The sequence below is a fragment of the Lissotriton helveticus genome, chromosome 3_1 (genome assembly GCF_964261635.1).
Source record: "Lissotriton helveticus chromosome 3_1, aLisHel1.1, whole genome shotgun sequence".
Taxonomy (NCBI): Eukaryota; Metazoa; Chordata; class Amphibia; order Caudata; family Salamandridae; genus Lissotriton; species Lissotriton helveticus.
The window spans coordinates 742,316,953-742,461,131 of record NC_136061.1 but is presented as its reverse complement, the minus strand read 5'-3'; positions in this window follow the sequence as shown (position 1 = coordinate 742,461,131).

Genomic DNA, 144,179 nt, shown 5'->3' with positions numbered 1-144,179 from the left:
CTTCTGTCCAGCCTCAACCTGCACCCTGTCTCTTAGCGTTGGGAAGCCCCAGGGCAGCTATGCGCTCTACAAGTCACAAAATAATAATATATTAATTTTCAAAAAATGAAGACTACTGCTGTAAAGAGGCAAACCTATTGTTCAAGCCCTTTGGAGTACGATCTAGTATAACAATATCATCCACAGACAACAAGCATGAAAAATGACACCCATCAATTCTAAGGGCACCACCCCTTGATGTTTGCTAAGCTGTCAGGTAGGTCTGAAATATAAAGTGAAAAAAGTAGAGGAGCCAACAAACAACCTTGTTTCAAACCATTTTTGGTTGGGATTATGGAGGACAGGCCCCAATCCCCACCCAGCAGCACCTGGCACAAAGTGGAAGAATGAAGAGCGATTAATAGAGTGAGAATAGTTTTAGGCATATCTAAATTCCTCAATTTTTTTCCATATTGTTGGGCAGTCCACTCTATTGAAAGCCATGGAGAAAACTATAAATGCAGCAAATCCATTAAGCCCACGAGCCATGGAGAAAACTATAAATGCAGCAAATCCATTAAGCCCACGAATAGAGACATAGGGGCATATTATGAAGAAAGGGCGTTACATTATCGCCGCTTTTATCGGCAGGAAACTGCCGATAAAGCGGTGATAATTGGCTTGATAATATGCTCTATGAATTCCTATCGAAGCCCATGTTAGATGTGAAGACATCTAACATGGGCTTCGATTGGAATTAAAGTGGCGATAAAAGCGGCGATAATGTAACGCCCTTTCTTGATAATATGCCCCATACTTTTCTACAATATGAAAATGTTATCAAGTGTACAATGTTTCTTCCTAAAATCCACCTGTTCTAAAGGCAGAATATTTCCTCTTTAACCCACTCCGTTAGGTGTTTCAAAATGCTCTTTGCAAATATTTCAAGTCAAGCAGGGCAATTTGGTAGTAATTACTGGGGAGATTTCTGGGGCCAGCTTTGTCTAGTGGTATTAGGATACTTCCAGACCAAGACGGGGTGGGGGTTACTCCAGGTGGATAGCAATAAGCAATAAGAGGTGTGAGAAATGTGGCTCATTGAGAAGCCTCCCTCTTAATAACAATAATGGGGATCTCATCGGGCCTCATTGCCGTAGAAGGTCTAATTAATAAAATAATAACCTCCATCTCTTTCGTAGTCGGAGCACCACATTCTTTAAAAAAAAAAGAGGCAATGTCAGGAAAAGGAATAGGCGACAATTCTAGACCAGCAGTACATGAATTTAATTGATCTAAGTAAACTCCCCATTCAGCTTCCTTAATGGTATTGAGAAGGATTTTATTGTAGTATCACAACAGTTGGAGAAGATTTCCCAAAATCTTTTAACATCTTTGCGTGAAGCATCTTTCTTTAACTGAAACCAGTTATGGTCGTCATTCTCTTTCTTGAGGGAAAATTTCAATCGCCACCTTTTTCTGAAGACCCGGGATGCACTGCGATGATTTCAGCTGTGTCCCCTTGGTGCATCGGTTCTTCCACAACAGGGCCTGCATCAGAATCGGTGCTGTGATCTCGGACGTCGGAGATCGATGCACAGGATTTGTCGCACGGCAGACACTTCAGCCGCGAGCAGGCGCTGCAGTGATTCTTCGGCTGCAGCTATGTGTCCCAAAATTCTTCTCGCACGGCTGTGATGCGTCAGAAACAGGCGATGCATTGATTGTCACAGTTCTTGCAAATTTCAGTCCCAAAGAAACTTCTAGAGGTCCAGAACACTGGCAGGCAACTCTCAGGAGGTCAGAACTCCCAGCAAAGGAGTTCATGGGGAACTGGGGGTGAAGTATTTGTGTCCCTGAGACTTCAGAACAGGAGGCAAATTCAATTTCTAGCTCTTGGAGATCTTCCTCAAGCAGAGGACACAGCAACGTCTTTCTCCTTTCCTTGGAAGAAAGCAGCCACTACAGGCAGCAAACAGCATATTGGCAATATTTCTCCTCAGTTTCTCCGGCACTTCTCCTTGGCAAAGGTTCCTCTTGATTCCCAGAAGTGATCTAAAAGTCTGAGGTCTGGGTGCCCTCTTTTCATAATACAAAATCATTTGCTCTCTGTGGCAGAGAAGCTCTTTGCCAAGCCAAAACCAGTTCTGTCCTCTCTGGTGTAGCTTCCTGACAGGAGGTGGCGACAACATTGTCCTTAGCAGGCCAGGCCCATTCAGGTGTGAAAGAAACCCCCCCCACCCTGAATGCAGCCAGGTCTATTCAGCATAGCCCTGACTCGCTCTGGAAAGGCAGGACACACCTCAACCCCCAAGTGGCTGTCTGAACAGAATGCACATCTCTAGCCCCTGTCACTCCTAAGCCAGCCAGTCAATACACAGCTTGCAGAGGCACACAGGATGGTTAGGCAAGAAAATGCCTACTTTCTAAAAATGGTGTTTCCAAACCCAGAATGTAAAAATCACCCTCACTAAAAGAGGCATCATAACATTCTGAGTTCAGGCATATCAAACTTTATTTTCCCCTCATGTTCCCATGGGCTGTAATACCCATAAGATGTTATGAGCAAACTCCCCATTCTATCCTATGGGGACAGATAGCCTTACATTAGTGAAAAACGAAATTGGCAGTTTTTCACTATCAGGACATGCCACACACATTAGGGCATGTCCTACCTTTCACATACACTGCAACCTGCCCACAGGGGTACTTTGGGCCTACCTCAGGGGTGACTCACATGTAAGAAAAGGTAAGGTTAGGGCCTGGCAAGTGGGTGCACTTGCCAGGTCGACATGGCAGTACTAGACTGCACACGGGTACCGCAATGGCAGGCCTGAGACCTTGTTGCAAGGCTGCTTGTGTAGGTGACACAATCAGTGCTGCAATCCTACTAGCAGCATTTGGTTTACAGGCCCTAGTCAGACACTCTGCACTGTACTAGGGACTTAACAGTAAACCAAATAAACCAATCCTGGAAACACCAATCCATAACAACAATTGACAAAGGGAGCACTTGCCCTTTGGCACTGAACAGCAGTGGTAAAGCGCTTAGAGATTCTAGACCAGCATAACAAAGTCCAACACACAGCAAAAGCAGAGGAGGCAAAGGCAAAAATGCAGGGGAAACCCACGCCAATGATGCCAGGTCTAACAGTGGTGAACAATCAATTTGGTAAGGTATGTGGGTTGTGTTATCCCCTTTTATTGTTGAAGTCTGCCCAGTCAGGTGTAGATGGTTCACCTTCATGGATATGCCAAACGAAAGCAAAGTCATACTTGGGCGGGTGGAATTCTGTCTGGAACGCCTCCATTAGCCACTTTTATCACAATACTCCATTGATGAAGGATTATGAGAATGATGGAGACAGAGGAGGTTGACAGAGTTTCATCCACCATACATCTAACATCTAAATGAGGTAGGTGGACAGTTACGACGGCAGACAGGTACACTAACAATTTTTGACAGGCTATACGGATCCTCCAAGATTTAAATTAGACCATTGGTCCTTTAGGTCCAATCCACCTCAGGAATAGACTTTGAAAGCACTTCAGGATCTTGGGGTTGGCACTTATAGGCTCACAGGAGATCAGGCAGAGGTCAACGGCAGGAGCCAGTCCATGTCCACATGCCACTAGTCAACTAACTACTTCCAGGAAAAGGCTTCTTGTAGCTTGTTGTATCCCTGTAGCTTGAATAGGAGGTAGGCTTTATGATTCTTCTTTGTCCTGGGTAAGACCTTTAGGATTCCTCTCAGCTCACAGACAACAGGTCCAGTCCGCTTCTGATCTTCCACAGGTATAAAAACGGTTCTGAAGTGGGTGACTGGACGTGCCATATTTATGTCTGCCACTAGCTAGAGGAAAGGAAAAACTCATTGAACTGCCCTAACCAACCGGGGTAATGTTTTCAGGCCAATCTGACCCACTTTGGGAATTTTCAAGATGGTGAAAGTCTTCGGTACACTAAACCTGGGGTCTGAGGCCTGTGTGTGTGAGTGTGTGTGTATGGAGAGTGTGCTGTGGCAATCCTAGTGTCCTATATGAAAACAAAAGAGAGGAGTATCACCATAGGACCAGGTAATGGTCCTAATGGAGAGTGGGGAGATGAATGAAGTCAGAAGGAAATTGTTCCTTTTTTAGAAGACCCCTCACTCACCAACCTGGTTGGTGACATGCTTCATCATCGGGGCCCCACCCGGACAGCCGAGAGCCATCTGGGTGTGCTGCGACACCTGAATTACAGTGGAGCTGGTAATTTTTGTGAATGTGGTGCAAAAAGTGATGTTAAAAATTGACCCAGTATTCCTTCAATAAAACTTTAATATGAAGTTACTGGACAATAATAAAAACAAGTTAAGATATCAAAGTAGGTTAAATTGACCGACTATATCTATGTGAAAGTGCTTGGGTCTACATGTTTCAACCTGTGCAGGGAATTTCCAGGTTTTCGTCAGGACCAAAAAATTTAAAAAGGAAGACCTGGGGGGTATGTACATGCTAAGGTACACCCTACCCTCGGCCCTCAGAACCTAACTGTTACTCACAGTGAGGCGATTCGGCATCCAGAATTTCAGGAGTCAGGAGAAAATGTACTTGTGAAAGGAAAAGAACAAGACACAAAGATTCAAATACATGCCTGTAACGAGGTTTCTCCAGAAGTCGTTAGCTTCATGCTATCCCCAAGGTGAAATAGGATTTACATCACTGCCGTTGATTGTATCGGTAAGGTGCGTAAATATGTGCAACTATAATAAATACGTGATGCCATCTGCTGACATCTGATTAAACAGCACATTCTCTATCATATATTTATTGTGCCTATTGAAAAACACACGTGCCAAATTAACACTATCAATAGCACCTATGTCAGTACATTATATGTGCCACTGTCACGCATTCTCATACAGTGGAATAACCATGCTTACAGATCAACGGTGAGCTTCAGGCATGAAAATAAACTGATCAGAAAATAGGCTTAGTGTAAAAATAGCGATCGCTATATTGAGAAAGGGTAGGAAGTTAAGGAAAATGCTTACTCGAAAATCGAGTAGGTCGTGCCTCATAGGCAACGAGGTCAGGATGGTACTTCCATGTGAGCCTCGAGGTAATGGAGCCCTCACCGGGAGCAATCACTTTGTTGGATAATAACGGGATCTCCATTAAACGCTAGAGAAGGTTAAATAAAGGTTTCATATATTTAGGTCTAGGGGACCAGGAGTACCTCCCTCCACACCGTGGAGAAACTCTTACTCTCTCTTTGTTTTTTACATACAATCCTAGTGTCCTCTCACATCTAACACTAAAGTCCAGTTTCAGGCAGGCATTCTACCCACAACAACCCAGAGATAAATGTCTGGTAGAACAAAGGTAGACTCCTTCATTATCCAGACAGTGGATTCACAAGATTCATTTGACCCCCTGTTCTCTCCCCTTTCAAGTGTGCCCCAAGGGTTATGAATAAACCCAGAGACAGAAATCTGGTTGGAAAAAATCAGAGTCCTTCATCTACCAGGCAGTGAATACACAAGAATGATCTTGTCAATGTGTCCTCTCCCCTTTTAAGTGTGTCCTAAGGGTTATATGTAAACCCAGAAGACCTGTTGAGCAGGATTTTATGCTTAAGCAGGAATTGAAACACCAGTTGCTCCTGGGAGGTATTTCATGCCTAGTCAAGCTAAGTACTATACTGGGAGAAGCCAGAGTGAGTATCCAAATTAGACTCCAGGAATTTCAGGTACAGTAAAGGTAACTTTATAAAAAAATGATGTTTCCTTAATATTTAATAAAAATCTAACTTCCCCATTGAGTTGGATTTTTAATACCTATTACAAATAGTGTTCTTTCCCAACTGGTCCCATTCCTGAGATACAATATTAGTAGTTTAACCTGTAGTCTGGATTTGTATGTAGGACAGGCTGCCTGAAACAGTGGAAATATCTTTTTTGGTGCTAGTCACTGTAAGTATATGTTAACATTAACGTTCTACATGTAATACTTTTAAATACCATTCACAATGCCTTGTAGACATCAAGGCCTATCAGGGGAGACTTATTAATATTTAAAAGGTAGGCATTATTTTGACCTGTCAAAAGGATTTATTTTGACAGGTTGAATTGCAGTTTTTACACTGCTACATTCAGGCTGCAATGGTTGGCATGAAACTATATTTGCACTGCCACTGTAGTTGATGGCACAATAGGTGCTGCAGTCCACCAGTAGCATTTAACTTCCATGGCCAGGTGTTAGAAATTGGGTTTCTCGTTGGCAGAGATAAGCGCACTGTGCAAGCAGTAACCACAATCCTAGTCAGAGTAAATCAGATACACACCATAGATTAACCTGTGCTCACCCTCTGGTAGCTTGGCACTGAGCAGGCAGGCTTAACTTAAGAGTTAACGTGTAGAGTATTTGCGCAACACTTTAAACAGTAACACAGTGATGTGTAGAGTATTTGTGCAACACTTTAAACAGTAACACAGTGAAAACACTGCAAAAATACTCCACACCAATTTAGAAAAATAGATGATTTTATAAATCAAAGACCAAAACAGCAAAAATTATATAGGTGGAATTCAAGATATGAATTTTTAGAGAATAGAAGTAAATATAGCACTTAGAAGTAAGAAGTGCCTGTGGATGTTTTCTGGTTGCCCTGGACTGGGGAAAAGTCAAAAGTTCAGGCTGACTGCAATGGAACATGGGCTGAGTACAGGAGCCACACAAGGCCGGCTGAGGAAAAGTACCTTGATCCTGGTCACAACAGCGACATTTGTGGTGCAGCTGAGCAATGCATTGGTGTCAATCCCGCAGTCGGGGTGATGAATCGATTTTTTCCATGCAACAATGGCTACGTGCCAATTCTGTAGATGAAGCGCCAGAGCCGAGATGTGTTGGTTCCGAAGCTGATGTGTCGGGTTTCTCCACGCAGTTGAGGGATACGTCATTCATCTCCTGCAGCTACGGGAATGCAGTGGTTCTGATTCATTGGTCCAGATGGCAATGCACTGGTTCCAAGTATGATGCACTTGTTCTGTTTCTGCAACATCGGTGAAACATAAGTTCTGCAGACGCAGCAGAGGATGCAATGGTTCCACTGGGGCAAGCACCTGAATCCACTTCCAATGGACCAGGAGGGGATACTTTGATATCCCTGAGTCTCAATACAAGAGACAAGCCATTATGCCCATGAAGATAACTCTGGGTTCAAGTAAGAGTCCAGTTCTTCCTCAGCAGGGGCAGAGGGTAGCAGGCAGCACTGCAGAAAAGCAGTTCTGTCCGAGCAACAATCCAGCAGAGTGGCAGTCCTACAAGCAACGCTGCAGTCCTTATTCATGGCAGAGTTTCTTTACAGGTCCAAAAATATCTTATTTGGTGGGGCCAGAGAGCCAGTACTTATATACAGTTGTGCATTTGTAGTGGAGGTGACTTCAAAGAGGGGCACTGTAGTGCGCAAAGGTCCTCCCTTCCCTTCCCAGCCCTAGCTCCAGACTCACTACAGAGGGTATGCATACCACTTAGTGGAGAGGGGACACTGCCCATTCAAGTGTAAGTGTTAGCTCCCCCCTGCCATCCTGCCCAGGAAGTCCCATCAGGATGCAGATGACCACTCAGTCACACCTATCCTTTCTTTGTGTCTGGCTGGCTAGAGGGAATGCGCAAAGTCCAGCTGTCACCCACCTAAGACGTGTATTGGAGACATGCTGCAGGGGCACAGGGCTAAGAGCAGAGAAATGCCATCTTTCTAAAAGTGGAAGAAAATAGGGGGGTTTGGCCCATGGGACAGGGGGCGGGTAGGGCCTAAATATCAAGTATCAAATATCCTTGATCTTTCTAAAAGTGGCATTTCTGAATTAGTAATGTTAAATTTAACTTTGCCAGCTAAGAGGATTTATCTTTATCATTCCAATTATGTTAAACATGACAGAGCAACCCCTTCGCGAATTACGGCTTATATCTGTAATATGGAATTAACAATGTTAACCTATGGGATGAATAGGCCTCACAGTAGTGAAAAATGAATCTAGATGTTTTTCACTACCAGGACTTACAAGACTGAAAACACATGCCCTACCTGCCCTATGGGCTACCTAGGGCCTACCTGAGATGTGACTTAAATGTAATAAAAGGGGTATTTAAGGGTTGACATGTGGTTTTAAATGCCTAGTTGACATGGCAGTGCAAACTGCACACACAGACTCTGCAGTGGCAGGCCTGAGACATCTTTAAATGGCTACTTGTGTCGGTGGCACAATCAGTGCTGCAGGCCCACTAGTAACATTTACTTTATAGGCTCTGGGGACATGTAGTGCACTGAACTAGGGACATACAGATAAATTAAATATACCAATTGTGGATAAGTTGATCAAGCCATGTTTAGGGGGGAAGCACATGCACATTAGCACTGGTTAGCAGTGGCAAAGTGCTCAGAGTACTAAAGCCAACAAACATTATGCAGCAAAAAGCGGAGGTAAGAAGGCAAAAGGTTTGGAGAAGACCATCATAAGGCTGTCAGGTCTAACACACCCGGATACCATTTATACCATATACTAGGGACTTATAGGCACGTGTAACATACAAAGAAGCAAGATGCAATTTGATCATGTTAAAAAGAGCAGTACCGGCACTTTACTACTGGATAGCAGAGTCCTAAGGCTAGCAATAATATAGGGTCTAATAAAGGCAAATAATCTGGGGTGACAGCACAGAAAAATTGGACTTCCTACTGCTATGCTTAAATAGTAAATGGAGATACATTCAAGCAGGTAGAGTTAGAAATGTGTGCGTATGTTGGGGCTGTATGCAGAACTTTCTCTGTGGGTCATTTGCTATAGGATTAGTTACAACGATTTTATCAGATATTGAGAAGAGGCAGCTGTTATGCCCATGTGTCTGTTAAGGAAAGTAGGCCAGTTGAGTTGCATTCTGTAATGCCATTAACATCTATTGTTAGGGTCACTGGGGAGTATTGCTTACTGAGTTTGTGGTGCTTGCTGTGTTAGTACTGATATATTTATGTAAATTGATTGAGTGAAGGTAGTCTATGACTGCATGCCATTTGCAGATGTAGTTTAGAAGGACTCTGTACGATGTGGCAGATGAATATATCGGAGGTGCTAAGGATGGTGGAAGTTGATGGTCTAGAGCAGGGGTGTCAAAAGGTCCATGGGCCCAGAACCATGTTAGATGTTCATGAGCACCTCTGACTGGGGAAATGTGCTATGTTTAAGGTAACTCTGTGTATGTTTAGCTGAGTTTAATTTATGAGGATCACCTGAAAACCTGGATTAATTCACCCCTGCTGGACTTACTTTGGGTATGATGAAGTGCGTTGTTTCCTATCTCTAACCTAGACTATTAATCCTAAATTTATTTCCAACTCTTAAATTTAAATCCAAAGTTTTCCCCAAAACACCTCAGATTAAATCAAAACATAAAACTACCTTAAGCCCTATGCCTTCCTCTCCCTAAAAGGCCATGTTTGAAAGTGAGCTTAAACTCAGCACCTAAGAATAAGCCCTAACCAACACCTAGGGACATATTTACAAGCCCCAGTGATAATCATCGCTGAGCGTGCATAGCGCGCTTTTAATTATCGCTGGACTATATCACCGAGCTAGCGCTGTATTATCAACGCTTAGCGCTATGGCGATAAATATTCCAGCGAAAGTGGGGTTTTCCATGGAACATCGCTGGTTTTCCAGCGATGTTCCATAGAAAACGGCGATAAGCTTGATGATAGGCCCTGTGGCCTTTGCCCCACAATCCACCTCCCATGTTAGGTATGCCTTAGTCAGGAATTTAACAGACGTTAAATTCCTGAGTTAAGGCAGAGTTAGCGCAATCTAAATTATTGCTACGCCGCGTTGTTAATTTTGCGAAGCTCCCTTCGCGATATTTTCCCATGTTGTTTTCACAGCCACTCCTACTTTGCTTCTCATTATTGATGCAAGGCGTGTGAAAAACAGGAGCTAAGTCAAGGAAACACGCTCTAGCGTGTCCTTGTAAATAATGCGATCTATTAATCGCTGCTTTGCGCCCGAAAAACGGATGCTAAATCGGCAATAATTGTATCGCAGGGCCTTGGTAATATGACCCCTAATTCTTAATTCTGAAATAAACCCCTGCCCCTAAAGGTCAGTCTAACCGAACTCCTAATGCATGAGCCCCACATTAGCGCTTCATGTTCGGTCTGCCAGTAGCTGGAAAATTCACTGTGAGATTGTCTTTTCAAGCACAGAGACATTAGTGACTTGCAGCTTTTTACACTTAATAACCTGTATGTTTTAACTGCAATTTGTTGAATTTAAGCCCATTCAGACCACGAAATACCCGTCATATAAAATCCAGATTCTTTCAAGCTCAAGTGAATAGTGAACCCTAAACAACAAATGACAAAAAGCATCAAAATGTCAACTAATGTCCAGACACATTAGTCAAAGCCTAAACAAATATCTCAATACCTCCTAAATCTAACTCATAAAACAAGGTTCAAAGCAACTGCTGTATTATTTTTTTCAAGTTAGTAAGCGCAAATGAAATGTGCAGTATCAGATGTATACATTGATGAAATACAACGACTCCTATGCATTCGCATGCAGAGAAACTATGTAAAAAAACAGATGTCATCAGAAGTACGCAGAACAACAAATGATACCCACAGGGGCACATTTACGCAAAAATCATGCAGCGTGGTGGCTTGCTCCGGTGTGTGACATGGAAAGGGCAGGAATGCACCAGATTTTACATTATATGGTGCATTCCTGTTGTTTCCTTGCACTGGCTCACAATGTGCTGCCTAGCGCCAATGCAGGCACCCGTGCAAGGGTGCCTGCGTTCTATGTAGGATTGTTTTTGTGCAAGAAGGGGAACGTTCCTGCACAAAACTATTCTCTGAGGCATTCTCCCTATTTCTATGTGAGCTGCAGAAAGGAAATAACGAGGAGAAATAAAGATATTTCTTAACATTACGCCTCACCTGGGGAAGTGTAGTATTTTGACGCAATCCCAGGCCTAACAGTAATGGTAAATCTAGGAATAAGCCAAAATCCACGGGTGGATGCGTGGGAACATCTACGCTCCACTCATGGAATGTCTCCATGTTTCAGAGTAACGCAACATAATGATTTGCGCTGCATTGCATTACTCTAGATTTATCAAGCCACAAAGATCTATGCAAGCTGGCTTGATAAATCTTACATTGTAGTTGCATTGCCCTTGTACCCCATTGTGTGACCTGGACCGAAACAACTGCTTGATTAATCTGCCCCACAGTCTTTAAAAGCGACCCCTCCAATGAACCCCATCTGTTCACCCTCAGTAATCTCTCCAGGAACCCCAATTTCTCCCTCATTTTTTTGGGACACCCACATCCTTCATATATAGATCATTCCTCGGCCATACACCAATCCATGCTCCTGCTTCAGTTATTACAGGTGGGATCAATGCTGTTGCCCAACTCCGGTGCAGTCTCTCTATGCACCATCATCATTAGTAATGGTCCTAAAATTAGCCAGAAGAGTCATTTTAGAAGTTAGTGTTCTTGATCAGTGTTATTCCTGTGAGTCCCAATAGGTCAGCATGTATGTATGTTGCAAAACTCTGTTTGGAGGGGCATCAACATATATTATGAAAGAAAGTACCTGGTTCATTTGAGTACCTCACACATCGGAGAACACATTAAACCCATTGTATACAGACGCAATATATGCCAATAAACCCTTTTCAGGATCTTAAGTTGCATGACATTAAACCCTCCCATGGTCGTGACGGAACCGCTCCGTCACGATCCTCGGTCGCGCTGTGCTGGTGACGGAGTTGTTCCGTCACGGCCCGCTCGGCACGATACTGTGCGGCGCTGATTTTGCGCCTGCGCGACGCGTTCTGTTGAGTGGGCGGGGCTGTGACAGAACCGCTCCGTCACAAGCACAGCGCGCCCGAGGCTCGTGATGGAGCGGTTCCGTCACGAGCATGGGAGCGCCGTGCGGGCCCCCTTCCCCTAGCACTGCGGCGGAATTGCCGCCGCAGCAAAGGGGTTAAAGAACGACTAGATGGTGGCCTCTTTAGGCTCTGGAAGGACTTTGTCATCTTTCTAATGACCCAGGTCTGCCCGCCATTTCTCTGAGTCGTATCCGGTTGGTTATTTTTTATTTTCCTATGGATGTTTGAAAAAGCGTCTCTCTAATCCCCCCATTAGGATTCCAGACTCCAATGGTCTTGCAGTTCTGAACGCTTTATCCTCTAATTCTTGAAATAGTGATGTTTTGAAATATTCTTTTTGTACCGACCCAAATTTCTCCTGAAGTTACGAAACACCGTTTCACCTCCCTGCCACAAATTAGGTCACCCAATTTAAACATACCTCTAATGTGCCAGGGTTGATAACCTTTCAAACCCATCACTTCCTTCAAGGCAAACTCTGCACTTAATGGGGTCGCTTTTGTCACTCTGCTGGCCCACCCAAAGAATTTTAATTTGGCAGTCTCTGAGGTGGTAACCCCAGCTATCACAGTGGGTGGCTCCTTGCACATCTTTCCCTCATGACTGAAGACAAGGTAGGTCAGCATGCCAAAGGCAGTCTGTTTAAATGGACCATCCAATGAGCATTTGCTCAACACCATAAATCGTTCACTAATTGTAAGGCCCAGTAATATCACCTCAGGCTGGTCATTGATAAGCATCCAGAACATATTGAGTGCCCCACACACGTGTACGGATTGAGGCATCCACCTGATCTGATGACAAAACATCTCCGGGACACAGTATCGGGTGTTATGCAGAAAGTAAATGAATATTGGAAAAGAGACCATTTTAAATATGCCATCAAACCCCTTTGGGACCGCAGCAGTTCTACCCAATGGCCATGCAGCGTCATACTTCAATCTCTTCCATAGTTTAGTGAGATTGCATTCATAGAAGGTGTTATAATCCTTGAAGATGTTGATTGGTAGATGTCAGAACACTTCGTGATGTACTGTCATTCGTGCATTGCCCAGAGGATCCCACACCCATCCACGTATAAGAAAAAGCGGCATTTATTCCATTTCACAAAAAATCCGGAGTAGATACCAGCATCCTCAAAGATCTGGAGCGGACTAGGAATGGAGGAGACTTGGTTTGACATATATTCAAGAATGTCGCAGGCATATGATGATGCTCTCTCTTCAATGCCCTCAGCGCAACAAACATTTCTTATTTGGGCTCTTTTTCAAGTCCAACAAGCCAAGGGTTCCTAAGTCAAGGTGAACGCACGTGGAGACGGGGGCAACCCTGTCCAGTACCTGGCTGCAGCCTGAATTTATGAAACAATGTGCCATTAAACTTAGCAGCAGTGGGGTTGGTGTGCATCAAATAGTGCCAAAATACAATGGTATCAAAAGCCATTTTGGCATCAATGGTTCAAGATGCCAGTGGGCTCGCTATTGATCCTGCTGACCTATACAGATATGAAGGCGGTGTGTGTTCATCGTAGAAGACCTATGTGGATTAAACCTGGATTGATCAAGATGAAACAAATAAGAGAGTTTAGATAGCAGCTGTTTCTATTATGACCCCATCATTAGCCTTAGGGACTTGAACTGCCTAACTGAGGAAGACGCCGGTGCAGCTTACACTAGTGGCAGGAACACCGGACACATGCCACCACAAATGGCAAGTTTAGATAGCAGCTAATTTGCAATATCCTTATACCAGACTTTTGTTTCAGCATTGAGAAATGAAATAGGTCTCTATGAGAAACATAGATTATCTGGTTTCCTACGCTGATACATCTTAACTACAACCACATAACACATATCTGGAAACAAACCACCCTCCTATCATGCACTGTTAAACATGCAGAGCAGCTGCCTACTGAGTTTTCTTGAGAGACACTTGCACAATAAAGGGGACCATTGAGTTGTAAAACGTTCCCTGAATGCAGCAGGGGGATGGCGATGGAAATCTCCTCAATCAAGCTTACTTCTTCCAGCAGCAATCAATCTGTGTCAGTTAACCACATCGATGCTCATGACGAGCTGAGCTCGTCATGAGGCACGGCGCTCTGGTGCTCTTGATGAGCTCAGCACGTCATGAGCCGTGGAATGCTCGCATGCAGGGATAATTCCCCTGCTGTGCTGAGCGTTCCACGGGAACGGGTCCGCTCATGACGAGCTCAGCTCGTCATGAGCACACGAGCGCCGTGCCTCAATGAGCTCGTTATGAGCATGGGGGCGCTGCGCGCGCCCCCCTCCCCCAGCACAGCGGGGGAATTACCCCCGCACGGAAGGGGTTAATAGAGATCGGTTTATTTTTTTTAAGAAACGTTCTCTGCCAGAGGTTTTCATTGGAACATGGGAGTTATTCAGTCTCTCATGTTAAGGCTTGAATGCATGTGCCTTGTCTTTGTCAAAGGTGATCGTCTATCCTGGTGAGGTTGGTAGCTTTCATTTCACCTGGAAGTTTCTTCTCTCCTACTGAACAAACCACAATTTTAACAACTTTACTGCCAATTTCATAAACTCCCCATCTAATCCCCTTCTTGTGGTCCTTGGCTTAATCTATAGCCACTTTCTTAGATACATACACCTTTTAGCCTATTCAGTGTTATTTTGCCATTAAAATTAATAGCTTTCTCAAACTTAATGATCTGCATTTCATATAATATCAGGCTCTCCCTTGATGTAGGAACTCAGGTCATGTTGGTATTGTTGGATCTGTCAGCAGCATTTGACACACTCTCCCACTCTATTCTTACCAGTAGGCTTCACGAGGCTGGACTACATGGCCGGGCACTGCATTGGCTCATCGACTTCCTTGCCAACTAAACCTAATAAGTGTGCTTGGGTTCTTTCAAGTCTCGACTGATGCATATGGACAAGGAGGTTCCCATGGGATCGCGCCTGATCCCTACTTTGTTTAACATCTATGTGGCACCATTAGCCAGAACCGTTAGAACCTGCGGTGCAGATGTAGTGTCATACACAGATGATATCCAACTATTGTTCTCCTGATTCTGACAAGGTGAAGAGTACATTTGCAAACTGCATGATGGAAGTCGCTGCTTGGATGGGTAACGACTATCTCCAATTAAACAGCAACAAGACAGAGGTCATGCTATTTGGCAAAGCGACTGAGATATGCTCAGCTGACTAGTGGCCCATACAACTTAGCTAGGATTCTGCACCTAGGCAGGTACTAACAAATCTTGGCGTGAGGTTGGATCAATCTTTTTCCATGAAAGATCAAGGTAGCTCAACCTGTGGCATCTGTTTCGCTACCATGAGGCTTTAAAAAAAAAAAAGATCTTCCGTGGCTTCCAGACACCGCTATGAAGACACTTGTGTAGGCTCTCATCACCAGTCACCTGGACTATGGGAACGCAAACTGCATGTGGCCCAAAGCACTGCTGTGCAGCTGATCTGTAATCTACTCACTCGTCTTCTTCTCTGATCCTTAGAAAGTTTCATTGGCTGCCTGTTAGGAAGTGTGTCATCTTTAAACTCTGTTGTTTGACACACAAAGTTCTTCTCAAGTCTCGGACAGCTTATTTGTCTTCTCGAGTAAACCTATACCATCCCTCAAGATGTCTGAGATCTTCGGACAAGGTGCTTTTGGTGATCTCTCGGATTCATACCTCAAGATTTGGAGGCAGAACTTTCTCTTACACATACCCCTATGACTGGAATAAACTCCTTCTTAGCCTTCACTCTTGCCCAGATTTCCCCTCCTTTATGAAGGGGCGTTAATAATTGGTTGTTTTAGATTCCCTCCTTTTCACTTCTCGTGCGGTACAGCACGGAGATACTCCTTCAGGAGTGAGTCTTGCTGGATATCAAATGACCAAATAATAATAATAATCTCCAGACCCATTGTCACCTGAACCCTTGCTTTTTTTATAAGCAACATGCAACATAGCTTGTCCCCTCATGACGGTTTCATAAGCGTCTCACAGGGTGTTATGTTATGAAGATTTGAATGGCACTCATGTCACCCAGGGGATAGCCTGGTGTCTAAGAAGTGTAGAGCTACACTCACCGGAGCCTATTGGGAAGCCAGGTTTCAGTTTCTAAGAGGCAGAATAGGATATTGCCATGTTTCCATGAGTCGAGGAAGATGACTGGCTAGAGTCATTGAGGATTGGTGTGAGGGATTTGCAGATGAGGTTGAGTCCTTTGTTGAAGTGCAGGCCTGGGTCTAAGGGAGCTCCTGAGTGGATGAAGTGCATAGTGGTGGCAGTTTTCTGAGGAGAAATAGTCAGCCAGCATGTTAGGATGAATGAATGAATGATTGGGGTTTTTGAATAGCGCGACGTTCACTCCAAGGAGCATCTTGGCGCTTTCGGACCTCAGCAGAAGTAAGGGATGGTTTCTTGAGTGTCCTTCTTGTCAGAGTGGAAGACAGCGAGTGCGGAGGGATCAGTTTGGGATGAGAAATTGTTATATATTTTGGTGATTTTGGTGCTGAAATAGAGGGAGAGCTGAGCTCAGAGTTCCTGTGACGGAGTGATGGTCATGGAGCTGACGGAGAGGGAAGTGAATTCCTTCACAATGTCAAAGATTGCTTTTGTGTTGTTTGCGCTGTTTTCAATTCATTAGGTGATTGCGGTGTGCTTGGTGATCCTAAGTCAGTGGTGGTAGATCCAGAGGGCTGCTTTCTACATGTCTCTTTCGGCGTTGTCATGGGAGTGTCTCCAATACTACTTCCATTATTTGCAGTGGTGTTTGGAGAATCAGATGTCTTCTGTGTACCAGTTCATCTGTGGCCTGTTCCGTGCTGTGGGGGTGGATTTGAGTGGTGCTAGTGTATCTGCACATGAGGTGATCCAGGTGTTAAAGCTCAAGACAAGTGGGGATGTTTGTGGTGGTATTATGGACAATGAGATAGGACTCGGAGTTCTGAGGTCCAGACTTCCTCAGGGGCCTTGTTCCAGTTGTGTAAGGAGGTTTTGGTGAGCATTGTTCTGTGTTGATTGGATATGTGTCAACTGAAGCAGAAAATGGCATGGTCAGTCCAGGTTACGGATGTTGGTTTGTCTACAGTGATATCTGAGAAGTTGGTAAAGACAGGATCAAGGGGTGTCCAGCCATGTATGTGGGTATGTTTACTCATTGGGTGAGTCCCATTATGTTCATGTCTTCCAGGAGGAAGGTGGTGTTTGGGTGGTGTTTGGGTCGGTGATGTCCATGAGGCGAAAGTTGAGATTCCTGGGAAGGATGAAAGAGCTGGAGTTGACGCAGGGGAATGACGAGGTCCATGTGGGTTGTTCTGAAGTTGTCCTTAGTTCCAGGAGATCTGAGAGTAAGCCCCCCCACCCAAGGTGATAGTGCTAGAGATGCTGATTTTAAAGACCATGTGTTTGAGGTGGTCTCTGGAGTTGGCGAATGAGCTGGTGCAAATGATGTTTGTTTTATATGAAGGTGATTCCGCCTCCAGGTTTGCTTTTTCTATCCTGTGCTGCAGTCTTGTAGCCAGGATGTCAGGAGCAGAAGTAATATTGATGCAATTGATAGTGTTGTTAGACACAAAGCACATGCACATTGTCTGCTGCACTGCCTAAATTAGAAATATCATTTATGTGGGTATCAGTGCTGTATGTTTGCCAAAACTTAGTCTCCAATGCATTTTTTTCATTTATTTTTTGTTTCAGATGTGCAAATGATTAAAAAAACTGTGCAGAATAAATAACTCTGTTATTTGTTATTAGAATATGTTTTAATTTTTGTGGTTCTTGAGAAGAATAAAAAACAGATTGTTCAGACCTGTCTTCACCATTAAAATAGGGGAACAGTCCAGCCCGAACTGCCAGGTCAGGCCCTCCTTGGACCATAAACAATCATCCTTGCTCGCTGTGCCACTGAATTCAAGCCGGGCTGATGAGGGATGAAACCCCCAAACCGGTCCCAGGATGCTTGTTTCCAGTCCAGGGAGGACCCGTCTCGGCAATTAGGGCTGGACCGCTCCCATGAGGAGCAGGGTCAAGACTGATTTACATAGGTCTGGAACCAAACTAGGGTGGCATAGTGAGCAAAAGAATGATGGATTCAACCCAGATCTCTTGACTGGGGATGAGTGGCTTAAAAGTTTCAACACCCTGTCCATCATCTTGTTGTGTTTCCTAATAGTCCTCTAGGCAAATTATTTAGTGCTTTCTGAACCCCATACAGGCTATGTAGCTATGTCAATCCTGAATCTAATACCCTAGTGAACAAGGGTTGTGGAAGTGTACTATTAGCTTCCTGTCCATCACTGGCAGAACGGGTGCAAATATGACAATCATACTCCCAGAGCAGATATTGCTTCCATAAACGCCTTAGTGAGTCATACAGGACCGTTGTGTGAAAGAAAGGTGTGAGCTGCTCTTGCTGTTTCTAGGCAGTGCAATTCTTTTATGACCGCTCTAGCAGTAGCAGTGTTTTGTGGCCAAACCCAAAGTATTTTAGAGTATGAATAGACTTCTACCAATATGTACATACATTCATTGATACCTAATCTGACATAGTTGAGGAAAATTACAAATAGTAATGGGTGTCAGTGCTGGTCTTACAATAGTTGAATGGTTTATTTATTGATAAATGTTGCATTGCTGCTCATATTGTTTTGTATTTTTTAGTAAATATGGTCACAGTATCATTGATGTAGCATTCATCCAGTAGCACTGATGCCAGTGTTGACGCTATCTTTGATAATCTGATAAATGCTAGGTAAAGCCTTTTCACAGGACAGGGGGGCACTGTTATCCAGAGGAAGAGCTGAGGTAATGTGCCCCTAACTGAATCAAAACCATCATTAAAGTAGGCAGCATAATCAGTAAAGTAGGCCTTCTTGAGTTCAAGTTAGAAACCATTAAGGTTTCTTGATTAATAAAATTCACCGCAGAAGGCAAAAATATAGTTAGTATAGGGAATTAGCATAAGACTCAATCAAAGCAGCATAAAGTCAGACAAAATATTCTAAGTCCTAAGCATGAGACAGACTGATGTGGGTCTGCTCTCTAAGAATCAAGAGCTTGATTCATGGCTCATCTCCAGTTTGAGTTCCTTTCATAATAAAATTCACAGTGGCAATGACACGTCAGTGTAAGGTGATCGAATTGTCACACAGGTTTAGCAAATCAGAATGCAGAATGCAATGCATCAGCATCCAACACCATCCAAACACAATCCTCTAAATGAATATTAATGAAACCCCTAATGGCCTAATCTCATAGAATGCCACAGTATAAATCTATTTACACTCTGAAGAATGACAGACTAATACTATGAATAGGCTTGCTATAACAGGCAGGAAAAGGCCCTGAACAGTTGCTTTTTCACAGAAGGCTTTCTCTGAGTTCACCAGGAACAACATGTCAACAAAGCATTTCAGTTGTGTTCTGCTACATGTGGAGACAGAGTGAGATGAAAACAAGGACACCTAAAAATACAAGGAGTTCGGCCTAATTGAGGCCTTGTTCAGCCAATGGTAAGAAAACATAGTTATGTAAAGTGCATCATTTTTTATTTTTATTGCAAGACATTTATGTCACTAAGCAAACATAATTTATTAATCAGATAGATCTTCAAAACCAGCATGAGCAGAAGCTATCCCTTCATGAGCTGCCCTGATTGATTCAAATCTAGACAATAGAGAAATGGGCAATTAGTCCACTGGCCCAGAGCTAGCTCTGCCCACTAGACTGGTGCCCGGCCAGGCCAATAGATAGATAACAAATTATAGGTTTTGTGGGGAACTTCAAACCAATTATACAAACCAACTTATTGATTCTTCATTGATATTTATTTCATACTCTTTGCATTGAATATACATTTTTGTAGGATAAATGAAAATTTTTTCACAAGATATTGGTTTACAGGTTTACACCCAAAAAAGTCAAAAGGAAATGTTTCGACAACAAATTCTATGTTATTACACTTATACGCATAATTAACATCTTTCTGAAGTAGAATGTTCACCCATATCATAAAACAATTTCAGCCAACACGTGTTTCGTGGCACTCCATACCGCTTCCTCAGGGCTGAAAATAGCAAAACAACAAAAAGAGATTTACATCCGTGATATAATGAGCATGATCACGGTTCATTCATATACAACATGCTTGTTTGTGTGGTCCTAAAATGTCCAACATAAATGACCATCTTTAACATTAGTACAAATGGAAAAGGCAACCTGACACTGTTGGGATGGAACAAACAAGAGCAGGGGGAGGGATTGGAAGGAGCAGAGAGGGTACTCTGCCACAAAGAGTCACCACAAGGAAAGCAAGGAGTCTGCACCAGTCGATGACCCTCAGAGGCACAGTACAGGCACACCACAGATCCGGCAAAGAATCCTCAGTGAGGCATGCTCTGCATCAACACAATGCCCTCAAGGTGCTACAGGCACAGCTCAGGAGAGGAGGGCACAGTCCTTGTTTCAAGATGAAGAGTGAAACTGTTACTGCAGCCCCCTGCTTCCCCTGAGGTCCTGGAGAGCCTCAGCAGTCCTGACTGACCCTATGTGGTGCTAGACAACGAGAGAGGCGGCGAAGCGCTCTTTGTGCAGACTTCGCGCCATACTGTTACCAGTGGTGGCATGCTCTGAAGGAGGCAAAGTGGAAAATAAAGAAAAGCAGCAGCGAGAACTGATGGACAGTCCCTTCATGGGGCATAGTGGGGACGGATTGAAAGGATGGGAGTGCACTGCACCTGAGACCCTGCTCCAGACACAATGGTCCCATCATCTGCATCCTCAAAGCCCTAGGTGTCCACCCACTCAAATCACACCTGATTTCGAGGCCTCAAAGTGCAAGCACTGCACCATCAAGAGAAGACAAGGCAGAACCTTGGCTCCCCACTGTCCAAGGAGTGGGAGCTCCATATAGGTCCCTGAGGAGGGAACAGGCAACACTCGGCCTGCAACCACACAGGAAAAGAGGAGTGGGTCAATCAGGGCCTGCACAGATCCGTGCAAGAACCGTGTCCAGCACCCCTAGGGACATTGGCCTAACCCCACTCAGCACTACAGAAGAAGCGAAGGGGAGTGGATCAGTGCCTGCCCTGAACACCACAAATACAGAGCTAAGTACCCCGAGGCCCATTGACCTGACCACAAAGACAGGTGACCACCGAGAGGCCCTGTTGGCCGGTTCTAGAAGACGGCACTCCTTGAAGAAAGAGAAGAGGCTCACATGACTAGAAGTCTCACTGGTGTAGCCCAGAGGAAGGTACATGCCGGAGCACCAAGAAGAAGGAAGGGGAAGGAGTGTTGACCATGCTGGTTCACACGGGCATCCTAACAACCTGGATAGAGAGAAGATCGGAGAAGACCAGCCCTGTGCAGTTGGAACCAGGCCTAAAAGCCACACACCTGTTTCCGACTCGCGCCACTAACTGAGTGCATCGCTCGACACAAACGAAACACCAATGTGGAGCGACGAGGGCCTGGCGACAGCGCAGCTCGGGAACCAAGAGTAAGCCTCAAACAATCACACATGAACCGAGGGGCAAATTTACAATAAACAAACGCAGCACAGTGCAGCAAGTCATTTTGCTGCGCCGTGCTGTGTTAGTTTGGAATATTTGAACAATTGATTCACCCAAAGTCCTATTCTATTATTAGTGAAAGTAATCGCACTATATGCTTTTTGTGATTCTGGGTATTTATTTAACCCAACGTTTTTTTCTTTTTTTCTTAAGGTTATATAGTAGGAATAACCTCTTAGTTCAGAAGCGCACATATAACATTTCGACTTACATTTACCAAATTCACAATTACAAACATAAACATTGTATATCACAAATCACCTAATGACCACATAAAACATACGATATGTCAATCCAGAATTTCACATTTGCTACAATCTATGTACAATATGTCAAAGCTCATATAAATGCCACCAGCTATTTAGGCATGTATTAGACAAACCAATTTGTCCGATTTTATACTTCACATGTTCAATATATCAAATTGAAAAAGCCGACGCGTTTCAAGCCTCGCTGTATTCTTTGCGGGCTTTCATCAGGGCTTCTGAATTCATGTATTATGGACATATCTACAAGTAAAACATAAAAAATCAATTCTAGCTTCTCCTTTATCTTTGCAATTCTTGTAACCCCGCCTGGGTAGCAACGCCTACCTTTTTATCTATAGGTTGAAGGCCAATTCTCTATTGTCCACTGGTCCGCTTCTAGACAGCAACATGTATCCTACAACAATAAACCAATTGGAAATTCTCGTGGTGATCTATTAATAGTCCCACATTTTACATAAGTGTCCACATATCAGACAACCAACACATACCTTGTCTTCATGAGAGTGACTCTTCTACTTGGATTCCTATTGCCCCTGTTCCGTATCGGTCTATTTTTTGATGTTAAGTAGAAGAGAATTTCCAATGGGTTTATTGTTGTAGGATACATGTTGCTGTCTAGAAGCGGACCAGTGGACAATAGAGAATTGGCCTTCAACCTATAGATAAAAAGGTAGTCGTTGCTACCCAGGCGGGGTTACAAGAATTGCAAAGATAAAGGAGAAGCTAGAATTGATTTTTTATGTTTTACTTGTAGATATGTCCATAATACATAAATTCAGAAGCCCTGATGAAAGCCCGCAAAGAATACAGCGAGGCTTGAAACGCGTCTGCTTTTTCAATTTGATATATTGAACATGTAAAGTATAAAATCGGACAAATTGGTTTGTCTAATACATGCCTAAATACCTGGTGGCATTTATATGAGCTTTGACATATTGTACATAGATTGTAGCAAATGGGAAATTCTCGATTGACATATCGTATGTTTTATGTGGTCATTAGGTGATTTGTGATATACAATGTTTATGTTTGTAATTGTGAATTTGGTAAATGTAAGTCCAAATGTTATATGTGCGCTTCTGAACTAAGGGGTTATTCCTACTATATAACCTTAAGAAAAAAAGAAAAAAACGTTGGGTTAAATAAATAACCAGAATCACAAAAAGCATATAGTGTGATTACTTTCAATAATAATAGAATAGGACTTTGGGTGAATCAATTGTTCAAATATTAGTTTATGGCCCTACCTAAGTCCTGTCCAAAGGGCCTGACTCCTTTCTTGGTCTAGTGTTAGTTTGGAAAGCACAGCGATGCGACATATTTACAACAATATGTCGCATCTCTGTGCTTCCTCCTGCGGTGGCGATGAAACTGCTTCCATGCCCCGGCGCAGGCACCCTTGCACCATGGTGCAAGGATGTCTGCGTAGTGGGGAAATTGTTTTTGTTCAAGAAGGGAACCCTTCCTAAACAAAAACAACCATTAGAGGTGATGTCCTCTTTCAATGTGTGCTGCAGAATGCAGCACTCATAGAAACATGAAACAAAAATGAGGAGAAATTAATAAATTTCTCCTCGTTGCGCCTCCCTACGCCTCCCTGGGTAGGCATAGCATTCACACACATTTCCAGAGTTACGATTTCGCTCAAATCTGGAAATGTGTCTTGTTCCATAGGTGTTGCATGGGAACACCCACAGCAACATCCATGGAACGCCCCTTTCACACAAAGTGCTGCGTGTAAAGGGGCCATATTTACAAGGACAGGAAAAGCCACGCAGGGTGGCTTTTCCTGTCCTTGTAAATATGGGGCAGTGTATTGCGTTGCCAGTGCGTCACAAAAAGTGACGTACTCGCAGCGCAAGGGGCTTGTAAATCTGCCCCGAGTCTCTACACAGTGGAGAAGCGTGGCTCAGTGGTTAGAGGCGGCAGACCCGGAAGCTGAGATCAGCCGTGGACCAGGGTTCGATTCCCCGCCTCGGCGGGTCTCGGGCTCAAAAATTCCACGGACTCGACAATTCTCACTCCGGTGCCTACTCGACTCACGGGGTCACACTCTGTGACTCTGGGCAATAGCTTGCTTAATCTCCACTACGGCCCCTCGCGGCGGGATGCCTGGCTTTCACCTTGTGAATACCTTGCCGGGGTATCTCACAGGGGAATACCAGGACGGGTTCCCTAAGCAAGCGCCTTGAGACCCCTGGGTGATTAGTGCGCTATATAAATCGAAATACATTTACATTTACATTTACACAAAGTTCCCCAGTGAACACATCCAAGCACCGTCACCATTCCCTTCACTGCTTTGGATGTTTTCTGGTGTCCATTTCCTACAAATTCTAGAGCTGTCTGTTTTCTTGCAAAGCGTCTTCTTTTTCAAAGTTTGCAAGAAATTATAAAGTGGGGAGGCTTTTCTGACCTGTGGCACTGAAAGAATTATACCGGCCTTTGAATGAATTGTTGCTGTCGGCTTCCACTTCCATGGAGCTGGTATATCAGTGTACTTGGTACCTTAGTAGTCTTTTATGACCAGATCTGCCAACCCTTCCAATCCAGTTGTTCAATATATTTCAACCAAGGTTCTAGCTTATCCTAATTGTGTACGTGCTACTCACATTTTGCTAGTCGTTCAAAGTGCTCTGCTACTAAATGAGGAGGAACGAAGACCTTTTTGTACCTGGTGTTGTAATCGAGTGCCTGATGTGTATTCTTACTCAATGGTGATGTTGGTATTTTCTGCCAATTTGCTTGTAATACGTGTAACAAGTACCTTTGATGTGATCTACTTGTTGCTCGTGTTTATTCTTGATAGTTTATTGTCTATTATTATTTTAAATTGTATTTTTTCTGTTTTGGGGAATATTACAGATAACTAGATACAAACGATTAAATGTTCTGGTTGATCAAACACGCCACCTGAAATTAACAGACACTAGCAGACACTATTGAACATCAGTCAGCAACATTAGCACAGTGTCAAGCTACAACTGGACTCTACTAAGATTTTCACACTTAGGGCACACATCAGCTGATTTAAATAAAGTGTGCTGCCCGCAGTACGTAGCACATTAAAGAAGCCTTACCCCTCAAATAAATAGGAATTCCATAATACCGTACTCTTCTTACAAAATGTTATACAGAAACAGTTTCACGCTGTTACCAGTGGAGGGTGCCAAATACCAACTCGAAAACTTAGAATGCCTACTGTGCGGTTTCTTCATTTAGTGCATGTTTTTTTCTGTCACGTTGCTGTGAGAATCTTCAGCTGCCTGACGTGCCCTACCGTGAGCCCCTGTAAAGTATAACTTTCCCACCCTTGTATACCCTCTCTCCCAGTGTAGCGCTTTAGTCTTGAAGCTCGCGCTTTCCTTTTTTTTTATAAATAGTTTTTGGCTGTGGACATGGGCTGGGCACCCTTGAATCTGCACCTGCCTGGTAGGCAGCGCTCAACAAAACCTGCCACGACGTAGTTTGTCTTAGCATTTCATATGGTTCGAAGCTTCTTAAATGCAAGTCTGATGGCTCGGTAGCTCATAACCCTGGATTCTATAGTTCAGACAGTCAGAGTTGACTTTGGAAGGCGTCCCTCCTACATAAAACAAAACTCACAAAAGCACATATGTTAAAAGGGTAGCTTAACCTGTGATCTAGGGCTACCACACCTGTCACTGGATATGCAGTGCATCTGCGCTCTTCCAGCTGGAGCACTATATATTTGAGGCATATTCTCAAGGAGCAATCGGCGAGTTATCAGCACTTTATCGCAGCCAAAGTCCCGATAAATCTATCACCGCATCACAAGCTGGTGCTAACAGCCCATAGCACCAGTTTACCCGCGATAGCAGCCGCAAAAAATATCGCCACAGATGACCTCCGCAACTATTGCTAATGAGATGCAGAGTCGATGTTCCCGTGCAAAAAGCCGCAACAACACCACTCCGCAACATTCTCAACGACAAGCCAGATCGGCGATGAGAACCCAAAACAGGCGATAAGGCGCGTTAGCAGCAGGAAATTAACACCTGCTCTGACCTGGTGTACAGTCGGACCACAGCCTGCACCAGAAAAGGGAGCCATGGGCAGAGCCACACATGAAGAACAACAGATGCCATGGAGCCACTGACCATGCAGATGTGAGCCCCAACAGGGCTACAATACCCCCCCTCCCCTCACTCCCCCCACTTCCAAGAACCTCCCCCGGACCAACACAGAGGCAGAGTAGACAAAGACAGCGACCCTCAGAAAACGCACCAACCTCACAGACCCAACACCAGAGAATGTCATTGCCCACCACAGGCTCAAAAGGACAACCATTCTCTGCATCCTGACCACCATTGTCCACAGGCTGACGGTACCAACACAGCTGACAACCGACATCTGACCTCAGACAAAGCTGCTGGCTGTGCTGCACCAGTTGGCCCCTGGTACCCTACAACCAACAGCCGCCTGAGTCGGAGGAGTCTCACTCACAGCCAGCCCAATCCAAGTCCCGCACAATGGTCATGGATGACACCATCAGTTTGGTGCCACACTATCTATACTTCCCCCACACTGCACAGGAACATACGGAGACCAAGCAAGGCGTCTATGCCACAGCTGGCAACGCCCAACGTGTTGTGGGCCAATTGACTGCGCACATGTCCTACTAGTTCCCCCTGGCAACACTGCACACAATAACTGCAACAGAAAGCACACTTATTCCATCAATGTGCAGGCAACAGTGGACCACTGGGGAATCTCCACTAACGTCAATGCCAACGCACCCAGGCAGTGTGCATGATCCCTACATCTTCCGACAGTCCATCACCAACCAGCGATACCAGGATGGCACCCACGGAAATGCACTGCTCGTTGGCACATACCAAAAGTACACACCACACACCTCAAGTCCACAATCATGCAACTCACAACTCTGGGGATGCACACATCACAAAATCTCACATACAACATGCCAAACAATATGCACACGCACCAGACACAACAGCACAACTTACTGTGGGAACCTGGGCCAGCTATGCACAGAAGCCATCAACGACATGGCACCTCAGCCACACAATAGCAGATTGTGGGAAGAGGATGGGGCCCAGGCATGTGCAAAGGAGGCAAGTGACCCATGAATAAGAATGTACACAATGCCAAGTGTGGCGTGAATGTGCTGGCCAGACTGCAGTATGCAAACCACGGACATGTCCATGTCGACATATACCGCTGGTGTTTGGAGTGTAGTGGTCAGTGGATGCAACCATGTCACCCCAGCCAGTGGGGAAGATCACGGAAAGGTAGCTTGTTATATCTCCCCTGTACGCGTGAGCGGAGTGGTTGGCCCGGCGTACGCCAGGCCAGCGTAGGGGTGTGAATAAAAGGCACGTAACTCTGGGCGTGGTCCTCTTCCGGAATGCCCAACATGTCTGCCAGGGCGGCGCCTCTCACCCCGCCACAAGGCCGCGCCATCACCATGAGCGGTGTTGCCTGTGATCCTGTGTGCCTGCTGCACCCCGGGGCGCTGGTCCCCGAACCAGTCTTGCCCAACCATGCGCACCCAGGCCTCAATCCCCACCTGCCGCCACCGGCGTGTGTCGAAGAGGGCCCACCACGTGCCGGTGCAAGCTCCACGCCCGAGACCCCCGACCCTGGCAAACTGCTACGACCATCACGGCCTCCGCGAGCAAGGCCTGCAGTACTCCTTTCTCGTTGACATACTCTACCGGCTTGCACAGCAGACTAGTAGGTCACACATTTGGAACTGAGTCTTGATTACACCATGGCAGTGAAAATTATTTAAGGCAGAGTTGATGTCACTATACTCCCTTCAATGTGGTGCCACCAAGTCTGTGCATAGCATTACAACCACACATGTCTGTGGGCCCACGCGGACTACTGCCCTCGGGCCACACAACGCTCAGGTAGGTCACACAATTGGAACTGAGCATCAATTTTTCAATGGCAGAGTACATGTCATTGCACGCAAGGAGAGGTGTAAGAGGAAGACGCGTTGCAGTCAGGAGCAAACAAGGATCATCATTACGGAGGTGATTGAACACTACCGCCAACTGCCCTGGTATCACTAACACTGTGCACTTCAAGCCAATGACACGTGGCTGTGGGCCACTGCTGACCTCTGCCTCCGGCCTACACTGTGGTCCAGTAGGCCACGGAGTCTTGATTTAGAAACGGCAGACTTCATATCAGTGTACCGGCATCATCGCAGACTGCATCCCCTCTCAGCCCCGGTGCCACTAAGTCTGTTCCCCGACATTCATGGACACTCTCTGGATGAACTTTGGTGGAGTCTGAGTCTATGGACTAGGGGGTAGTTTTCATCCTCGTGTAGCTGATACCGAATTGGTGGTGGCAACGAGGCTGTAGCATTCCACTCCTCCATTTGCTGCTTCCGGACGGCTACTGCCCTCTGCATCATGCCCTGAAGGACACCTTCCATTGTCCCCCGTGAGCCTCCGCCACAGTCCCCTTGGACATCGTCGAGGACCTGCTCAGTCTGCATGGCCCTACCTCAGTCCTGTGGCGGTGTGTGCCTGTGCCGGCTGTTGTGCATCCGGAGCCACCAACTCTGTGCAGCTCAAGTCGGGGACCCTGTCTGAATGAATATTGGTTGGCCTTGGAGACGATGGCCTTGGGGTTGTCAACACCATGTGTCTGTGGCCCTGCGCTGTCCGCTGTCTCCGGCCTCAACTGCCGTCCACCAGGGCACACCCATCCAATCGAGTCCTGACCGGCTTTGACGTGGCATCACCACAGGAGGCACACACCACCATAAGCAGGACCACCCCTAAGCGCCATCTGCCAGACTCGATACAGTGCTACTGGCAGACTGACGGAGTTGCTCACACCTGTCGTGGATGCCCTCATCTGCCTGATACTCTGCTCAGCACTCCAGGTGCCACTGACTCAGTTCACCACAACCCCTGGACCGTTACTCATTGAGTTTTGTGCTGTGGAGAGGTTGTGCAGAAATGTCACCTTAAGCAGTGTGGGAGACCTGGGACGTTGATGAGGAAGATGATGCAGGTCTAACACACCCCACTGCATCAGGAATATCTTGAAGGGATACAATCCTAGATATTTTCTTCACATGAGCGCACTCAGCTCTAGTGCACTGCAACTCACGGATACTTCTGTGTGCATATTGGGTGACCTCTGTACTTGCTTTGGCTCCCTCCATGTTGCTCAGCAGTTAACTCTGTTTTGCTGGTGTTTTCTGTTTCCGTTTCACTCGTGTCCACTGTTCAAGTTGTTGCCAGCACCAACCACTCCGTGTGTGCTGGCTTACACTCACCCCACACACATCCAGCACAGGCGTCACTGTACATGTGGCCCTGCCAATAAAGGGGCCGGGCACATGTACCCATTGCCAGTTCCACATACTATCTGCGTGTGCCCCTGTGGTCTTGTATGTATGAGGGCCCTGGGTCCTACGACATTACATTGTGCTGTGTACAGCCGACGCAGACATGTTACCGCAGGAAGCGGGTTAGACCTTGGACATGTAGCTTTGTCGTCACCCACTCAATACGTAAGAGGAGTGGACTGGGCTGTCATACGCAGAGCCAACGTGGATGTGTGACTGATATTTGCGTGCCCCTGGGCGTGGTTCTGTACTGGAAATATGCATCTGCATGTGTCTCTGTGGCAGTGTAGGTCTCCTTTGTGGGGTATAGGTGGTCCCTGAAGGGTATTAGACACCCACGTATGTGATCTAGTTCACCTTCAATGGGTTTGGACCCCACCCGCACCTGTTCAGCCACCTCCGTTTGGCGTTCTGACACCTGGCATTGGGATGCCACGTGTGGGTCGGTGAGGTGTTGGGAGCCAGCCGTGCTTGCGGGTGCTTCCTGCTGTGTGGTCTGTTGCAGGGGCTGTGTTCTCCTCTGTGTAGCTTGGCTGCCCTGGTCCTGGTGGTGGGTTGCGTGGGATGTCCATGGGCTGTTGTAGGGAGTTGGTGTCGAAGGTGTGGTGGTCTTCTCCAGCATCACTGATGAGTGGTCTTCTCTGCTCTGCTCTGCTGGAGGTGTTGTGTGTCCCTCTGCAATGTGAAGGCGTGATGCATGTTGACATTGTGGTGACATGTATATTGGCGCATTGTTCTTGTTTACATGCAGACTGTATGACAATGTACATTGTGACTGTTTGGGAGGTGCTGGATTTAGATGCGGGACAGTGGACATTTGGACTACATGAAGGATGTGAGCTTGTACGCGTACATTTCCATTTCACAGTTTCCAGCTCTGTCAGATGTAGTTTCCGCGCGTGTGCGGAGCCAGTTGTGTCCCCTGTTCTGCAGTGTCGGGTTTGCGCATTGTACCACACTGTAGTCACTGTGGATGTGCTGTTATTGCTATGTATGTGTGCTGCTGTGTGCCACGGGGATCAGGGACATGATCCAGGATCATTGTGGGTGTGCAGTGTGCTACACATCGTTGTGCATGTGTCCCATTGTGCCCATCTCCACCTGTCCCCCCAGTCCCTGGTCGCTACTCACACTGTTGTTGTTTTGTCAGGTCCTCCCGAGCTGTCTTCGGACGCCAGACTCCTTGCACTGTCTCCACACTGATGACTGTGGCCACCATTTCCTCCAGCTCCTCCTGTGGCACAGGACTCCCACCTCCTATCGCCGTTGCTGCCTTCATGTTGGCAGCGGCTTTGTGCCTGGTTTAGGTTTTCACATCATGCCAGCGCCTCTTGGCCTCCTTCATTAGCCTCCTCGACACTCCGACAGCATTCACGGTAGTCTAACTGTGGGTCAGTTGATGGTAGTGTGCTGTCACCACCGTGACGCTGTTCTGGTTTTCTTGCTGACTGCACCCCGTCTTCCTCTCCATTTTCTCCTTGGCCATCCCCAACCCTGTTAATCCTTGCTGGTGGTCTGTGGGGCTTGTGGGGTTCGCGTTGGCCTCTGCGCTTGATCAGGGTGCATACATGTTGCTACGCACTTTGGATTGTTTCTGGTGTGTTGTTTTTGTAGCTTTTATAGTGCATTTTCCCACCAGACGCGTTGGCAGGTGGTTTGCAGGCCTGCTGCTGGTTTTCGCTGCTTTTTGTATCACAATTGGCTGCACCGCAACTTTTTTTGCATTTGTGTTTCGCATTTTTGCTGTGTGGCGTTGATTTTAACGTGGTCGTTTGAAACGTTATTTGGAGACTATTGCATGGTACCGCCGTGTTGTGAATACTTAGTTAACACAGCGTAATTTTCCCGCAATAGACTGCAATGTTGAGTGTTGCGTTGAGTCACTTTTGCGATGGTTATCACACATTCTTGAGAATATCCCCCTTTGTTTCTTGATGGGATTAAGACACATTAGATTGGAGACCCCTTTTTAGGTCGAGCCTGGGCGGCGCACGCGCTGCCGCAAGGCATGCAGTATTGGAGCATGGACTTGAAGCCCCGCCCACTCTCCGCCGATATTAATAATTGGCTTGTTTTATTGTCCTTCGTAAAGGCTGGCTTCCAATTCATTATTAAGCTTGTTAGTCCCTCCTTGGTACCGCCTTGTCTGCATTTCTTACCTTCCATAATGACTGGACCTTTTATTTGTCTTGTTACAGGGTCTGCTTTATCTTGGCTGTGTGAACTATTTTGTTTAATAATTGTTTAATTTGCAGCACGGTCTGCTTCCACTTTAGCTGCTGCGCTTCTTAATTTAATTAAATTGCAAGGCAGTCCGGTTCAACTTTAGCAGCCACGCTTCTTTTTTTAATGCTCACTTGCAACCGTTTTTTTGGGGCATTTTGAAAACCAGTCTTGTTTTTTATTTTGCTTTGACAATGTGCTTTAACTTTAATATGGCGCACTCCTGCATTTCTGTTGTGCACTCGGCACCCAAACATTATTTTTTTTACTTAAATGAATAGCACAGCGCCCGCTCAACAATGTTGCCTGCCACCCTCAGTCCCCTCCCGCTCTTGGATGCCGTGCTTGAGGTTTCAGCACTGCGACAATTTTTATAATAACATCGGCGTATAGATCAATGGCTGCCACCGCCCATAGCCCACTCCCACCTCGCTTTAGTTGAATTTCATTTTTACATTTTGAGAACATATGCTAGCGTTCAAGCTCCTGCAATGTAAGTAAAATGTTTTTTTTCTTTTTGTTTTGCAACACGCTATAATATATGGAACACTCACGACTTTCTTTTGTTGTGCACTCGGAACCATTGTTTTTTATTTAAATTAACACTGTGCACACAACAAATGGCGCCTGTTGCCAGCAGCCCCCTCCCGCCCCAGGGCGCTGTGCTTTAGGTTTTCAGCATAGCGCCTTCTTTTACATTTGTTCAAGTGGCTAGCAGGTTGACTTTTACTTTGCCAAATGCGGCCTCAATATTCACCAGAGACATGCAGGCGATGTAAGTAATCCCATACCTGACTTCAGAGAGCACGCTTTCACATTCCTTAGTGCACAGCTTTCCAAACTGTGTGTCCCGATACAGTACTGTGTCGCCTACAAGTGGTGGGTGTGTCGCGGGATGCTGCTAATTAAGAGGCATTCCTTTGAAAGAGTACCCCGGAATCTGCAGCTGCCGCTGGAAAATATAGATGTAAATAAAAAGCATTTTTGTGGGACACGGTGGGATGACAGGTGGTGGATGGGCGAGAGGGGGGGGAAATCGACAGACTGCCGGCGGCCCTCTGGAGAGGGCGGGGGGAGGAGAGAAGTGGATGCTGCATGAAATGAGCCCGTATGATATATGATATAAAATGTTTTATAGCACGCTCTGTTACTCGCGAGTATCCTGGCGCGGGGGGAAAAAAGTGCAGTGAGGTAAGCAGGAGAGAAGGAAATAAAAGCAGTTAAGAAGACGCATTAAACAGATGTCTTTTTAGGCCTTTTTTGAAACAGGTGATGGTCTGAGCTGCACGAAGGTGGAGAGGGAGTGCATTTTGGCACCTCAAACATATGCGGACCGGCGTAGCTGCTTTGTCAGACTAAGTAGAGGTCGGTCTCGGCACCCTGCATCCAGAACCAGGTGCCCGGTCCCGGAAGTTCTCTCACAAGCTACCTTTCTTCCTGTTCCACTCTTCATTCAGATATAAAGAGAATGATAATTATAGTTACGCCGGACAATTTATAGCGTGAATCCCCCAAAAAATACATTTTCTTCTTGGGTCTTTAACTAATATTAAGCATTTTTTTCGCGTATCATTCCCAACTGTAGCCGTTTCTAAGCGATGTAAATAAGAGGTGCTACTATTACGCACTTTAATGATATATTCATTCAACCGACTCTGGAAGGATGAAAGCCTTATCCGGTTTTGCGGAGATTCGAAATCGCCCTGAGCTCGAAGTTGGAGGAAAGGTTCTACCATTGACCTTCAGATTATACACAGTCCTCTGAACGGTTTTACAGTATGCTTAATTTCACTTGGGACAATCAGTCATCCAGGTGGACCCTATTAAAAATATTTATTCCCTTGGGACAATAGTCTTTCTGCGTTACCTTAACGATGATTTTATGCGCCCGGCCCAAGGGACCGTCCTTAGGCAAGCACTATATTTAAAGGAACACGACATATGGTAAACGTATGTAAACTGTATACGTTGCGAACAATGGCTAATGCATAGAGGCCGGATTTGGAGGATGCTTACAAAGTCAGTGACTACCACAAGGCAGAGGAGGTGGTCTAACGGCCTGAGCTACCAACTTTGGAGCTGTGGAACCAGCCTCTGGGTCTACTCCACATCCTGTGATTCTGGGTAGAGGGAGAGAGACAGACAAGAGGGAAACAGACAAGAGGGATGGAGAGAGAGGGAGGGAGAGATGGAGAGAGACAGAGAGGAAGGGAGACAGAGAGAGGTAGACAGAGAGAGAGGGAGACAGACAGACTGAGGGAGGGAGAGGGAGGGAGACAGATAGAGACAGACAGAGACAAGGACAGACAGAGTGTGTGTTGGGTGTGTGTGGGGTGTGGGGTGTGTGTGTGGGGTGTGTGTGTGTGGGGTGTGTGTGTGTGGGGGGGTGTGGGGTGTGTGTGTGGGGGGTGCAGGGGGTGTGGGGTTGTTTGTGTGTGGGTGTGTGGTTGTGTGGGTGTGTGGGTGTGTGGTTGTGTGGGTGTGTGGTTGTGTGGGTGTGTGGTTGTGTGGGGTGTGTGTGGGGGGGTGGGGGCATGTGTGGGGTGCGGGTATGTGGTTGTGTGGGTGGGTGGTTGTATGGGGGGTTGGGGGGCAGGTGTGTGTGTGGGGTGTGTGGGGTTGTGTGTGGGGGGTTGTGTGGGGTGTGTGTGTGGAGTGGTGTGTGTAGGGTGGTGTGTGTGGGGTTGTGTGTGGGGTGTGTGTGGGGTGGGGTGTGTGTGTGTGGGGCCCAAACCCACCATAGGTGGTTCGGGCTCGCTTGCTGAGCTTCCTCGCATTACCGTGTCCCTGAAATCTTTTTCACAAAAAGGTGTGTCACCAACATGAAAAGTTTGGAAAGCTGTGCCTTAGTGTGTGGCACCAGCCATAAGATTTCACTCACAATCCAGGAATACAAGTGCTAGCAAGCACTTAGGTGTGGACACAGGTATCGCTGCCCATTCTAATGTGGCAAATCTTCCAACCCACAGGCAGAGTAACCACCAGTGGGATTTTTTACTTCCGGAGCCATCTGTGTTGAACGTATGCAAAAGGAGAACTTTGTCCTACACATGTGTCACATCACCTAAGAAGAAAGAAAGTTAAATGACTTCCCTGCACATGCATATGCAACAGAACTGGCAAACAAGCATATTGAAAAGATACAGTGCATATTTTAAAACAAGCATTTGCAATGTAATAGGTCTCGCATTTACGCAAGTTTGAGCTATTTGCATTGTAAATGACAATGCTTTTTATTGATGGTTTGGATATTGAAACATAAATAAAAGGCATTGTCATTTACAATACTAATAGCTTAAACTCTAGCAAATGCGAGACCTATTGCATTGTAAATCATTGTTCTTCGTCTGCTGTATAAGCTCGGCTCCTCCCCTGACCTTCAAAAGTCCAGGAAATTGATGGCAGAAGCCTAAGAGGCTATAGCTTTTAGAGGCCGCACACTCACAACAGCTAAGTGTGATGTGTCTGTAGTGGTTTTCTTGTATCGATAGGCTGTGGTTTTGGGGGGTGGGCAGAATGCTATACCCCTTAGAATTTGCAGGCTAGTGTTAGGTTCCGGGAGCAGGGGACGCAAGGATTGATCTCGGGTTGCGGGGACAGGGTTCCCAAGGGTCTTAGGCACGTAAATTAGGTCTAGGGTGCCATTTTAGTTTGGGGTAAACCCCAGCTGACAGGGACCCCGTAGAAAATGTCTCCCTCCCACCCACCATTTTACCGGGTTTTGAGGAGGCAGGTGCTGTTTTGGTAGTTTTTTTTTTAGGTTTTGTTGATTTACATGTGTTTATTGTCTCTTTGTGAACAGGTGCATGGCGGTTTTGGTACGTAACTTTAAGTTAAGGCATAGAGACGTTGGTCATGTTGAGACCCAGTCAAAGCTGGGTTGGGAGGGGATGTTTGTGAATGCGCTGTATGCACGAGGTTTGGATGCAGGAGTTTTTGACTGAGGAAAGTGGTGATTGGACTTTGCTTGGGTTTTCGTGGGTAGGTTGGGTTTAGAGGAGAGGGAGGGGTTTTGTGGTTAGTTATGAACATGAATAGTGAGGCCAAAATTGCTTTAGTATGTACAGCTGTGAGACAAGGCTGTTTTATTGATTTGTGCACCTGTTTTGATAAAGCTGCCTTTTCCACACTAAACCAAGTAGTCAGTTGTCCTTGGATACCTCATCCCAGTGGCTTAGCGGAGTGAGGGGGGCAGCACGAGCTTTGAGGGTGGCGGCCTCCCCCGCTCTAACCTGCAGTCTCGGGCGGCAATCGCCACAACCCCTCCTGCTCTTCAATACGGTCATCGCTGGGCTGCAATGGCAATCAGAGTGATCGCCAGCACACCCCCCGATCTTCAATGCGGCCTCGGTCTAGCTATGCCACTGCCCAACCCGCCTGAGTCCTGACTCCTACTAGTAGCATGTGCATTGAGGCTGTAGAAATGTTCATAACTGTCCCAAAAAGCATCAAATCCACAGCTCAGCTTGGAAAACCCTTACAATACTTTTCAAAAAGAATAAATCTTTGTCATCATGAAGTTCAAAGTGCCCCCATCAATTAACCTTATATAGGCTTCCAGACAGTCTTTACATTTGTAGAGTAACCATTTGCACACATTTGCATTTCTTTCAGGCAGCAGGCACCCTGGCAAGAAGGCTTGTTTCTTGTGTAGTTGTCTGCCCTCCCTTAGGATCACACCATTGGAGACTTCCTCCCTCTCACTTCAACTGAGCCATCTCAACTGTCAGAATTAACCTTTTATCAAAAAGGCTATATTACAGGATAAGAAATGGGGGCGATGGAATACCTATAGGGGCGACTTATGTACCTCTCCGACGGCGGATATGGCTATGGCCAGGCGGGTCCACCCTCGGTGAGTGTGATACTGGTTGCTACCGTGCTGTGTGTGCTCTGTGACGATGAATGCTGAATGCAATGGCTCGTATACTCGTTTCCTCTGCTTTGATTTGTTATGTTTGTTTGCAATGAAAATACCATAGACCTTTGGACTATCCGGTACATGATTTTGACTATTCAGTGCACGCCTAGCTACCACGCCGCCGAACCTCCGGGATGTCGGCTGAATGGCTGTGTTGCTCGGTCTATCCTACTAAGTACCTGCATGTACCGCAGCCGGCCCTCGGGGTTGTAGGCTCTCTGCTGTGTCACTTTGAACTATGCAATAAAGGTCTTTAGAAAAAAAAAAAAAAAAAAAAAAAGGCTATATTACAGATATATGCACCCATTGAAACATCAATCATGTACAATGGGCATTAGGGTTAATTTACGGACAGTCTTTTAAATTATGCATGTGTGGTCACCCTAAAACATTGCTTAATCTGTAAAAAAAAAAAAAACTTACATGGCAGGCCCCAAGCTATTTCACACTAGGCCACTGCAGTTTTGGCAACAAGCTAGCACTGCCAAATGCCAGGGCCACTGTTACCTTATAACAAAAATACTGCAATAAAGTGAACATTTGCATTATTCAAGGTCACTAAATCTGCAAGAACGGCCTGAATGAGGTATTGTTATCCTAATTCAAATGTATATTGAATTTTTAAACAATTTGCAGATGAGCTAGCTCCAAAATGGACTGTATGTGGTAGACAGTCAGAGATTAGTTCTTGTGTTAATAAATAAGAACCCGTGGGAGCACTGAAAAAAACCTGCATAAATTAAGCACTGGTTCGGTAGGATCACAATCACTATGCCGAGCATTTCACAGTGAGCCATGTGACAAAGGCGTCCTGATTTGTAGAACCAATCACAATGGTGGGGTGTACACATTGTCAGAAAACAGGTTAACTGTGGTTATTGTCTTGATAAATAGATTGTGCGCTATCTTGTCACATTTCTATAGCGTTTCACACCTCTGGTGTATATACCGTTTGTTTTGTTTCATTCACACAATGAATTACCATATTACATCAATGCAAAGAAACAAATATAATGTATATCACCGAAATATCATTCAACTCTGTAAAACTTGGATAAATGTACCATTAAAGAATTGTGTCTGAAATGCCCGACCTGACTTGTATGTTGTAAAGCAATTTCTTGTTTGTCATAGTGTTGCTATATGTAACATATAGACACACTACAATGTATTGCTCATTCACTTTTTATAGTGCTAGCATACCACAGAGGGTGCTTCACAACACTTTTGTTTATTATAAATTAGAGTTTACTCACACCTCAAATCCGGCTTGCAGCATTTGGTTTGTCACTGTGCTGTATATTTTTAACCGATTCAGAAAAGGGGGTGGTGATGAACAGAGTGTCTGAATTAAGCAGACCACTCTTACCCAGTCCAAAGATCAGGGCTTGATCCATCACCGTTATTTAGCTCACTGCCCCATCCCAGCTCAGAACCTGGCTATATGCAAATTAGTCTGTCCCTGGCCCAGTGCATCATGGGAACAGGGCAGACCAAACTACCAAGCCAATTCTTCACCAGAAAGGAGACAAGCTACCGGGGACCGGTTTCTGGCATTTCAGCCTCGTTGGCCCGGCTTGCTTGAATCCTGATGGAGCAGTGAGCAAGGGACTCATCTCTGAGTATACCCTGCCACACCTCTAGTGGCCAAAAACGATTCAGAAAAGGGGGTGGTGATGAACAGAGTGTCTGAATTAAGCAGACCACTCTTACCCAGTCCAAAGATCAGGGCTTGATCCATCACCGTTATTTAGCTCACTGCCCCATCCCAGCTCAGAACCTGGCTATATGCAAATTAGTCTGTCCCTGGCCCAGTGCATCATGGGAACAGGGCAGACCAAACTACCAAGCCAATTCTTCACCAGAAAGGAGACAAGCTACCGGGGACCGGTTTCTGGCATTTCAGCCTCGTCGGCCCGGCTTGCTTGAATCCTGATGGAGCAGTGAGCAAGGGACTCATGTCTGAGTATACCCTGCCACACCTATAGTGGCCAAAAACGATTCAGAAAAGGGGGTGGTGATGAACAGAGTGTCTGAATTAAGCAGACCACTCTTACCCAGTCCAAAGATCAGGGCTTGATCCATCACCGTTATTTAGCTCACTGCCCCATCCCAGCTCAGAACCTGGCTATATGCAAATTAGTCTGTCCCTGGCCCAGTGCATCATGGGAACAGGGCAGACCAAACTACCAAGCCAATTCTTCACCAGAAAGGAGACAAGCTACCGGGGACCGGTTTCTGGCATTTCAGCCTCGTCGGCCCGGCTTGCTTGAATCCTGATGGAGCAGTGAGCAAGGGACTCATGTCTGAGTATACCCTGCCACACCTATAGTGGCCAAAAACGATTCAGAAAAGGGGGTGGTGATGAACAGAGTGTCTGAATTAAGCAGACCACTCTTACCCAGTCCAAAGATCAGGGCTTGATCCATCACCGTTATTTAGCTCACTGCCCCATCCCAGCTCAGAACCTGGCTATATGCAAATTAGTCTGTCCCTGGCCCAGTGCATCATGGGAACAGGGCAGACCAAACTACCAAGCCAATTCTTCACCAGAAAGGAGACAAGCTACCGGGGACCGGTTTCTGGCATTTCAGCCTCGTCGGCCCGGCTTGCTTGAATCCTGATGGAGCAGTGAGCAAGGGACTCATGTCTGAGTATACCCTGCCACACCTATAGTGGCCAAAAACGATTCAGAAAAGGGGGTGGTGATGAACAGAGTGTCTGAATTAAGCAGACCACTCTTACCCAGTCCAAAGATCAGGGCTTGATCCATCACCGTTATTTAGCTCACTGCCCCATCCCAGCTCAGAACCTGGCTATATGCAAATTAGTCTGTCCCAGGCCCAGTGCATCATGGAAACAGGGCAGACCAAACTACCAAGCCAATTCTTCACCAGAAAGGAGACAAGCTACCGGGGACCGGTTTCTGGCATTTCAGCCTCGTCGGCCCGGCTTGCTTGAATCCTGATGGAGCAGTGAGCAAGGGACTCATGTCTGAGTATACCCTGCCACACCTATAGTGGCCAAAAACGATTCAGAAAAGGGGGTGGTGATGAACAGAGTGTCTGAATTAAGCAGACCACTCTTACCCAGTCCAAAGATCAGGGCTTGATCCATCACCGTTATTTAGCTCACTGCCCCATCCCAGCTCAGAACCTGGCTATATGCAAATTAGTCTGTCCCTGGCCCAGTGCATCATGGGAACAGGGCAGACCAAACTACCAAGCCAATTCTTCACCAGAAAGGAGACAAGCTACCGGGGACCGGTTTCTGGCATTTCAGCCTCGTCGGCCCGGCTTGCTTGAATCCTGATGGAGCAGTGAGCAAGGGACTCATGTCTGAGTATACCCTGCCACACCTATAGTGGCCAAAAACGATTCAGAAAAGGGTGTGGTGATGAACAGAGTGTCTGAATTAAGCAGACCACTCTTACCCAGTCCAAAGATCAGGGCTTGATCCATCACCGTTATTTAAAGCTAAAAAACGGTGTTGGATCCAGCCCTGATCTCTTGACTGGGTGAGAGTACTCTGCTTAATTCAGAGACTCTGTCCATCACCACCCCTTGTTGTAAATAATTTTGTCCACCCTAAGCGTGGAAGGGTATACTCAGATGTGAGTCCCTTGCTCATTGCACCATCAGGATTCAAGCAAGCCGGGCCGAAGACTGCTGAAATGCCAGAAACCGGACCCCGGAAGCTTGTTTCCTTCCCAGTGTAAGAATTGGCTTTTGTAGTCTGGTCTGCCCTGTTCCCATGATGCACTGGGCCAGGGACAGACTAATTTGCATACAGCCAGGTTCTGAAACTGGGATGGTGCAATGAGCTAAAAAACGGTGTTGGATCTAGCCCTGATCTCTTGACTGGGTGAGAGTACTCTGCTTAATTCAGAGACTCTGTCCATCACCACCCCTTGTTGTAAATAATTTTGTCCACCCTAAGCGTGGAAGGGTATACTCAGATGTGAGTCCCTTGCTCATTGCACCATCAGGATTCAAGCAAGCCGGGCCGAAGACGGCTGAAATGCCAGAAACCGGTCCCCGGAAGCTTGTTTCCTTCCCAGTGTAAGAATTGGCTTTTGTAGTCTGGTCTGCCCTGTTCCCATGATGCACTGGGCCAGGGACAGACTAATTTGCACACAGCCAGGTTCTGAAACTGGGATGGTGCAATGAGCTAAAAAACGGTGTTGGATCTAGCCCTGATCTCTTGACTGGGTGAGAGTACTCTGCTTAATTCAGAGACTCTGTCCATCACCACCCCTTGTTGTAAATAATTTTGTCCACCCTAAGCGTGGAAGGGTATACTCAGATGTGAGTCCCTTGCTCATTGCACCATCAGGATTCAAGCAAGCCGGGCCGAAGACGGCTGAAATGCCAGAAACCGGTCCCCGGAAGCTTGTTTCCTTCCCAGTGTAAGAATTGGCTTTTGTAGTCTGGTCTGCCCTGTTCCCATGATGCACTGGGCCAGGGACAGACTAATTTGCATACAGCCAGGTTCTGAAACTGGGATGGTGCAATGAGCTAAAAAACGGTGTTGGATCTAGCCCTGATCTCTTGACTGGGTGAGAGTACTCTGCTTAATTCAGAGACTCTGTCCATCACCACCCCTTGTTGTAAATAATTTTGTCCACCCTAAGCGTGGAAGGGTATACTCAGATGTGAGTCCCTTGCTCATTGCACCATCAGGATTCAAGCAAGCCGGGCCGAAGACGGCTGAAATGCCAGAAACCGGTGCCCGGAAGCTTGTTTCCTTCCCAGTGTAAGAATTGGCTTTTGTAGTCTGGTCTGCCCTGTTCTCATGATGCACTGGGCCAGGGACAGACTAATTTGCATACACCCAGGTTCTGAAACTGGGATGGTGCAATGAGCTAAAAAACTGTGTTGGATCTAGCCCTGATCTCTTGACTGGGTGAGAGTACTCTGCTTAATTCAGAGACTCTGTCCATCACCACCCCTTGTTGTAAATAATTTTGTCCACCCTAAGCGTGGAAGGGTATACTCAGATGTGAGTCCCTTGCTCATTGCACCATCAGGATTCAAGCAAGCCGGGCCGAAGACGGCTGAAATGCCAGAAACCGGTGCCCGGAAGCTTGTTTCCTTCCCAGTGTAAGAATTGGCTTTTGTAGTCTGGTCTGCCCTGTTCCCATGATGCACTGGGCCAGGGACTGACTAATTTGCATACAGCCAGGTTCTGAAACTGGGATGGTGCAATGAGCTAAAAAACGGTGTTGGATCTAGCCCTGATCTCTTGACTGGGTGAGAGTACTCTGCTTAATTCAGAGACTCTGTCCATCACCACCCCTTGTTGTAAATAATTTTGTCCACCCTAAGCGTGGAAGGGTATACTCAGATGTGAGTCCCTTGCTCATTGCACCATCAGGATTCAAGCAAGCCGGGCCGAAGACGGCTGAAATGCCAGAAACCGGTCCCCGGAAGCTTGTTTCCTTCCCAGTGTAAGAATTGGCTTTTGTAGTCTGGTCTGCCCTGTTCCCATGATGCACTGGGCCAGGGACAGACTAATTTGCATACAGCCAGGTTCTGAAACTGGGATGGTGCAATGAGCTAAAAAACGGTGTTGGATCTAGCCCTGATCTCTTGACTGGGTGAGAGTACTCTGCTTAATTCAGAGACTCTGTCCATCACCACCCCTTGTTGTATATTTTTAACCAGCAAAGGTTCTACCTGAAGTGCATTTCTATAAGTAGATGATCAAAGGCAGGGTCAATTATGCATGTGTTACACTCTCTGAACTGAACTAACAATGTCACACTTTATGCATAGACTCTCTCTCTCTCTCTCTCTCTCTCTCTCTCTCTCTCTCTCTCTCTCTCTCTCTCTCTCTCTCTCTCTCTCTCTCTCTCTCTCTCTCTCTCTCTCTCTCTCTCTCTCTCTCTCTCTCTCTCTCTCTCTCTCTCTCTCTCTCTCTCTCTCTCTCTCTCTCTCTCTCTCTCCATTTCTATGGAAAGTAATTGCAGGAATCAGTTATTCCGCAGTGTATATTTTCCCTGAGTTAAAGTCAAGGAGGCGGTTTGGCAGCAGTGAAATGAATCCATAAGTTCAGTGGACGTTTTTAGATGGGAATGTGCTGGTGAAGCGCTTTACTAATGGCAGGCACATGCTGCCTGCTGCGAAGTGCTTTGCTTGTAGTGGTCAGGGTGTAACATTCACGGGCCCTCTGTCATTGCCGCCTAATCAACTTGCATAAACTAATCTGCTATGTTGAAGCTATTCATCTTCCGCGAGCCACGGCGTCACAACCGAGGCACTCGCAATTCGTCTCGGGAAGAATGGCCTTTTGAAATTCTGTTCCACAAAAAGTTAAACGTATGTTATCCACAGCTGAAACTGATGTTCGGCAAATGGAAAACTTTTTTAAATTCATGCAAGTATGACTATGATAACTATTACTTAAACAAAGGTATACTGTTCACATGGATCAAAGCTCACAAATATTCAATTCCAGTTCTGATTTTGTGATTCTTGTTATGTCATTGAGTACTTCAAGCAGAGTTATCTTAAGGATTTTGGGGGCCCGGGGCAAAGGGTATCTTGGGGACCCATATACGGAACAACTTTGATTTTCATAAAAAATGCCCTGATACTCCAAGCCCTCATGATGCCAAACAGTACTAAACTACTATGTTACATTTTAAGAGGGGCTAATAAAAACAGTTGAACTGTGTCGTGCCTGGGACCCCAAAAATCCTTAAAATGACATTGTGTAGGGAGACAGAGTCATGGATAGAGGTAGGAAGAGAGGGAGATGGGTTAAGGTAGAAAAACAGAATAGACAAGTGTCAAATAGAGAGAAAGTTCACTTTCACAGGGAGCCCCTTGGAAGGTGGGGGCCCTGGGCAATTGCCCAAGCCCATGCCTTAAAATGTCTCTGACTTTAAACAAAAAAGAACAAAAAAACGATACAGCCTACAATAAATGTACTGTCACCCAATGTAGTTGCTGTAAAATGAACTCAATCTTGGTGATTACAAATATGGCTTCAGCCCTAAAAGGCAAACTCTTATTTAAAAATTAAAAAAAGAAACTACTTTGAGAGTGTTTCTATAGATGTCATCTGATGATTCGCTCCTTTAAATAGAATGTTGCTTAGGCTGTTATGGCGACGGAGGAGACTGGCGTCTGGCATATATAACTGGAAATAAACAGGCCCGCTAATACATATAAAAAGAGGAGTAGTATAGCATATGTTCAATATTTCAGAGAACAAGAAAAGAAGAGCTGTAAAACAAGTGTAATGTTCTACTGATTCCATCTCTCAATAAAAGATGTTTCAAGGGGTGCCTTACTTTTGAGAAATTGCAATTTGAACTTTTGTGGTTATATCTATTTTCATAAGCTTTTTTGATTTGTTCGGCAGCTATAAGGGCACACAGATCTTCCCACTCCCCTTTCACATCCCCACCAAGTCAGTGTCCCATCACCACAAGTTTTAGCAGCAATACCTAACGTCTAACACATTATTTGGAAAAAACTAGTAACCTGCTGTCGCTGAGATTGTTAAATAGGTCAGAGGTACATATATATCACTGTTAAGGCAAGTGCACCCAACTTCTTTAAGGGAACTCTTACTTATTAATTATGCTTCAATGGGCAGAGTAACTTTTATTCATATTTTTTTTCTCAATAAAACACTCATATCCATAGTATTCACAAAATACGTAACAAACAAAACAAGAATATGCAAAGCTAATAGTTCTGGGATTAATGCGCTAATGCATGCAATGTTTGCACATTGGAGACAGCCACCCAGGAGGGAGCTCACAGAGGGGGCCATAGTGCAAAGTAGTCTTTCAGGTGGTTCAATGCAAGAACTCAAGAGGAGGCAGATGGATAAACCCAAACGACCTATAGCAGTTGGTGAGCAATGAGTGCTCCAGGCTGAGCCAAGATGTAATTGACAAAGCCGCAAGCAAATGGCTGAAAGAGGCTGGTTCAAGAAAGTCAATGATTCAAAGGGGCAGTGCTAAAGCCCAATCTATGCACATAGGTCTAATTGACAGTAACACTGTTAAAACAAGTGCTTTTTAGGTCGAGCCTAGAGCAGCGCATGCGCTGCTGCTCGACGTTTAGTAAGGGGCTTTTCGAAGTGCTACCCACAAGCTTTTCCTGGCTTAAGGCTTGCGTGCATGTTCGCGAGTACACGCGCAGCGGCCATCTGCTTATCTAATCTCATTAAGCCTTGTTCTAATGGCTCCTCTGCTCGCACTCCCCTCTCCCTCCTCATCAGCTTTATTCAGGCTCTTTCACTTTTGTGGCCGCTTTGCTGTTTCCTCGTTGTCTTTCTCACGGACATATACATAGACCTGCTGTGAAGTTTTTTATTGTTTTGCAATTTTATTTAAATTGCGCTTACTACCCATTATGAGGCGCTGTGTGTGTAAAGTGAGTATTGTCCTTCATACACATGACAGGCCTTCCCTGGAGTGCTCATGTTTTTATTTTTTTGTACAGCAGTCCATCTATGAATTGCTAGTACACGTAATTATAAATACGACAGAACATCTTTGAGTGTTGGAAGTCATAAACATATCTGCACTACTGTGAATGCTGATAATCTTAATGATAAGTGCAGCAGGCCTGTTGAAAAGTGCCTGTACGGTTCAGTGTAAATACAGCAGCCCTGCTATCAAGTGTTTGTACCGTTCAATATAAGTAAAGCAGGCCGCTGTGAAGTGCTTGTAGTGTTCTTTATTATTTCTGTATCCCTGCTGCGAAGTGCTTTTACTGTTCACTTTTAATGAAACAGCCCTGCTGCGAAGTGTTTGTACTATTCATTATAAGTACAGCCGCCACCTTTTCCAGTCTTACTGTTTTTTATTTCTTTACTTTTTTCTTTTTCATTCTGTATCCTAAATTGCATGTCATTCCACTTTCTTCCCACCTCTCCTTCCATCGTTTCATCTCTCATCTTTTATTCCTTCTCTCCTCTCTGGCTTTCATCGTCCTATCTTTTGTTTGCAGCTTTCTAATTCTTTAGTTTTGCCTTCTTAAATATAACATTTTCTTTTTCAAGGCTTTTATCTTACTTTCACTGCCTTTCTTCTAATTTGCTTACTTTTTCTGCTTCCTTTTTTCCATTCAAAAGTATAATCTTTCCTTATTAACTTTGGTCATTACTTATATGTTTTTTTATTTTCCTCTCACTCCCTTGTTTTCCCCCTCTCTCTGATTTTTGTCCAATTTTCATTTTTTCTGCTCTCTCTCTTGGTCACAGAGTTTGCCTTCTTTGGAACAAATAGGCCTCATCCTTTAGCTAGGTATGCCTTTCCCTTTCTGGTTGTTATTAGCTTCTGTGCAGAGATCTTCCAGACTCATATCAAAGTCAAGAAGGCCACAAATAGCAATTAAATCAATTAATGTGACAGAGCAGCAAAGGCCCCAAGGAACCTCCCTACCACCCTGCGGCTACTAAAGCCCTTACCTGCACAGCTGCAACGGTTAGTATAAGTGAAGCTGCCATGCTGTGAACTACTGATATACTTAATGATATAAGCAGCAACCCTGCTGCGAAGTGCTGGTATTCTTGATATGCGCAGCAACCCTGCTGTGAAGTGCTGGTGTACTTAATGATATGTTCTAACCCTCTTTACCCCTCTACCCCCCTTCTACTCCTCGACTACTCGTCTACCCCTCTACCCCTCTTCTACTCCTCTACCCTATTCTACCCCTCATCTAACCCTTCTACCCCTCTATCCCTCTTCTACCCTTTTACCCCTCTTCCACCCCTCTTCTACCCCTCTACCCCTCCTATACCCCTATACTACCCCTCTACTCCTCTACTACCCCACAACCCCTCTTCTATCCCTCTCCAACCCCTTTACTCCTCTTATACCCATCTACCCCTCTACCTCTCTACTACCCCTCTTCTACCCCTCTACCCCTCTTCTACCCTCTACCCCATTTCTACCCTTCTACCCCATTACACCTCTTCTACCCCTCAACCCCTCTACTACCCCTTTACCATCTACTATCCCTCTACCCCTCTACTACCCCTCTTCTACCCCTCTACCCCTCTTCTACCCATCTACCGCTCTTCTACCCATCTACCCCTCTTCTACCCCTTTACCCCTCTAATACCCCTCTACGCCTCTTCTACCCCTCTACCAATCTACACCTCTACTACCTCTCTACTCCCCTCTACCCTACTACCCCTCTACTACACCTCTACCCCTCTTCTACCCCTCTTCTACCCCTCCTCTACCCCTCTACTACCCCTCTTCTACCCTTCTCCTCTCTAATACCCCTCTACCGCTCTTCTACTCTTCTACCCCTGTTCTACCCCTCTACCCCTCTACTACCCCTCTACCCCTTCTACCTCTCTACTACCCCTCTACCTCTCTACTACCCCTCTTCTACCCCTCTACCCCTCTTCTACCTCTCTTCTACCCGTCTACCCCTTTTCTACACCTCTACCCCTCTATCCCTTTTGTACCTCTCTACCCCTTGTGTACCCCTCTACCCCTCTTCTACCCCTCTACCCCTCTACTCATCTACCCCTCTACCCTTTTTCTACCCCTCTTCTACCCACTGTAACTAGCAAACATACTATGTCACAGCAGCATCACTCTGTACCACCACAGCATCACTCAGGGACACAACAATATCACTCAGGGCCACAACAGGACCACTCAACGCCACCACAGCATCAGTCAGCACCACCACAGCATCACTTAGCACCACCACAGCATAACTCAAGGCCACCACAGCATCACTCAGCGCCACCAGAGCATCACTCAGCACCACCACATCATCACTCAAGACCAGCACGGCATCACTCAGCACCACCACAGCATCACTCAGCACCACAACAGCATCACTCAGCACCACCACCACATCGCTCAGCACCACCACAGCATCAGTCAGCACCACCACAGCATCACTCAGCACCACCACCACATCACACAGCACCACCACTGCATCACTCAGCACAACCACAGCATCAGTCAGCATCAGCACAGCATCACTCAAGGCCACCACAGCATCACTCAGGGCCACCACAGCATCACTCAGCACCACCACAGCATCACACAGCACCACCACAGCATCACTCAAGGCCACCGCAGCATAGCTCAAAGCTACCACAGCATCACTCAAGGCCACCACCACATCAGCCAGCACCACCACCGCATCAGTCAGCACCACCACAGCATCAGTCAAAACCACCACACCATCACTCAAGGCCACCACCGCATCAGTCAGCACCACCACAGCATCAGTCAGCACCGCCACAGCACCACTCAAGGCCACCACAGCATCACTCAAGGCCACCACAACATCATTCAAGGCCACCACAGCATCACTCAAGGCCACCACAGCATCACTCAAGGCCACCACAGCATCACTCAGCACCACCACCGCATCAGTCAGCACCACCACAGCATCAGTCAGCACCACCACAGCATCACTCAGCACCACCACAGCATCACTCAGCACCACCACAGCATCACTCAGCGCCACCACAGCATAACTCAGTGCCACCTCAGCATCACTCAGCGCCACCACAGCATCACTCAGGGCCAGCACAGCATCACTCAGCGCCACCACAGCATCACTCAGGGCCAATACAGCATCACACAAGGCCAGAACAGCATCACTCAGGGTCAGCACAGGGCCAGCACAGCATCACTCAAGTGGCACTTTTTATTACAACTTTTTAGCACACTGCACAGCAGCCACACTTCTCTACAGAACAGCTTAAACACATTGGCAAAGTCAATAGCTATGCCTATACACTTATAAGGCCCCAACGCAAGACCTATTGGCTATGCCAATGCTTGTTGTAAAAGAATTGGGGTCAGATGTATGAAATTGTATGTTTGTGATTTCCAAATAGTGAATTTTTGTAATTCACTATTAGAAAATCGAAAACTGCGATGCACAACACAGTGCTAGCGATTTGCAGTGGGTCGCAAATGGACCTGCCTCATCAATACTCATGAGGCAGGTCACAATTTGTGACCCATTATGAATGGCTACAATTACAGGGATTGTGGCCTGCTGGGGTCAGCAGACCACCATGTCTGTGGATGCTTTTTAAATAAAGCAATATTTTTTTTGTAATGCAGCCCGTTTTCCTTAAAAGGAAACGGGATACATTTCAAAAATTAAAATAAAAAGCTACCTTTTCATTTTTTAAGAGTAGGAAGTGGTCCACGAGCACTGCCTGCTCTTAAAACATGTTTGCGCCCTCATTCACAAAGGGGAAGGTGTCCCTTGAGGACCCCTTACCGTTTATGAATGTGTTGTCACCAACTTGAAGTTGGTGGTAACTACGAATATTTTCCGACCATATTTCTGGCCATACAAGTGCTATTCGATATTAGGAAGGAAAGGCCTAAACACACCCCTTCCTACCGAATCGCAGGTGCAAAATGCGATTCGGTAACAAGTTACAGGGTCACATTTTGCCTTCTGTGCATGGCAAAATGTATTTTACCGGTCACAAACGGTAAAATGCTTTGTACATCTGGCCCTAAGTGTCTTTCCCAAAGGTTTTCTTAAAAGCGTGTGTCCAGCACTGCAGAAAGTCAGAATGCCAAATCAAATACCATGGCTGCAAAGTCTTGATTTCATCTCATGCATCTATAATCTACCATAAGACACACTACCCATTCATCTCACTCTTGCATGTTCTTTTTCGTCCCCGTTTTACCGTTTTGTCAGTTTTTTCAGTTTTTCACTTTTTCCATCTTTTCCACTTTTGTGTTTTTCTCTCTCTTGCTCTGGATCAAAGTCTATTGAAAAAATGGTGATTCCCAAAGAAGAGTGCCAGTGGCCCCACCTCCAACCACTGGCTCAAATATAGCATCAGTCAAAACGCAGATCTAAAAACGAAAGCAAAAGAAGTAGAGTACACACAAATTATGGTGGCTAAATAAAAAGATGGCATAATGCAGGCAGGCGGAAAAGGTAATGGGTAGATAGGGTTGCAATGAAATGTATAGCGTTCCGGGTGCAAAAGGATTGCAGTGAGAGTGAGTGCAACCTGCTAAGAGCAAAATGAGAAGGTGCTGGAAGAAAATGCAAACTGTCGGATCTATGACGGAGCATAAGGAGAGGTTCTAGAATTTAGGTAGAGCACATTTAGGGCCATATGTATCAAGGCCAAATGGGTTCGCAAACGCCGAAATTCACAGAATTTCGGCGTTTGCGAACCCATTTTCGCAAAATGGCATGTATGAAATAATTTGGGTGCAAAATAAGGAATCGCAAGCTTTGCCATTCCTTATTTTGCGATTCCTTAAAAGCAATGTATCAAGGAAAAAAACATTCCAAAATGCCCTTTAGGAATCGCAAATTACCACCAACTGCTAGTTGGTGGTAAGTTGCGAATTCTCTTAAAAAAGCATTTTTTTTAAAATCCAAAGGTGCCATGTGAAGCTCATACATGCCCTTAGGGCATGTATGTGCGCCATATGCGCACACATGTCATTTTCAGGGGTGCAGCAGGGTGTTCTTGAGACACCCCTGCACCCTTGAAATTATTCTCAATTTGCGATTAGCAGATTGCGAATCGCAAATTGTGAATAATTTCACATTCATTCCTATGGGCCTCCTGGCCCATAGAAATGAATGGGAAATTATTCCTTAATTGAGATTAGCAATTTGCTAATCGCAATTAAGGAATTTTAAGAAATCGCTAATAAAAAGCGATTTTCTACATGCATACCATTTTGCGATTTCTAAATAGCAATTCCTTCAAAATCGCTATTAAGAAATCGCAAAAGGGTATGTTGATACATATGGCCCTTAATGATCAAAAACACAAGGCTAAAACATCGCCCTGGGGACGTAAAAGTTATTTAAAAAACCTGTTGTTTGGATTCTGCCTTTTAGTGTGTATGGTGCAAAAAACAAAGAAGAAATAAATAATTCAATATAATATAAATATATATATAACAACCACAGTGCAACAGCGGCCACGCCCATCACAGCGAGAAGCAACGAAAAGCGCTGCAAATACGGCGCGAAAACTAGTTGCCTTCATCCTGAACTATCCAGTGACCAAGGGCTGAGGAAGCCTGAAACCCGTTTGGAATTTGTGATGTTTCTGCTTGGCGATGCTGTTTTTCCATGTCACCCAAAGATTAAAAGGTCGGAAAACGCTGCTGTGTGGTGCCTTAATTGCAGGGTAGTTACATATGGAATATATATATATATATATATGTGATCAAGGCCTCGGAGGAGGCTCAAACGCGTAATGGCGGTGGTGCGGGCGTTTTCTGAATAAACCCGACTTTGCATAATCTTTGGGTCTGCCTTCTTGGTTTTTTGGATTGCACGGATGAGAAAGACTGGCGATATATATATATTTATATATATATATATTCACTGAAAAAACCATAGGTTTCAGGCCTTATATAGTTAGGAATTAGCTTTTAAAAAACCTTTGAAATTCACTCAAAAAACTATAAGTTTTAGGGGTGTTATAGTTAGCTGGACATTTCACTCATACAAAACCATTGAAATTGCTCCTATATAGTTAGTTGTACTAACTATATTTCACGCACCCGCAATCCACTGCTGATGATGTCACATATTAGATCATTCATGACATGGTCAGTGACATCACTGATGACATCTCAAATGACATCACTGATGACATCACTGATGACATCATCCAGTGAATGTGGTTTGCTTCGTTATTTAAATATGCATTATATATATAGCAATTTGCATTGAAGAATGAGTGGATATATATAAATAAATATTTGGATGGAGGATTTAGTAGCAGTGTCATTGACTGTTTACTTGACTAATTAATAGTGTCTCACTAAATATAGTGGATAGTGACTAAACTGTGTGAATATCTGTATCACTTTGTCAGTTGTTGTTTAAACTGATTCTACAGTTCGTTACTAGCTATGTGAAAGTCTATATTAGTTATTGATTAGTTAACTGAGTATTTGTATGGGAGTGTGAAAGTGTGTGTGGTTCGGTGGGGGGTGTGTGACTGTCCAAAGATGTGTGAATAGTTGATTCAGTAGATATATGAAGTTAAAACTAAATGTTCTAACAGTTTGGGTGAGTGAATCTCTTTATGGGTGTGTTGATGAGCAAATATATTTCTCAATGGTACATGTCTAACAAACTAGAAAAATAAAAGGCAGTGTATGTGTAATTTTTTGGGGGCCTGGTGGGTCCTTGTGGGACCCCGTGAGCAGGTCTAGGGTACTTCTACCCTGCCCCCTTTTTGAGTTCTACACGTTTGTTTTTCTGCTTTCCTGTGCCTCAGTCTACCGAGGTACAAGATGGCTGCCAACAATTTCTGTTTTGGAGTGTTGACAGACATTGGCAGCCAATCAGAAAGCAGCTCGTACTCGGGAAGGTACAGAGTACAGTAAGCTTACAGTAAGCTCATATAGATATATACATTTTTTCAAATTCAATTTTCTCAACAACTACTGGAGGGATTTACACCATTTAAACAAAAGGCCATACTGCGTACCAGTCCCTACCATTTTGCCAAGTTTGTTGTAATTCGGTTCAGCGGTTCGGGCTGTAGCCGTGTCTAATCGTCTATGGAAAATAACATGGGAAAAACATGTTTTGGAACCCCCCTTTTTTCTCAGCCCCCACTTGATGAATCCCCCCAAAACTTTCAGGGAAGGAGCGAAGCGGAGCGGGCCATCTTCTTTGAGAAATTCGCGGAGATTCATCAACCGGCGCCAAAGTTATTCCCAATAGAATGTTGTGGATTTCCAATGGAAACTAGGTCCTAACTATATATACCTACTGGCGACCGCCAGTAGGTAATATATATATATGTATAGCAATAATGTAACAACATTGAGCAAAGATTACCGTGAAAGGCACTTGGATGGAAAGACATTTTGGAAAAGCCATATAAATCATACAATGATCACACATGATTAAACAATTAAAAGCACCAACCCAGGATTTTCATGAAGTCGCAAATGAAAATGAGAAAAGTCTGGAAAGATGTTTAAAGCGAGGCCTCACAAATCACCCAGTTAGAAACAGTATAAAAGGCAAACGTTGCAAGAGGTATGAATGGCATGTCAATGGAAATGCTGGTAACATACTCTCTCTGCTGTTAACCGTTCAGATTCCTTCTGAAGCGGTCGCTCCTCTCTGCTCCCTGGTGTGATCGGCGCTCGTGGTATCGTAGCGCTATACCTCCCATTTGCTGTGTGCTTGCTCGCATTGCTGCCAAATATTCCTAGTGCCTGATCGCCTCGCATATTTGCGCTATACTACGATAGTGCGCTTTGACGAGATTTGCATTGCCATTGATATTTCATCTGCCTGTAACCATCATCTGTGCCTGACTGTGCCGGTGCCACTAGCGTTTCCGTCGCGTTTACTCACTGTGTGCCCCAATCGTGTTTCGCGTTTGGCTTGCAGCCATTTTGTTGTTTGTTTGTTGTTGTGACTCCCTGCCCGGCCCTCCACCCCGTTCCCGCCTCCCAGCTGCCACTCCCTCCCACTGATAGTTGTAGCCCCGCTATCCAACTGCAGCGCAGTGACCGTCCAGATTCCTTCTGAAGCGGTCGCTCCTCTCTGCTCCCTGGTGTGATCGGCGCACGTGGTATCGCAGCGCTATACCTCCCATTTGCTGTGTGCTTGCTCGCATTGCTGCCAAATATTCCTAGTGCCTGATCGCCTCGCATATTTGCATATTAACGCTATACTACGAAAGTGCGCTTTGACGAGATTTGCATTGCCATTGATATTTCATCTGCCTGTAACCATCATCTGTGCCTGACTGTGCCGGTGCCACTAGCGTTTCCGTCGCGTTTACTCACTGTGTGCCCCAATCGTGTTTCGTGTTTGGCTTGCAGCCATTTTGTTGTTTGTTTGTTGTTGTGACTCCCTGCCTGGCCCTCCACCCCGTTCCCGCCTCCCAGCTGCCCCTCCCTCCCACTGATAGTTGTAGCCCCGCTATCCAACTGCAGCGCTGTGACCGTCCAGATTCCTTCTGAAGCGGTCGCTCCTCTCTGCTCCCTGGTGTGATCGGCGCTCGTGGTATCGTAGCGCTATACCTCCCATTTGCCTAGTGCCTGATCGCCTCGCAAATTTGCATATTAGCGCTATACTACGATAGTGCGCTTTGACGAGATTTGCATTGCCATTGATATTTCATCTGCCTGTAACCATCATCTGTGCCTGACTGTGCCGGTGCCACTAGCGTTTCCGTCGCGTTTACTCACTGTGTGCCCCAATCGTGTTTCGCGTTTGGCTTGCAGCCATTTTGTTGTTTGTTTGTTGTTGTGACTCCCTGCCCGGCCCTCCACCCCGTTCCCGCCTCCCAGCTTCCCCTCCCTCGCCCCCCCCTCCACTATCCACATATGACACATGCATTTGCACGCAGCGTTCACACGCAGCGGACGCGCCCCATGCGCGCCGAAGGTGCGCCAAAGGTAAGCTCGTCTACGCCCGTCCGTGCCTGGACCGCGCCCAGCGCCAGACCCCCTGGCCCTCGCAAAACGCACTCCACCCGCATTATATACGACGCCGCAACGCTCTCAGCTCTTAACCCCGGCCCACTCCCAAACTGCTACCATGCCGCTCCAGGACACACCCATGGACCCTTCTCCTGCCACTCCTGCAAGTTCGACTGCATCAGGACCCACACCAAATCCACAAACTCCAAACAGATCTCGGACACTAACCACCTAAAGTGCTTACTGCTCAACACCCGCTCGGTCCACAGACACACCATTGAACTCTGGAACCTACTCGACACCACATCGCCGGACGTCGCCTTCTTTACAGAAACATGGATGAACGCCTCATCAGCCCCCGACATCGCCATAGCCATCCCGGACACCTACAAGATCATTCGAAAAGATCGCACCAACCAAACAGGAGGAGGTATCGCCATCGTCCATAAGAACACCATCCGCATCACGACCAGTTCCGACGATAACCACGCTACCGCCGATTACCTTCACTTCCAGATTCACACCAACCCCAAGACCACACTCAGAGGCACCCTCATCTACAGACCCCCAGGACCCCGCTCACAATTCAGTGAAGACATCGCTGACTTCATCAGCCCACATGCCATCCCATCCGAGAACTACATTCTACTGGGAGACCTCAACTTCCACCTGGACAATAAAAACGACAACAACACCACCACCCTCTTGGACAACATGGCCAATCTCGGACTCAAACAACTCATGGACACCCCCACCCACTCTGCCGGACACACGCTCGACCCTATCTTCACCTCCAGCAAGCACATCTCCTTCGATCACACTACAGCTCTCCATTGGACGGACCACAGCTGCGTTCACTTCCACAACAGAAAATCCTCGACCCATAACCCCCCACAACCTATCCCCCGAAGAAATTGGAGCAAAATCACCACTGACCAGCTCTGCTCATCGCTTCAACAAAATCCCCCTGCCAATTCATCGGACCCAAACCAAGCAGCCACCAACCTCACAAAATGGATCAACCACAGCGCAAACGAACTAGCACCCTTGAAAAACCATCCAATCAAGCAAGGTAACAAAAAAGCCCCCTGGTTCAACGATGACCTTAAGAAATCCAAGAAGTTCTGTCGGACTCTTGAGAAAACCTGGAGAAAAAATCCTACCACTGACAACCTGGCCTCCTTCAAGAACGCCACCCGCAAACACCATCAACTGATCCGATCCACCAAGAAATCAGCATTCAAGGATCGACTTGACAACAATGCCCAAAACAGCAAGGAACTATTCAACATCGTCAAAGAATTCACTAACCCCTCCACAGGCACTAACGACATCACCCCATCCCAAGACCTCTGCGACTCTCTATCATCTTTCTTCCACAACAAAATCGCCGAAATACACAACAGCTTTCAAAACCAGTCCGATGACCAGCCCACTCCACCCACCTCCAAACCAAAACCCCCCTCTAACAACCTTTACGCCTGGAACCCAATCACCACTGAAGACACCACCCGCCTGATGAATTCCATCCACTCAGGATCGCCAACCGACCCTTGTCCCCACCACATATTCAACAAAGCAGACTCCATCATTGCACCCCAGCTCCGAGACGTCATCAACTGCTCCCTCAACTCTGCCACCTTCCCGGAAAACTGGAAACATGCCGAACTCAGCGCCCTTCTGAAGAAACCCACAGCTGACCCAACCGAACTTAAGAACTACCGACCCATCTCGCTCCTCCCATTCCCCGCCAAAGTCATTGAGAAAGCCGTCAACTGTCAGCTCGCCGCCTTCCTCGAATCCAACAAATCTCTCGACTCCTCTCAATCAGGCTTCCGAGCCAAACACAGCACTGAAACCGCCCTCATCGCAGCAACAGATGACATCCGAACACTACTGGACAACGGAGAAACAGTTGCTCTCATCTTACTTGACCTCTCAGCAGCCTTCGACACAGTCTGCCACAGCACCCTCATACAACGCCTCAGCAACATCGGAGTACAAGGAAAGGCATTGGACTGGATCATATCGTTCCTCACCGGAAGAACACAGAGAGTCCGCCTCCCCCCTTTCAAATCAGAGGCCACCGAAGTCATCTGGGGCGTTCCACAAGGATCATCACTCAGTCCCACCCTCTTCAACGTATACATGAGTCCCCTCGCACCCATCGCGCGCCAACACAACCTCAACATCATCTCCTACGCACACGACACCCAGCTGATCCTCTCCCGCACAAAAGATCCAAACACCGCCAAAACCAACCTACACGAAGGAATGAAAGAAGTAGCCGAGTGGATGAAGAACATCCGTTTAAAACTAAACTCGGACAAAACAGAAGTCCTCATCTTAGGACCATCCCCCTCTGCCTGGGATGACTCATGGTGGCCACCGGCCATCGGAACCGCACCCATACCTACGGACCACGCACGTAACCTGGGCTTCATCCTCGACTCCTCCCTCTCGATGACCAGACAAGTCAACGCCGTCTCATCATCTTGCTTCAACATCCTTCGAATGCTCAAAAAAATCTTCCGCTGGATTCCCACCGAAACAAGAAAGACGGTCACCCACGCACTGGTCACAAGCCGACTTGATTACGGCAACACCCTTTACGCCGGAACCACGGCCAAACTACAGAAAAAACTCCAACGCATCCAAAACGCCTCAGCCAGACTCATATTGGACATCCCCCGGCAAGCCCACATTTCCGACCACCTGAAAGACCTACATTGGCTCCCTGTCAACAAGAGAATTACATTCCGTCTCCTCACCCACGCACACAAAGCCCTCTACGACCTAGGACCCGAATGCCTCAACACGCGTCTATCCTTCTACACCCCCTCCCGCCAACTACGATCGTCCAATCAAGCCCTCGCCGCAATTCCGCGCATCCACAAATCCACCATGGGGGGAAGATCCTTCTCCTACTTAGCGTCTAAGACCTGGAACTCTCTCCCCACCCACCTCCGCCTCACTCAAAACCACCTCGCTTTCAGGAAGCAACTAAAAACTTGGATATTCGATAAGTAAATTCATCTCCCTCCCACAAGCGCCTTGAGACCCACTGGGTGAGTAGTGCGCTATACAAATTATTGAACTTGAACTTGAACTTAACTAACATTACCAACCAGGAGTTACTATCACGATACATCGGTCAACCAGAGCACGCATGGGGCACCAATGGTGCAGTCTCTAAGGCAGTGGTCTTCAAACTTTGTGCTGCGCTCCCTCAGTAAAGAAATGCAATTCATCGAATGGTGCACAGTGCTCCCCCTGGGAACAGGTGCAATACAAGTGCGTAATGGTTTCTCTGGTGGCTTATCACATTGAGCACTGCTTTGGAAAGTTAATCAGGACAGACAGACAGCGGTACTGCTGCTGCTAACCCAGGGAAATCTGAGCATGTAGCTGTGAAGCTGTAAAACTGCCCCTCTCAACTTGGCTCAAAGTAACACGGGTTTCCGCTTGTATCGCCGTGTACGTGACCTTTCCAAGGGCAGGGTGTTATCTGTATGACTCCTCAGCACTTGCAGCTAAGCCCTGGCAGCACAAACATCACCAACTCCTCGTGTTCTTGCATTCAAAGGGTATGAACAGAGCATTTCCATTGCGCCTTTTACTTGGACGTTATTGCATTATGACTTGAAATTCTGAGATTTTCTGAAACTTTCCAATGACTTAAAAGGTGTTTTATGGCAAGAACTTCAAATTTGTGTGCCTAAATGTCGGTCATTATTTCAAAATATTTGGAAATATTTGGAAACCAGACATCTGGTCATTTGCCTAAAATTGTGAGTGGAAAATAGTAACTTTCCACCCAGTTGTCAGTAAATGGAGGTAATTATGCTAATTCGATGAAACTGGTCACATATTGCCTATTCTTTTCAAGGGGAGCAATGGCAATTCTATTGAAATGAGCATCCTAGACTTTCTGTTAACACCAGTCCATGTTGTTAAAGTTGACTAAAAAAAAATATAGATTCGGGTTGCTGTCAGTGGAGTCAGTGCGCTACACGCTGAGAAGCCAGTTTCTCGAAGGGGAAGTCATCCATTCATCCACAGATCAGGCACAGCACAGCAGCAGCTGATGATTATTCATTATGGTCCAGATGTACAAAATAGCAGGTTTGCAATTCCCTAATAGGGCATTTTACTAATTCGCTATTAGGAAATCCCAAACAGCAATGTACTAAAGTGTGTTTAACACTGTTAGCGATTCCCAGTGGGTTGGAATTGAACTACCTCATTAATATTCATGAGGAAGGTCGCAATTTGCGATCCATTGGGAATTGCTAAAAGCACAGGGATGGTGGCCTGCTGGGGACAGCAGACCATCATGACTGTGTTTGCTTTTAATTAAAGCATTTTCTTTTTTAATGTGGCCTGTTTTCCTTGGGATGTGTTTCAAGAATAAAAATGAAAAGTTTTCTTTTTATTTATTTTTGAGTAAGCAGTGGTCTACCACTGCCTGCTCTTAAAAATGTTTTTGCATACATTCACAAAGGGGAAGGAGTCTCCAGGGGCCCCCTTCCTGGTTGGGAATGGGCTACCACCAGCTTGAAGTATGCGGTAAAATGTGAATGTTTTGCAACCACATTCCGGTCCTAAAACATTCATACATACCCTTGCGATTCAGAATTAGGGAGGTCTGCCCTCAAGATGCCCCTTCCTCATACCGAATCGCAAAACCCAAATTGCAATTCGATAACAAGCTACTGAATCACAATGTGGATTTTGTACATCGGGGTGACAAGGCTTCAGATCAGTTGACTGGGGTGAGTGTTTAATTTGCTCAGGCGCTCCGTCCATCATCCCCTTTTGTATCGCTTTGTTAGCCCTAAGTTGGCAGGGTATGCTCAGACTTGAGTCCCTTGCTTGGTGTATTTGGGGATGGAAGACTGCATGTATTTGGGAAGGGCGGTATGTGAAATCAAGTAGGATCTCTATATGTGGGGTCTGTGAGTACAGCTTCTTAAGTGTGAGCATCTGTGTATGCTGAAAAACACGTGGAAAACAACACTGGGTGTGGGCTTCCCACAGTAAAGACAAGCCACTAAATCACTAAACAACTAAACAAGTGCCAATACTGTTATCTCTAAATCAACCTACTTGGGTTCTCAACAAAAAGAATAAAACTTAGTGTGAGTGCAACACTAGGAAATCAGTCTGAATGAATACATTTTTATTTTTCATATATTTTTACGATATTCGTTGGTTAAATTTCACCAAATTTCACAATTAACATAGAAAGAGCAATACAAAAAACAATTTCATAAAAAACACTTCATCCTCTGCTTTCTTACATTGTAGATCAACATTACACATTCCATTCTTACACTCTCACACATACCCGACAAGCATACTTTATTTACAATTTATTATACAGTGGTACATATAATTGTCACCATAGACAGTAATTTGTTTGATTTTGAAAATTCTATCACATATGTAGCTATTTTTGAAGAATCTTATGGTGTAGCAAAACGCTCTACGCGTTTCGAACCCCTATTGAGTATGGAGTTCTCATCAGGACCTCTTAGCTTACGGCTGGAATGTGCCCTAATTCGTGAAGTGCCCGGCGTGAACAATCTTTGTAAAAGACAGGCGGCGTGACAGAGAGCGCGCCCCTAATGAAGGTTCCACAAACAACCATTGGCTCCGTTAACATATACAGGAAGATGAATAACTACAAAATTCCTGCGTATTACATTGGCACCCCGAAGCGATTTGTTCACGCCGGGCACTTCACGAATTAGGGCACATTCCAGCCGTAAGCTAAGAGGTCCTGATGAGAGCTCCATACTCAATAGGGGTTCGAAATGCGTAGACCGTTTTGCTACACCATAAGATTCTTCAAAAAAAGCTACATATGTGATAGAATTTTCAAAATCAAACAAATTACTGTCTATGGTGACAATTATATGTACCGCTGTATAATAAATTGTAAATAAAGTATGCTTGTCGGGTATGTGTGAGAGTGTAAGAATGTAATGTGTAATGTTGATCTACGATGTATGAAAGCAGAGGATGAAGTGTTTTTAATGAAATAGTTTTTTCTATTGCTCTTTCTATGTTAATTGTGAAATTTGGTGAAATTTAACCAACGAATATCGTAAAAATATATGAAAAATAAAAATGTATTCATTCAGACTGATTTCCAAGTCTTGCACTCACACTAAGTTTTATTCTTTTTGTTGAGAACCCGAGTAGGTTGATTTAGAGATAAAAGTATTGGCACTTGTTTAGTTGTTTAGAAAAACACGTGGAGGCAGGGTACACAGGGGCTACCAAATAGCCTTTCAGGAAATCTTCCATGCGATTCTGTGTTCCTATTTTGCGTTCCTCTTCTTCGAGTGCCCATATTGGGTCAGCTGCTGTGGATACATCTGAACATCAGTTGCCATCATTATTTGAAGTGTTCATGCTCATTCACTGTATTCGACTAAGGTTTTATGCAACAGCTATAAAGGGCACGAGCTTTGAAAATGTTCTACGTTGCAGTTTGGATAGCATGTGGCATTTTTTGTGAAAGGCGGAGTTTTCATTTGCCTCTGCTGTCATTCAATCTAGGCTGCACCTTATTTCCCACCACAGCCTGTTCTTCTGTGGCTCTGCATACATGGTGCATTGGAATTCTTTAAGAATGAAGGAATACATGTGAGATAGCTCAGGCGACCACCAATGTCCTGGGGTCATGTTCTGAGATTGCCGTTGGCTTCTGCATTGGGAGCAGGGTCAGTGCTGCCGGCAATATATAGCAGCTCTCTCTTGAACCCCTTTAGCATGCTGCTGCCATGTGGTGGTCCACTTGCTCCGCTACAGCTTCCTAGTGCCACTTCAGTGCCCCACTGAGAACTCTGAAGAGCTTCCTCGGTACCCACATTGCAGGCATCCTCTGCCTTTTCTTCCCTTGGTCCTACCATTAAGTAGCATGCAGGTATTGTGGTGCTTTACGCAGTGTTCAAAATGTAAAGCCTGATCCTCTTGGCTTTTGACAGATGGTTCACAATATAAAAGCGCTTGCTGTTGCATTTGTCTGAGAGATCCCAATGTCAACCCACTTCCTATTACATTTGTGAAAGGATTCACAATGTAAATCTCCTTCCTATGGTGTTTGGCAAAAAGTTCAAAATGAAAGCCACTTCCTATTGCGTTTCTCAGAATGTTCACAATGTAAAATCTCTATTGTTTTCGCCAGAGAGCGCCTAATGTAAAGCTCTGCCTATGGTTTGACAAGGATTTGGTATTCAACACCTAAGTGCACTTTGGTAATCTGTGAGTTTCCATGTAAGATAATACCTGTCTAGAACAGTCAGGATATTTTTAAATGTCTCCTGAGTGGTATTGATGACAATCTGCACCGCTCCCCAGAGCACAGCTCTGCCTCTACAAGTGTTCACATGCCAAGCAGAACCCAACAAAAAAAAGAGAGAGAGAAAATATGAATATGAATGCACAGCTCTTTGGCATAACTCTCTCTAGTGTTATGCCTTTTATCACAGCAAGGTTGTAAGCGAACATTCTCTATTTTCCAGTAAGGAAGTGGCTTGCTATGCAGAGAGAGAGCACAGAAGAATTTACAATGACTCGTACTCATAAGACGTTTGAATTAATAGGACAACAACAAAGTAAACTTACCAGCCTCAAAATGGCAAGCCACGGTTAACTTGAGCCAAGCTGGAAAGAAGTCTATACGTCTCCAGATAAATAGAAAGACAGGAATCTTCTGCAAAGGATAGGGAACAAGGTAACGGCACAGCAATTTTTTCAAAACCAAATTATAATCCAATAATCATGGTCAGTTGCCAGGCAGAGATCTGTTAAAGAGAGGGACGGGAACAGTGAATTAACCCAACAGCAAGTGGATCACCAATCAGGGGTGGAAAGTTACCAGGCAGCTTACGTTCACCTTCTTGTTTTTTATAAACAAGTTTTTATTATTTATCATAAAGGTACAACAAGTTACATTGAAAACTGACACCAAGCCCCTGTCTAAGGCTATGACCATCAGCTCACACAAAAGGAATGACATCAATCCCACACAAAGTAAGTCCATACCTGCTGCCCCAAACCGCTTTCCCTATATATTTGTGTGTTTAGTCGAGCATGGTCGTTCCTCGTAAATTTTTTTCTCTTGCTGGGCACTCCAGCCCACTCCACGTCTCCACTGTGACACCTGGAGGCTTTCCAATGGGTTGCAACCACCAGCAATGCCATCCCCAACAGTGCCGGTCCACGCGGGTTCCCCACTGCACCCTCAAGTTCCCCCAGTGGGATCAACAGTGGGGCAAGGTCTATATCAAGGTTCAAGACTCTAGCGAGCTCGGTTATCGCCTTTCCCGGTAATGTGTTATTACCTGACAGGACCACGTCGTGAAAAAAATCAGCAGGAACGTGTGAGCAACGAATATCATGCTGGACTGGGGAGTAATCCCTCTCTATGCAACCTCTCAAGGGAGAGGTAGGACGCATGCTGATAATATATTTGCACTAAACATAATTGTGATGATATAATGAGTACTGTGGGGACCATCAGGGCCTCCCGCCACTCAAAATTATCCACAGGGCCTAATTATCCCTACCAGCGTGTCCTGAGAACCATCAAAGTGTCTGGGGCATTAATGATCAACATGCAATAAATTTGGGATACTCCCCCTTTACTCAATGTGCTCATCCTGACTTTCGATTCTATCAGGATGGATCGGGGTGTCTGTTCCAGACAAAGAGTACCCCTGCTGGAGCTCTTGAAAGGGAGACATATGGGTGCACTTCCAAACATCTCCCAGTAATGTGATGCCTGGGGTGTCCCATCGACCAAACCCCTCCAATGTAGCCACCTCTCTCAAGTATGCGCCATGCCACAAGGGGGTTTGTTGTGTAAGTTTGGACCACCACCCAGTGTGTTGTTGGGCCGCCCTCCATCCACTAAAAGCTAACCGGGTCACCTCAGGTAACGTGGGGGTAATTGTGTCACCATATAGCATTGCCATGATTTGAAGGAAATCCAGTGTTTGAAGTTCCAATCTAAAAGATGAGTTGGACCAACCACCAGTAAGCCAATCCTGAACGATCAGGAGAGGGGATGCCAGGAGGTACATGTATAAGTTAGACATACCCACTCCGCAATCATCAGGAGCATGTTGGCAGTTCCCAAAAGCCAGTGGTCGAAGTGCATTAAAAAAAGTAATGGAACTGTGATGCTGCATAGGGGCTGGGTGAGTGAGTGAGTGTGGGGGCGGAGTCCAAGGCGTGGCTAAAAAAGCTAAATATTCTGTAACTTTTTTCGGTCTTTCACGACATACAAAAAACACACCTCAAATGAAAAATAACTTACTTGCAAATCAAGTTAATTAGTGGGAAATGCACCATTGGACATTATGAAACATTTATTAGTTAATGCACTGCAGAGGTCAGTGACGTAACGTGAGCCCCCGCTGTGCTGGGGAGCCTGAGATCCAGCAGGCCTCCGCCAGCACTGTGAACAGGCACTGCCCTGAGAGCTCCTGACTGGGCCCGGAGCGTGGGGGGCCCTCTCCATGTACTTTGTAGGGGGGCCTCAAGTTTCATTACACCACTGGCAGAGGTCTGTGTCTGTAACCAGAGGGCCACAGAATTCGAAAATTGGTTGAGAATAGTGACTTGTGTCTTATTAGTGCTACGAGGTCCAGTCTGTGACAGAAAGCACTGTGAATACGAAAGTCTTTATTTTCAACTTGCATTATACTAAGTATAAGATAGGCTGCTACAAAATGCACAAAAAAGTTTAAGATAAAATGCTTCCAAAATATAGATTTTAATAATACCCAGACTGTACGTAGTGCCATTTATTTTATAACTGTCCTTGCAATACCACTCAAAAAGAATACATTTGTGTCATCAGGAGACTTTAAGTGATTCCACTAATTAAAGCCAAGCATCCTTTACATGGGCAGGTTAACCAGTTGTGCACATTTACATTTCTTTCAAGCAGCAGCCACTCTGACAAGAAGGCTTGTTTAGCTGCCTGTCCCTCTCTAGGCAACTCAGCACAGGAGACTCCCTGCCTTCAGAGTTGGATTGGGGCTAAAAATTGGCCCAGGCACCTAAACCAAAAAAGAAAGTGGCCCACATTTGCGGATTACAACCTTCCATGAAGTTTTCCATGTTTAGTATCATGAGGCTAACTTTTGAATAACTTTATGGTAGACAAAGTTGCCATAGCTTTCAGGGTGAGTAACATTGTCCGGGACTGAAAACGTAATTATTCCACTGCATCTCACCCACTGGTCTCTGGGCATTGATCTTCAGGGGCATGCATCTCTCTTCATTAATGGGTCCCCCTCCCCCCCTCTCAGGTCCAGGACTTCTTCCTGGCCATTAGGTACAAAAGCTCCTATTTGTTTGTATGGATCCTCACATTTCACTAATCAGTAGGTCACAAGAACGTCATGCTCATCCTTCGGTCTGTTTACTTTCGAGAACCTGATGCCCTGATCACTTGAAGACAGTGGGGCTCTTGTTCATCATCAGTTTGTCCAAAGACTACCCACTCGCCATCAGGAACCTTAAGCTCATTTAAAACCTATGGGCCCAGCTGCTCCTGCTCAGCCGCACATCCCTCCGACTCCTGCTCACACTAAGATGACAAAAGTCTTCTGCACACTTCCACATGCCCTTGCAATCCTGCTCACCCTCAGGTCCACTTTTATCCCCCTTCAACCGTAGGCTCTCTATCTCTTGCTTACTCTTATCAAACCCTCCTGCAGACTCCCATGTCAGTGAAGACCATGCTCTCTATGAAATTCTCTGAGGTGTCTGTTTTTTTCAGCTCAACTGATGCTCTGTGCAAACTATGGCCTTGAGTTTCCCACTTACTGCTACATCTTCAAACTCCTGTGAAAACGTAAGCTCCACATGCTCCCTCTCAATCTTAGGGTTCCAGCAAATGCCCTGCTCAATTTAGCTCCTTGAGGCTTGATCTTACACTCTGATATCTTAGTGTCCAGCCTCAATCTTAGTTTGCAGAGGCTCCTGTTAACCTCACTTTCAAGGGACTCCTGCTCGCCCTTCTTAACCTCACTCACCCAAGACCTCTCACTCCTAGGTTTCTGATGTTCTTGTTCACCCTGCGGCTCACTGCTCTTCCTAGTCGCATATGGATGTCCACACTCCTCCTTATCCTGTTTGCTCAAAGACTCTACATGGTCTCCAGGTTTACTTATACTTATTTTCAAGGCCTTGACTGAAATCCCCCACACACTGAATGAGAAAAAGGGGGGCCAGCCTGCTTGCCTGCCTGATGGTCTCAAGCTCGCACCTGTTTACGTCAGGTGTGATTAGGTACACACCACCAGTCTAGCCCCCACTTTTTCTTGTTCACATCAGGTGTGATTAGGTACACACCATCAGGCTAGCCCCCCCTTTTTCTTGTTCACGTCAGGTGTGATTAGGTACACACCATCAGGCTCAGCACACTGATCGAGTTCTTTTTGGATTGCGTGTAGATTAGTTGTAAAGTTAAGGTGTGCATTGACAACAACCAATTACCCCCACTGAATGAGACATTTCTGCTCATCCCCAAATGCTAGCTTCGGCCGTCCACCTCTTCTACTTGGCGGCTGCAGTTGGAAGCTTCCCACGACTCCTACGTAAGTCAATGAAGCCAGAGGGAGTGGCCATCCTGCCATGTGAAGATCTTAGGGAAGTTAGAAAGTAGCACAAAATCCCACTATACACAATCAGCCATACTAGACTGCGAGACTCCCAACTGGGACCAGAACAGGTAGATTACAGTATTTTACAAGCCTGTAAAAAGTCACTTAATTATTTAAATGCCTGTTGCAGAGCTCATGTGCACACTTGGGGGCACAATTTGGACTCTGGCAGGGCCAACTCAGCCTTTTATATTTTCCAGACTATTAAAACAAGTACCATTGTGCTGGATGAAGGCAAGATACATTTTAAATTGTATAAAACGCATTACACAGCGGGCTTTGCATATGTTCTTTATGGGTTTTTTTTAAGCAGAAAGAAAGGTTAGTTGGTTATTGGGGGTGTTCCTTTTGGCCTCTGCTGATGTAATAAAGAGAGGAAGAAAAGAATGTGTGCCTACATTATTGGCGCTGGGCGTGACTATGTGTCACCCAGTTGCATTGCCCTTTCTCCAACTTCCCATCAGCCTCACTAGAGTTCTTACTAAAGTTGCCTGTAATCCCAGTGCACTGTACACCTGCTGCAAAAAAGACCTTTAGGTCAGCAGCACGTTTACCTTGCCCATAAAGGGACATACCTGGGTGCAATTGGCTCCTTACCCCTCGGGCATTCGGTGCTACTGCACCTGCTGCACTATTTGTATCTATGCCCCTGGATAAGAATTATATCTGCTGGCAATTCAACCAAGAGAGTAGCAGCAAGGTATTTACCGTTGCCCCAGGTCTTCCCAGCATCTGCAAAGACAACAATAGCATTTACATTTATTAAGCCAATTCCTCACCTCAAGTTTACCCCAACATCCTGTGTCAAATAAGAGAAACATCCTTTTTTCGCTGTTAATATTTATTAGTTAAGCATTCCAACAGCTGGGCTAAAATAATAATAAGAAAAGGTAAGCTCAGTCATATACTCAGTCTGGGTGGCGATATGGCTCAGGTAATGCATATCTTTTCTGAATATAAAGAAACTGCAGTTATAAACAAATGGACAAGTATTCAAATTACTCCGATTAATTTTAAAGAAATTATTATCTGCGATCAGGGAGTGGGGACAAATGCTGTGTTCTGTCATCCTGAACTGAAGTCACTTTCCTGAAGGATGGCATCGCCTTGACTCTCTCCCCGTTCTAAGGCAGAAAGAGAGCTCTGCTGCTCTCCCGTGTAGAGCCGCCCCCTTGTGCCATCAGATGGGGCGGGAGATGGCGACCTGCATGTTGTCATTGCTCCGGGGTCCATTGTCATTCTAGCAGGCTCTAACATCCTAGGTGTGAAGTAGCTGTGAAAAAACGTCTCACAGCTATCCTCAACCAATTGACCTCTGCAACGGCCGAATGGCCTCTTTCCAATCTGATTCGGCATTGACCGTCCCGGGACGGGTGTCTTTTCACGAAAAGTAGGGGAATGGTTTTCCTTGAATTAAAAAAGTATGGGCGCGCCGTGCCCTTCCGATCCTGCCCACTTCAACCACTGCCAAAAGCCAAGCGGGGTCTCAAATTGTGCCATAGAAAGGCAATTGCTACTGAATACATCTCTCAAACCCAATGACGGGAAATCATGTGGGGGAAATTTTGGAGGAGATAGAGGAAGCATGGCAGTATCATCATTTTATATAACACTATTCTCCCCATGACATTCAACAGGAGTGTTTGCCACTTTCTAAGGTCCTCTTTGACTTTGCGAGTGAGAGGAGTGATGTTAAGGGACCACATCAGTGCGGGATTCAAGGCAACCTGGATACTTAAGTAGCGGAAACTAAGGCGTGCATTAGGTTCTTCGTTTTCCAGTCCCCTCAGTCTTGTGAGGGAGCCAATGGAACCAGCACCAATTTAGTGGGGTTGACATTTAGTCCCAATGTTTCTGCAAAAACAATCTGAATGAATCAAGGACCATTAGCAGAGGGATTTGCCAGATATAGAAGGACATTGTCTGCGTAGAGGGCTATGCGATCTTCATACCCCAGTGTCCACACACACCCCTGTATCTGAACATCTCAACATATGAGTCTCATAAGCGGTTCAATAGATAATGCAAAAAAGAAGGGGTATAGGGGACAGCCTTGGCATGCCATTTGGTAAACTCATCAGAGACCACTCCATTGATTAGTACTTTGGCTGTCGGATTGGAGTAGGGCACCCAAACAATGCCTCAAAATCGTGGTCCGAATCCTGCCTCCTCCAGCACAGTTGTCAGATACACCAGTCCATTGTATCAAATGCTTTTTCAAAGTCTATCAATGACAATGCTAATTGAGGGGACAAGAGGTGGCGATGCGCCAGTGCCATGTGGAGGCATCTCGGACAGTGTCTCGTGCTCCTAGCGGGCGTAAAGCCACACTGGTCTGGATGGACCAAGGACCCTCCATAAATAGGAGGCAAGAACGGTTGCCAAATATGCGCAATATGTGCACAGGCACAGGCAGACCTAAAATCAACAGCCCAGATAGATGCACCAAATAGACCAAGGCAAAAGGAGTATAACCCAAGAACGACCCCGATAAACCCAAGAAAAAATGGGAGAACAAAGGTCATAAAAGAGAAGCCATTAACACCCTGTGTTACGAAACAGAAAGTAAGAGTAGCCTTAGGACATCCTAATAGGGGTAATAGAGCTATAAGCCCTCTAGTCCAGGTAATTCCAAGAACGGGAAATATCGGGCGGCGATCAGAGGGTCCAAAGGCAAGACAGCCCCAATATGACACCCCTAAAAAAGTTCAAGAGAAAGATAAAAGTAAATGGGTGTATTTGGACCATATACAGTCGGGGGAAAGGGGTAGTACGAATGGGAGTACGAACAGGAAAAGGAACCCCCTGAACAGAGCACAGATCCTGAAAGTCTTTGCAGAATGTAGTAGCCTTAGTGGGATCAGTACAAGCGATCTCCGGCAAGTTGGCTTTGTAGAGACCAGAAATGGTAAAGAAATAACAAAAGTATCATTACATTCAGTCATGGTAAAAATGGCAATTCTCAAAGCAACTAGCGAGATAAACCACCTGGGAATAAGAATAATCCCGGAGAGGGAAGTAAAAGCCCCCAATGACAATACCTTCCTAAAACATCATGCAGGTTTAGGGAGAAGACAGGTGAGATTATATAAAGACGAGGAAGGGAACCAAAGCTGTCTGAATATAGAAATAGACAATACAGGAAACGAAGTCCCATGGGGTAATTGGTCACACTGCAGCAGCCCAAGGTTCGATCTAAACAGGAGTCATACGGAGGCCGAGGGAGATGAGGGAGGTATGAGTGAGATAGATTAGGATGAGGGGGTGTCGCAAAGTCTAGGTCTCCTGTCATGGAATGTAAACGGGCTAGGCAATGAGAAAAAGAGAGAAACTATAAAGGAGATAGTAAATAAAGTGGACATTGCCTGCTTACAAGAGACCTGGTCATGTGACGAAACCCCGTTTAATGAAGGATACCTACAACTAAACTGCCCGGCCAAGAAAAAGAACTTTGGTCGTCCGTCGGGTGGTTTAATGACTTTGATTTCAACGAAAGTGCTCAGAGAAGGAAAACTGATAAAAATGAAATGTAAATGGGTTCAGACTAGCAGAATAGAATTATTGTCAGTGGACAAGAAGTATAAAATGCTGACTATAATGAATGTATACATGCAGTGGGAGAATGGGGCAGAGTATGAGAAGGAGATGAAGCTGTTTAAAGAAGATGTAGATTCTGTTGCAGAAAAATATGTATTGGATACCGTGATAATAATGGGGGATTTCAATCATAAACTTAACCCAAAAAAGGCGGATATCTGGAACAGAGAAATGCTAGAGGTGTTTGGTATAAACCCAGCAAGGTTCCCAGTAGGGGAGATATCAAAACATGAAGCAGCTCTGGTATACTTCCTAGGAGGCAGGGGTTTCCAATGCCTGAATGGAAGAATGAAGAACGACTGCCCAGCAGGGAAAACTTTTAAAGTAGGCTCCCAGAACTGCCCAATTGATTATATGTTTTTACATGCCTGGAACTTCCCCCAAGTACAGGAATTTAGGTTGGAACAAAAAGAGATTAGCGACCACATCCTTCTATATCTAAAAATACAAGGGGGAAGAAGCCCACCCAGAGATAAAGTGATCACCCAGGAGGTGGAGTACCCTAGACGTGTGACGACACGACTCACGGAGGAATATCAGGCAAAACTGCTAGCTATGCAAATTAAAATAAAGCCGGAAAATCTTGAGAACAAAACCATGAACTGGTTCATAGGTAAACTAGAGGAAGTTGTCTGTTGTTTAAGAATTGAATTGAAAAGGGTCAATAATACAAGTCGTAAACCACCCGGTAGAGTAAAATGGTTTTCAGTAGAGTGTCAAGCCAAAAAACGAGAGATCCGGGCAGCACAAAGAAAACAAAAAAAGAACTTTAGCCAGGAGAGACAAGATCAGGTAACCCGTTTAAAAAGAGAGTATAAAAAGATGGTAAATGACGCTAAAAGGGCATTTAAAGAGAAATGCTGGTCAAACCTGCTGGAAGCGATTGAGGATAAAAACCTAAGACAATTTTGGAAATTGGTAAAGGCAGCATTTAGCCCCCCAGAAGGGGAACTAAAATGTGTAGTTAGTGAGGCCGATTGGGAAAAGTATATTAGGGAATTGTATGGGGCAAGACCCACCACAAACCAGGTAGTGACAAATAAATGGCAGGAAATATCAGCAGACCTAAAAGCTAAATTTAGCGTAAAACAAGTAGAAGATACAATAAGAGAGCTGAATTTATCCAGAGCAGCAGGTCCGGACAACCTCCCAGCAATAATTTTAAAGTCAGACATAAACTGGTGGGCAAGATTCTTTGCTCAGATGTTTGGTACAATACTAACAGAAGGCAAAATGCCAGCCAACTGGAAGGGGGCTATAATTAGGCCCATCCATAAAAAAGGTAGCATGGAGGCACCTCAAAACTACCGCCTGATTAACCTCCTTGATATAGGAGAGAAAGTTTTCTCTAAAATTGTATTGAAGCAACTCAACATATGGGTAAAAGAGCGCCAGATTGTCCCTACAGAGCAAGGAGGTTTCAGGGAAGGGCACTCGACTATAGACCATGGGTTTGCACTGTGGGCATTGGCGAAGAAGTCAACGGAACAAAATGGCAAGTTGTGCTGTTGTTTCGTCGACTTCCGAGCCGCATTTGACTCGGTTGATCGCGCGTGCCTATGGGAAGCATTACTTAAAGTAAACATCCCGAGTGACCTCCTGACAATAATAAAGGAACTACATAATGAGAACTGGGCGCAAGTCATCAAGGATACGGAGGGCTCCTTAACGCAAAAAATACCCATCAGAAACGGCCTAAGACAGGGGTGTGTGTTAGCGCCGCAGTTATTCTCCTTATTCCTGTCAGACCTCCCAGCCCATCTAGAGGTCGAAGGTAGTGCAAGTCCCAGAATGAACGGAAACAAGGTGGCCTGCCTACTGTATGCAGACGACCTTGTTATTGTAGATCAGACAGAAATAGGCCTCCAGCGTAAGCTCAATGCCTTCAACGCATACTGTGCTAATAAATTTCTTATTGTCAACCTGGATAAAACTAAAGTACTTTGCTTTGGGAAAAAATTAACCAGATTCAATTGGTACCTAGGGGAGCTCAAACTGGAGACGGTGAATGAGTATCGCTACCTAGGTATTTGGTTCGACAAAAGCCTAAAATGGGATATGCATTGGGATACACAAAAAGCCAAAGCACACACATCGATATGTGGTCTAAAAATGTTCAACAGGGATTACGGTGAGATGTCGCACAGACCAATGCTAAGGGCCTTTGAGGCAATGATACCTCCCCAGGTGCTGTATGGGGCAGAAATCCTTTATTTGAGCGGTAAAGGAGCCTGGGACTTGGTGGAGGGTAAATGCCTCAAAGGTCTCCTCTCTCTCCCACAATCTGCGATGGTGCAAGCCATAAGAAGGGAAATAGGCACAAAGTCCTGGGAGACATTAACTCAAATGGCAATACTTAGACTTTGGAAACGTCTGGAAGACCCCGAGGGACAAAAAGTAGCACAATGGTGCAAGAAGGAAATCCAAACGAGTAACCTAAAATGGGCAAAAATGTGCAGGGAAAGAGTTACGCAAATCTGTAAAAAACTAAAGGTAGAGGTAAACCAGGAAACTCATCAACTCCTTTGTACTAGGAGTGAGTTGAAATCAAAGGGGAAGGAAATATCGGGATTGTCCGATATGGAATATCTAGCGAAAAAGAAATCAATAACATATATGATGGGCGCATGGCTAAATGAAAACTGGTTCCCCTACCTAGACATCCTACCCAACCGCGGACTTAGGCAGGAGATCTTAAGGCTGAGGGTTGGTCTAAACCCATTGTTAACAAATAAAGATCTGAAAAATAAATTGTTAGACAAAAATGGATGCTGTAAATGTAATCTGGGGTGCAAAGGAGACCTGGTACACATCCTACTTGATTGTCTGTTTTTACTGGAACAGCGGAAACTGTGGTTACGTCCCGTGTTCCTAAAATATGATATAAGCTCTAGAGCGCAGGCAGCCAACCTGTTAACTGAAATACCCACTATCGACATTGCGATTGCTCTTGGGAAATATATAAAAGCAGCATTAAGTGAGCTAAGGAATCGGGAATAACAGGTACATTCTAAAGCACTTTAAATCAATGAAACTAGCCTAGCTGAAGGAAGTAGCATGGGTTTTTTATTTTATTTTTTTTCTTTCTCTCTTTTATTCACAACTGTGGAATGTTAACTAAAATGCAATTTTAAGGGCGTCGATAAAGGATGAAGCGTGTGTAAGAGTTTTAACTAATATGTGATGGATTTTATTGGGACAATGTTTTAAATGATTTGAGCTCATTGTTTTAACTTTTTGATACTCGCTTGCACTTGTTTAAATGACTAAGGTCATAATAAACATACCTTTTGACTTGACTTGACTTGGTTGCCAAATATTTTGGGGGATAAGTTTGATTGAGTATTATTGATTTTTAACACCAATGACAACATTAAAACAGTGAAGTAAGGCACATTCCATGTAGCAATATAGGAAGTAAGAAGTCCGTATAGGGCTACTCATCCGGTACTCATCAAACATAACATACATTTTGTGAAGCACTCTAGCAAGACGGCATATCTGGTTAGTCAATCTTTCCAAGCAATTTACCCCACTCCTTGGCGGACTTTGTAGACCACCTGCTCCTGCTGTGCACACCAATCCACACCTCTCCTCCATTTTGCCAGAGCGGGCGGTCTACAAGCCAGCCATTGTGAGGCAATGTCAAGCTTTGCCACCAGGAGGGCCGTCCCAGGAAGGACCTCTCTGCTCTTATTCCCCCATTCCCCTCAAATACCCCAAGGACAATCAGTAATGGAGACATAAGAATCTCCCAGCCCAGACCCCTGACAACTCCCCGATCACCTGCATCCAGTAGGAAAGTATGACGTCACAGGCCCAAACCCTGTAAAAGAAATCTGCAGGTTTACTGCCACATCGCGGGCAGGAGGGGGTGGGTCTTAGGCCAGCCCTATGTAAACTGTGTGGGGAGAGATAAACAGAGTAAAGATAGTTGGTTTGAATAAGGTGCAGTCTGGCTGAGGTTGATAGTTCCTGTGGGGCTATTAGCGAGTCCCTCCAGTCTTCATCCTCCATGGTGCCCACCCATTAGTCCCATCGATTCCTGATGTGCTCCAGTGTCTAGGGGAATTAATAATGAGTTTGCGGTAGATCTGTAAGATCCCCTCTCTACCCATGTGTACCATCAACAGTTTGGCTTCCAGCGGGCTGAACTTTGGTGGGGGGTCCAGTGGGAGGGATTGGGCAGCAAGAGCGTGTCTGAGTTAAAGGTTTTTGTAAAACTGGAAGAATGTGAGGTTATGTGTCTGCTGCAGATCGTGGTAGGACCGTATATGAGTCCCTGACCAAACATTCCCCAGCATTGTAATGCCAATATGATCCTAGGAGCGAAAGCCGCTAAGAGATGCATTTTTCCTGAACCAGGTGCCATGCCAAAGTGGTGTTTGCTGTGTGAGTCCAGTCTCCCATCGCACATAGAGCATGGCCTCTCTCCAAGTGAGAAATACCACCGCGTCACCATAGGTAAGTAGAGGGGGATCAGGGCTTCATAAAGCGTGCTCTGTATCTGGGAGAAGTCAAGCTGTGTGAGCTCCACTCTATAGGTGGGATTCAACCACCCGCTGTTGAACCAATCGTGGATTACGAGCAGGTGGGAAGAGAGATAGTAAAGATATAGGTTAGACATACCCAGGCCCCCATCATAAGACCCCCACTGGCAGTGTACGAGGGCGATGTGCGGTCTGGACATTGTGGCACTGTCTAGGAACGAGAATCAGGTTTGGGGCAGATGACGTGGCAAGTTTTGAAAGACATACAGAATAGTGGAAGGATCATCATTTTGTATAGGGAGATGCGGCCTAAAGTGTTAAGAGTAAGGGCACGCCACTTAGTAAGATCAGAATTGGTTTTGCTAACCAAGGGTTGGAGGTAAAGGGTCCAAGTGAGCTCGAGATGTAAAGTGACCCATATGCCCAAGTACTTGCAGCTAAGTCTGCGCAGGGGAATCCTCGCCTGCCAGTCGAAGCAATCCCTGGACAGCATTAGGGGAACCAACACAGACTTGGCGGGGTTCAGTCGCAGACCAGATGTATATTTGAACCGTCCAATTATTCGGCGGCATCGGAGTCCACTCACTGACGGTTGTGTCAGGTACAGCAGGACGTCATCCACATACAGTGCAATGCAGTCCTCGTGGCCTGCCCCCACCACTTCCAACCAGTGAGAAGAGAGTCATTGTGGATAAGTACTGCCAGGGCCTCTATCACAAGAGCAAAGAGGTGGGGGGGGGGGGGCAGGGGCTGCCCTGTCTGGTCCCCCATTCAATGGGGAAAATTTCAGAGAGAACACCATTCACTTGAACACGGGCCATGGGGTTGGTGTAAAGGGCCTTTACCAAGCCCTGGAACCTGGGTCCGATATCCGCCCGAATCAGCAGCAACTGCAGGTAGCCCCAATCCACTGAGTCGAAGGCCTTTTGAAAGTCGAGAAGAAGTAAGGCAAGGTCGGGGGCAGACCATAGCAGTATGCCAGGGCCACATGCAGTCAATGGATACAGTGTCTCATGCTCTGGAGCGGCATAACGCCGTACTGGTCCGGGTGTACCAAAGTCATGATAATGCACCGGAGCCGATTTACCAATCGCTGCAAAAACGTTCACATCCCCGTTGATGAGCGATATTGGATTATAGTCCACACATAAAATGGAGGGGGGTGTTGCCTCTTGGGTATCACTACTATGTTTGCAGTATCAACCTCAGCCAGGAAAGACCCGGCCTGCATGACATCTTGATAAAACTGCAAGAGATAAGGGGTAAGAGTCTACAGGAATGTGCTATAATATTCCATCAGGAAACTGTCAGGACCCGGTGTTTGTCAAAATCAAGAAGGACTAGCTAGGTTTTATATAAGGAAGACTCAATGGAGTACGTATGTCAAGAAAAAACCGGTGGGTTTTTTGAAAGCCCTCACCCACCAACCTAGTTGGTGGCATGCTTCATCATCGGGCCCACCACAGTGGCACCTAACGTGCCCCGGGTGTGCTTCGACGCCAGATTACTGCGGAGCTGGTATAATTGCTGAGTGTGCAGTGTGGTGAGTGTGAAGGTGAAGATTAAAAAGCCATACAAAAATCCCAGCACCCGAGGGTAAAACTATTTTAATATACTGGGTCTCTGTTGGCAAATTAAAAGGCAGACGGACACGGTGGAGTATGGATTATGACCTCCAGTGTCCAGTGGTCTACATGTTTCAGCCTGGCCTTTCTTAATTTAAAACAGGCTTTCCTCAGGACCAAGTGAGTATGTGTGGGTTTTAAATAGATAATTTACAGTGAGTGTTTTTTGTATTTATGTGTAGCACTCCCTACGGTGCTATATGGGTGAGAAGGGGGTTCCCTCTCGCTTTGCTACATATAACATGAAAGGGAGACAGACAGACGTACAAGGTAGAGTCATATTAGCATATTATTGCAGAAACAGTCGTCATTCCACCGTCTTATAAGGTGAGTGAACGAACTATGCATGGCTAAGGTGTGGCCTTGTCAGTGGCAAGACTCAAGTGATAGTTATCTAGAAGCCGGTTGTTGTGGTGAGCTAGAATACGGAAAATACCAACGTGAGGTTCAGGTAAGTAAAAGAAAGTTTTCCTCACACAGTATTTATCTGTTCAAAGCCTTCTTGGGTCGCCTGGCAGAGAAAAAGACCCTGGAAGAAGGTAGTATTGGTTTTTAGAAAATTATCCAACCTGCAAGGGAAGACCTCAACACCTTACCCCAACAGTAGCTGTAGAGCGCAGCCTCATTACTCACGAAGATGTCGATCTGGTTCCTCCTTGGACCTGTCGTCCTTCTGCGGCGCCCGGTTGTGAAAGGAGGGCTTGGCCGGGCTTGTTTATAAAGCCTTCGTGATTGCCTGCACCTGGGTGAGGGTAGAAATAGAGGGAGGGGTGCCCTTGCGCGAAAGCGCCATGTCATCCGTGTACAGCGCATGCGCAGTGGGTAATGGTGCCTGTTCAGAGCGCGAGCCTTGGATTAGTGTTCTCCGCGCATGCGCGGATGAGCAAAGGCTGTGTGCAGTTACCGCGCATGCGCGGTAGAATAAATGGGCGCTCGCTGTTATCAAAGAAACGATTAGGGGCATAATGAGCACATTATAGCTCCAAGAAACAGCGGGGCAAGCAAGTTAATTAACATGCTTATGTGGAAATAAACCATTAGGAGAATTAAATCGTAGGTGGTACAAATTGGGTGGATGCACAGTATGGTAGGGAGAAGAAAAGGTAACAGTATATCAAGTAGTGAGGGAATTCCACGGTATGGAGTCATTCAGCCCCCCAGTATGGGTGGACAAACGATAAATCCAGCGTTGTTCTTTCTGGAGGAGATATCTTTCATTATTCTCAGTTAAGGCAAATTGTTCAATCACAGTCCATGTGAAGTCATTGGGGGTGTGATTGTGGGACAGAAAGTGATCTGTGAGTTTACTAATATTCTTGCCACATCGGATGGTGCTGCGGTGTTCAGTCATTCTTGTCCGTACTTTACGTGTGGTCATACCCACATATCGCAGGCCACATCTACATGTCATCAGGTAAACCAGGTTTGAAGAATTACAATTAGTGAAATGGCGTTGTGTCCATACTTTTCCTGGTTCCAAATCCAAGGTTTTAGATGGGGATGTGAGGTGGCACACACTGCAATTATTGCATGGCTGGTGTCCTGTAAGTGGTGGTAAGCCCCACGCATTGAGGACAGTGTTGTTTTTAGTGGCTTGGTTGGGCCTAGGTCTGGTGTGTACCAGGGAGTCTTTCAGATTCTTCGCTCTCTTATATGCGAATCTGGGTTTTTCCCAATTTCGATTGCCTGAATTTATAATTTTCCAGTTCCTGTTGATAATGCCGGAGACCTGGTTTGAGACGGTGTTGAATGTGGTGACGCATGTCAGAGTAGGTTCCTCAGTATGCCTAGTTGTAACTTCAAGTAGCGCCTCCCTATTCTGGTTCCGTGCCCTCTTGCAGGTGGTGTTTAGGATCCTTGTGGGGTATCCCCTATCTTCCAATTTACGGACTAGGTTGGCTGACTGTTGTTTGAAGTCCTGGATCCGGCTGCAATTGCGTCTGAGGCGCAAAAACTGTCCATACGGGAGATTCTCCCGTAGAGGTCTGGGGTGGAAGCTATCAAACCTCAGAAGGGAGTTCCTTGATGTAGGTTTGTAGTAGGTCGTAGTTGTCAGGCCATTCATGTCAGCTTTGATGTTAAGGTCCAGAAAGGCCAATTCAGAGGCACTGCTCGTGCAGGTAAATCTCAGGTAGTTATCGCGGGTATTGATCCACATGAGGAATTCATCCAGGGATTCCTGGTTACCCTCCCAGATAACCAGGATATCGTCAATATAGCGACGCCACATGCTGATGTTAGCTATATAGGGATTGTTCACAGATTGTATGTGTGTTTTTTCAAAGTGGGCCACATAAAGACCGGCTATGCTGGGAGCGAAAACGCTCCCCATGCTCGTCCCATTGGTCTGCAGGTACAGCTTGCCCTCGTACTCGAAGTAGTTGTCCTTCAAAGCGAGGGTAGCACATTCCATTATAAAGCTACGTGGAGTGTGATGGTTCCAGGTAGTCCCCATTAGCACTTCCTCCAGTACTTCCAGTGTAGCGTCCTGGGGTAGGCTAGTGTACAGGCTCTCAATGTCTAGTCCAACAAGAAGATGGGTTTCAGGGTTGAAGTTGATTTCTTTAATCACATTGAGGAGATGTTTCGTGTCCTTAATGTATGAAGGCGTGAGTTGGACCAGAGGGTTTAGGAAGAAATCGCAGAAGCGTGACAGGGGCTCTAGGAGTGATTGGTTTCCAGACACAATTGGTCTTCCCGGTGGTGGTGTGACCCCTTTGTGTACCTTTGGTAGTATGTAGAAGTATGGGGTTTTGGCATTTTTGTTGCACAAATAGTCCGCCTCCTGTTTGGAGATATGTTCAGCATCTCGGGCATTTTTTACCACGGTCAGTATCCTCTGACCCAATTCTTCGGTAGGGTCCCTCTTGAGTGGTCTGTAGTTCCTGGTGTCGCTCAAGAGTCTGCGACACTCAGTGTCATAATCCGTTTTGTCCATGAGCACGATTCCTCCGCCCTTGTCGGCGGGTTTTATGATAAGAGCTGGATTAGCCTGCAGGTGTCTGATTGTTTCACGCTCTTGATGGGACAGGTTGTTGAATGTGCTTTTCTCCTGTATATTCTCCACCTCAGTGTAGACCGCCTGCTCAAAAGCCGCAATCTCGACTGGTATACTGGCGGGTGGTGGGACGAAGGTAGATTTTAGTCTGAGGCCTGTCTCATTGGGGATCTCCTCTTGAGGGTCGTTGGACTCTGTTTTCTTTTCGAAAAAGGCCTTCAATTTTAATTTTCTAAAGAACTCCGCTAGTTCCATGTGTAATTTGAAGTGGTCCAGTTTGGCTGTGGGGACGAAAGATAGGCCCTTGTTCAGGACTGCTACTTCTTCCTCTGTCAGTTGTGTACTGGAAATATTGAATACCAGTTGGTCTTTGGTTCTCAATGCTGTTGTTATTTGCTGGGTCCCGCCTGTTCCTTGGTTTTGTTCCTCGTGTTCGAGCTCACTGGTTCCGCCTCTGGTGTCCAGTGGACCTGTGGTGCATTTCTTCTCTTTCCGCGGTTCCTCCGGCCCTGTGATAAAAAAGGATATCTTTGATTCTGATTCCCTTGATAGTATGGCATCTGTCCTGGTGCGTACATTGGGGGGAAACCGTAGAATGGAGGTGGTATCGGTCCAAATTGTGGGGGCCCGAAATTGTGGTTCTGTGGTGGTCCCTGCCAGGGTTGCTGCCAGTGTTGGCCTCGTCGCCCTCTCCCTCTGGATTGATTTGATCCGGTGCTTGAATTGCTAGAGACAGAGCTGTTGTCCCCGGAGCTCTCGGAATCTTTTTTAGCCGGGGTGTAAGCATCGTCCGAGTAAGGGTATGTTTTCGTAAAGCTGAATCTCTTCAGATCTTTCTCGAAATTTTTAATTTTTGTCTGAGTTAGGTATTCCTTGTAGTCAGCCAACTCCCGATTTTGGTCTTCTAGTTTCTTTTTGAAACCGGTTAGGGTTGTCTTGAAGTGGCTCTCGGTGGCTTGAATTTCGATCAGGATAGCATCTGAGAGTCGTTTGGCGGTTTTTATGATCAGGATGAGCCAGTCCCTGGTGCAGTGCCAGGCGATCTGGGCCCAATCCTTCCTGAAAGTCAGATCGTCTAGGAAGATTCTGGGGGCGTTGGTGACTATGAGACCTTTTGGGGCAGTGTTGGTGCGTAAGTACTGTGCCAAAATTACACCATGTAGGATGGTCCGTATTCTGTTCCTTTTCTTCTCGGTCAGTGCATCCCAATCGGTGGATTGAGCAATGGTTGTGGAGATATTGAAGTCTGCCACTAAAGACGGGTCGGATAAGATTTCACTGACGTCATCTTCAGTGAACGTCAGGCCGATATTTTCTGCCATATTGTGGTTTCTTAAGAAAAATTAAACTCTCACAGCTGTGCGCTGCCTAAATATCACTGAATCAAAGGAGAGAGGGAGGACTAGGTAAGCTAGTCCGGATCCCCGTAATTATATGTCAAAATCAAGAAGGACTAGCTAGGTTTTATATAAGGAAGACTCAATGGAGTACGTATGTCAAGAAAAAACCGGTGGGTTTTTTGAAAGCCCTCACCCACCAACCTAGTTGGTGGCATGCTTCATCATCGGGCCCACCACAGTGGCACCTAACATGCCCCGGGTGTGCTTCGACGCCAGATTACTGCGGAGCTGGTATAATTGCTGAGTGTGCAGTGTGGTGAGTGTGAAGGTGAAGATTAAAAAGCCATACAAACATCCCAGCACCCGAGGGTAAAACTATTTTAATATACTGGGTCTCTGTTGGCAAGTGAGTATGTGTGGGTTTTAAATAGACAATTTAAAACCCACACATACTCACTTGGTCCTGAGGAAAGCCTGTTTTAAATTAAGAAAGGCCAGGCTGAAACATGTAGACCACTGGACACTGGAGGTCATAATCCATACTCCACCGTGTCCGTCTGCCTTTTAATTTGCCAACAGAGACCCAGTATATTAAAATAGTTTTACCCTCGGGTGCTGGGATTTTTGTATGGCTTTTTAATCTTCACCTTCACACTCACCACACTGCACACTCAGCAATTATACCAGCTCCGCAGTAATCTGGCGTCGAAGCACACCCGGGGCACGTTAGGTGCCACTGTGGTGGGCCCGATGATGAAGCATGCCACCAACTAGGTTGGTGGGTGAGGGCTTTCAAAAAACCCACCGGTTTTTTCTTGACATACGTACTCCATTGAGTCTTCCTTATATAAAACCTAGCTAGTCCTTCTTGATTTTGACATATAATTACGGGGATCCGGACTAGCTTACCTAGTCCTCCCTCTCTCCTTTGATTCAGTGATATTTAGGCAGCGCACAGCTGTGAGAGTTTAATTTTTCTTAAGAAACCACAATATGGCAGAAAATATCGGCCTGACGTTCACTGAAGATGACGTCAGTGAAATCTTATCCGACCCGTCTTTAGTGGCAGACTTCAATATCTCCACAACCATTGCTCAATCCACCGATTGGGATGCACTGACCGAGAAGAAAAGGAACAGAATACGGACCATCCTACATGGTGTAATTTTGGCACAGTACTTACGCACCAACACTGCCCCAAAAGGTCTCATAGTCACCAACGCCCCCAGAATCTTCCTAGACGATCCGACTTTCAGGAAGAATTGGGCCCAGATCGCCTGGCACTGCACCAGGGACTGGCTCATCCTGATCATAAAAACCGCCAAACGACTCTCAGATGCTATCCTGATCGAAATTCAAGCCACCGAGAGCCACTTCAAGACAACCCTAACCGGTTTCAAAAAGAAACTAGAAGACCAAAATCGGGAGTTGGCTGACTACAAGGAATACCTAACTCAGACAAAAATTAAAAATTTCGAGAAAGATCTGAAGAGATTCAGCTTTACGAAAACATACCCTTACTCGGACGATGCTTACACCCCGGCTAAAAAAGATTCCGAGAGCTCCGGGGACAACAGCTCTGTCTCTAGCAATTCAAGCACCGGATCAAATCAATCCAGAGGGAGAGGGCGACGAGGCCAACACTGGCAGCAACCCTGGCAGGGACCACCACAGAACCACAATTTCGGGCCCCCACAATTTGGACCGATACCACCTCCATTCTACGGTTTCCCCCCAATGTACGCACCAGGACAGATGCCATACTATCAAGGGAATCAGAATCAAAGATATCCTTTTTTATCACAGGGCCGGAGGAACCGCGGAAAGAGAAGAAATGCACCACAGGTCCACTGGACACCAGAGGCGGAACCAGTGAGCTCGAACACGAGGAACAAAACCAAGGAACAGGCGGGACCCAGCAAATAACAACAGCATTGAGAACCAAAGACCAACTGGTATTCAATATTTCCAGTACACAACTGACAGAGGAAGAAGTAGCAGTCCTGAACAAGGGCCTATCTTTCGTCCCCACAGCCAAACTGGACCACTTCAAATTACACATGGAACTAGCGGAGTTCTTTAGAAAATTAAAATTGAAGGCCTTTTTCGAAAAGAAAACAGAGTCCAACGACCCTCAAGAGGAGATCCCCAATGAGACAGGCCTCAGACTAAAATCTACCTTCGTCCCACCACCCGCCAGTATACCAGTCGAGATTGCGGCTTTTGAGCAGGCGGTCTACACTGAGGTGGAGAATATACAGGAGAAAAGCACATTCAACAACCTGTCCCATCAAGAGCGTGAAACAATCAGACACCTGCAGGCTAATCCAGCTCTTATCATAAAACCCGCCGACAAGGGCGGAGGAATCGTGCTCATGGACAAAACGGATTATGACACTGAGTGTCGCAGACTCTTGAGCGACACCAGGAACTACAGACCACTCAAGAGGGACCCTACCGAAGAGTTGGGTCAGAGGATACTGACCGTGGTAAAAAATGCCCGAGATGCTGAACATATCTCCAAACAGGAGGCGGACTATTTGTGCAACAAAAATGCCAAAACCCCATACTTCTACATACTACCAAAGGTACACAAAGGGGTCACACCACCACCGGGAAGACCAATTGTGTCTGGAAACCAATCACTCCTAGAGCCCCTGTCACGCTTCTGCGATTTCTTCCTAAACCCTCTGGTCCAACTCACGCCTTCATACATTAAGGACACGAAACATCTCCTCAATGTGATTAAAGAAATCAACTTCAACCCTGAAACCCAACTTCTTGTTGGACTAGACATTGAGAGCCTGTACACTAGCCTACCCCAGGACGCTACACTGGAAGTACTGGAGGAAGTGCTAATGGGGACTACCTGGAACCATCACACTCCACGTAGCTTTATAATGGAATGTGCTACCCTCGCTTTGAAGGACAACTACTTTGAGTACGAGGGCAAGCTGTACCTGCAGACCAATGGGACGAGCATGGGGAGCGTTTTCGCTCCCAGCATAGCCGGTCTTTATGTGGCCCACTTTGAAAAAACACACATACAATCTGTGAACAATCCCTATATAGCTAACATCAGCATGTGGCGTCGCTATATTGACGATATCCTGGTTATCTGGGAGGGTAACCAGGAATCCCTGGATGAATTCCTCATGTGGATCAATACCCGCGATAACTACCTGAGATTTACCTGCACGAGCAGTGCCTCTGAATTGGCCTTTCTGGACCTTAACATCAAAGCTGACATGAATGGCCTGACAACTACGACCTACTACAAACCTACATCAAGGAACTCCCTTCTGAGGTTTGATAGCTTCCACCCCAGACCTCTACGGGAGAATCTCCCGTATGGACAGTTTTTGCGCCTCAGACGCAATTGCAGCCGGATCCAGGACTTCAAACAACAGTCAGCCAACCTAGTCCGTAAATTGGAAGATAGGGGATACCCCACAAGGACCCTAAACACCACCTGCAAGAGGGCACGGAACCAGAATAGGGAGGCGCTACTTTTTTTTTTTTTTTTTTTTTTTTTTTTTTTCGAAAACCTTTATTGTACAGAAAGAGCTCACAAATACGGGCCTACAACCCACCGGGCTGGCCACCACAGAGCCGAATGTCAGGAGCGATGCACAAAATATCACAGTATACAAAGGCAAAGAAACAGGAGAAATAACAAGCCTCTTAGAGCGATCACAGGAGATAAGAATTAGAAAGGTAGTTTTCTTATTTTCAAAGGACGGGTTAGGGAGTACAGGAGTGCGGCGGGCCAAGAGACAATCCAAAGGGGCGGGGCCGCGGCGGGCAGCAATACAATGATCGTAAAAGCACAGGAGAAACAAACACGAAACAGGCATACCAATAAGCACCGGTCAAAACAACAGACATGAGGAAAGGCCATCGCACACATCGTCCAACGCCCGCCCACCGCCGCCACCACCCGTCCTACCAAACAGCACAGAAAAAGACCCAAATACAAAAACAATACGAAACGGACCCCCAATAAAAGAAAGGAACCCCGCATAAGGGGGGGGGGGGGGGAAAGGAAGGGGGAAAAAGGAAAGGAAGGGACTCTTATCCAAACACCCGCCCCCGGGCGACGAAACAGGAAAACCATAACCCGGTACAAAATAGACATTGAAAATACAGAAAACACACCCAGCAAATCAGAATCATCGCGATACCGGAAAAATACCCCAGAAAGACACCAGGGGGACAGACGACGAGACAGAGCCCCGAAAGAAGGGATACACAAGGGCCATAGAACCAAAAAGGGAGAAGAAAGGAGGAAAAAGATCCCCCAAAAACAGCAAAAGACCCCCCCACCCACCCCTCAAGCCCACCCTACACCCCTGCAGAAGGCTACGGCCAACCCCCCAGCAGCGTGCCTGTCGCCCTAAAATAGAACCCGAAATATAGGAGAAAGAAACAAGGTAGAAACAAAGGCAATAAGTAGGGCCAGGGAAAGGAAGGAACATTACACACGGGAGAGGGCAAAAAACAGGATAAACTGCAACCATCCCACCACCTGTGAAAAGGGGAGAGGCAGAGCCCACGGGAAGTTAAACGACATCAGGATAAGTTTCAGGAGTCCCACGAAGTTACGCAACATCACAACAGCACATGTCGGTCATAGATCAAAAACAGGACTACCGCATATAATAAGTCATTTCAGCCCTGTCCGCTTTTGTCCAAGGTTGTAACCATCCAAACAAACAAAGTCCAAACGACGAGGGACACAGGGTTCAGGAGGAAATCCAGCGGCAGTCCTGAGGAGAAACGTGAAAGAAAATACGGAGAATATAAAAAAGTTACGGTACAATCTTCGCACCGCAGGCACAGTTCCATGGACAAGTCCAACGAGGCAAGCCCAGCTGGGTCGGCACAGGCGTCCCGGCCGGGGAGCCGACGCAATGAGAAACAAAAAGGATCATCGAGGCCTGGACAGGATGCAAACGGACCGCAGACCAGCGGCCGAGGCAGCAAAGTAGGACAACCAAGGGCGTCGGAGAGTCTCCAATTCAAGGATGCGGTCTCCGCCGGAGGCACAGAGACCAGGAGCACACCAGCCGTATCCTGCAACAAGGAAGCAAAATCCAACGATGGGGGCCCGCCTAAATCAAAAGGAGGGTCCGCCTCCACAGGAGAAACAGGCGCAGCCACGGAAGTCCGCCAGGAGTGTAGTGCATCCAGGACAACTTGAAGTGCAGGAAACCCTTCACAAGATCCGACATCCGGGCCGTGTGGCGGGCCCCCAGTGCTCGCCCAGGCCCGGCAGAGACTCTCAGGGCCGGCCGCCATCTTAGGAGCCCAGCAAGCCCTCGGTCTTCGGGGGCCCCGGCCGGAGCAACACCAAAGCAAAAGGAGGTCAGCCGAACTGCGGCGGGGCGCCCCAAGGCAGGAAGGAGACCCACCAGAAGAAGGATGTTCGGCGGCCCCCTCGTGCCGCCGGCCCCGTTCTCCGAGCCCGGGCGGAAAATCCAAAATGGCCGGGCCGGGGAACAAAGGGGGGGGACCAAGCCGGATAAATGAGGAGGCTCCCCCGCAGGAGGCAACGTCCGCACCCCTAGGCCCAGGCCAGTCGGGTCCGCCAACGGGCACAGCCGGCCTATTCGCACATCAGCCTCCGCAACCAGATCCACAGCGCCAGCAAGGGCCGACCATCGCGCTCCGTCACGTCCCGTCGCTGCCAGGAGGTCCAGGCCAGTCCGCCCCGAAGGCTCCGAGCGGGACCACCACACAGGATCGACAGCAACCAGGATCACCGGAGCAACGGGTAAGTGTCCGCAAAGTGCCCGCGGTACCGAAACACCGCAAGGAGGGCTTCCCGGGGCAGGAGAAATACAGGATAATCGAAGAAAACAGGTGGTTGAACGGAGCCGAGCTAAAACGCGGCCATCTCGGTCGCGAGCTAGGCTCCTCCCCAGGGAGGCGCTACTTGAAGTTACAACTAGGCATACTGAGGAACCTACTCTGACATGCGTCACCACATTCAACACCGTCTCAAACCAGGTCTCCGGCATTATCAACAGGAACTTGAAAATTATAAATTCAGGCAATCGAAATTGGGAAAAACCCAGATTCGCATATAAGAGAGCGAAGAATCTGAAAGACTCCCTGGTACACACCAGACCTAGGCCCAACCAAGCCACTAAAAACAACACTGTCCTCAATGCGTGGGGCTTACCACCACTTACAGGACACCAGCCATGCAATAATTGCAGTGTGTGCCACCTCACATCCCCATCTAAAACCTTGGATTTGGAACCAGGAAAAGTATGGACACAACGCCATTTCACTAATTGTAATTCTTCAAACCTGGTTTACCTGATGACATGTAGATGTGGCCTGCGATATGTGGGTATGACCACACGTAAAGTACGGACAAGAATGACTGAACACCGCAGCACCATCCGATGTGGCAAGAATATTAGTAAACTCACAGATCACTTTCTGTCCCACAATCACACCCCCAATGACTTCACATGGACTGTGATTGAACAATTTGCCTTAACTGAGAATAATGAAAGATATCTCCTCCAGAAAGAACAACGCTGGATTTATCGTTTGTCCACCCATACTGGGGGGCTGAATGACTCCATACCGTGGAATTCCCTCACTACTTGATATACTGTTACCTTTTCTTCTCCCTACCATACTGTGCATCCACCCAATTTGTACCACCTACGATTTAATTCTCCTAATGGTTTATTTCCACATAAGCATGTTAATTAACTTGCTTGCCCCGCTGTTTCTTGGAGCTATAATGTGCTCATTATGCCCCTAATCGTTTCTTTGATAACAGCGAGCGCCCATTTATTCTACCGCGCATGCGCGGTAACTGCACACAGCCTTTGCTCATCCGCGCATGCGCGGAGAACACTAATCCAAGGCTCGCGCTCTGAACAGGCACCATTACCCACTGCGCATGCGCTGTACACGGATGACATGGCGCTTTCGCGCAAGGGCACCCCTCCCTCTATTTCTACCCTCACCCAGGTGCAGGCAATCACGAAGGCTTTATAAACAAGCCCGGCCAAGCCCTCCTTTCACAACCGGGCGCCGCAGAAGGACGACAGGTCCAAGGAGGAACCAGATCGACATCTTCGTGAGTAATGAGGCTGCGCTCTACAGCTACTGTTGGGGTAAGGTGTTGAGGTCTTCCCTTGCAGGTTGGATAATTTTCTAAAAACCAATACTACCTTCTTCCAGCGTCTTTTTCTCTGCCAGGCGACCCAAGAAGGCTTTGAACAGATAAATACTGTGTGAGGAAAACTTTCTTTTACTTACCTGAACCTCACGTTGGTATTTTCCGTATTCTAGCTCACCACAACAACCGGCTTCTAGATAACTATCACTTGAGTCTTGCCACTGACAAGGCCACACCTTAGCCATGCATAGTTCGTTCACTCACCTTATAAGACGGTGGAATGACGACTGTTTCTGCAATAATATGCTAATATGACTCTACCTTGTACGTCTGTCTGTCTCCCTTTCATGTTATATGTAGCAAAGCGAGAGGGAACCCCCTTCTCACCCATATAGCACCGTAGGGAGTGCTACACATAAATACAAAAAACACTCACTGTAAATTATCTATTTAAAACCCACACATACTCACTTGGTCCTGAGGAAAGCCTGTTTTAAATTAAGAAAGGCCAGGCTGAAACATGTAGACCACTGGACACTGGAGGTCATAATCCATACTCCACCGTGTCCGTCTGCCTTTTAATTTGCCAACAGAGACCCAGTATATTAAAATAGTTTTACCCTCGGGTGCTGGGATTTTTGTATGGCTTTTTAATCTTCACCTTCACACTCACCACACTGCACACTCAGCAATTATACCAGCTCCGCAGTAATCTGGCGTCGAAGCACACCCGGGGCACGTTAGGTGCCACTGTGGTGGGCCCGATGATGAAGCATGCCACCAACTAGGTTGGTGGGTGAGGGCTTTCAAAAAACCCACCGGTTTTTTCTTGACATACGTACTCCATTGAGTCTTCCTTATATAAAACCTAGCTAGTCCTTCTTGATTTTGACATATAATTACGGGGATCCGGACTAGCTTACCTAGTCCTCCCTCTCTCCTTTGATTCAGTGAGGACCCGGTGTTTGCCAGGCCCCATACCGGCTATTGCTTCTCTGATCTCTTCCGCTGTGAGAGGGTTCGTCCATAGCATGGGTGTCATGGGAGGACAGGTTGGGAAGTGGAAGTGAGTAGGGAAAGGCCCTGGTTACTGCCACATCCGTAGCTGCTAGTCTGGCATATAGGTTTTGGTTGGAGAGTTTAATGGTCTACGCTATCTCAGGGAGGGAGTGCTGAGGTTGGACATGGGTGTCAAGGACCTCTGGAACGATCATGTTGGCCTGTGGGTGTGAGGCCAGCCAGTAAAGTAACTTCCCATTTTTGTCCCCCCCAGCCATGGATTCTGGCCATTTTGGCAATCCAAAGGTGTTTAGCTGCCTCAAGGTAGTGTAGCTTTATATCCTCCCTGATAAGACCCAATCGGCGAGTGACATCCCCCTGCGGGTCCGCATCCAGCTGTTGTTCCATCCAGAGAGCCTGACCCTCTAGTCAGGTAATCAGAGCCAACCGGTTGTGTTCTTTGACTCTGATATATCATTTGACAAAGCCGCGCAGCATCGCTTTACTAGCGGACCATAGAGTTCCTATCTTGGCCACGGAGCCTACATTGGTTGCAAAGAATGACTGGAGTGCTGACCGAAGGCTGCATGTAAATTCTTTGTCCTGGAGGTACCAGGCATTCATAGGCCATATGGGCGACTCACCTCCCATGGGGTGCTCCAGGCGCAGCAATAGGGGAGAGTAATCTGAAATGCCATGGGCCATAACATGGATCTGGGCCAATTTCAGGCAATCCGGGGTGGGCAGAAAGATTAGGTCTATACGGGAGTTAGTGGGCTGCTGAGGTGTGCGTGAATTGCCAACCTCAAGGGTGTCAAGACCTCCAGGCGTCGTAGAGCCCCCAGGCCATGGCCCAGTCAGTGAGATTGTGAGCGCCGATCCCACCAGAAGTCATGGAGAGTCCGGAGCAGTCTGCCTTAGGGTCAGGGATGGCATTGAAGTCACCTCCTATCACCGCGAGCCCCTGTGGGAGACGGGTAAAGAGATGTGAAAGGTCCTGCAGCCCCGCAGCTGGAGATGAGGGTGGCATATAGACACAGATCAGTAGTACTACTTGGCCCTCTAACGGTCCCTCCAGCGCGATGTAGCGTCCCTGTGGTTCTGTGCGACATGTGGACCACCAGTGGAAAGGAGCGATTCAGCAGGATGGCGATCCCCCTATCCCCACGAGAAAACCCAGCATGATAAATCCTATCATAGCCGCTTTGTGCCTGGAAGGGGCAGAGATCCCCAAGAGGTGGGTCTCCTGCTTCCGGATGATGCCAGGAAGGCTTCCGGATGATGCCAGTGTGCAAAGGCATGGACGGCTGCGCACTTTATTCGGACTAGCAGCCCATTAACACTCCATGACATAACTTGAACAATCATATGTGTGCGGGATTAGGGTTGGTGTAGAGAGTGTGTAGTAATGTACCCTTGTAAGGGCCGTCTAGGGGCCCCAGGAGCCATGCCAGGTATGCCAGTGGCAAAAAGAAAGGGAGAGTTACATTAGGACTGTGCATGAAAGTACGGTATGTGTGTCTTAACCTGAGAGGGAAGGAAACAGGGTTAAACAAAGAAGCAACAAACAGTGCATAAACATGACCCCAACCCTCAATGCCCACCCCACCCCTCCCTATACTTCTACCTCATAAGCTTCTGTCGCCTTGCAAAAGAAGAATACATTAGAAACCAAAATATTCAGTAACAAGTGTCGTGGTGACCATATGAGCACCTGTGACTTTCATGTAGAAACCCACAAAGTTTGACTAAAGTTAAAGTTATTGGAAGGTTGATAAATGAAGATTGTCCAGGCCACCGGAATCGGCGTGGCCCAATAGAATCAGCATGGTCCCATGGAAAGTGAGCAGACAAGGCAGTGGGTGGCCCTACCGGGCTCCTGTCAAATAAACGATGGGGTAATCCAGTGTCCCTCAGAACCTGGGTGTTTATGAAGAAAAAACAATGGTTCTGTCGGGTAGGTGCAACAAATTTCCTTTATGGTTAAATCAATTAACTTATTATTGTTGAAACAATAAAACAATTTCATACAGAAGGAACACACAAAAGCAAGCACAATTTTGGGAGAAACACGCTGTTTTATTTATAAATTACATAATTTATAAATTACCCATACTTGAAATAAGGCTGTCAGAAAGGTGACATTGAGTGGCGACGAGTGATCAAGTGACATGTAGTGCTTAGTGATACAGTGAAATGTGTATTCTGTACAAGGTGGTTTAAAATATGTACAAGGAGAGTAAAAGTGAGGCCAGGTTAGGAACAATGACTCTGCCATTAGTCCAATTTAAATTTTTACGCAGAGCCTTGATCTGGACCAGGGAGTAATGTCGACGTTTCAACCCATTCTTTGCACTATTGGTAGGTCATTACGGGTCTTCATCAGGACAGCGGGGGGAAAGAGAAGTGACAGACTAATGTAACCAGAGTAAATCCTGGACGGTTAGACAAAGGGCTCAGGTCAGCGTGGTCATGGCCCCAGCTGAAAATTCCAGTAAGAAGTCGAATAGGTTAAATTCACTTTCCCATTCGAAGAAAGCAAGTAGTGCCGGGCTTGTAGTGGAAATCGATTCCTAGTGAAGTGCCATGAGGGCCGGAGGCAGTGGGTTAACTCTGTATTTCTGATTGAGAAAGACACGCAATGTCGGGCATAGCGTAGAAGTAAATTCTAGTGAATGATTTGTATCATAAAAGCGATGTCAGATGCTAAGGGCAGCGGTAGGCAAAAGTCCTGTCTATCGGCTGTGGTTCCATTCACCTTTAGCATGTTTAAATAGTACCCTTGACTGTCGTGACCTGAAATCCTCACCCCTTGCCCTGGCTTAGCTCCCTTGTCTCTAAAGGCTGGTTTGCCAAAGTTGTAAAGAGAAGTGCTTCCAATGTTTTCTTGTAGCGTTTCTCAACCCTCAAGACCCAAGGTCACTTCTGACAACATCCTTTAGCACATTGTAATAACAATCCACACTTACAAGCTGATAGGCTTTGACATATGCTTTTTTTTTTTTTTTTTAAACCTTTATTGTGCATAAAAATTAACAAATACGGGCCCACAACCGTCAGGCCGGCCACGATACTTTTAGCACAAGAGCGAACAATACAGATTCCCAGCGGCACCAGGATAAATAGCAACAATCATGGAATAACTCTGCAAACGATTACGTGCCACCAGGAAAACAGGAGTAGTGAAGGTTAGTTTTAAAAAAATTTTAAGTGTAAAACATAAACAGTGAAGAATGGAGATCAAGGAGTACTGAGTCCGTATCATTACTTCACATCATGAGCAGGCAACAGCATAGTATGGAATCAACCGTATAAGCTGGCATCTAAGACAACATGGCGGATCAAGGCAAAACAGCAGGAGCGTAAACTGGCAAATACACGCCACGCACAGCGCCACCCACTCCCACTAACCCGTCCCTCGGACCCAGGACAGAAATAGGTAAGGAAAAGCGCAGAAAATAGAAAAGGCCCATAGAAATGAACTGTATGAAATTAAACCCCCCCCCCCCACCCTACATCAATGCGGAGGCTACGGCCTACCCCCCCCCGGCAGTGTGTCTGTCGCCCACTAAAGAACCAGAAATATAGAGAAAAGAAAGGGAGAAATAGAAAAAGAAGTCCCTAACACTGGAGGAGGGCCAAATTCTAAATCACCCGAACTCCCCGGCCATTAAATCTCTCCACTACCCACAACAACAAAATCAGAACGTCCATACATAAAGAAAGCAGGGAGAGACATCAGAAATCGTTTCAGCACGCGTCGAGGAAGCGTCCCGTCCCGTCCCGGGCCCCCACCCGTCCCTCAAGCACAGTTAACATGAAGAAGATCACTCCTAACCCTGGCCAGATTTCAAGCGTCCACCCAAATATGACCCCGGAGAACACACCGCCCCAGATAGAACAAAGGGGTAAGATGGCCGCCCTCTACAAGGAGAAGGTCCCCCTGCACAAATTGTACACACCCAGTCACCAACCATGGCATTGATCCAGAATAGTGCCGCACCCAAGTCCACCCAATGCAGCATAAAACAGCGACTTAAACCCACAGCATCTCCAGCCTGAGCAGCGTAGAAACATAGTTGCATCCCCAGCTGAGCCACAAACGAGGATAGGGGTTCATCGGCCGACAGTGAAAGCTGAGGCAGGATAGGAAACAATGTAGCTTCCACGACATGGGCTGGCGGCAGTCCTGCAGAGAATCCAGTCTCAGAATGTTGCTCCAGCTGATAGTTACGCGGCAACAATGTCCCCATTTAGATTTCAGGAGAGACTCGGTCGATACCACAAGGGGGGCCAGCTGGCGAGGCACTCTCCGACCCTAGAGCGGCTGCTTCCAACTTCGCGCCGAGCGCACAGTAGCGATCATGCCAGTCTGCCCTTAAATCGGCTAGCGCTGCGAGGATGGAGGCATGGGTGATGCTCGGCGGCCGATCTAGTGAATCGGCAGTGCGGAGTTCAGCAAAGTATTCCGACCGCCGCTTGAAGTCATGGAGGGCGACACCTTCAGGGGCAGAGACGGAGCCCATTCGTGCTGCAGAGGAGACGACCGCCATATTGTGCACCAACAAAGGGGTATCTACTCGTATGGGTGGGTCCCACGATAAGCAGCTGGGGTGCGATCTCATACAAAATCCTGAGCTCCCCTTATTAGCGTGCAATGAATCATGTAGGTCCCGTCATGGAGACCCGTCCCGGCGTGGAGCAATGGCGAGTCGCAGCGGCCATTTCCGCCTCATCAAGTACAAAACAGCGCGGCTCACCTCAACACCGCTCTGAGGGGAAGAAGCGATGAAAACCAACTGCCGGTCGAGTAGCACTTCCTCAGGAGGGATCGGTGCGGGCACCTGACAGGCGATGAATCGTAGCGGGGGACGCAGGCACACCACCCGTCGGTGGGATCCAAGGAGCTCCGGCCGTCTCCAGCTGGGCACATCGACCCGGGGCACTGGTCCAGGGCTCGGCACCGGTCGTCGAGAAAATCCGCCGTTACAACCAGCAATCGGGCAGGTAAGAGCACCGGAGAAACGCCACAAGCAACAGCGCGCCTCCCTCGTCCTTTCGCGGCTACTTTGCCGCAGGATAGTGGTCAGGATAGATTATTAGCGGAACAGGCTCGGGGAGCCGGACGATTACACGTCCGTCTCCGCCGCCATCTTGGCTCCTCCGACATATGCTTTTTAAAACTAAAACATCAGGACTACCACATGTCATGTCAATCCTATGGCATAAAGCAAAATGTTTTCCAATGAACCTATGAGGCATAATATTAGCTTTTCACAATAACCAATTCTGGCCTGCTGTATTTCCCACAAGGTAGCCATCAGGGATACATTCATACAATTACAAATATGGGCAAAATAACAATTGGCAAAATAATTTACAATTTCAGCAATTACGCATTACTCTGTGGTGCAAAATTATAGAAATGATGTGATTACGCCACCTTGAGTAATTAAGAGTAATGAGTACTGATTTAATAAAGATGTCAAATGTGTGTTCTCAACTAATGATCTATGGGTTTTGGGTGTGAGTGTGCATGAACTATGTGCATTGGGGATCTATGTGGAGGGTGTTGAGTATATATTGAGTTTACATGCGGCACCTGCATGTGCACTCTACTTTGTGTGAAACCGAGCATGGGGTCTGTTTGTGAAATGGAGATCTTTAGTGCCCAGATTTATAAAGCACACATTTAGAGTGTGTCAGAGTTTAAGTGTATGGTTCTATGTGTAGAGAGAATAAGCATGTGTTTGGGATTTATGTGGGAGGTGTTTTGGGTGGTTTGTTTATAAGGCTTGTGTGTGGTTGTCTGTTTATTGAGGTCAGTTTGTACATATGTGTCTGTAATGAGGTGGATTGTAGTAGGGAATATTAAGTCCTGAATCCCTGCGGGTCAGACTGTTGTTACAACAATCTTGAAGGGTAAGTGCACAGAGAAAGGTAAAGATTTACTATTATTTACTCCACATCTATGTAACCTGAAGATACATATATAATATATATATATAATATATATATATATATATATATATATATATATATATATATATATATATATATATATACATCGCATAACTTCCCTCCACAACAGAAGAAAAGGAGGCCAGAGGGGGTTAACAGGTAAAGTCAAGCTTTATTTGGTAGCATTCAGTGCTGGCGGCGAATGCATTTCGGCTCCTGGCCTTCCTCAGCGCCCTGCCATGCACAGTGAGTCCTCCACACAATGTCCCAATCCTGCAGCCCTGTAATGATAGGTCCGGAAACTCCTTCCCCGGCTGATTTTTCTCACCTGTTGGTGTCCAGAATATATATATATATATATCACAAAGGTACATATGCATAGAGGTAGGTATAGAAATTTTGTCCATCAATATTGTTGCAATGATATTCTGTGTTGTCAGGATTCTGGAGCTGATATTCCCAACTGGCACCATTTTAGTGGCTTTGTGGAGAAGATTTGTACGGGTGAGTGAGAGGGTGCGGCCAGTGCTTAATTTGAGCCGGTGGTTGCCAGTGGTTACCACTGGCACTCATTTTTGTGGACCAGCACTTATTTTTCACATCAAACATTTCCTGAGAGCAAGAGAAGAGAAACACACACAAAGGGGAAAGAAAAAGCTGGAAAATTCGTCACCAATGGACAAAGCAGGGACCTGGGAGAGAGAGATAAAGAAACAGGGAGTGTCTGGGGCATGGCTAGCCACACTCCAAGATGACCACACACTACTGGAGCTCTGGAGGCCACCACAGATTCACGGGCATTGCCAGAGCTTTTGGACCACCGGCCCAGGCTCCCTGAGCAGGACGGTGCTTGTGGAGTGTATGGTGAAAGCAGCGGGCGTCCCCAGAGGGCCCTGCCGAGCAGCTTGGGGGGGTGAGTCCATACCTGGCTGTAGAGCTGCACCTATCAGGGTGGTGAGGAGCAGAAATGAGGAGCCCTACGCCTCGGAGCTGGACAGATGCGGCCACGGCACAGGGCCCTATTGCTTTGGGCGGACCTGGGCCTGAGGAAGCCATTTTTATTTTGGTATGAAGTTCATCTTGTGTTCTCCTCATTCTGTGATACTCAATGATGACAAGGCCTGCAAAACATGTGCAGAGGTCGGATGACCTCAGATAAACTAATATACCCTGCTGAACAGCTTGAAACCCAAGGCTTGCTCAAGGACACCTCACATGACACACATTATTTTGCTCACTCAGCAAGAGCCGGACATATTGATGACCATATATAGCTAAGGCCATGAGCCTGCATTTGATTGGGCAGGGATTGTTCAAATACTTCTTGTTGACGCATTAGATGTTCCCAACAGTTCAGCATGTAGATATCACACCACCCGCCATCTTGTATCACGCTTGTATCACTAGATGTTATTCCACTGTGATGGGCTGTATGCTTAATACTTGTGTAATTCTTGCATCTTCTGATCAGCAATACACCATGTATTTGTTCATAATGTTGAAGAAATTTTATTCTCCGATATCATGATTGAATATTTATCAACATTTCTTTTGTGATTTTTATGTATAAAATACGCAGTGAGGGTTCCACAATTTGGACATGCTGCTGGTCAGGTCATGTTCCCATAACACACGTATAAACTCTGCATATAAAACTTGACAATTTTCTGTGTTTCTTTAATTGAGGCTCCACGTTTAGATGAGAATACAGTCCTTGGCTTGGTGACCAGTCCGAATACTGAACACTTTTTGTTTGTCTTCACTTCTCTTCGGCCTTCATTCTGGATGAGTGGACGGACAACGCCTCTGAAGTGGCAGCACTGCCCTCTATGCCAAGAATTTTGAAAATATGTGGATTAAGATAATGACAAAAATATAGGCAAACAGGGGTAGATGCAGGGACAGGGTAGATATGGAGACAAAAGAACAGCATCCCAGCTCCCCCCCCATGGACCACTTGCTTCAAATGCAACGAGCCTGGACACCTGCCCTCTTCCACATCCTTCAGGGACTTATCGTCGGAGGTTGCCACCACAGCACACCCCGTTTGTCCAGACAGCCCCCTACACCTCTAGTGCTCTTGATAACTCATTATTGACCGGAAGCTCGAGGAATTAAGTTTACAACATTTGCAGCTAGAGTTTCCAGACTTAGACAGCGAGGATGTGAGAAAAATGATAGGGGAGCATGATTGGTTGGTCAATTACGTTATTAGGGCTCTGGAGCTCAAATTAGTGCCACACGTTATGGGAGTTGCAACAGGCGCGAAACACACTGAGCAGCCCTCTGAACAGCACGCGATACATGGTGCTGCAATACAGGAAGAGGTTATCCTTTCCATTGATTATCTCACTGCCTCTCTGTTGAGGGAGCTCAGTTAGCATGTGGCTTACTGACAGAGGGTCAGGGACTATTACAGAGGATGTATGCAGCCCAAACCAAAATGCAATCTGGACAGACTAGTGACTGCCCGGGTGTATTAATGGTGGTAACATCTCCACCTCATGCTCCTACTGTCTTTCTGCATGATGATGGTCTGCTCAAAAGACCGATGGCACAAATGTCCCCACTAATGTGAAAAGTGCGTTTGCCACAATTCATGCAATGTTAAATGAATTGTGATGTCAACAAAATTAAAAGATGCCAATGCCTTCACATTAGCTATGTAGACGAAAATTAACTTCCCCTTTAATACTCACCACAGGTTCTGGGCATTGCTCCAAAAACCAGGCCATAGATGTTCACAATATTCCTTGACGGGACAAATAGATGCATACTGTATACGGTAGACAGTGTAGGCTAGTGGGTCCAGTGTTTGTTCTTGGTAGTGAAGAATGAACAACGAATGTACAAAACTGAATGTTGATGGATGCCTCATAAATATTTTGACTTTATTCATTTTAGGGCTCATATTATTTTCCATACACCCTGGATGCAGGGATGTACATATACATATTATGTTGATGATTAAAATAACTGGTTGGTGCAAAAGTATTTTTCCTTCCAAGTTTTTTCTAGGTTGTAGAACATGAATACAGAGATGTGTTTTTCTATATAAATCTGTCTGTGTCCTGTTGTTTTTATTGTCTTTGAGTGTTTTGGGGGTATATCCTAATATATCAAGTAAAGTGACATGGATTGACTTCACCTGTCAGCACATTACAACTGTATTCTGTCCATACTAGCCTTGAGAATTAAAAATACCTATATTTGACTATTCTTTCTCCTCTTTCATCTCCCATTCACAATTGTTTTGTTCCCTAGAACATAACACGCCTTAAATGTGTCAACGAAAATGAACATACTTGCATGTGTAACTCAGACGGGATAGTGTGGTGGAGTATAGGATTCTTGGCCCTTCACATTGATGGTTCTTTGTTTTCAAATTCTATATCTTTCTTTCCTTTTCAAGTATAATTAGAGAAGTTTCTATTGCAAATGTTGTGTCAAGCAGTTACCAGAGAAAAGAGAAACATTTGTATTTCCCTGCACAAATTAAAGTAATGTTTCAATACACCTTAATCTCCCACAGTGATGCAGTCATTGACAGAGGATGAAGCCTGCTCCCATCACACACCTAGACTGGTTTAAATCAATCAATGAATCAAATACTCATTTATATAGCCTGGCAACTCACCCATTAGAGTTTTGGGGCACTTGTGGCTGCTGCCAATCATATCTCATTCAATCATCAATCAATCAAAAATCATTTGTAGAGCGCGCAGTTACCTCAACAGAGGTATCCCAGCGCAAGTCGCAGACTAACGAAAAGACCGGCCAGGAGACTACACCTGAGAAAAGAGCCAGGTTTTTAAGCCCTTCCTAAACTCTTGTTCTGTCTCTATCTGGTGCAGGTGGGCAGGCAGAGCATTCCAGAGTTTAGCTGTCCTTACCGAGAAGGACCTGCCGCCTTGTCGGGTTTTGAAATATCGCGGGACATGAAGGAGTTGCGGGTGATTTAATCTCAGGGTCTGCTCCTGTTGATAGAGGCTGAGCCTCTGCTTAAGATAGCATGGGCCAAAGCCCCCTTGTGGCTCTAAAGTCCAAAGTCAGAGCCTTAAACTCTATCCTCCTGGCCAATGGGAGAGTGTCTCAAGCGAGGGGAGATGGGGTGCCGGAAGGGTACCCGTCCAATTAACCCGACCGCCGCTTTCTGGATTATCTGTAATTTGTGAATCACGTAAGAATGGAGCCCGAGATAAAGGCTATTAGCATAATCGAACAGAGAGGTCATCAGAGTATGGACCGTGATTTTATGGCTCTCCTCTGGCAGAAAGAGTATGAATTTCCTAATAGATCACAGTTTCCAAAAACAGGTAGAAGAGATCTGTCGGATATGTGTCGTAAATGAGAGATCCGTATCCCACCTGATTCCCAGATTTCTTGCCTAATCAGTCAGGATTGGGGGAGGGTTCAGCTCCGCAGGCCACCAGAGAAGAGACCTCGGTCTTATCAGTTTTAAACAATTACTATTCATTCTGATAGAGATATTCCTCAGGCATTCCTTGAATTTATAGAAGGCCGCACTGGAGTGTTCTTTAAAGGAAAACACCAGCTGCGTGTCATCCGCATACGAAACTACCTTCATGCCCCAAGATCCAAAAAGGGTGGCCAGCTGGGCAAGGTAAAGAATGAAAAGCTGCGGGCTCAGGGCCGAGCCCTGTGACACTCTGCACACCAATGGTTTTGATGAAGATGAAAATGGTCGAAGATAGACCTGTTGGGAGCAGTCCTCAAGATAGGACTGGATCCAAGAAAGTACTGTCCCTTGCACGCCAAGGTGGCTTAATCTCTTCAGCAAGATCGGGTGTGCAACAGTATTGAATGCTGCTGACAGGTCTAGAAGTACTATCATAGCAGAAGTGCCACTGTCCAGTCGCTCTCACTGATTGGGAGACTTTAGTAGAGCGGTCTCCATGCTGCACCCAGCTTGGAAGCCCAATTGAGAATCCTGTAGGAGGCCATCAGCCTCTACAAAGTCAGCTATTTGTCTCTGAACCACCTTCTCTTCTTAGATTTTGTCAGGAGCTGGCAGCAGGGAAATAGGTCTAAAATTGCTAAGCACTCCAGGATCAGCATTAGAATTTTTTTAACAACTGCAGCAAGAACACCTGTTTCCATGCGGCTGGAAAGATGCCAGATTTCAAGGAGGAGTTTCAAATCTGGTCCAATATTGGATTTAACCAGTGGGCCATCATTCTAATAAACTGATAAGGGCAAGGATCACCTGGAAAGTCAGACTTGCACTTCAGGAGTTCCGCCAATGAGTCCTCATTTGATATAGGGAGAAATTCCAAAAAGGAGATGAGGGAGTCGGTGGACAATAGTTGCTGGTTAGCAGCTAGCTCCACATCCAGTGGGAATGATGAATAATGTTTTTTTGCAATTGTTCCTCAAGAAGTCCGACAGGCTTGTGCAGAGAGTAGGAGAGGGATGAAAGGTGCTATCCATTGCTGCCGGAATGGTAAATGATTTTACAATATTAAACATTTCTTTTATGGAGTGATCTAAGCTCTCAATACGACTTGCAAAGTGTACCCTCATCTTACTAAGCATCAGTTTGCGGAATTTTTTCAGAGCCTCTTTACTGGCACTTTTTGCTGCAGGGTTGTTAAACTTTTTCCAACAACGCTCTAACTTCTTGCAGAGCCTGTTCTCCGTCCTAAGTTCAGCCGAGAACCAAGGGGCCGATGGTTTAGATCTGTTAGAAGTAACTGACCTTAACGGCGCAACTGTATCGAAGGTATTCGTGACCCACGAGTTAAAACAAAATGAGTCACTTTCAGGGTTGCCTGTCAGCTGTAGGACAGATTTTTGAAGCACCGGCCCCAAGATCTCTTTAGTGAATTTTCTCCAATTCGTCCTTGTTTACACAATTTTTCTGTATATTATTGGCTTAGCCTTGAAACTAAAAGTGAATGAGACCGTGAAGTGGTCCGTCCATACCAGGCGGTAAGGTTAAGGCCATCTAATGTTGATGTTAGCTGGGAGCCTGGGGGTAACTTGGATCATCAACATGTAGGTTGAAGTGTCCCAACCTACATCTCTTCTGAATTGCAGGAGTGATGGAAAGTTCCTTAGGTGTTAGGGAAGGGAATTCCATGTCTTGGCTTCCAGGTGAGAGAAGGATCGCCCTCCACTATTGGTTTGTTGAGGTATGCTGATCCTTCATTGTGTAGAGCTTTGTAGACGTGGTCATCATCTTGAACTGGCATTTCTTCTGTATCAGCAGCAAATGTAGTTTCTTGAGGTGGGGTGTGATGTTAATCCTTCTGTGTAGGTCGAGGATGGGTCTTGCTGCTGTGTTCTGTAGTTTCTTCAGGAGATGTGCTGTGATTCCTACGTAGAGAGTAATTCCATAGTCCAGCATGCTGGTGAAGAGGGCCTGTGTGACGGTCTATCTAGTGTTTATTGTGAGCCGCCTGAAGATCTAGTGAAGCATACGGGGGATGTGAAAACAGTCTGATGAGCCTGAGTTGACTTGTTGTCCATCAAGAGCTTGCAGTCCAGGATTGTGCCGAGGTTGTGGGCATGGTCTGTTGGGGCCAGTGGTGGGCCGAGGCTCACTGGCCACCATACATGGTGCCAGGTCGATGTGTTCTTCCCAAAGTTGGTGACTTCCATCTTTTCAGTGTAAAGTTTCAGACAGTTGACTCTCATCCATTCAGTGATGTCCATCATGCAAGAGTGGAAGTTGGCTAGTCGGTGGAAGGGTTTTTGGTTAGTGAGATGATGAGCTGGGTGTCATTGGCGTGTCAGACGATGTTGAATCCATGTGATCTGATGTTGTGAGCCAGGGGAGTCATGTAGGTGTTGTGGGTGGAGGGCCAGCACGAGGGAGTGGGCCTGTTGCTTCATTGCCGGAGGTGGTTTTTCGGTACTAGAACGACCTGCGAGGCTGTCAGCAAATGATCTCCTCTGTGCATGTGTGCGCATGACCCGACAGCGGGTACCGCTTTGTAGTGGCACTTAGTTAGGGCAGGAGGCTAAGGGAGACCATACATCTAAATTTGGTAGCCAACTGGGGGTGTATGAGCTCAACACATTGGGAGTTTGGGCACCTCATCTCCCTGTCACAGCTGGGTCAGGCCGGCCGTGACTATCAGGGGCACAAAGCAGTCTCAGCGGTGATGCTATCATTTTATTTGTATTTTATAGAAAGGGTGCCTTAGTCCAGCACACATTGCTAAAGGCCCGCATGCGTTGTTGTGGTTGTGCGGATCGGGTCCGCTGGGGGCAGGTCTCAAAAGCTGGGATCCGTCCTGCGCCTCGGCTGCGGTTCAGACTGATGGCTCCGGATCGGGCACATGCCAGAATTCATAGTGCCAGGAGGGTTCGAGTGTTCGCAGCCTGACCGGTGGAGCACATGGGTCACCCTGCTGCCAGAGTGAGGCCACAACAGTGTGGTCAGATGTGAACCAGCACCGCACATGGATATAAGCTTACGGTTTAGGTGACGGGACACAGTTCAATCGTCTGTTCAGGTCATGCATCATCATGATTCGCGCCAATGGTGCACATATTAGATGCCCTTTGTCATTTGGGTGCATTGTACGGCCATGTCTAGTGAAATGGGTGCTTTGGTTCATGCTCCATTCGAGCTCCGCCCGTGGTGTCGTCACGTGAATACTTCTCAGTGCACACACTGTGGGGGAGATTGAGGGTTTCTGAGCAGTTCCCTAGTGCTCGGGTTCAAGCGGCAGCTGCTGCGCAAGCCCCGCCAGGTGGGAAGGGGGGCTCTCATTAATGGAATTGGATTTGGCCCACCAGCTGGCATGGGGCATAGATCAGTCGGACATTGGCAGGTGCCCCCAGCTGGCCGACATCTGCATTAAAGGGGAAGGTAGAGAGAGCACGGGACATAGCAATCGGGCTGCTCTAAACCTACACACCACCGCTGGCAATGCCTCCCGGCTCACAATCATGTTATTGTTCGGCGGGCAGCCCTCTTGTCCGGGGAGCCCATGCTGCCTGCGGGGACGTTTTCCTCGTGATTGAGTTCATAGCGTGATCAGAAATACTTTTTCGCCTGCAGCTACAACTGGACAAACTTTCCCTCCATCTTGCTATCTTGAATAGACCTATGCTCGTAGAAAGTTTTCGATAGTGTTGATGAACTCCACAACACATCTCAGCACTGAATACCCCTTCATAGGTTTCTGTCAATTACCTTGCTCTGTAATTTGCAGGGGGTACCTGGCATGGGTAGGTTGGATATGTACTGTATCACTGTTTGATTTGCTTGCAAAAAAGTGTCATTCATGGTCTTTTGAATGTCACTCACAGTTGCACCGAAATGATAAAAATGTCACACATAGCAATCGGAAACCTGGGCAGCTATGGATGGGGGCAGCCAGCTTGTTTGGCTATGCAACAGAGCTACCATTGCGGCTTATTTAATCTTATGCAAATAGAAGCAATGATTAGCCAATGGATGGACTTGTTGTAGGTAGTGCTCCTTTTGTAGTAAATATAAGGATCCAATGACATGTGCTGATTATGTAATGTAACTGGCGCTCATGTATAGCTTTTAAACATCTTTGCATTCACATACACATTACATTTATATAATTAATAATGTAATTCTCAATGCACGTTAGATTACCGCTATGCACGGCAGATCGGTCAGGCTGTCCAGGGAGCAGAACTCCTAGTAAATGCACGGTGTGCCAGTGGCCGGTATGATTGCCATAGTCATTGCCTGAGCAAGCTGGGTAGCCCTGAAGATTAGTTTTAACCCATAAACAATCCTTGTAGCTTGCTCAGCGCTCCCTCAGCTCTGTTGGTGTCTTTTATATCGGCCAGGTCCTTCTGGAACTCTTTACCACTGCCTGGGACCAGTTGGAAGGTGTACACATCGCCTCCAGCACCTAGACTAAGCAAAGTTTTAAGCTTAAGTAGTGAGCGTGATATAATGTTCCCTGGTCTCTCTGAGGGGCTCCATAGGGTAGGATGACCCAGCGGCAAGGAACAGCTAGGGTAGTTACATGTGCATTATGAACCATGAAGCCAAGTATGCATCACAGATTACTGCTCACTCTAAAGAGCTACAGCTCAAAGGTAATCAATCAATCAATCAATCAATCACAAGAATTTGTATAGCGCGCTACTCACCCGAAAGGGTCTCAAGGCGCTTAGGGGGGGGGGGGGTGGTCGCTATTGCTCGAACAGCCAGGTCTTACAGCTGTGCGGAGCTGGTCTCATTGGTGGATACGACCAGGTGAAAATTGTGTGCTTCTTAAGGTTCTTATGACCAATACAATTTGTGTTTAAGGTCATCATGGACTGCAATTGCACAGCCCAGTAAAAGCGTTCCAGCTGGGTGGAGCCAGTCCCATTTAGAGGTACGCCCGGGGGGAAATGGTGTGCTGTTTAAGGTTCCCATGACCTAGGCGGTGTGCGGCATCTCCCACACCAAATGTTAGGCACCATATTCAGACAGTGAGCCCTGTATCGAATCAGACAGATTTTCCAAGTGGGTTTGCCTAGGGGGTTTCACCAGAGGGAGCTGAGAAGGTGAAATTCCCATAAGGAACAAGGGATGCAGGGCAAGTGCTGGAGGGCAGCCTTGCTCATTGTATCACTCGCCTAGTTATGGACATTCCTGTGAGCCTTGATTTAGCAAGTGAAGGGTCTGTGCCAAGGTTAAGTATAATCCTTCTCGCCCTAATAGCCTAAGTAGGTAAGCGGGGTTAGGAGCGGTCTCCGAACAAGTGAGCGGCTGTCCCAGAGATGGGAGACACAGGTGTCCAGTCACACACGGTGCTAGAAGGGCGGCAGCCAGTGTGATCAGCAAATAGGTGGGGCATTGTGAGCCAGGGTGTCTGAAACTGTCCCGCCCAGAGTGGGGCGGGGCTGAGTCATGTGACACAGTGGAACTTTCCCACGTGGGGTGAATAGTACTTGGCACAACTTCACAGGCCAAAACAGCTTTTGTTTCACCAGACACTAGCTCATCCAAGCTAACGTCAAGGGTGTACTGCTTAAATCAGACAGATTCTCTAAGCTGGTATGCCTAGGGGGTTCCACCAATGGGGGAACTGAACGGGCAAAATTCCCGTAAGGAATAAGGGATACATGGCAAGGGAAGGAGGGCCCCTTGCCCATTGCACACACTTTTAGTTATGAACACTCCTGTGCGTCATGATTAGCAAGCATAGGGACTGTTCAAAGGTTAAGTATAATCCTTCTCGCCATAATAGCCAAAGTAGGCAGGCAGGTGGGGGAGTGGTCACCTAGCAAGTGGGCTGCTGTCTCATAGATGGGGCACGCAGGTGTTCAGGCACACACAGTGCTAGAAGGATGGCAGCTAGGTGAGATCAGCAATTGGATGGGGCAATGGGAGCCATGGTGTCTGCATTCGTCCCTCCCAGAGTTGGCACAGGGCTGAGGCATTTGATGCAGGGGAACTTTCCCGCATGAGGGTGAATAGTTCTTGGCACAACTTCACAAGCCTAAAGGGCCTTTTTGTTTCATCAGACACTAGCTGACCCAGGCTAACGTCAAGGGCTATTGGGATATAGATGGGGTCATCTATAACCTGGAGGGATGGTTCTCTTTCATCTAGATTTGCAGGAGGCTCTAGACAGGAGAGTTTGCGGGTAAAACTATAGCTGTTTTGGTGGGGGGCTCTGGTGGCGACGGTGGCTGCCTCTAGAGCTGTGGCGGAGTTGCGGGGCGATCTGGAAGCAAATGTGTACAGAAGGGTACCTCTGCACGGCACATAGGGGTGCCAGAGCCAGAGCCCAGGAGCCTCATGGGATGTTCCTGGAAACCGTGTCGGCGCCCCGTTACTCCTTCGGGCGGTTGTGGGTCTGAACAACTGGGGGCTTGCCTTGCTACGCCCCGCCCTGAAAGGGGCATGAGTAATAAGGGACTAGGTGTCACGTGATCTAGGAGGAGGATCACCAGAAGGGGCAGCACAGATGGGGTGCGCCCCAGTGCTGCTTGGCTCATCAGGCGGGCAGGAGGCCCAGATGGTTGCCTGCCATTGGATCGCCCGTAAGATAACCAACCATATTACATAATGGTGTATGTAATAAACCTGCAGCAACTTTACCCAAACAAGAAATGTGTTGTGTGTTTATTTATTAGCATGCATGTTATGTTGGAGGGGTGGGGAAGGATGCCAATGGTGATACTATGTGGCTGACCAAGGCCCCCGCAGGGGGCCACTATAGAGGGCCGCCCTCTAGTATCATCGGGGCACCCCACACCCCCCTTAGGGGCAGTGACTCAGGGAGGAGTCCCCCTGCTTTTTGTGGCGCGCTAGAGAGCGTCACTTCCTGGGCGTTTGGACTGGGGGGTATACAAGCCTCCCCCACCATCTTGGCACCCTCTTTCGCATGCCAGACATACCGTCTCCTACCCTACAGCTTACCTGGCGTGGTTCGTGGCAGGCAAGAGACAGAGGATGTTGTAATGTTGTCTTTTTTCACTGCATGCAGAGTTACAGGGCGATCTGGAAGCAAATGGGTACAGAAGGGTACCTCTGCACGGCACATAGGTGTGCCAGAGCCAGAGCACAGGAGCCTCATGGTAGGTTCCTGGAAACCGTGTCGGCACCCCGTTAGTCCTTCGGGCGGTTGTGGGCCTGAACAACTGGGGGCTTGCCTTGCTACGCTACGCCCTGAAAGGGGCGTGAGTAATAAGGGATCAGGTGTCACGTGATCCAGGAGGAGGATCACCAGAAGGGGCAGCACAGATGGGGTTCACCCCAGTGCTGCTTGGCTCATCAGGTGGGCAGGCGGCCCAGACGGTTACCTGTCCTTGGATCGCCCGTAAGATAACCCACAATGTTACATAATGGTGTATGTAATAAACCTGCAGCAACTTTACCCAAACAAGAAATGTGTTGTGTGTTTATTTATTAGCATGCATGTTATGTTGGAGGGGTGGGGATGGATGTCAATAGTGATACTAAGTGCCCCGGCCGCGATCCCCTTGTCTCTAAGTTTGGTGTGGAGACCGGCACTGCACTGAACTGACGCCAGGTTAATAAACCCACTGTCCGGCTCATAATTCATTCTGATGTCCAGGGGGTTTCCTCCAACAGAGAGCATTCCTGGCTCCAGCGCAGCTCCAAAAGCATGCAATCCCCCTCATTCACCCATTATTGATTCTGGGTTGTGCCTCTTATTGCCATACCTTCCCAAGCGTGCCCTCTTCATTGACTTTGATCCTGTGTCGCATCAGAAAGCAGTTTACAAAGGATTCCCACACAAAGGCCGAGGAGCTGTCCATTGTCCAGCGCCATCGCATTTTAAACTCTGAGATTAATATATGGAGATCAGCGTGGAAAGACCTGTTCCAATATGTAATTACGCAAGATCATAACTTGGAGTATCTCTGCTCCATCCTTCCCGGATTACCAGATGGCCCTGGTATTGGTTACCCCAATGGGGAGAAACTAGTCTGAAATCCACCCATCTTAGAATGATCTTCTCACTTAAATCAGTCATTTAAACCCGCCCTTTGGGGATGATGGATACACCTCTACTGCCGCCCCACCCTGTCCCCCCAGCAGCCATCCCCACCGTTTTTAAAAAGGTAGTTGGGAAATTGCAGTAGCACCCGAGTACTTCACAGGTCTTTAAAAGTGGTTATTCCACCTCTTATGAAGGTTATGAACCGTGCCATCTTGGAGGATGTCTTTCCCTCCCTATGGAAGACGGCGGTTGTAAAACCACTTTTGAAGAAACCTGCTCTGGGCCCAGGGGTCTTGAAATATTTTCATCACATTTCTCTACTTCCCGCCCCTGCAAAGATGTTGGAGTCCTATCTTAATCTCTATCTTAGTACCTACCTCAGGGATTTTGCCCTCTTGGATATCTCCCAACATGGTTTCAGGAGACATCATAGCACTGAAACTGCTCTCACCGCAGTTGTTAATAATATTCACTCTCAGGTCGATAAGGGCCATACCACTCTTTTGGTCCTGTTGGACCTTACAGCGACCTTCGACACTCTGTCTCCATCTATATTGGTGTCACGTCTCAGGGAGATAGGGGTCGGGGGGTCGGGGGCCCTGCCCTGAGTCTTCTTGCCTCCTTTCTTAACGAAAGGGAACAGAGAGTGAAACTGGGCCAGTTTCATTCTGCCCCTAAACCTGTGCACTGTGGGGTCCCTCAGGGCTCTTCATTGAGCCCTACACTGTTTAACATATATGTGGCCCCCCTTGCCAGGGTGGTTAGATCATTTGGGCTGGAGGTGCTGTCATATGCAGACGACACCCAAATAATGGTCTCTCTCACTCATTCAGTGAAGGATTCTGCTCAGAATTTCAGGAGCTGCATGGAGGCTGTCTCTCAGTGGATGGTTCAGAACTTCCTGAAACTGAACAGGGAGAAAACGGAGGTTTTAATTTTTGGGGGCAATCAGGATATCTGGTCAAGGGACTGGTGGCCGCCCTCACTTGGGGAATGCCCCATCCATGCCAGTATGGGAAGAACTTAGGGGTGCTAATGGACACTACTCTTTCATTTGACCATCAGGTCAATAGGACTGTTTCCACCTGCTGTGGCATTATCAGGATCCTTAGAAAGATCTCCCATTATCTTTCCCCTGATGCTCGGAAGCAGGCTACGGTGGCATTAGTCTCCTCAAGACTGGACTATTGTAATGCCCTTTATTTGGGCATTAACAAGAGTCTTATCCATCGTCTTCAAATGGTCCAGAATGCTGCGGCAAAGATGGTTCTGAACCTCCCTAGATTTGCCTCAGCCTCGGAAGTTCGGGAGAATTTACACTGGCTTCCCATACATTGTAGGATCACATTTAAAATTCTCTGTCTGTCTCATGGAGCCTTTTATGGCACTGGTCCGGAGGGTATCAAGTCACTTGTACATCTCTATACCCCCAGTACACCTCTTCGCTCCTCTAATAGCACCTCTTCGCTCCTGCCTGTCATCATGATATGTCCCTGATCTTCCCCAGTGCAGCCGAGTAGGTGCTGCCGGGGTTCCCCGCCATCTTGGGTGAGGGCAGAAGCAGGGCGACCAGGCGAGTGCTCAGCCCCTCCCACCCTCCCGCCCCTCGCCAGTACATAATGGAACCATCACGCCGGAAGCGCAGCGGACGGGCGCAGCGGGCGCGCCGTCAGCGCGCCGAACGCACGCCTAAGGCAAGCCCGTCTGCGCCCGTCCGCGCTGAGGATGGGCTGGACTCTGGACCATCGCCTCTTCGATCTAAGGTACCTCACTACTATTCTTTATCAGAGTTATTAGCCCTTAAGCCTGACATCTTACTGTGTACCCATAAATTCTCTCCTGATGGTATTCTGAATTCCTCTTGTTGTCATACGTGTGACTCTGCTGTTCTACCCCCTATGCTCCCTATATTAGCACATAGGAGCAGCTCCAGCTCCTCTGAGAGTCTAATAATAAAGAAGGGATTTTTGATCAACGCTAGGTCCATCATTAAGAACAATATCGCCTTTAATGAGTTTGTGACAGATAGGAAGCCGGAATGGATGTTCGTTACAGAAACTTGGGCTTCTGAGTCTTCTGGCCATGATCTTTTAATGGCCATCCCTGAAGGGTATAGCCTGTTTCGATATGACAGACCTAGACGTAGAGGAGGTGGACTGGCCATTCTTTGCAGTACTTCCTTGCAATGTACGATTAAACCTCTGTCTTCAGTCTCGGATTCTTTTGAGGCCCTACATTTCTCGATATTATGTGCTCCTTCGGTCTCCTTTTCTGGAATCCTTTTATATAGACCCCCTGGTTCCAGAGCCTCTTTTACTGAGGAACTTCTTAGAATCCTTGAACCTTATTTTGGTAACCCTCGCCTGGCCATTCTTGGGGACTTTAATTTCCATTTGGATAATTTGGGGGACCATGATTCCATCAGGTTGGTGGACGCGCTCGCAGCCTGTGACTGTATCCAACTTGTAAAGACTCCTACACATCGGGCGGGCCACATCTTGGACGGAGTCTTTACCAATGACGAAAGATTATCTGTAGACACTCCGGTGCCCTTAGTGTGGTCTGATCATTTTGCCATCCCTCTTCAGATGGCCTACTCTCTGGAAGGAAAGTCTGATCTTTTCACCTTCGCTAGAGGTCCAAAGAGGAGCTTTAAAAACATCACGAATGATGCTCTTGCACCATTTATAAATAATGACAGCTATTCTGCCTCAGGGGATGTGGATGGAGGAGCCGAACTATTCTTTGATTCGATCGCTATGGCGGTGGATGAACTAGCTCCTTTATCCTATAGATACTCTGCGCACCGTAAACCTACTGCTCCGTGGTATACGGAATCTCTCAGACTTCTGCGACAGGGCTGTAGAAGACAAGAGAGGAAATGGAGGAAAAATTGGGATCCACAGGATAGGGAACTACATAAGAGATTGCTAGTAGACTATAAGTCTTCTGTTATCAGAGAAAAACAGCAATACTTCACTAATCTCACTACTTCCCTTACCTCTTCTAGGGAGATATTTAAGATCGTTGACTCACTTTGTACCCTTCAGGTGCTGGATCCAGTAGTAGGCTCACAGGAGCTCTGCGACGATATATCAGAGTTCTTCTATAAGAAGATTGATGATATCTATCTGGCCTTGGAAATGCAAAGAAATAATATGGATGACTCCTCTTTTCAAATCCTGAATAGTTTGGAAGCCTGGCCTAGTGACCACGCTAACACCCTAACGGACTTTCCGCCCCTTACTTTGGATGAACTTGACAATCTTCTTGATAGGATTAAATCTTCATCTCCCCTTGATCCGTGCCCTCTGAAAATCCTGAAGGATTGCAGAGCCATTTTGTTGCCACCTTTGCTAGAGGTGATGAATGGCTCTATCACCCAAGGTACCTTCCCTTTACTGTGGAAGAGGGCGATAGTCAAGCCACTACTCAAGAAGCCCACGCTGGACCCGGAACAGCTGAAAAAGTTTAGACCCATTTCACTGTTACCCGCTCCCGCAAAAATACTTGAGTCCCACCTTAATCGTCATCTTTCTACCTTCCTGGACTCATCTGGGTATCTTGATGGATCCCAACATGGCTTTCGCAAAGTTCATAGTACGGAGTCTGCGTTGACCATGGTGGTAAATAACATCCGTATGAAGGTAGATGCCGGACATACTACGGTGCTGGTCCTTCTGGACCTTACCGCAGCATTTGATACCCTGTCTCCTTCCATCTTAACATCTCGGTTGAGGGAGGCAGGGATCTCCGGTGCGGCTCTTAACCTTCTGCACTCTTTTTTACAACATAGAGAGCAGAGAGTCAAGCTCGGCGAATTTCTCTCCCCTGTCAAATCCCTGCAATGTGGGGTGCCTCAAGGGTCGGCTCTTAGCCCGACCCTATTTAACATTTATGTTGCACCCCTTGCAAGGCTAGTAAAATCGCAGGGGATGGAAGTGGTGTCATACGCCGATGACACTCAAATCATGGTGTCACTAGCCCACTCAGTCTCTACATCCGCCGCCAACTTCAGAATCTGTATGCAGACAGTATCTGACTGGATGCTTCAGAATTCTTTGAAGTTGAACGGCGACAAAACAGAGATCCTGGTCTTTGGCAAGGACCAGGATATCTGGTCTACTGAGTGGTGGCCGTCTGCGCTGGGAACCTGTCCTTCTCCTTCCCAGTCAGCCAGAAATCTCGGCGTAATTTTTGACACCTCGCTGTCTATGACTCTACAGGTTAATCGCACGGTTGCTACCTGCTGGGGGGTCATAAAAATACTCAGGAGAATTCTTCATTATCTTTCTCTCCCAGCTCGGAAGCAGATAGTAGTGGCATTGGTGGGCTCCAGGTTGGACTACTGCAATGCACTCTATGCAGATGCCAACAAGGGGCTCACCCAGCGGCTACAAATTGTACAAAATGCTGCGGCCCGTTTTGTCCTAGCACTTCCCAATACTTCCTCTGCCACTGTGGCTAGAAAGACTCTTCACTGGCTCCCTATTCAACTGAGGATCTCGTTTAAAATTCTTTGCCTAGCTTATAGAGCTCTGTCAGAAAGATCTACGCATCCTTTAAGCGTTCTGCTTACTCCTTACCAGCCTGGGAGAGCGCTTAGATCTGCTGAGATGAACCTGTTGGTCGTTCCTCGAGCCAAAAGAGCACGATGGGGAGATAGGGCATTCTCCATTGTTGCTCCAAAGCTGTGGAACTCTCTCCCCCAAGACATTAAGACTCAGCCCTCTCTTTCCTCTTTTAAAAAGGCGCTCAAAACCTGGTGTTTCGTCAAGGCCTACCCGCAATAGTTGTACTTTGAACAGCTGGTACCGTTTGGTTATGCGCCTTGACGCCCATTGGGCTTAGTTGCGCCATAGAAATTGCTTTTAATAATAATAATAATAATAAAAGCTTTCTTGTGGTCCCCAGGTCTGTAAGGGCAAAATGGGGAGGTAGAGCGTTTTCCACTGTGGCGCCCAGATTGTGAAACTCTCTCCCCCCTGAGCTCATAGGGCAATCCTCACTCTCTCTGTTCCGCAAGGCCTTAAAAACCTGGCTTTTTTCTGAGGCGTACTTGTAAAGCTGACCCTTCTGACTGTGTGTTGGATGACTTGCGTTAGCGCCTTGAGGCCCTTGGGCTAAGTTGCGCTTTATAAGATTTTGTTCATTCATTCATTCATTAAAAGACCATTAACGTGATAACGAGGCTTTGTAGTTTTTTCACCCCTTCATCTCCATTCTGCCTATTGCTGGAGGAAATGCCCCCCTCCCCCTCGAAATAAATTTTTTGTAGCCCCCCACCGAAATTTGGCTCTAGTTGTGCCTCTGGTCCCACCTCACAATATTTTCCAGAAATCTTGCTGCAGAATGGAAAAAATGACCAGTAACCAGATTATTAGACATTTTCTTTTTCTTCACAGCTTTACCTGCGGGTATTAATTGACCCCTGACCTCAAATCAGTCAGCAGCCATTTATATGACGCATGTGCTGATGTCTTAGGGTTCCCCCAGAATAGTGGCCGGAAGTACAACATAACCGGACACAGTAGAGCAGGGTGAGGTGGGGTTGTGAAGCCCTACGAGGCAGCAATCACCTTCCTTGACTGTGATGATTTGGTTCCCAGGCGCTCCTGTTTGCTCCTCTCAGTGGGCCGAACAGAAGACAGCAATTCATGCCACACAAATACCCACCGTGCCTGCAGACAGCAGTGTGAACCCCCTCAAATTGCAACATGCTGCAGCTGCTGCCACTGCTAATCACAGGGAACACATTAATCAGATGTCTTAACATCTTTCGTTAATTAGGCATATGAGTATACAGTTTTGGTAACATTTATCCCGATCTTTTTCCCTTTTACAACATATACCAAAAAGCGCAACTGACCTCCGTTCCATTGTAAACTAACTGATAGTCTGAAAATGTCTTGCGTTTCCAAAGACATGTAGCCTCTTGTCCATTTTCCTGTTTTCCTGCAGCAAACATTTCACTTCTGCCGAACCAGGCCTAGGACTGTTTACAGAGCTGCGCATTGTAATTAGCTTGCGGTGTTAGATATGTCAGAAAATACCTGAATTTTGATGTAATTGTGGTGTAAACAGGATACACAAATAACCAAGTACAGGGAAGGCATAGACATTACATGTGTACTTGCAAATCCCTGTGGCCGGCGCCTCCCCAGAGCCTCACAAGGCGCCCGGGCTCCAGGAAGCTGGTCGTTTGCTGAATTTACGGTGTGGGTGTCTGTAATCATCGTTACAACCACAGAGGAAACAAAAATGGTCGAAAGCGTTGGAGGTAGTCAAGTGCACAACTGGGCATTAACAACTGTATCCTACGGTAAAGGAAAGCGTGCTGTGTTTTCTGCGTAGGGGACTGTAGTGTTGCTGTCAGTGGGGCGTACCACTGCAGCACACGCCCCCTCCCACTAATTCCTGTGTGTTTCCCCCTGAGACGTGCAGGGTTTTGGTTTCCCCCTTACGTGAGCGCGGTAGCGCCACTTAGTGAATAAATAGCCCAGGGCTCTGGGCGTGGTCAGTACGTAACTAACCACCACTTGAAGTACATGTGTCCTCGTGCCTTGTTTCTGCAGGCCCATACTGGGACACTACATTGGCGACGAGGGGGTCTATCCCCTACCCATCGCGTGCCCTGCCGCTCCGTGACCCTGCCGGTCACCCACGCCTGCCCCGCTGCCCCGCGGAGCGCCTCCTTGCTGGCGGTTCACCCCCCTGCATTCCGAGGCCGCCCCGCAGCCTCGACGACGTCTCCAGCCCTCGCCTGGCCCGCCCATACCTCGGCGGTGGAGAATCCTGCGTTTGCCTCGCCGCCCCAGGAGACGTCCTGCTTGCCGGCTGCCGGCGCTGCCATCCGGTGCCTCCGCGTGGCCTCCTTCCTCCTCAAGGTACGGGCTGCTGCCTGCCGCTCCACACGGCTGCCCCTGCGCCCTGCCTCAGTCTTGCTCCTGCTGCCCGAGGCCCGCGCTCTACACCTCGCACGCCGCCGGACCCGCACATCGGCCCAGCGGTCCCGCGCATGCGCGGTTCGCACGGCAGCTCTACCTCACGCATCTCGCGTGTCATCGGACGTTTGAGGCTGCCATTCCTCACGCTTCTGGCGGAGAGGGGCCTGCCTGTGCCCCGGGGGTGCCTGCTCTTTCCTGCTGTGCCTGAGTGGCCCAAAGAGACCTGCCTCTGCCCGCCGGTGCTGTGGGTGTACCTCGCCTGGCCTTCCTGCCGCCAACATGGCCAATGTGACCCCCCAGAGCCATTTTCCGTCACCGGCACGCCACCCTCCCAAGCATCTCGTTGGAAAAAGTGGGTGGAACGTTTAGAGACCTACTTTATTGCAGCTGACATCGCAGTGGGGAGACGCCGAGCAATGCTCCTACACCTGGGAGGAGAGGCAATCCACGACATCTCCAAGGACATCACGGAGGGCGACCCGCCCCACACGTACGCCACCCTGCGTGATGCTATCACCAGGTATTTCGAACCCTTCACCAGCGCAGACTACGAACGCTTCCTGCTCCGACAAGCGTGCCAACTCCCTGAGGAGTCTGTCGATGTGTTCTACGCGCGTCTTAAGAAATTGGCGAGCACGTGTACACTCCCGGACGCGGAAGACGAAATTCGCGCCCAGTTCATTCAAGGGTGCGCATCTCTGAAGCTGAGAGAGAGAGTCCTCGAAACGGACGCCATGCCCATGCGCGACATCCTCACTTTAGGACGGTCCAAAGAGCTCTCCAAAGCCCGAGCAGCCCACATGGAGCCAGATCCTGCCGTCAAGATCAAGTCGGAGCCAGTGTGCGCAGTAAAGACGCAACGACCGGATGGCCGGTCGAGGCCTCAGAAGACCACTCAGCCCCATCACTCCCAGTCCACCCGGGATTGAACCTGCATGTGGTGTGGTGGTGCCACTCCGCACAAAGGAGCCTGCCCAGCTCAAGGTAAAATCTGCAGTGCGTGCGGCAAAGCCAACCATTTTGCGAGTGTCTGTTTGTCGTCTCAACGGAAGAAGCTCAGCGGCCCACCCAGGAGGGCGCGACAGGTGGCACCACTCCCAGACACGTCACCCGGCAGCGACATGGACGACGACGAAGAAGATGCCGCGTCTGTCCACGTGGTGCGCATGCTCAACACCCTGACTGCCGCATCATCATCCGAGCCGATGTGCACTGTCCAAGTCCATGACCAGGCAATCAGAGCCCTCATCGACACCGGGGCGACGATAAACCTCATGGCGGCCAGCGTGTACCGGGACCTGGTGGACGCTCCCGCCCTTCACCCCACCAGAGTGCAGGTGTTTGCCTACGGGACTCGGCGCCCCCTACGCCTGTGCGGGGTATTCAGAACAACCATATCCCACGACGCCAGGCAATTGCAGACAAAGATCTATGTGTCCCAGGAAGGGTCAGGGTTCCTCCTTGGCTGCAAGACGGCACGTGAACTCGGACTCATACACTTTGCCCTTACTGTACAAGCTCAAGGCCTGGATCATCTGGTCACTGAACACTCCTCGCTGTTCGAGGGCATCGGATGCCTCCGTGGGCCTCCTGTCCAGCTCCACATTGACCAATCCGTAGCCCCTGTAGCTCTCCGACACAGGCGGATCGCGTTCCACCTCCGGCCCAAGGTAGAAGCCGAGCTGAGAATGCTGGAACAAGCAGGAATCATCGAACGAGTGACCGGGCCCACCCCGTGGGTGTCCCCCATCGTGGTGGCGAAAAAACCAAAGCAGCCCGATGCGGTACGGATATGTGTGGATATGCGACTTCCCAACCTGGCCATCAAGAGGGAACGTCACCTCACGCCGACCATTGATGACATCATCGGGGAGCTCGCAGGATCCAAGTGGTTCTCCAAAATGGACCTGAGATCAGGATACCACCAGATCCCGCTTCACCCAGACTCGCGCCCAATCACAACGTTCTCTACACGTGCTGGCCTGTGGAGGTACACGAGGCTCAATTTCGGCATCTCAAGCGCCGCCGAAGTGTTTCAGAATATTATCCACAACGTCCTTCAAGGTCTCGTCGGGGTGCTAAACGTGAGTGACGACATCCTGGTGCATGCCCCGACTTTGGATGAGCACATCCGGCGCGTCCTCGCAGTATTCGACCGCCTAAAGGAGAGAGGGCTGACTCTTCACAAAGACAAGTGCGAGTTCCTGCGAAGAGACATAAGCTTCTTCGGGTATAAGTTCTCCGACCAAGGAGTAGGCCCGGACCCAGAGAAGGTCCAAGACATCCACAACGCGCCCGCACCCACCTCAGTAACCGCAGTCCGCAGTTTCTTAGGCATGGTGACCTACTGCGGGCGTTTCATAAAGGACCTATCCGACCTAACTGGACCACTCCGGGATATTACGAAATCCAACACCGCCTGGACGTGGGGTCCGGACCAACAGGAGTCGTTTGTGAACACGAAAGCGGCTCTCTCGGCCGACACGACGCTGGTGTACTTCAACCCTCAAAATGAATCACAACTGCTTGTGGACGCCAGCCCCACTGGCCTGGGCGCCGTCCTATCACAGCGTCAACCATGCGGGGAGTGGGCCCCCGTTGCATACGCCAGCCGCACCCTCACACCCACCGAACAACGCTACTCCCAAATAGAGCGGGAGGCCATTGCAATCCTGTGGGGGTGCCGCCATTTCCACATTTACCTCTATGGACATCCCTTCTCAGTAGTTACTGATCACAAGCCCCTAATACCCCTCTTCCAAGGCTCTTCCTCTCGCCCTCCCCCAAGGATTGAGAAGTGGGTGCTGCAGTTGCAGGAGTTCCAATTCACAGTGGAGTACCGGCCCGGCTCGCGCAATCCTGCGGACTACTTGTCGAGGCACGCCCGACCCGTTTCTGATGCAGAGGCAGCTGAAGCAGCAGACACCGAGGAGTACGTCCGACTGATCGTCGAAAGGTCAAGACCACGTCCCATGTCTCTGGACGAGGTGTCAAGTGCCACCAAGGACGATGATTGCCTCCAGATCGCGATCCATGCCATAGAGAGCGGAGACTGGAAGGCACTCCAGAGCCCGGCATCATTCCGCACATCGGATGCCCAAGCCATCTTGAAGGCCCTGTATCAAGTCCGACACGAACTGTCCGTATCCACAGAAGGGTGCCTCCTGCGTGGCCCTCGCTTAGTGCTGCCCAGCAGTTTGACCCAACAAGCCGCGGTCCTGGCACACGGATCACACCAAGGAATCGTCAAATCCAAGAACAGGCTCCGGAGCAAGGTGTGGTTTCCAGGACTAGACAAAGCGGTGGAAGAAGTGATCCACAGGTGTCCAGTGTGTCTAGCGACGAGCCTCCCAAACCCTCCGGCGCCAATAGTGACCGAGGAAGGCCCCACATCCCCGTGGGTGCGAGTGAGCGCGGATTTCGGTAGCCTCCCTGGGGGCAAGTACATGCTCGTAGTGGTGGATGACTTCTCCTGATACCCGGAAGTAGAGATTGTGTCGTCAACCGCAACGTGGGAAGTGATACCGAAATTCGAAAAGATACTGGCCACCCATGGGCTCGTGAAAGAAATCCGCACCGACAACGGACCCCCCTTTAACGGCAGCGAGTTCACGGAATACCTCCAAGGCCAAGGTATCAAACACAGACGGATCACGCCCCGGTGGCCTCAGGCTAATGGAGAGGTCGAACGCCTAATGAGGACTTTGAATAAGACAATACAAATTGCGGTCGCCGACGGCCAATGTCTGGAGCTAGCAATCTACCAGTTCCTCAGAGAATACCGCTTGACCCCACATTGCACTACAGGAGTCTCTCCAAGCCGACTCTCCTTCAACAGAGTCGTAGTAGACACCATCCCGCACCACCCTGCGTGGGAACACGCTCCTCACCCGAAGAACCGGTCCATGGAGCAGCGCACCAAAACCAATCAAGAAGCGTCCCGACGAAGGCGAGCAACGGACAGTCCAATACAAGTCGGGGATAAGGTTCTGGTGAAAGACCGTCACCCCGGAGGGAAATTCCGCATGCCCTTTGAACTGGACCCATGGACAGTGACGGAGGTAAATGGAACCATGATCACAGCTACCAGGCACGGCTAGTCCGTCACTAGAAATGTTTCATTTTTCAAGCAAGTGCCTGAGGAGAACATAGACTGCGACCAGGATGAGTGGTACCCGGCCCCTCCTCATCGGCCCTCAAGTTCTGTGGAAACCAACGCTGCAGCAAGCCAAGCAGAGGACAATGCCCCGAGCATCCAGGTCACGCAGAGACCCGTGGAGGACTCCACTGCTCAGGAAACCAGAGACTCGGAAGAACCACCTGCAGCCACAGGGGAGAGTCGAAGCCAGACGAGATACAGCCTACGTCCGTGCCCAAAGCCTTCCCAGAGATATCGCGACTTCGTGGCACAGTGCTGGCGTTGAAGTGATCGAGATGGCTGACCCCGCCGAGAACTGAAGTAAGACTGTTCTGTTTTTGTAGTTAAAGTGTTATAGCATGTTGCAGGTTAATCAGAGACTGAACCAGAGACAGTTGGTGAACTATCATATGGATGCTACCATCCCCTTGCCACAACACGGTCGCTGACCGGATAGACTTTGAGAGATAGACTTTGAGCATCTGAATGTTTTGTATATTCCTGTTTTTCATCCCTAGGTAAAGGAGGAATGTAGTGTTGCTGTCAGTGGGGCGTACCACTGCAGCACACGCCCCCTCCCACTAATTCCTGTGTGTTTCCCCCTGAGACGTGCAGGGTTTTGGTTTCCCCCTTACGTGAGCGCGGTAGCGCCACTTAGTGAATAAATAGCCCAGGGCTCTGGGCGTGGTCAGTACGTAACTAACCACCACTTGAAGTACATGTGTCCTCGTGCCTTGTTTCTGCAGGCCCATACTGGGACACTACAGGGACCCCTGTTTTGGAGCGCCTCTAAACGTACGCTTCTGACAGAGAACGCAGGGCGTGAGTTAACCTAATGCGAGCGCCAGGTCGTACTGTGGTGCCGGAGTCGGACTGGCCATTCCGCACTCGGGCATTTTCCAGGTGGGTTGCTGTCCAGCAGGACTGCCTTTTGTGCCGCTCGTGTGCCATCACCCCAGTCATTTCCCCACTGGACACATTCTGCTTGCGGCCTCCTCCAGTGTGGGCCTGGTGTGAATATGTTCCCTGCACTGAACTTAGTGTCCAGCTGGGCCCTGCTCATTGCACAGACGTGTCATCACGTACCAGCAAACCGAGAATCCCGTGGTGCAAAACCTAGAGCCCAATTTCACATTCTGGGTCAGGTGCACATTGTACTTCTACCCTTATTGTTTCCCTCTGCAAATCTTTCGAGGTAATACATGAGGATTTATGGTGGGCAAAAACATGTTGGAAAATGTAATGATGTCCGGTTTTAACATTCAGAAACATAAACACGAAACCTCATCTCTCTTTATAACTTGTGAAAATTGAATTCAGGAGGCAGGATACCATCGGCTATACCATGATCTTGCGTTAACAGACTGCTTGTTCCAGGAGTCTCTAATTGAGCCTGATAGCAATGGAAAGTGGCTCATTTTTAGATGTTGAGAATGTGAAGGCCAGAGTACTGGACAGCTTACAGAGAATCACCCTCCCTCCCCCTCCGTCAAATATAAATTAGCATAAGGTTCTGAATGTAGAATAGTCATAGGAACCTTCTTAGTGGGTAGCCTAGTTTGTAATAGTTGAGGAAGTATCTGGAGTTCTTGGCAGCTGACATGCCCAAAGCATGATGTCTGTCTGAGCCCTAATGATTTCCATAAATCAGTGCTCCCAGGAGAGTTGTGTGCAAATATATCAGTCGTCGTGTTTACTCTCTCTATTCCTGTGGCCAAAATGGTGACTTTAGTATGAAGGAATTCTGTAGATTATGGTATTTTGATCCGTCTCTTAGGAAAGGCCAAATGTAATGCGACATTGGTAATTCACTTGTAGGGGAATAATATTGGGAAGAACCGCTAGAGAATAGAACTTCCAAGAAGGCGGCTCGTTATTTAGAGCAGATTGAGTTACAGCAAAGATGGCGTCAGATGTTCTTTGTTAGTTCGTGAATGCTGCTACTCGGGCTGTCTTTCTGTTCCCTCAGGATTGGACTATTTCAATTAATATGAGTATCCGCCTTGAGCGAATTTCCCTCCAATACAGTGTACAAAATTAAACATGACATTTTTTTTAGGTCTATTTCAAAGCAATGACGTGTTGTTCCACACATGCCATTGAGAATCTTTTGTTGAAAAAGGGAAATTCCCAAACCCTGTCTACTGTGTTGAGGTGTGTTTATAAATAGTAATAGCAGACGTAGTAGTAAGTATTATACATGTCTATCAAATTAAGATAATAACATATTATACACCTCACAGAAGGTAATTAAAACAGGGAATAGGTCGTTACAAAAATAAAATCATAGCAGTATTGCCAGTCATCTTTTAAAGCAATTCAAAACGTCCAAGAGCTGTAGCCATGTCCAGAAACCTCATTTCAACCGTCAAGGACTAGTTCTGAAGCCAACGTACCATACTTGGTGAAGGTGAAGAAAACTACGATGCGTGCAAGTAATAATACAAATCTAATAAAATATGTGGACACATGCATTTTATGCTAAGAGAACACCAGCATATATTTCCGGCCTGCTTCATTTTATTAGTATCGAATATGAGGGATTCACACCAATCCCAACTTTAAGAACCTCTAGTCCTTTCTCATGTTCGGAAGCTGTGAGATACACAGAAACGAGATCTCCGGCCCCAATCAGCTTTACGTTGAGGAGACAGATTGCTTGTATTCTAAATCGTGTTTGGCCTCTATAATTGAGTCGTTTACTTGATCTTTGTACTTAATAGTCCACTTGAACATGTCCAATCTTTGATGTGCGACCTGTGTATCCACCACTACCCGTCCTCTGATGTGTGAGGGCTGAAGAGTGATCAAATTCATTTAAATACACAAAAGGACCCTTGGGAGATCCCATTGACATAATTAAATGCAAGTCTTATTGGAGTGATTTGCAATTGTAGACTTGGCCCAAGTGCATTCACTACGTATTAATTAATTCCAATACAGTACTGATAGTTTATGTGAATCTCATTGAGTAAAGGAATGCAAATAACGAAGTGAGCGGCTTGAACCAAGAAACCACCAAGACACGAGAGCAGGTTGAGTCTGATGGCTTGGATCCTGGCTCTTTGAGGGAGGCCTAGTAGCTGTTTCCAAGAGCTGCCTTCTAAGGCATCCCATGAAATTTTGGGATCCAAGATTTTGAGTTTAGCATCAGCACCATATAGCACTTGGTCTGAAAAGCCAGAATTAGGTGATCTAATGAGAGTCCATCAAACCTTTGATTACATTTCCATATTCCACTTATAGATGCTTGGGCCTGCTTACCGGTTAGGTAGAGGCAACAAAAGTGGCTAAAAAAGAGTGGAGCGTCAGACCTAAGTATGTGTAAGCGTCACCCTTGTGCACCCTAGTCAAGCCGAGAGTAAAAAAAAAAACCTGGATTTCTTACCGAAAATGTTTGTTTTATCCGAGTTAACTATGAGGACATTTTTAGCACACTATTCACAAAGCAACAATAGTTCCTGAAGGACGATTGGGGTGCATTCCAAACTACTAAATCATCTCCATATAATGGACAAGACACATGCACACCGTCAATCTTTGGAGAAAAAAAGCTGCTTCAGTAAGTGTAGTAGGCAAATCAGCCATCTGGAGTGCAAACAGGGTGTGGCCAAAACACAGCTGTCCTAAGCAATGTCCGACGTCTGTCCACAGTTTGAACTTATTTCTTAATTGTGTTAAGAGACGACTCAAAGACATAAAGCATATGCCAAAAGGAAAGGTAATTTGTCAAGTTACGTTTGGCGTCTGTCAATCAGCCAAAGTATCATAGTCCTCAATAATTCAGTGCACTTTTCCTTGAATGTGATAGAAAAGGCGGTGTGATGAGTGAAGCCTCTAATTAGCTGAAATAGAGACAAGCATGGGGTTGACATGGGATTGCCAAGGAAAGGTACCATTTTATCTGAAATGAATCACACTACTTCATCTCTTTGCATTAAAGTAACACTTTTCCTACATCGAACACATCACACTTCCTTTGTTATATCTCCTTTTATACAATTGCACATCTTTTGTCAATTGACCACGTGGCTACTTTAGTTTTGACCACTAAGTAATTATTTAATTTCTAAGGCTGTAACCTACATATGGACATCCTTAATAACTCACTAACAAAGTACTTCAACTCCTTCATCCATCACTAGTTGAAACCAGCTCTCAGGTGCAAAGGCCACTCAATGTACCACATCAGTGGTAAGGCCATTAGGCTGACTGTGAGCGCCAGCCGCTGTAAGATCTGCAAGTAATTATCACATACAGTTGCAGTTTTTTTATTACTACTTTAATTACATTTTACGTGTACCGGCCAAACAAAAAGTCTCCTCTTTCCAATGTTCAAAACTACACAAGGTCTCCAGCCATCTTACTGGTTGCTGCTATTTTCACATGACTTGCCACTTATTGCATGGCACTAAAATCCTTGCACTTTAGCACCTCTGAAATCCACTGCAACCAGTACGAGACCTTTTGAATGGATCACTTATAATTTGTTCCATGTGAATTCAATGTATAAACAATGTGTGCATGTTAGGCCACTCTTCCTTAAGAAGGGAAACTTTGATTCAGTTTTAAGAGAAACTGTTTGAAGAAGCTACACTTGTTGCAGTGGGAGCTTGCAAATCACAATATAGGTTGACTTTTCATGGTACTTCTGTTCTGGTTAACATGTTTCTCTACTTGTTCACTGTGTCGTGGCTCTTGAATTTCAAATCATGAGCATCACAGTGAGAGCGACATATAGTGCTTATATGGGTCCTCTGTCTAGGAGCTGGCATCTACGGATCCCTCCCATTTTTAGGTCATGCTTGGGCAGCGCATGCGTTGCCCTGCGAGGCATGCTGTATTAGAGTATGAACTTGACTCTTCACCCACTCTCCGCCCATATTTTTCATTGGCTTGTGTCATTGTCCTTTGTAGATGGTGCCTTCTGATTTGTTAATAGACTTGTTAGTCCCTCCTTAGTACCGCTTTGTCTTAATTTGTAACCACCCATAAGGACTGGCCATTTTACTTCTGTTGTAATACCGTAGGTGTTATTTAGTCTGCAAGCACTATTTTCTTTAATGAGTTTCTCGTACTGCAGGCACAACATGCTTTCCTGCAACATTCAGAGCACCATGCGCGCTTACACTTTCAAAGCAGCCCGGGACACTGGCGGCCGCTTCTTTGCAAGGAAATAGGTCTCGCATTTAAAAGAGCTTGAGCTATTGGCATTGTAAATGACAAGGCCTTTTATTTATGTGTTAATTATCAAAACAGATAAATAAAAGGCATTCCACCAGATGCATCAAGAACCCATTTTGCTATTCCTTAATAGCGAAAAATAACGATTCGCTATTAAGGAATAGCAAAATGGAATGCATGAAGAAATCACTAAAAAAATAGCGATTTCTTAAAATTCCTTAATTGCGACTCGCAAATTGCGAGTCGCAATTAAGGAATACCTCCCCATTCATTCCTATGGGCCTAAAGGCCCAAAGGAATGAATGGGAAGACATTCTCAATTAGCGACTCGCAAATTGAGAATGCGATTTCAAGGGTGCAGGGGTGTCCAAAGGACACCCTATTGCACCCCTGAAATTGATCTGTGCACATATGTTGCGCACACACATGCCCTTAGGGCATGTGTGTGCGCAACATGAAACTTTGAAAAATGCACTTTAGTGCATTTTTCAAAGTTTTTGCAAATTACCGTGAAGTTCAACTTCATGGTAATTTGCGAACCCTATTAGCGAAATCGCTATTTTTTAAACTTTAATGCATTGCATTTAAGGAATCTCAATTTGAGATTCCTTAAATGCAAGTCATCGCATTTTTGCGATTTATTAATTTGCGATTTTTGCATTTGGGATGATGCATCCCAAATGCAAAAATACTGGTCGCAAAGGGGCAGATTCTCAGAATCTGCCCCTTTGTGAGCGGATTTTACAGTGATACATCTGGGCCATTGTCATTTACAATGCCAATAGCTTAAAGTCTCGCAAATGCGAGACCTATTGCATTGCAAATGCTTGTTATGGTCTGGTTTGACAGCGAAGCTGTGCCAGAAAATTATGTGAGTGTCACCAGGAGGATGGCTTTAGCTGCACATACATGTTGGGAGACAGGAGTACATCTTTTGATTGGGCAGAAGTTTTGTGCTTCCAGAAAAAAGAGCTTGGTCTCAACACAGCTCAAATCAATTTGTTTATGTATCCAGCTGCCTGAGCTTGAACTTTTCAGGAGCACACACATTCCATTGCAATGCTATTAAAATGTCTTAGATAACTAGATAATGTATGGCAGTTTTCTCTGGTAGCAGCACAAATGGAAGGAGGGCAGTCATTAAAGCACATGGATTTTTAGATCTGGCTTGACAGTGCATTCCTAAGCTAGACCTATTGGCATTGCCAAATCTTGTTACTTTTGTAATGTGTATACACACACGCCATTCTGGTTATAGTCCTGTTTCTGGTTACCCATGGGCCATCACGGGTTGCATTTGCCAACAATGCTATTTGTATGCATATATGCATTAAATTTGACAGCAAATGTAAATATAGATATTGGCTGTATTCTGTAACATTTTAGGCCGCTGTACAAGTGCCCTTGTGTTTAGGAAATTAATATTGTACCAGATATATTATGACAAAACCAGGTGTGGTATTTGTGGGGTGTGGTATTACCTACCAATTCCAAGGTTTTTTTAATATAAAATGGGGTATAGAATGGTCATTCTGGACGTTTTCCTCCAAAAATCAAAATGTAGCATCCTTTCCTTGCACAAAGTCAGACATTTGTGAGTAGGGGATATGTGTCATTTTCACATTAGATGTAAGGACGACTTGGGTACAAATTCCTGTTTCCGACTGAATCCAGATTACCAATGCACTCAGAATGAGACCCTTTGAGAAGATGCTCTTTCATTTTGTATTTATATCTGTCTTGTCAAATACGTGCTGGGAAGATGCGATGACAACTCAAGAACAAGCATTGGCAAAGCCAACAGTCTGCATGGGCTGCAGACATTTTAGCTTTACTAATACTAGTTTTTTTTTTAATGGTGTGCATGCCTGGGTGACCATTTTGAAATAGATTTTATAATACAATTCTAGAAAAACCATTGAAAGATGTACATGTGTGCATGTACACGGGTGCACCCAAATGGGTGGCCTAATTGAGAACGGAGTTTAGTTCTGTATGTGCTAAGGCCCTATGATTGTAATGATGACCTTAATACACGTACTTAATTTTGAATTACCATAAATTACCATGAATTTACCAGATCTAAGTTTGACAAGCAGGAGCCGACGATTAAGCCCACTCTATAAGTAAAGTTCTGTGAATGAGAGAAAACACTTGTTCTGGGTCCATTGGCCTTTCTACACTTGGTTTAAGGATTGATCTGTTGAGAAGCCCCCTCTGTGTCTGCTCCTCGCTCAGAGTGCTGTGTATGTATGGTCCTTAGGAATCCTCTCAGACCACCCCTCATTCAGAAAAGGAACTGAGGTGGACTCCACGGATACAACTGGACTTTACATACACAGAAATCCTAAACCCAGAGAAGGCTTGTTTCAGAAGAAGTTTTTTGGGACCTTTTTAAGTATTTGATATTCGGGGGGTAGCAATAAAAGGCATGACGTGCTCCAATGAAGCCGATGCTACAGTATTTTTTAAATGGTGATAATAATGGTAAATTTACTCATGTGTGAAAATAGTGCGATGATTTTCCTGGGAGGTGCGCATCTGTGTGTGCACATTTTTCATTCAAGTGTGAGATACACATGTTATGGATAGCACATACTATAGCTGACTGCGAGAAGTGCTCGTTTTCCGGTTTCTTAATGTTCTTATTTCATTAGCAATCCAATCATAACAGTCTCTCTCTGGTCCTGTTATTAATGAACATTTCACAGCGCGGTTTTTCACAAAGTTTGGTAGTGTTAAGAGAAACTCTAGACTTTAAAAATATCAGTTTGGTTTCTGAGGCAAGACAAGCTGACGAGCTTTTTGCACTCTTGCACATTCTTTGAATACATGCTCGTGGCGTCACAATTCCCCAGTGGACGAGTTTTTCTATCAATAAAATAATGTAAAAACATTGGGTTATTAGTTAGGAGGGATGTGAGCCTCACTCCAGTAATGAACACAATCCCTGTCAGGGAGAACCACAAAAGTCACTAAATAAACCAGAGCTTAACTCTCTGGTAGCTTGTCACAAAAACAGTCATGCTTAACTTAGAGGCAATGTGTAAAGTATTCGTGCAGCACACAAACAGTAATTAAGTGAAAACACACCACATGAAAAATTCAAACCAATTTAGAAAATGGAGGAAAACTGGATAAAGAAAATGACACCAAAACAACAAAAATCCAATAAGTAGTCTTGTAGTTATACATTTTAAAGTTCCAGGTGAAAATGTCACCAATAAGTACAATGTGACACTCACTGTTATTTGGTTGTGCTGAGCCAGGTCAAAGTCACATGTTTAGTGTGAATGCAACTACGATGGAGCACAGGTCAGATACGAGGACTACGTTCGTCCTGCTGAAGAGTTTACCTTCTGATAGTCCATGTGCACATCAGGAGCCTCAGCGGGAGCTTCATGTTGGTGGGGGCTGTCAGGAGATTGTTGTCGCCGTGAGGAGCAGTTGGTCACTGGAGCTTTGCGTTGGTGGGTAACTCTACAATAATTGCTGGCTCAAGGAGCCCACTCCGGGATGCAAGGAGACGCAACTACTGAATCTTTACGTGGAGTTAAACTCGAGGGTCCAGGACCTGGGAGGGCACTTCTTGGGGTTTAGGAGTTTAGGGCTCACTCAGGCAGAGGCCAGCAGCAGAACATCCGGTGGTCCAGGTGATGCTGGTCAGCTCTGCAGTGCAGGGAGGCTTCTGGAAGGTGGTTGTGTCCTTCTTACTTAAACTGGCTGTCAGTCTACTGAACCTTGCAGTCACTTCTGGGATTATGGGTTCAAGAAAAGCAGGTTCAGTCTTCCTTCTACAGACAGCATGGCAGACCTGAATCTTCCATATGTAGAGGTGTGTTCTAATGAGAGGTTCTGAGGGTGCTACTTTTATACCTAGTGCCAGCTGTGTGTGGGGGTCCCTCTCTTGGTCTATCCTCAAACTGGTTCTGGTCAGTTCTGCCCCCTCCCCTCAGTTTGTCTCCAAACTGTCTAGGGTAAAAAAGGGCAGGCAAGTCCAGGTGTCAACTGCATTTGCCAGTGGCAAGGCAGGCAACCGCTGAGATCAGGATGGGTGAGCACAGCCCTCAGGCTATCATTTGAAGCTCAGGAAGGGCTGAGTACAGCCCCCAGGCCATACTGCTCAGGAGAGGAGCACTCCCAAACACACTCAATGTAATTTCATTTCCTGTCTGGGAGGAATACACATTTCACCACAGGAGAGCCATTTAAGTTATTTTACCTTGGACACAGGCAGAAAAGCACATTTGGTTTAGGCAGGAAAATGCCAGCTTTCTAAAAGTGGCGTTTTCAGAATTCTAACTTAAATTCCAAGTTTACGATTAAAGAGAATTTTGAATTATAATTCAAATGAGTGGAAGAACTTATTCTCTGTCTGTTACCAAACTGAATTTATCATTGATTAAATATAATGAGGTGAAGTAGTGTTAGTCGATAGGAGAGATAGCCTTGTCACAAAAGAAAATGACAGTGGAAAACAACTTTAGGAGTGTTTTACTGAGTGAACTTTTAAATCTTAACTACATATGTCCTATTTATTGAAATAACAGGCACCGTGCCCTACGAGTCCCCAGGCCCTAATTTAGGGGTGACTTATAAGCATTAAAAAGAAAGATGCAGGCCTGTCAAAAGGTTTATTTTGCCAGGTCGAAGCAGCAGTTTGAAACTGCAATGGCAGCTCTAAGACATGTTTTACAGTGCTACGTAAGTGGGTGGCAGAATGAGTGCTGCAGTGCATTAGTAGCATGTTTACTTTACAGGCACTGGGTAAATGTAATGCTGTAAGAAAGTGCCTCTGTTGACATGGTTACCTCCACTTTTTGTCTGGTATCTGGTGCAACTTTGACTGAAAGTGTGCTGGGTTCCTTGTAATCAGGTCCCCAGCACCAGTGTTCTTTCCCTAAACTATACCTTTTGTTCCACAACTGGCATCCCCTTCAGGCACATGAAAGTTCCTTGTAAATGGTACCTTTGGTACCTATGGCATTGGACCTAAAGAGGGCCCCTAGGGGCTGCAGCACAAATTGTACCACCCTAAGGGGCCCCTCACCGGGCTCATGCAACTTGCCATCGCAGCCTGCATGTCTTGGTGCAGAGAAAACCGAAGAGTCCACATGGCACACAATCCAGTGTCCCATTACAGCAAAACACTGCCTATGCTATAGGTAAGACATCCCTACAACAGGCCATACAGCCCAAAGGCAGGGTGCACTATACCCCATGTGTGGGCATATCTGCACGAGTAGATGTATCCCTGTATATCTAAGCTAAGCAAAACCATAGATATTACAAGATCACTGGGAAGCTCAAATGTGGGCATGAAGAACACTCTGTGCTCTTACGAAACGCACAGCAAGACAAAGCTATAAGGTTTGAACAATGATAATTGGTGAATTGTTCTTTTGTATTTACAGTTCAAACTTGTAAAGCAAAATTCAAGGCATTTTAAATTAAAACAATATATTCATTTCAATCTGAATCTAATAACAGGAATCTAGTACAACTGAGTGTACATTTCTCTTGGCTCTTTTCAAGCCCCAATGCATTTCAGGTACAACCCTTCTTCAGGGGCATAAGATGAAACACAACCAATTTCTTCATGCTCGTTGAAGATATTCGGAAGTGGTGTTACTCCACGTTACCTAATACCATCACATATCGTTTGAAAGGTGAAGCCACATGGACACAGCAGCACATATTACAACACGATCATACCACTGGGCCTCGACCCGGCCACACCAAACATTGTACTAGGAGCACCTCTCCTAATTTGCAAATTCAGCAGGACGTTCATCGCCACAATGAGGAGGCTGCTTGAAGAAAGTGTTTGTGTTTCGTCTTATCACCCTGAATAAGGGATGTACCCTAAATGCATTGGGGCTTGAAAAAAGCCAAGAGAAATGTACACTCAATTGTACCAGATTCCTGTTATTATATTCAGATTGAAGTTAATATATTAGTTTGATTTTTTAAATGTCTTGAATTTTGCTTAACAAGTTTGAACTGTAAATACAAAAGAATAGTTTACCTATGGTTTTGAAATTGTTTGCGTATTGTATGTAAAGGATTCATTTGCATTGTTGAAACTTTCTAGGTTCATCTTGCTATGCGCTTTGTAGGAGCAAGAAGTGTTCTTTGTGCCCACATTTGACGCCTATTACACTAGGGACCGTGGCAGATCCCGCATACGAAGCTGCACGCATCGTTGCATTTCACATATTGGTAAGAATTTTGGTGACATTCACATTACTGAAGGTGTGCAGGTAGTACTTTGATCCTTGGCCCACTATTACTCCAATACCATAAGGTGAACCCTTGAAACCGACTGTACCTACCTTTATGCATCTTTGATTTTTCCTTCCATAGGATTGCATTGTGCGTAAAGGTGCACAACTTTAAAAGCGTGAATTTCTTGTACACTTTATTTTTAAAAAAAGTACTTACCTTTGAATGAAGTTCTTGGTTTTAAAACATACATAAAAAGAAGTGTTATTTTTCTAAATTGGTCTTGGATTTATTCTTTGATTGTGTGTCTAATTTATTGCCTCTGTGAGTACAACAAATGCTTAGCACCACCTTCTGATAAGCCCAACTGCTCACCCACACCACCGCAAATTAGACCATTGGTATTATCTACTTTAGCCTCTGAAAACCAATTGGGGATCCACTGGACTCTCTGCACAGTGTACTTCTTTTTATTGCACTATTTAGAAAGCCAGCTCCCTACAAATATAAGTAAATTGAAGGTACCAATCAGGTGTAGGCCAGGTTTATCACGTTTACAATGGAGTTCACAAGTTTAGCACTGGTTAGCAGTAGTAAGCTGCACAGAGTCCTAAAAAGAAAAACAAAAAGGGGTAAGGAAAATGAATGCAAAAATATGGGGTGACCTGGCAGAAATGGCCAGGTTCAACTAATAACATAACCCATTTTGAATAAAGTGCGAGTCAAATTATATTTTCCACTAAAGTAATCTGGGAATGCTCCAGAATCCATGGGTGTTGCATAGGAACACACACAGTAACACCCATGTAATGCCCCTTTCACGCAGAGTAATGCGTGAAAGGGGGACATATTTACAAGGCCATGAAAACTCGCGCAGGGTGGCTTTGTGTGACGTTGTAAATATGGCTCAGCATTGTGCGCCACCGGAGCGTCAAAAAAGTGATGCTCCAGGGGTGCAAGGGCCTTGTAAATATGTCCCTTAGTCTCTCTCTTGAACACTAAGGGGCATATTTACAAGAAAATTACAAAGTGCTGTGCTGAAAGCCATCTTGCTGCCCCCAGCTGCTTCATTAGGAAAGTGCAGGGATGTGTTGTATTTACAACAATAAACATCCCTCTGCTTTCCTCTACGCTGGCGCACAATTGGCTGCCTAGCGCCAATGCAGGCACCCTTGCAAGGGTGCCTGCGCTGCAGGGGTGATTGTTTTTGTGCAGGAAGGGACCCATTTACCTGGGTAAGCTAAGGCTTCCTGTTAAGTCCATGCTGTGCAGGAAAGGGGTGCATGCACATGGGGGCACAAAGTCAAGAAGCTTCGGGGACCCAGAGTGTGTTTGTTTATCTTTAAGGTTGGATCCGCTGCAACCAAGAGAAAGGGAGACTCGTCTCTCTGGAGGCTCTAAAGAAGACTCAGAGAGCTGGTGGCTTCGATATGGTATGGACATGAACAAAAGCAAAAGCAGTCCTTAAGAGTCTGATCAGCAAAGGCACTCAAGCCCAGTTCAAAGGCACCAGGGCCTCCAGATCCTTCAAGGTGAAGAAGCAGCTGATTTTATTTATTTATTTAAGTGTATTTTCTATAGCGCGCAGCTACCCCAACGGGGTGTCCCGGCGCTTCAGCCGCTGTGCATGATCATACTCAGATGAGGGGAAATTAACAGAAGAGGAGAGTTTTTAGAGCTCTGCGAAAGGGTAGTTCTTCATTATTTATACGAATAGAAACAGGCAGTTTGTTCCATAGGGCAGAGGCACTGACCTGAAAAGTTTTGCCCCCTGAGCGAGCTCTTTTGTATCTAGTAGTAGACAGCAAATGTTGAGAACTGGAGCGGAGACACCTTGCATTGCTATAGGGTTGGAGGCAGGAGGCCAGATAGGCGCAACCTTTACCCCTAAGTGAAAGATGTGCAAGGGTGAGAGCCTTAAATTCGGCTCTTCTTTGGATCGGTAGCCAGTGCAATGCCCGTCGGTGGGGGGAAATATGCTCTCGCAGAGAGATACCACACACTAACCGAACCGCTGCATTTTGGACGATCTGAAACCTGTCTAAAAGGCCAGAGGCCAACCCTAGGTAAAGACCATTCGCATAATCTAGATGCGAGGTGATAAGGGCCTGGACAATCGTTTTCCTGGTGTTAGGGGGAAGGAAATTAATACATTTCTTGATCATCCTGATCTTTGAAAAACAAGAGGAGGATACTGTTTGGACCTGGTTCTTAAAGGAAAGAGTGGTATCCCATCTAACCCCCAGGTTCCTAACTGAATCCTTCGGGAGAGGGGCAGAACTCAAGTCAAGTGGCCACCAAAGGTTAGAGTCCAGAGGTGATGGCTGATGAAAAAATAAGACCTCCGTTTTTCCGGCATTGAGTCGGAGGAAGTTGTCATCCATCCACTGAGCAACTTTACGGAGACAATTTTTTAATGGGTCAAAGGTAGTGGCAGTAGGGGTGTCATCATAAGCAAACAACAATTGAATGTCGTCTGCATATGAAATGGCCTTAATTCCCAGCTCCGAGATAAGCTCTGCAAGTGGGGAGAAATACACATTAAATAATAGCGGACTCAATGCTGAGCCCTGGGGGACTCCCCATTTTAGTGGGCGATGATTGGACTTGAAAGGGGGAGTAGACACAGCCTGTGTCCGATTGGCGAGGAAAGAGGACAGCCAATCCAGAGCCTTACCTCGGATACCCTTAGACCTAAGGCGGTCAATCAGGACGGGGTGAGAGACGGTGTCAAATGCTGCCGATAAATCGAGCAGCACCAACACCGCTCTAGAGCCCCCGTCCAGTTTCCACCTTACAGAATCGGCCATTTCAATCAGTGCCGACTCAGTACTATGGCCAGTCCTGAATCCATGCTGAGAGGTATGGGCAAGCTGATGGGCAAGGAGGCGGCCAAGAATACTGCAGCCAAGAGAAAGAAGCCTGCCACTACTGCCAAGAAGCCCAAAAAGGATCTGCAGGGCTCAAGAGGAGCCCAAAGAAGGTTGAAGAACCAGCAGCATTAAAAAGTACCAAGAAGTCCAAAGCTGCCCCAGTCACAAAAGCTTCCAAGACTTCAGCGAAAGCTGAGTCTGTGAAGCCAAAAAAAGACAAGAAAAGCACAGCCAAGGTAGTGAAACCAAATCCAGTGACAGTAATCATGCTTTAAATAGGGCGGGGTGAACGTCACTATCATCCTTCTATGAGTATTTCAGCAGATTTAGGGTTTCTGTTTGCAGAGCCAGCAGAGGCTTGGCCTGGAAAATTGTTTGGTTCCCCCACAGCTATCTGTGTGGAGAATCGTGAGGTTGTTGTTGGGTCTGGAGATTCACCAGTTTATGGTGGTGATCCCATCGTACCAAACACTAAGTGAACCCCCAAGTTCTTTATCCAACTGGACACCCAGGCAGTAGTGGCACTCGTATTGCTAAGTGGTGGGGCAGGGGCAGGGGTAATACAAATCAAAAAAGACAGAATTATAAACATATATAAAATTGCACTTACCTGCTCCGACGGCCGCCACCTTGCTAGTGGAGAAGTGTGGCTCAGTGGTTAGAGGCGGCAGACCCGGAAGCTGAGATCGGCCATGGACCAGGGTTCGATTCCCCGCGTCGGCGGGTCTCGGGCTCTAAAATTCCACGGACTCGATAATTCTCGCTCCGGTGCCTACTTGACTCACGGGGTCACACTCTGCGACTCTGGGCAATAGCTTGCTTAATCTCCACTACGGCCCCTCGCGGCGGGATGCCTGGCTTTCACCTTGTGGATACCCTGCCGGGGTATCTCACAGGGGAATGCCAGGACGGGTTCCCTAAGCAAGCGCTTGGATACTGTGTCGGTGATTTGCGCTATATAAATACATGTACATTTACATTACATTTGCTCCCGATAGTCGCCTCATGGATGTCCAGGAACTGCTGCACACTGTGCAGGCTCCCAGGTGCCAATCCCAGGGCTTCTCTCATGCTGGGATTGGTCTGAGCGCCCTGTTTCGGCGCTCAGGCAGTGCCTGGGAGCCTGTGTTGGTTCTCCGCCCGGCTGTAGAGCACAGCTCAGGTTGGAGAAAGGCTAAGTGCACATGACGGTTTGGCCGGCCCAGAGGGCACTAAGCAGAGCCCATTACTCCCCCCTCCTCTTTGGTGCTTCAACTACAGTGTCAGAATAGTGGCCCACCCCTCCCTCAGCTCAGCTGGCAGCCTTCAGGACAAAAAAATTAATTGATAATAAAATTGTTTTATTATCATTTTATTTGTGTGGGAGGGGGGCGACTCTCCTCCGCCATAACAGAGGAGCCGCCCCAGGGTTCCTGACCAACCGGGCATTAAACCAAGAAGAGAGAGATGTGTTTGTAGGGCCGGGCAGGAGAATAATGCATGAAGTAAATTGTACTTAGAAGAATGATCGTCCTTTCTTTAAGACGATCTCAAAAGCTAAACGTGCTTAACAATTAACAAGGTATTCATTGTGATTTAGATAAAACTCGCATCACCAGTGCATTAAACTGCATCTCACACAGTGGTTTTACGAGTACATGTTAAATCGGTGTGTGTATGGTAGGATGGGTAGTAATTGGAGCATCGGATATTTGACTGTTGCAAGCCTATGGTTCTTTTCGTTTGCCTTCAGTGTGATTCCGTGTGCTGAATGCTTGGGTGGTGTCCTGTAAGGTGTAATTGTACGTTGCATTTTTGTTGTATGCTTATGTTTGCCTTAGTTGTGGGATGAACATCCCAGTAAAATGTAAACATTGCCAACAGCGGTTCAGACACTCTCCATGAGGCAGGTGGGTGTGTATTGTATTTCACTCCAGTTAGGCCACCCAAATGGTTTGGTGTCTGCACATTAAAAACTCGAGCGAAAAGCACAGCGTGAAGCTGACCTCAAATAAATATACAATCATGCCTGGGCTTCGATGCGGTCAGAAGCTAATCCTATACTTAAGGTAAGAGATGCATTTCTATTACGCTTGCTGACGTGAGTTCAAGGGAGAGGACTAGTGGATGTGTCACCAGGCATATGTGCAAGAGTAGTTAGTGTTTTGCACCAGTATTTCATCGCACTGGTGTGGCCCTAAGCAGTGTTACCTGGCCCTCAGAAGTCCTGCTGGCGCAATCATGTGTGCATTAGAATACTGTGGATTTCTGAGGGCTGTAAACGAGCTCCAGTTGTGATTCTGGGGAATGTAGACAGACAGCAGTGTGAGTGCGTGAGTACAAAAAAGTGAGGAGTAGGTGCATGAGTTCTTAGCATCATGATAGTGCAAGCACATGTAGGCGTATGAAAGGACGTTCGAGAATGAACCTATATGGGCATGGATGTGACATCTTGATGAACAAAGATGCCCTAACGACCATGGCACAATGATGGGGAGTGGAGAAGTCAGTGAGGGTATGTAAAGTGTGCCTGTATGTTCACCGGCAGACAAGTTTGTTCAGTGAGCGTTGTTGCCATTGAACCAGGTGAGGCGGAAGTCAGTGCATCTTTTTTTCCACTGGACCTGAAAGCACATAAAGCCACCCTTGCTGCGATGGCCAGAGTCGGCCTAGGACAGAAAACTGACCTAGGCACCAAAATAAAAGTGGCACCGGTTCAGAGGCGCAACAAGAGCCAAATTACGGGTGGGGGGGGCTACTAAAAATTTGGGGGGGCTGATTCTTACAACAATAGGCAGATTGGAGATACAGGGGCTCTAAGAAGAGGCGAATAACAACAAAGCCTCGTTAACAAGTAAATGGTCTTTTAAAGACCTGTGAAGTACTGAGGCACGCCTGTCCCCGTTAATGAATTAGATAGCTAAAAAAGTAGTCCTTGTTTGCAAATTGGAGAGGTTTTAAACTTGTGATGACATACTATGTAAGTGTTTTTTTAATAGTTATGGCAGACAACATGAATTTGAGCTTGCTGTAGGCAATGTTTGTTTTAATATATGGGAATCAACAGTAAAGACTGTCCAAGCAGACCGTAAAGCAGACTCACAAACAGCCAAAAACACAGGGGCCTTCCAGCCTATCGGGCACTGCCTGATTGCCCTATAAGGCAGTCTGACCCTGGCGATGGCTGCACCGCTTGTCCCAGAATACCAGAAGCAGCCATGTTTTCATTGCTTGAGAAAGGCTCGGAGATTGTGGAGATTACTTTCGATGCTGAAGAGCCGGGTCAGAACCCAGCGGTGCCAGGGACACACCTGAAATCTTCGGATTCCACCTGTCTCGGTATACAGAGACACGGAATACTTCTGGGTGGCGTCAGAGACCAAGTTTATTAGCTGCAGCTAGTAACAGAAATCCCAACAATACATCACAATGTATATTCCTAGGAGACTGTTCAAATTACTAAGGCAAGACATCTCCTTTTATACACCATATTCTCATTATAAATGTACACCCACTGCGCAAAATTCGAACCAATAGGGCACATTTTCCAACTGAGTATCACATTAACAAAAACCCAATTTACAGTAACCCAACCCAAAAGTTAATTATTAGGAATGTCCCAAATTCAATCTTTGCAAGCCGGACAAATTTATAATTGAAAAGCACAACCCATGTAATGTCAGAACATAAAGGAAACAGTAATAGATGCTGAAGAAGATAAAACATGTGCAAGGAAACTAAAGGTTAACCAGGTCCTGAAAATTAAGTGGCAATCTTAGACAAGGATCAAACCAAGGGAAATTGGCTTTGAGAGGTCAGTTTCAGGTGAAGAGGTCAGTTTCTCTGCAGTTCTTTCAGAGTCGAAAGAAACCTAGTTAATGTGTACATGAACCCAGATGGCCAGGTCACTTGTTCGCCGGGCCTCTTTCACAGGCCTACGTGAGGGCAACACAAAATGGAGTCAGGCTCGAAAATTACAGAACCTCAGTGCCAAGATTGAGTTTTAATGTTTTCTAGTCTTAACTGAGAAGGTTGAATCCTGAAGTTCGGGGTCATCATTGGTGTGGAGTTTGTTAGAGCACACATTTTTTGTCTTTCATTTGTAGGGGTGTATTATAATCGCGGGTAGTCTGAACCTACATGTAATCCTTTATTGTATTAACTTAGTACATTAGAATGTGAACTATAATAAAGTGAAAGGTGATGTGTTAGGGATATTTTCAATCTAAACGTGAAGAAATTAACCTTTGCAACTTCATGTGTTGATTTAGATTTGCTCAGTAAACAATGTTCATTCTGTGTGTAATTTCTTGAGGCCTTGTGCCGGTTCTTATGTTGACCAATTTCAATAGGACTGAATCATATTTTCCTCTGGAAGCTCTCACATTAGATTTACTAATACATTTTATGTGCATATTGGATTGGTTCTTTCTCACGTTTCTGTTACAGGTGGAGAATTCATCTTTGTTAGTTAGAATAATGTCTTTGTTTTAGGAGTTAGGCTTTGGGAGGGGAGGATACATTGAACGTTGATACTGATAATGAACAGCTGTATTTTCTCATTGGAGCAAGCCTGGGAATCAAGGTCATCTTACCAAGGCCTGGGAGCATCGCAGCCTTGTGCAAAAGGAGGTGGCTTAACTGGATGGTGTGATGCTGCAATGCATCCTGGGATAGTACCTGTAGAGAGATGCTAGGTAGGGATGCCACTCTAATTGCAGTGTAGGGACAGACTAATGCTCTATACTCAGGAACCTCCAATGAAGTGAATCTTGATGTTTGTGCTGTCATCTTCTGAAATCTGGTACTCTAACTGATTATTCTGTACATGCTGCAACGCCTCAACTCCACCCGTAGGTTTGGTTTTGTAATAGTTCCAATGTATTTCTACAACCTCATCTTGAGGTGAAACATCTGGAACAACGAGGCCAGAGCCACGAGGTCTGGAAGCCCGCAAGCGTAACCTCGCTTCCCCGAACAACAACTTTTCCTTAACCATGCGAATGGTTAAGGGAAAGTCGCTCTAGTGTTCGGGATGGGCCGGGAGAGAGTAGTGTCGGAAAGCAGACACAGACAGGTAAGTGGGGTTTCAGGGTAGTTTTAGGGGTGTGGGTTCTGGGTGGTTTTCAGGGGAGGTGGAGTTTTGGGGTCGTTTTCAGGGATGGGGGGTTCTGAGTATTTTTTAGATCGTGGGAGGGGTTTGGGATAGTTTTTAGGGATGGGGTTCAGGGTAGTTTTCAGGGGTTGAGGGGGGTTCGGGTAAGTTTTCAGGGGTGGAGGGGTGTTCAGGGTATTTTTCAGGGGTGCGGGATCGGGGTAATTTTCAGGAGTGGTGGGTGTTCAGGCTAGTTTTAAGGGTTGGTGGGGGTTTGTGGTATTTTAAGGGGTCTCGTAGGGTTTCAGGGTAGTTTTTAGGGGAGGTGGGGGTTCGGATAGTTTTCAGGGGTGGGGGTTCGGGGTAGTTTTTATGGGGTGGGGGTTTGGGGTCGTTTTTAGGGGTAGGGGTTTTGGGTAGTTTTCAGGGGTGGAGGAGATATTTGTGGAAGCTTTCAGGGAGGGTTGGGATATTTTCTTAAAGAGGGTGTTCTTAGGGCTCAGGGAGGGGGATGGGGTATATTTTAGGGATTAGTGGAGGGTGGGGTCGTATTTAGGTCTTAGGGAGAGGGGGAGAGGTTGTAACTTTAGCCACACAACCCCTTTACCATGCATGCCTTTACCATGAAAATTAGTGGTAAAGGCATGCGTAGTACAGCAATTCGTGGTTAAGACGCAGTTATTATACAGACCGCGTAGTTTAGGTCTGGGAGGTAGATGAACTTGTTGTTCCGTCATACAACCCATCGTGAGGTGCCTGTATGTCCAATTGTTCTTAGCTCTGTAATAAACAAACTAAATTGAATTGGGACTCTGTAATTCTTTGTATTCATAGTTCATTGGAACTGAAATGATTGATTGGCTAACAATTTTTCTCCCCTCCATGTTTTCATGCTGATAAAAAGAGTCATTGATTTGGGGTTCCAGGGGGCGTGGCTTGAGCGCCGATGGCGGTGGTCGCCTGATCGCTCGGCTCCGAGACCGAGCCGGCAATTATCCTGATTTCCGGGAGATACGGGCGCCCCGACCCCCCAGACCAAGGAGCGCTGTGGGGGCTGACTCGAGGTACACCTTTGGGGAGCTGGAAAGCAACTCGCCAAAGGAGAACGCGAAACTGCGAGGAGGGCGGAGCGGAGCTCAAGATGGCGCCTGCTCCGTCTCCATAGACCCAGAGCGTACTGCGGACCTGGGAACGCCGGCGTCTCCAGCATTACCTTCCCTCTATTTTTCCCCCCTAGGGGAGCCACACCATTGCCGACTGCCTGGGCGGCCGCGAACACCGGGGAACTTTCCGAGCGGCGCCCGCTGAGACAGCTGATCGCCCTACCTGCGCCACGGAGCCCTAGAAGGCAGAGGGAGTAACTGGGCGCGCTGTGCTGATCAGAGCGGTGCGGACCTGCCCCGCCTTGGCCCCGAGGTTGGCAGCGGGCGTGCTACATGCCATTGTATTGGGAGGATCACGCACTCCGCCAGGAACTTGAGGGGCACCATGAGTGGCTGACTGGTGCTTGGACGGCTTGCCTGGAGGTCGGCGGGGTTGGTAACTGGTGACGGGGAGACCGCTCCCCCCTTCCCCCCTCTGTTTTCTCTCGGGGACGGAGCCGCTTCTGAGCGTTGGATGGCTGGATAGCGGGGGATTCTCACACCGCTACATTGGCGGCCAACGGCGGCACGGATCTACTGCTGACAATTGGAGGCACTTTGCTTGACCCCCTTCCCGACTGGACGCCTGCTGGGCCCCCGCTGGAGACCACGGCCGACATGGGGAAGACGAAGGGCGCTAAGGGTGGCACACAGACCGTCTCAGACACGGAGGCACCTGACAAGGATGACCGGCCGGCTCCGGAGACATCGGGGAGCCCACACCTACAGCAACAATTCGATAGAATCTTGGAGGCGATCACGGAAATACGATCGGCCCTGCAACAGGACATTGCTCAAGTTGCGACGAGTCTGGGCTTGCTCAGGGCGGATCACAGTAAGCTCTCGGACAGAGTCAAAGAAGTGGAGAGCTCGGTGGGAATCTTGGAACCCGCGCAAAAGACTCTGGCCGCTGCCATGAAGGATGCCTTATCCCGCATTTGTGACCTGGAGAGATGAGCGGAGGATGCGGAAGGGCGTAATAGGAGGAATAACATCCGCGTAGTGTGCCTACCAGAGAAGATTGAAGAGGACGACATGGTGGCCTATCTAGAGAACTGGCTACGGACTGTGGTAGCGCCCGAGGGGCTCTCCTCCTTCTACACCTTGGAGCGGGCGCACAGGGTGCCGGCCAGACCACCGCAACAGGGCCGATCCCCACGCCCGGTGGTGGCGCGGCTACTGCATTTCCGTGACAGGGACCTCCTTCTCAATGCCGCCAGGCAAAATGGACCGTACCAGGTGGCAAACAGTCGAGTGAACATTTTCCCAGACTACACCTACGAAACCCAGCGAAAGCGGGCCTCATTCTTGGCGATCAAACGGGAATTGCGGAGCGAGAGCATTCAGTACTCCTTGCTGTTCCCGGCAAAACTTGGCATCATCCTGGACGGCACGACCAAATTCTTTGATACCCCGGAGGACGTATGCAGTTGGCTTGAGCTATACAGAGCTGGCAAAGGTGGCTTTGGATCCTCCTTCCAATCCACCTCGGAGACTGGCCAACAGCGGAGGTCTAAAAGGATCCGGAATTGCCGTGGCAGATCAGGAAGACCCTCGACGGGGGTGGGGGCCATTCGGACACGGGGGACTCTGAGACTGACAGTGTGAACCTCCCTGTGATTACCCCAGAATCGGCAGAGGGCCTGCTGGATGGACAAGGATGACCTCGGGTGCGCTGATTCCGGTTGAAGGGGGGGGTGGCGGAAGAGGGGGGAACCCTGGTCGGAACTGTCGAGCATATGATCATTGGGTGGGTTGGGGTCGCACCCTTTTTCCGGCCTCCATGACTTGGGGCTCGGTCGCATCTCGGTAGCATTGAGGTGCGGAGACCCCCTATCGACGCTAAGCCCCCACTCAGCCCTTAAGGCACACCTGCGGTGGCTACTGTCAGGTTTTTCTGTGGGTACAGTTTGGATGGGAACCAGATGGTACTATTTGGGACCTGTTCTGGGGGGGGTGGAGAGGGTTACGGAGTTGGGGGGAGTTCTGTTGTTGTTGGGGGGGAGGCTTGCCATCGGTGTGGGACTAACAGTGAGTTTCATTATTCTTGAGCATTGTTGGGGGAAACTGGATGGGAAACCATGGGACAATGGCTGATTTATCCACTTTGAAATGTATCACCTGGAATGTGCGGGGCCTTCACACCATGTCCAGACGCCATAAGATCCATGCTTACCTGGTGCGTAGGGGGGTACAGATTGCGCTGCTACAGGAGACACACCTCACAGGTCGGAAGGATTGGCGCTGCAGCGTAGATGGAGAGGGCAGGTATACTACACCACATATTCAGCTTATGCGAGAGGCGCGTTAATCTGGGTGCGGGCTGGGGTACCCTTGCAGGTAACTAAATCCACGGTGGATCCGGAGGGGCAATTCGTGGCAATTGCCGGCAAACTGGGGGGAAGGGCTCTGAACATTTGCTGCATTTATGCGCCTAACGTGGACCAGCTCGCTTTCCTGACCGCGCTATCGGGCTCCTTGGCCCATTACCTATCGGGACCTCTTTTAGTAGGGGGAGACTTTAACTCGGTGGTGGACGTTGATCTCGACCGATCCCATCCTCCTCTTCCGGACTCGCCAGTCCGTCGGGTGGCTAAAGGTAGGAGGGAGTGGCAGGTTCAGTGGGGACTGACAGACATTTAGCGAGCACAACATCCGCGTGCCCGGGACTATTCCCACTTCTCTGGCATGCATGAGCTGCATGTGCGGCTGGATGGATTGTTGGGGTCGACGGAATTGGCATCCTCGGCCGAGAGGTCTGAGTACCTGACAAGGACCATCTCCGACCACAATCCTCTATTGGTAGATTTCCGATGGCTCCCGAGTACCCCCTGCGTGCCCACTTGGAGGCTGTGCCCCGAGATATTGGAAGATCTGGTGTTTAAGGGGGAACTGGAAGATAAAATTGCTGAGTACTTCTCGGAGAACGAGGGCACGGCTGGGACGAGGGCCACGGAGTGGGATGCATTTAAAGTGGTGGTTAGGGGATACTGCATAACGAAGAAGGTGGGAATACGACGGGTCATTCTGGATGACCTGGCTAACGCTGACCGGAAACTCCGCGAGATGGAGCTTCTTCGCCCCGGCTGCCCGGAACTGCAGGGGCAGGCCTCGGCAGCAAGGGAGGCGGTGGCCGTGGAGGTTGAACGCCTGCGTAGCTTTGACTACAAGGCTTACCTGACCAGGTCACTAGCTGAGGGAGATAAATCAGGAGCGCTCCTAGCTTGGCTGGCCAACCCCACGAGGCGTACTGCCCCTACGGTGGCCATGCGCACTGCGGAGGGCAACGAGGTTTACACCCAACCCGAGATCCTTGAATGCTATCTGCGTTACTATGAAGGATTATACCGTAAGACACTACTCCGATTGACGAATTCCTGCAGGGTCTGCCACTCCCCGCTCTAGAGCCTGAACAGGCGAAGGACTTGGGGAGAGACGTAGAACTGGGGGGAGATCCGCAGCGCCATAAAAGGGATGATGAGGAACAAGACCCCAGGCCTGGACGGACTTCCGGTGGAGTTTTACTCCTCCTACGCGGACCTCCTGGCCCCCCGGTTATTGGTAGTATATAAAGAGGCGAAGCGCCTGGGGCGCCTGCCCGGTTCGATGTGCGAGGCCTTGGTGGTCCCCCTACTCAAACCTGGCAAGGAGGGCAATGACCCGGCGTCTTACCGACCGCTTTCGATGCTTACGGTTGACTACAAGATTTTGAGCAGCATACTAGCATCGAGATTGCTGGGGCACATGAGCTCCCTAGTGCATGTCGATCAAGCGGGTTTCATCCCCACGCGTAACACGACGATGAATATCCGCTGCCTGCTCCGCCTGCTGGGGGAAGACCACGCTGAGGCCCCCTGTCCCTTAATCCTCTCGATTGACCTAGAGAAGGCTTTCGACAGCTTAGAAAGGGAATACCTCCGCAGAGTGCTTGGTCACTTTGGGCTGGGGGAGGGGTTCCTGCGATGGACCACAGTACTTTACGCTTCGGCAATGGCCAGAGTGCGATCGGGCCCACTGATTTCCCAACAATACCCAGTGGAACGGGGCATGAGGCAGGGATGCTCGTTGTCCCCCCTGCTCTTTGCGCTCGCGGTGGAACCCCTGGCACTGTCGATTCGAACTGGGGCCTATTACAGGGGGTTGCAGACCTTGGGGGGGCAGCAATACATTTCCCTCTACGCCGATGACCTGCTACTTTTCCTTGAGGATGCAGGCGCTGCCTTGGTCGGGGCCGACACAGCACTTACGGCCTTCGGAGAGCTTTCGGGCCTTAGGGTAAACTGGGCCAAAACTTGCCTGTTCCCGGTTCGAAGGGGGGAGCTCCGACCTGACACAACCAGGGAGATCAGATGGGAGCCTAGCTGCCTTAAATACCTAGGGGTGTACGTTTATCATGACCCTGCTGATCTCCTCGACGGCAACATATCCCGTTTTATTCGGGCACTGAGGGGCAGCATGAGCTTTTGGGGCACCCTGCCGCTGTCGGTGGCAGGACGCATTGCACTGCTGAAAATGGTGGCGCTCCCTCGGCTACTATATTACTTTAGGACGCTCCCGGTCTGGGTCCCAACGGCCACCTTCCGGACCTTGAATTCACTGCTAGTGGCGTTCCTCTGGGGATCGAGCCGCCGTAGAGTGGCGCTTAAGACCCTGATGAGACCCAGATCAGAGGGGGGGCTGGCGGTACCCGACTTTGAAAAGTACTATTTGGCTGCCCAGCTGCAGACTTACACCCAGGAGGTAGCGCGAGAGTTTCGGGGCCCGGAGGAGGAACGAGGACGCTGTATACCCAGGCACGTTCTATCCTGCATTGCACTACAACAAAGGTTAGCCTTGAGGGACCTCACGCATGAAGAATGCACCATGCGGTCGTGCTGGAACCGGGTGCATTGCCGGGCGGAACTGAAACGCCCGTATGCCCCGGAAATCCCGTTGGGGATGCTCACTGCCTTGCCGCATGGTGGCGATTGGTCACGGTTACGGCTTTGGGAAGACGCGGGGTTACAACTAGTAGGCGACCTTTACGAGGATGGAGAGCTGCTGCCCTTTCAGGTGATTCTGGACCGATTTGACATCCCCCGGGGCGATTTCTTGCTTCACGCGGCGGCGGTCACGAGGGCAATCCAGGTGCACTGGCAGAAGGGTTTCGAGGAACCTCCGACGTCAGCGGCGTGCCAATTTGTTATGATGTCGTCGGGGACGGTCAAGGCAGTAACGTGTTTGTACTCCAGGATGGTCAACGAGAGCCTACCCCCACTGGTGACACTCAAGACCCGATGGGAGGCTAACTTAGGGAAAGACATCCCGGAGACTACGTGGGCACAGCTGATGCGCCGAGCCTGGAAGGGTACGCGTCACGCTCGATTTCAGTTGGTTCACTTTTATATATTGCATCGGGCCTACTTGACCCCGGAGAAAATACAGAAATATTTTGCCTCGGACGGAGCGGCTTGCCCCAGATGCCGGATGCTCAGGGCTGACCTCATACACATGTTGTGGTCCTGTCCCGCGTTGTCCTTATACTGGACGCTGATAGGGGACACACTTAACGGGATTACTGGGTGGGGATCCTGCACTGGTTCCCTCACACTCCCAAAATCAAAATCTCTAGTAAATTTATTGACCTGGGGCTAATACTGGCGAAGCGGGAGATAACCAGACACTGGAAGGCAACAGGCATTAAATGGCGCAATGAACTTCTAAAATGGGCTGCGGGGGAAAGCACCCTGAGGTATCAAATGGCGAGGCGGCAGCAGAACGAGAAGGCGTTAGAGGCAGCACAGGAGTGGGAGACATTGGTGCAGGCCCTGCGCGATCACAGCACATCCAGTGACTCCGATAGTGATGAAGGTGAACAGCCTCCGTCCCTGTAGAGATATTTAGAGGCGGAACTTTCATTAAGAAGGAAAAAGTTTCCTACCACAAGCTCTTTGCATGTACACTTGCGCACCGATGGCGGGGTGGGAGGTGGGTGGTGGATAGAGGGAAAGGGAAGCGGCGTAAGCTTCCACCTACATCGAAGATTTTTCATACTGTATGTTTGGTACTTAGTCCTCTGGGGGGGTTGGACCGAGTGGGAGGGGTGGGATGTTTTCAAGTTGTTTCGAAAAGGAGAAGAGGGCCTTTCATTTATTTTAGTCAACGCCAGGCGACCACTAGACCCCCATACATTGGTTCAACGTAAATGCCGCCCAGTCTCCGGGATGTGGGCTGAATGGCTGTGTGCTAGTGGTATTTCTTTACCGGGGTTTCTTTCTTTTAATTGTCACTGATAAAGTGTCAACGGACCGACATGTAACTTTGGCTAATTCCTGCAATAAAAATATATTTAAAAAAAAAAAAATTGACTTGGGGTTCCAGAGTAGATCTAGAATGTGGAACCCGGCTCCTTCAAGTTCAATTCCAAGGTCATCCTTGATTGATTGCCTCAGCTTGGCTGAAATTTGCAAATTCCTGGAAGAAGGGCTGTGTCCCATATAATATGGGATGGGTGATGTAGAAAGCCTTGAAAGAGAGACTCATTGTAACTGAGAGCAAGAGAAAGACATGCATGGCTGGGCTGATGTGGTCCTAGGTGGCATATGTGGTCTCACTGTTGCAGCCCTGCCTCATTGCTCTGAATTTGTTGAGGTCTGCAAAGCAG